The 144179-nt window shown below is 40.1% G+C and overlaps 4 protein-coding genes across 4 annotated transcripts; 3 read left to right on the top strand and 1 right to left on the bottom strand.

Moving 5' to 3' along the window:
• The first annotated feature begins 8237 nt into the window (after positions 1 to 8237).
• LOC127198146 (putative gustatory receptor clone PTE01) lies at positions 8238 to 17430 on the top strand. The gene is given in 3 exon segments (XM_051155946.1): positions 8238 to 8287; positions 16484 to 17138; positions 17140 to 17430. Coding segments are annotated over 3 exon segments (996 nt in total).
• Positions 17431 to 24572: 7142 nt separating this feature from the next.
• Positions 24573 to 25544, top strand: LOC127198744 (putative gustatory receptor clone PTE01; the record flags this gene model as incomplete). The annotated part of the gene is made up of 1 exon (XM_051156788.1): positions 24573 to 25544. A coding segment is annotated over one exon (972 nt), but the record flags the coding sequence as incomplete, so codon positions are not given.
• A 27538-nt stretch (positions 25545 to 53082) lies between these two features.
• Positions 53083 to 95586, top strand: LOC127198743 (kinesin-like protein KIF27). The gene is given in 8 exon segments (XM_051156787.1): positions 53083 to 53133; positions 62452 to 62565; positions 64248 to 64403; positions 80907 to 81122; positions 89125 to 89238; positions 91527 to 91725; positions 93498 to 93647; positions 95123 to 95586. Coding segments are annotated over 8 exon segments (1464 nt in total).
• A 23862-nt stretch (positions 95587 to 119448) lies between these two features.
• On the bottom strand, positions 119449 to 123454 carry LOC127198142 (zinc finger protein 431-like). The gene is made up of 3 exons (XM_051155944.1): positions 122831 to 123454; positions 122578 to 122638; positions 119449 to 120953 (listed from the first exon to the last, which is right to left on the bottom strand). Exons 1-3 carry the CDS (start codon positions 122862 to 122864, stop codon positions 119777 to 119779), a joined length of 1272 nt encoding a protein of 423 aa, XP_051011901.1. The 5' UTR covers positions 122865 to 123454; the 3' UTR covers positions 119449 to 119776.
• Positions 123455 to 144179: the final 20725 nt, after the last annotated feature.

Raw genomic sequence — 144179 nt, 5'->3', positions numbered from 1 at the left:
GGAGACTCCACAGACTGGAACACAAGTGGATCTAACCTCAGGTCACCCAGTTGTTCCATGGACAATTCCCAGGTCTAATATTAGATCACCTGCCTGATCTACTGGAAGAGTTCCATGATTCCTGCAGTTGAGGGATGCTCAACCTATTACTCACACATGAGCTACTCTCAACAGCCAGTGAAAGACACCAGAAACTACTGCCCAATGCCAGAGACAGCAAGATGGATAACGGTCAGCATAAAAACACAAACAACAAAAGCCAAAATAATACAGCAGCTCCAGAACTTAATTATCACAATACCATCAGCCTTGGACACTCAAACATAGCTGAAACACTAGAAAATGACCTCAAATCTCTCCTCATGAAGACGATAATGGAAGAAATGAATAAAATCTTTAAAGAAATACAAGAAGATACAGCCAAACAGATTAAGGCTCTTGGAGAGGCCATGACAGTGGCCTATAAAGAGGAAATGAAGATATCACTCAATGAAATTCAGGAAAATGCAAACAATCAGGTAAAGAAAGTAGAAAAATATGGTCTATGATCTGAAGATGAAAATGTAAACATTAATAAAAGCACAAACTAAGGAAATCCTGGAAAGAGAGAACTTAGAGAAGAAAACAGGAACCGCAGAGGTAAGCACTGACAACAGAATACAAGAGATGGAGGAAATAATCTCAGGTGTAGAAGATAAAATGGAAGAATTTGAAATGGAAGAAAAGAAAATGTTAAATCTAAAAAAATACTGACACAAAACATTCAAAAAATCAAGGACACCCTGAAAAGACCACATCTAAGCCTAATAGGATGCCAGAACCATCTCTGGACAATATCAAACATATCTTAGATCAGGGAGTGAGGATTGAGAAATAAAAGAACAGAAATAATAAACTGAGGCAAGACATTATTGGAAACACAGGATAGGCTTGAGAGGGCCTGCAGCCAATACTGCACGACATCTTAACTTTATTCACCAGTTCAATTTATATACATCTCATGCATGAGAAAACAAAGCAGAAGTCCACTCTCAGGAGATAATGCTGACATTCTCATGGGAAAAATGGTGTAATCTCAATAGACTCTCAGCCTTGAGGCCACAGTGTACTTTTTCTGAGAGTCTGAAGACCTTGAGTGTATACTTGGCAGAATATCTTGTTTAATCACAGTCTCAACAATCTATGTGATTCTTATGTTGGAGCAGAGAGCATGAGAGCAATGCTTATGGACAGAGATCCTTTACAAACGACTCCCAACAATAGGAACTGAGGAAAGAGAAGATGCTCAGCTCTAAGGCCCAGAATGATAGAAGACAATTTACATGACATAAGGAAGAGATGAATTACAAACCTACAAGAGGCTAAATAGAGTAGGCCAGAAAAGAAAATTCTTCCACCACATAATAATCAAAACACAAAATATAGAACAAAGAAAAAATATTAAAAGTGGCAAGGAAAAAAGGCCAAATAACATACAATTGCAAACCTATTGGAGTAACACCCAACTTTTCAGCAGAGACCATAAAAGCCAGAAGGGCCTGAGAAGATGTCTTACAAGTCCTAAGAGATTACAGATGCCAGTCAAAACTACTATACCCAGCAAAACTTTCAATAACCATAGATGGAAAAAGCAAAATATTTCACAACAAAACCAAATTTAACCACAAATCCAGTCCTACAGATGATTATAGAAGGAAAATTCCAATAACAAGGAGGTTAACTGCACCTAGGAAAACACAGGAAATAGATAACTTTATCTTAGCAAAACAAAATCTAGACAAGCTCACAAATACACACGAAACACAACTAACACGAAAGGAAAGGGACTTAACAGTCACTGGTCATTAATCTCTCTCACCATCAATGGTCTCAACTCTCCAGTAAAAAGACACATACCAACAGAATGGATGCATAAACAGGACCTAACAGCCTGCTGCTTACAAGAAACACACTTCAGCCACAAATATAGACATTTCTTGAGAGTAAAGGGCTGGAAGAAAGTCTTCCAAGCAAATGGACACAAGAAGCAAGATGGAATAGCCATTCTAATATCTAATAAAATAGACTTTCAGCTAAAATTAGTCAAAAGAGATAAGTAAGGACACTTAATACTCACCAAAGGAAATCTCAAGCAAGTTGTCATCACAATTGAGAACATCCATGCTTTAAATACAAGGGCACCAGCATTTGTAAAAGAAACATAGCCGGGCGTGATGGTGCATGCCTTTAATCCCAGCACTCGGGATGCAGAGGCAGGCGAATTGCTGTGAGTTCGAGGCCAGCCTGGTCTACAAAGTGAGTCCAGGATGGCCAAGGCTACACAGAGAAACCCTGTCTCGAAAAACCAAAAAAAAAAAAAAAAAAAAAAAAAAAAAGGGACCTCATGAGGCTGAGAAGCTTCTGTAAGGCAGGAGACACTGTCAAGAGAACAAAGCGACAGCCTACAGACTGGGAAAAGATCTTCACCAACCCTACATCTGACAAAGGTCTAATATCCAAAATATATAAAGAACTCAAGAAATTAAACACCACTAAACCAAATAACCCAATTGAGAAATGGGCTTGGAACTAAACAGAGAATTCTCAACAGAGGAATATCGAATGGCTGAGAAACACTTAAAGAAATGCTCAACCTCCTTAGTCATCAGGCAAATGCAAATCAAAACAACTCTGAGATTCCATCTTACACCCATCAGAATGGCTAAGATAAAAAATTCAAGTGACACCACATGCTGGCGAGGATGTGGGGAGAGAGGAACACTCCTTCATTGCTGGTGGGAATGCAAACTAGTACAGCCACTTTGGAAATCTATCTGGTGCTATCTCAGAAAGGTGGGAATAGGGCTTCCTCAAGACCCAGCTATTCCACTCCTTGGAATATACCCAGAAGATGCTCCAGCACACAACAAGAAAATTTGCTCAACCATGTTCATAGCAGCCTTATTCATAATAGCCAGAACATGGAAACAGCCTAAGTGTCCCTCAGTAGAAGAATGGATAAAGAAACTGTGGTACATATACACTATGGAATACTACTCAGCTATTCAAAACAAGGAATTCCCGAAATTTGTGGATAAATGGATTGAACTAGAAATGATCATAATGAGTGAGTTAACCCAGAAGCAGAAAGACTCAAAAGGTATATACTCAGTTATATCTGCATACTAGCCCAAGGGGCATGTCCCACGAAAGCCTTCACTTACCAGGAAACTGGGACAGAGGGGAGAACATCCTATTGGGACTCTAGATGAGAGAAGCATGGGAGAATAGCAAAGTAGAAGGATCCAGAGAGTCCTAGAAACCTACAAGTAGAACATTATGATAGGCAGATTTGGGCCCAGGGGTCCCGCTCAAACTAAGGCACCAGCCAAGGACAATACAGGCTGTAAACTTTAAACCCCTACCCAGATCTAGCCAATGGTCAGAACATTCTCCACAGTTGAGTGGAGAGTGGGATATGACTTTCTCACGTACTCTGGTGCCTCACATTTGACCATGTCCCCTGGAGGGGGAGACCTGGTGGCACTCAGAGGAAGGACAGCAGGTTACCGAGAAGATACTTGATACCCTATGAGCATATACAGGGGGAGGTAATCCCCCTCAGGAACAGTCATAGGGGAGGGGAATAATGGGAAATGGGAGGGAGGGAAGAAGGGGAGGATACAAGGGATAGATAAACATTGAGATGTAACAAGAATAAATTAATAAAAACATTAAGAAAAAGAAACATTAATAAAGCTTAAACCATGTAACCAATCCCAACATATTAATAGTGGGAGACTTCAATTGCCCCCTCTCACTGAAGGATAGGTCAAGGAAACAAGCTAAAGCAAGAAATAATGACATTAACAGATGTATGAATCAAATGAACCTAACAGGTATTTACAGAACTTTTCACCCAAACACAAAAGATTATGCTGTCTTCTCAGCACCTCACAGAACCGTTTCCAAAATTATCCATATAGTAGGTCACAAAACAAGCCTAAGCAGATCCAAGAAGATTGAAATAATACCTTGTATCCTATCAGACCACCATGAACTAAAGCTGGACCTTAGCAACAACAGAAATAACAGAAAACCTCCACACACATGGAACTGAAGAACTGTCTACTTAATGAAAACAGAGTCAGCAAAGAAATAAAGAAAGAAATTAGGGACTTCCTAAAATTCAATGAAAATGAAGGTACAACATACCCATACTTATGGAACACAATGAAATCAGTGCTAAGAGGAAAGTTCATAACACTAAGTGCCTTAATAAAAAGATTGGAAACATCTCATACAAGCAACTTAACTGCACATCTGGAATCCATAGGAAAAAGAAGCAGACCACCCAAGAGGAGTAGATGGTTGGGAATAATCAAACGCAGGGCTGAAATCAATAAATCAGAAACAAAGAGAACAATTCAAAGAACCAACAACATCAAGAGCTGGTTCTTTGAGAAAATCAACAAGGTAGACAAACCCTTAGCTAAACTAACTAAAAGACATAGAGACACTATTTATGTCAACGAACTCAGAAATGAAAAGGGAGACATAACAATAGACACTGAGGAAATCCAAGGAATTATTAAGTCTTACTTCAAAAGCCTATATGCCACAAAATTTGAAAAACTAAACGAAATGGACAATTTTCTTGATAGATTCTACTTAGCAATGTTGAATCAAGATTAGGTAAACAAATCAAATAGTCCTAAGTCTCTGATGGCCTTCTCCCAAAGAAAGCCGAATTCTAGCAGATATCCAAAGAAGAGTTAATACCAATACTTTTCAAACTATTCCACAAAATAGAAGTGGAGAGATCATAACCAAACTAATTCTTTGAAGCTACAGTCACCTTGATACCTAAACCACACAAAGACTCAACAAAGAAAGAGAATTTCAGAGCAATTTCTATAATGAACATTGATGCAAAAAATACTTAATAAAATTCTCATGAACTGAATCCAAGAACACATCAAAGACGTCATTCATCATGACCAAGTAGGCTTCATGCCAGTCATGCAGAGGTTGTTTAATATACAGGCATCCATCAATGTAATCCACCATATAAGCAAACTGAAAGAAAAAACCCCACATGATCATCTCCTTTGATGCTGAAAAAGCATTTGACAAAATACAACACCTGTTCATGTTTAAAGTCTCGGAGAGGTCAGGGATACAAGGCACATATCTAAACACAATAAAGGTCATGTACAGCAAGCTAATAGCCAACATCAAATTAAATGGAGAGATACTCAATGAAATGCCATTAAAATCAGGGACTACACAAGGTTGCCCAGTCTTTCCACATCTCTTCAATTTGGTACTTGAAGTCCTAGCTAGAGCAATAAGAAAACAAAAGGAGATCAAGGGGTCCATATTGGAAAGGAAGAAGTCAAAGTGTTGCTATTCACAGATGATATGATAGTTTACATTAGTGTCCCCCAAAATTCCAGAAGAGAACTCCTACAGCTGATAAATACCTTCAGCACAGCGGCTCAATACAAAATCAATTCATAAAACTCAATAGCCCTCTTGTATACAAATGACAAATGGGCTGAAAAAGAAATTAGCAAAATTGCACCCTTCACAATAGCCACAAATAATATAAAATATAAAATAATATAAAAGACTTGTATGAGAAAAAAACTTCAAGTCTCTGAATTAAGAATTTAAAGAGGATATCAGAAGATGGAAAGATCTCTGGGAGAATCAACATAGTAATAATATCCATCTTACCAAAAGCAATCTACAGATTCAATGTAATACCTATCAAAATACCTACACAATTCTTTACAGACCTTGAAAGATTAATTCTTTCATAGTTCATAAGAAAAACAAAAACCCAGAATTTTATAAAACAATCCTGTACAATAAAAGATCTTCTGGAGGAATTGCCATCCCTGATCTCAAGCTGTACTATAGAGCAACATTAATTTAAAAACAGCATGGTACTGACACAGAAATAGGATGCATTGAATCAAAGACTCAGAAAAAACCTATACACCACTAGACACTTGATTTTTGACAAAGGAGCCAAAACCATATACTTGAAAAAAGATAGCATCTTCAACAAATGGTGCTGGACTAACTGGCTGTCTACATTTAGAAAAATGCAAATAGATCCATATTCATCATCCTGCACAAAACTAACATCCAGGTGGATTCAAAGACCTCAACATAAAACCAGACACACTAAGTCTGTTAGAAGAAAAAGTGGGAAAGAGCATTGAACTCATTGGCACAAGAATCAACTCCCTGAACAGAACACCAATAGCTCAGGCTCTAAGATCAACAATAAATAAGTGGAACCTCATGAAACTGAAAAGCTTCGGTAAGGCACTATCGACAGAACAAAATGACAGCCTGCCAACTGGGAGAAGATCTTCACCAGCTCTACATCTGACAAAGGGCTGATGCCCAAAATATATAAAGAACTCAAGAAATTGAACACTACCAAACCCAATTATACAACTAAAAATGTGGTACAGAGCTAAACTGAGAATTCTCTGTTGAAAAAGGATGAGAAACACTTAAAGAAATCTCATTGTTCTTAGTTATCAGGGAAATGCAAATCAAAATGACTCTGAGATTCCATCTTACACCTACCAGAGTGGTTAAGATAGAAAAAAATTCAAGTGACAACACATCGAGGATGTGGAGAAAGGGGAACACTCTTTCATTGCTGGTGAGAGTGCAAACTTGTACAACTACTTTGGCAATCAATCTGGTGCTTTCTCAGAGAAATGGGAATAGTACTACCTCAAGACCCAGCTATACCACTTCTGAGCATATAACTGAAAGATGCTTCACCATAAAACAAGGACATTTGCTCTATTGTGTTCATAGCAGCTTTATTTGTAATAGCTAGAAACTGGAAACAACCTCACTGTCCCTCAGCTGAAGAATGAATAAAGAAATGGTGGTACATTTATGCAATGGGATACTACTCAGCAATCAAAAAGAGAGAAATCTTGAAATTTGCAGGCAAATGGATGGAACAAGAAACGATCATTCTGAGTGAGGTAACCCAGTCCCAGAAAGACCCACATGATATATTCTCACTTATAAATGGATATTAGCCAAACATAGATGTCCTCTGAGAGACTCCACCTTGCAGGGGATTGGTACAGATGCTGTAACTTGCTGCTGAGCTCTGGGTGGAGCACTGAAAGTTGCATGAAAGAGTGGGGGGATGGAAGGACTTAGAAGGATTAGGAGCCCCACACGGAGACCATCAAGGCCATCAGATCTGTACCCAGGTGGGCCTGCACAAACTGATGCACCAAGCAAGGGCAACACATGCAGAGAACCTAGACCCATGTTCAGAATAGCCAGTGAACAGCTTATTCTCCACAGTTGGGCGTGGGGAGTGGGGACTGCCTTTGACATGAACTCTGGCGCCCAAGATTTGGTCACTTCCCCTTGGTGAGGAGACCCTGTGGGCACACAGAGGAAGGGGATGGAGGCTGTCCTGATGAGATCTGATAGGCTATGGTCAGATGGTAGAGGAGGAGGCCCCCTTCATCAGAGGTCTATGGGAGGGGAATAGGGCAGAAGAGGAAGGGAGGGTGGGAATCGGAAGATATGATCAAGGGGATAACAACTGGGATGTAATGTGAATTAACTATACTAAACAAAAAACAAAAACAAAAAACAACAGACAAACAAACAAAAAGAAAATCAGAAAAAAGTAGTACAGATAAGTTTCCTCCTGAGAAGTAGAAAGTTTGAGAACCTATAAAGGGAACTGACTTTTTCTTTTATTATTATTATTCTATTTATTAATTAATTTATTCAGATTACATCTAAATTGTTTTCCCCTCCCGCCCTTCCACTTTCACTCTATTTGCCTCTCCTAAGTCTATGACCGAGGGGACCTCTTCCCCCACTATATGGTCATAGGCTATCTATCAAGTCTCATCTTGGTAGCCTGCTTATCCTTTCTCTGAGTGCCACCAGGAATTGACTTTTTCAATGCCCCTTTTCAATTAATATTAACAAGTCCTTAGAGATTGATTAACATGAGCCAATTTGGGTAATTATAAGCTCTGTGCATTGAACTCTCAAGCCTATGCAGCTCTAAATATGATGCCAGTGTCCTCCCAGCTTTTTAGTTTGTTGGTTCTAGTCCACTTGAATCTGTCTTACCTCTCTCTCAGAGCCAATATTTCCATCATGGGTTCATGCCTGAGTCTATCTTCTTGCCATCTCTGACGAAAGAATCTGACTCTCCATCACTTACCTGGGAAAGGATGGATCGCCATCCCTTCATTTTGACACAGCATAGAGGTGGCTCAATCTGGTGAGGAATTTGGGGGAAAGTGGAAGCGGCAGAGATTAGGGGGGGCATTACCACTTCATCATCAAAGCAAAAAGTTGGCAGGTTGGTCGTACATACATGTTATCCCCAACACTTGGGAGGCTGAGACAGGAAAATTGATAATTTGAGGGTATCTTGGTCTGTGTAGCAAGACTTTTCAAAAACCAAACTGGGCACTGTGAGATGGCTCCATGTGTCAGAACTTACCATCGAGTCTTATGATCTGAGTTTGATTTCAAGAACCCATGTATAGTCAGAAGTGGAGAACTGACTTAATAATTTTGTTCTCTGTGATTGACTCCCAGGAATTAATAATCATAATAGTAATAATAATAATACCAAAACAAACCAAGGCAAACAAAACCAAACCCAAACTAAAAAAATTACATGAAATTAGAACAACCAGATGAAAGGGTGCCCCAAATGCAAACTTTTAACTCAAAGGACAATGAATTTTTTGATTGATTGATTGATTGATTGATTCATTCATTATTCACTTTACATCCTGGTCATAGCCCCACCCCTCCTCTCCTCCCAGTCCTTCCTTCTTTTTCTCTCCCCTCCCCTATTCCTCAGAAAAGGGGAGCCCCCTTCCCATCCACCCAAACTCATCAAGTCACATGAGGACCCAAGTGTGTCCTCTTCTCCTGTGGCCTGGTAAAGCAGTCCCACCAGGGAGAAGAAAGCCCTTGTCAGAGACAGCTCCTGCTCCCCTTACTAGAGGATTCACATGAAGCCTAAGCTGCCCATTGGCAACATCTGTGTAGGGGGCCTAGGTCTGGTCCATGTGTGGTCCTCGGTTGGTGCACAGTCTGACAATGAATATTTTTAAACAGACAATTATGCGTATTTATCTGTGTTATAATTTGATACATACATTAATGTGTAAAAGAAGGTCAAGATTTATTAGCCTACCAATCTCCCTAAACACTCACCTTTGTGTGTGTGTGTTGGGAAACTTCAAACTTCTTTCTTCTGGTTCATTATAAAATCTATAATAAATTGTTGTAGATGGGGCTGCTGTGATTGTATACAGAACATTAGAATTCATCGCTCACATCTGTCTTTCGATGTCCAGTATTCCAATTCCTACTTTCTCCTTCCTCCCTACTCATTTCTTGTCAGTGAAAGCTAGTATCATATGTTCTTGTTATAGTGAGAATGTGAGACTTCTAATGCAAACTACACCTTTAACTCATAATAGCCTTCTTTCCTGTAGTCATTTCTCTTGTCATAGTGGCAAATGTGTCTAGGAAACTTTCTATTGATTGCTAAAAATGAGGAAGATGGTAGTGATATCTGTCAATAACTATGATATTGTAAGCCTTACCAAAGTTTCCCAGGTGCTAAACTCAATGTAGAGTACTGAGTCTTATCTGCACCATCACCACCAGGAGTATAAGTGGGCATATTTTTCCATGAGGAAAGGATTAGGATCTTTTTTAAACAGTAATTTGCTCCTCAGCCATGGGTAGAAGGGATTGGATTCATATGTTGAATGAACAATATGACCCCATGAAAACAGCTTTTTTCAGGGTTTCCCCAGCCCACTAAGTCATTTCTTTTTTCCTCTGTAATTTCTGGAAATCATCCTCTACTCACAGCAATATTTTCTTTGGGGTCATCCATCCTAAGAAGACAGTAGATGTCCTTTCTGTTCCCACCATTGGAAATATGGCTGAAATCACAGATGTGGAATTGGAGAAAGCTTATAATACAGAGAAGAATAATCTTCATATTATTCTTGAATTTTGTTCATAATCTCACATATCCTCCATTATGAAAGCTCCATATAAAAATATAAAAGTGGTGGAAAAATACACCAGAATATCTTTAAAAATTATTTTACTGTTTTAAATTATGTGGTATATATTGCTAGAGAGATGTCTCATCAGTTAAGATCAATTGCTGTTTTTCCAGAGGCATCTGGTTAAGTTCACAGAACCCACATGACACCAATTGTCCATAACTTCAGTTCCAGGGGACCCAGTATCCTCTTCTAGGATCTTCAAACACCAAGCATGCTAAAAACGCACATATATGTATATACATAAAATATATAATATCTACACACATCTATGTATATATAAAACATACAGTATGTACACACATATATGTATATGTAAGATATATAATATATATACATACACATATATACACATATATACATATACACACACATATATATGCAGGTAAGACACTCATACACATAAATAAAATAAATACATCTTAAAAATATGTGGTGTGTGTGTGTATGTCAGTATATGCACATTAGTGCAGTTGCCTGCAGAATCCAGAGGTGTTATGTTCCTCTGGAGTTAGACTTATAGACAGTTGTCAGATACGGGTATTGGGAACCAAACTCTGGTCCTCTACAATCTCAGCAAGTGCTCTGAAGCACTGAGACATCTCTCCTGCCCCACCATAAATATCTTTTTTTTTTGGTTTTTTGAGACAGGGTCTCTCTGTGTAGCCTTGGCTGTCCTAGACTCACTTTGTAAACCAGGCTGGCCTTGAACTCACAGCAATCTGCCTGCCTCTGCCTCCCGAGTGCTGGGATTAAAGGCGTGCGCTACCATGCCCAGCCTACCATAAATATCTTAAGCTCCATTGTAACTCAGGAATTAACAGTTATTAAACGATGAACCATTGCTTTAGAATTTCTGAAGTTTGGCAAATAAAATAGAGATTTTTAGCCAGGGACACTAAAGAGTAATTTATTCTTACAGTGCTAGTGACTGAACCAAGGTGTTTGTAGCAATCACTCTACCACTGACCTACTTCTTTGGCCCCAAATTATAATTTTGAAATATCTGCTCTACTTGATACCTTTGTGATATCCAACAAATTATTTGTGAACTTCAGCATTGTCACAAGAATTGATTCCTTGTTGATAGAACTTCACTTAGTTTTAAGTAATACTACCTTTGTGATTAAGTATGTGATTAATGTGCATAGAAAAGGCAAAAATGTATTATTATTATTGTTGTTACTATTATTTATTAACAATTAAGCTTACAACATTTAGATAAATTCTTCTGTTGCATAAAAGTTTTGGTTTTTAACTGATTATTTAAAATCAGTTCAGTCCCTACATGACTAGAAATAGTAACTAGGAAAAAATATCTGGGTTGCCTTACTTTCTAGTTTCTCAGTGCAAGTTTGATCCTGAGTTGTCTACAAAAACAAGTACAAAAGTCTCCATTTAATGTTGAATAGCCTTTTTTCTTTTCACTGAAAATGAATGTGGTCAATATGATACAAACTTAAAGAACATTCCATGTGAGCCTTTATCTATTTCAAGGAACAAGAGAACAGAAAAATAGCATTTATTTGAGTTTATTTCATGATGTTACTTAAAAATTACCTTTGTTTAGTGTGTGTATGTATATGTGTGTAGGTATGTCACACACATGTGTCAAGTTCAGAGAACAACTTACAAGATTAAGTTATCTCCTACCATGTGAGTCCCAGAAAACAAACCTATATTGTCAGTCTTGGAAGCAAGTACCTTTACCCACCAACCCATATCATTGTTATATTCATAGAATTTCTATGAAACTTATTTTTTGTGCCACAACATTTGTAACAATAAAAAGAATAATTGTAGATATTTTCTTCTTCTTTTTTTTATTAATTTATTCTTGTTACATCTCAATGTTTATCCCATCCCTTGTATCCTCCCATTCCCCCCCCATTTTCCCATTATTCCCCTCCCCTATGACTGTTCCTGAGGGGGATTACCTCCCCCTATATATTCTCACAGGGTATCAAGTCTCTTCTTGGCTACCTGCTGTCCTTCCTCTGAGTGCCACCAGGTCTCCCCCTCCAGGGGACATGGTCAAATGTGAGGCACCATAGTACGTGAGAAAGTCATATCACACTCTCCACTCAACTGTGGAGAATGTTCTGACCATTGGCTAGATCTGGGAAGGGGTTTAAAGTTTACCTCCTGTATTGTCCTTGGCTGGTGCCTTAGTTTAAGCGGGACCCCTGGGCCCAAATCTGCCTATCATATTGTTCTACTTGTAGATTTCTAGGACCCTCTGTATCCTTTTATTTTGCTATTCTCCCATACGTCTCTCATTTAGAGTCCCAATAGGATGCCTTCCCCTCTGTCCCAGTTTCCTGGTAAGTGAAGGCTTTCGAGAGTCCATCTTACACCCATCAGAATTGTAGATATTTTTACATGCATAGAAAATAGAGGCAGATGGAGAAGAGGTGAATGAATTGTGTTTCCTATGTTGAGATCTAATGTCCCCAAAGAATAAATATGTTTCTGTCATATGATCAAATAAAAGAGCATTAAAGTTATTATAGGTTGTATTCATCAATAAACTTTGTATGAATTATAGCAATGATTATAGTTCTTATGCAGTGTAATAAGTACTTATTTGTTTCCACCTCTATCAGGTCTCTTTGATCTTTAGAGGCCAGATTCACTCTTCCATTTTCTTTTCAGGAAGATTGCACAGGAGGCAGAGAAGTTTAGTTACATAGTTAGTGTTAAACAAAGGTTCTGGGATTTGAGTTGTGTATGCCAGTGAATGCTATTAGTCCTGACTTAGAAGGCAGAAATAGGATTGTGAATTCTAGACCAACCCCGGTTACACAGCAATACCTTGTCTCAAAACACTAAAACAAACAAACAAACCAAAAATCGAAGACACAAACCATTCAAATCCTAGTACAGGATTTTGTCCTCTCTAGGAATGCTTAAAAAGTTTTTTTTCCTTCTCAAACATGCCTGAGCACAGATGAACAAACCACAACAGAGCAATTGTTTATTTTCCTTAGTATTCATCTAATCCCCCTGTGAAACAGTGGGATAAGCCAGTGGTCAACATGGAACTTACAAGGTGGGTATTGTAAATCATACTTTTTAAAAAAAATAATACATTTTATAGCCACATGGAAATTGGAGACATGGAAATATGACTGCTTTTTAAATATCTATTTTATTTTTTGAGATTAAAATATCATTACATAATTACTCCCTTCCATTTCCCCACCCCAAACCTCCTGTATGTTTCTCCTTGTTGTTCTTCAAATTTATGGTCTCTCTTTTCATTAATTTTTGTTGCAAATATACCTATGTATATGTATATATTTCTAAATACATAAGTGAAGTCTGCTTAGCTCAGTCTATATAATGTTACTTGTATATATAAGTTTTCAGGGCTGACCATTAACACATTGTATAGGTATTCCTTAGTGGCATATAGTTCTTTGTGTAAGGCTGAAGCTTTCCCTCACCCACATTAGTTTGTCTATTCATATTGTCCTTGTTCAGCTTACATTTAGGGAGTCATGTTGGTGTGACTTTATGGCTAGGAGATACAATTTCACAGCAAACTCCCCATTCCATTGGTATTAAAATCTTTCCTCTTTTTCTGAAATGATCTTGGAGCCTTAGGTGAAGGAGTAGTGTTGTAGTTATGTTTACTTAAACTGGACTCTATAATTGCATTTTTTTTTGGCTGTGAGACTGGCCTTTAATGGCTGATCCACCTCTCCAGCCCACTATAATAATTGCATTTTGGTTGTATTTTTCTGTAATAGTCATTGGCTATTGCAGAGAGAATTTTTATTGATGAGAGGTGAAGACTACACTTACCTGCGGGTATAAAGACAAATATTGAGAATGTAGGTAGGAATTATGTTGTTATAGTAAATGCTGGTTGTAGGTTCTCTTCCACAGTCCACAATTTCACTAGCTCTGGGCAGTTGGCTAGTTTTCCAGTACCAGGGTTGATTTTTCTCTTGTTGAGTGAGTCTTGCCTAAAATTAGATAGTTTTGGGTTATCACAAGGTATGTGTGTCATTACTGAATCCCTAGAGTTATTATGCCATATTGATTGTTGTGGTTCACAGAGGTCACAGCTGGGTAGGACTACTGGTTGCCTCCCTTCTTTGTAAGCGTGCATGGAATCTTCTGGTATCACAAACACTAGTCCTTAGGGAGGAGGATTTCAGGTTCAGTTACAGCAAGGAGGCATCTGGGCCCTGTCTCTGAAGTTCAGGGTGCCTCAGGCAATAGAAACTTGCCTCTCATCTCTGGGAAACAATCCAGAGCAATAGTAACAGCCTGTAATGTTTTGGGAATCTCTTGGACAGCCTAGTCAAGCTCAAAAGAGAGCTTCTCATACTTGATGTTTGGTTTTGTGGTTTGATGATTTTTGGCTCCTGGAAGGGTCGTTACTAGACCAGATGTGGAACTTTCATTTAAATTATATATGTATATATGTAGGTTCACCTCTGGGGCCTGTGAGGTTTGCAACAGTGATTCCATGGTCAGAGTTCTAGTACCAGACATATTTTCCCCTGTCTCTGGAGTAGACCTTAAATCCAATCAGAAAGCCATTGATTCCTCCCATAACATGTGTGCCACATTAATCTCCATAGGCATATTTAGTCATGCTGGTTATTATTGTAACTCACAGAGTTCACAGCCGGGTAGGACTGTTGACATTTCCCCTGAGTAGTCTGCATAGTGTCATCCTGGATTATGAAAGATAGGTATTAGGGAAGAATCTTCTTGGCCAATAACAGTTAGATTTCTCCATGTCCTGAGACCAAATTGCATGGTGTCTTCAGCAACAGGATGGGCCACGTATTTAGTGAATACTTTTTTTTTCCATAAAGGATCAAAGCCAAGACACAGAAATGATGAAAATCTGTGCAGATAAATGACATATAAAATGTTTTCTGATTATGAGCAATTGACTTTAATTTAGAATCTACATGATATAGTTTCAGACACCATACTATTTGCTATTCCATAATGTAGGGAATTATTTTAAAAATTAATTCCTGTTTCTCTGTAGATTTGAGGTTGAGGTAGATAATGCATGTGGAACTATCTACAGAAAAATTAAAATGCATGTCTTCACAATGCCGATAGATTACAGATTTATCTTCACATTTATATTGATATCAGAAACATCACTATAATGGGTTGAGAGAATAAACTTATTGGCTTGGTGCAAATTTGAATGTGGACAGATGAGAAAAATTTGCTATATGGAGAAAACTCTGACACCTAATTTTCTGTGTGACATTCAGGCTCATTGCTATTGTATTTCACTCTTGGGTTCTAAGTGAATGACGTGTCAATGTTTGTATTTAAAGTTCCTATATTGTAAAATGGGCATATATATAGAGTTGTTTTAATTTTAAAACTATAAACACACAGTATTCCATAGAGAACATGGATTGACTCAGAACCCAGTTTTGGTTCTCAGACAGCATGTTTTGTTAAAGCGTCTCAGATGTTTTGAAAATATTACTTTTGTTTCACAAATGTTTAGAAAATGAACTCCTATGGACAATGCAGCTTTTACCATCTTATTGGTCCTGCTTAACTTTAATGCAACTTAATGAAAATTTTATCTTTCATACCTTGATAAATTTGACATTATTTTGATAAAGTCTAACTAAAGCTTTATTTTTGCCTTAAAAATAGTTCTTTATAATTTTAAAATTATTTGACAGTGTCATATATTTGTTCAATGAATTTTTAGTTATTTTACACCTTCCCATTTTCTTTTCTTATTCTCTTTTCTCTCCTATTAGATCATTTATTCTGAAGTTCTGTATGAGAATTTTTTTCATACGTATGTATAAAATAAGGCTGCTTCTTCATTACTATTTTTTTTTGTTTTGAGACAGGGTCTCACTATTGCATTGGCAGTCCTAAAACTCACTATGTAGACCAAGCTGGCCTCAAACTCATAAAGATCTGCCTGCTTCTATCTCCCAAGTGTTGGAATTAAATTTCTGTACCCTAAACTCAGCTTTAATTACTCTAAATATAAATAATATCACTTTCAATGGGAAAGGATATTTTTTATCTTAAGTGAATATTTTTCTGTGACCATAGTTTTTCAGTTAGTGATTTTGCTATTCAAACATACTTCATTTGGGTTTCTCTGATATATATATATATATGAAATACATGAATATGAATGTACATATATGAAGCAAATAACAGAAAATTCTCAATTATACAATTATTTTAGGATTGAATACACAAAAACCGAGTAATACTGATAGCTGTGTGTGACCCTAAAACAAAATGTGTGGAATTTATCAATAAACCGCTTTCACTGAGAATTCAGAGCCATCGTTGGGTTTAATTATTTGTTTTTCTTCAATCTTCTTATTTGTTTTCAAAAGGTGTCCAAGCAACACAGAAGAGAAAAATATAACACACATCTCAGAATTCCACCTCATGGGACTCTCAGATGATCCACAGCTTCAACCCATACTCTTTGGACTGTTTCTGTTCATGTACCTGGCCACAATGCTTGGGAACTTGCTCATCATCCTGATAGTCAGTTCTGATTCCCACCTCCACAGTCCAATGTACTTTTTCCTCTCTAACTTATCCTTGGCTGACATCAGTTTCACCTCCACCACACTACCAAAGATGATAGTGGACATTCAGACCCACAGTAGAGCCATCTCCTATTCAGGATGCCTGACTCAGATGTCCTTTTTCATGCTTTTTGGGTGTTTGGATAGTCTGCTTCTAACTGTAATGGCTTATGATAGATTTGTGGCCATCTGCCATCCTTTGCACTATCAGGTCATTATGAATCCTCGTCTTTGTGGCTTGTTAGTCTTTGTGTCTGTTCTAATCAGCTTTTTGGTTTCTCAGATGCATAATTCAGTAGTATTACAACTTACCTACTTCAAGAGTGTGGAAATTTCCCATTTCTTCTGTGATCCTTCTCAACTTCTCAACCTTGCCTGTTCTGATACTTTTACCAATAACATAGTCATGTATTTTGTTGGTGCCATCTCTGGTTTTCTTCCTATCTCTGGAATTTTTTTTCTCTTATTATAAAATTGTTTCCTCGATTCTTAGAATGCCATCACTTGGTGGGAAGTATAAAGCCTTCTCTACTTGTGGCTCCCACTTGTCAGTTGTTTGCTTATTTTATGGGACTGGCCTTGGGGTGTACCTCAGTTCAGCTGTCTCATTGTCTCCCAGGAAGGGTGCAGCAGCATCAGTCGCATACACTGTGGTCACTCCCATGCTCAACCCCTTTATCTACAGCTTAAGAAATCAGGACATCAAGAGGGCCATGTGGCGTCTCCTCAGAAAACAAAACTCCTAACTCTTATAATACCTATGGAATCTTCATCTGTTTAATATTGCATCAATAACCGCACAATTGAAAGCACTGAGTGACTTTCCTTCTTATATATTCACAATGGAGGAGGAACTAAATTCTTCCTCCCTTCCATATTATAACAAAATTCTATAACAAGCTTCTTGCCACACTTAATGGGAACACTAAGGGATATGTGCTTATTAAAAGTGCACATCATTCTGGGTAAAATATGCGTGATATACAAATTTCTCTGGTAGGAAACTAATATGCCTTTTTTTAAAAAAAAAAAAAAACAACTTTTTTTGTGTGTCTCTTCAGAAATGCTCTACAAATGTTGCTTTTCTTTCTTTTGTGTGTGGTCCCTGGAAGGATGACCATATTACTGTGGATGACTCCATGTGCAGGCACAGATAGGCAGTGCTATTGGTTTCACTGTGTTAAAAAAAAAAAAAAGAGTACCAGAAATTGGGAGGGAGTGGGGGGATGATCTGGGAGGAGTTGAATGGGGCATTCAGGGTGAATGTGACAAAATACACTTTATGCAGCTAGGAATCTCAAAGAACAAAGTAAAAACATTATACATTAAGAATCTGATTTTATTCAGGTTGTCTATGAGGATGTAGGTTACTCATAATCAAGCCTGTATTTATGAAATTTCTCAAGGTCTTTATAAAAATTACTGATGCCTGTGGGCATTGTAAAGCATCTGATTTATAGCAACCACATTGTGACTCACACTAATCTGTAACTCCAGTTCTATTGCATACTGTGCTGTCCTTTTGGCCACTATGGGCAATGCATGCATTTTGTGTATTTACATATATAGAGATGACACTCATAAACATAAAATAAAAAATATAAAAACATTTAAAAGTACTGATGTTGTGTTTTCTATTCAGAGATTTTGATGTACTGAAGTGTGTGGCTAAACACAAAATTTTAAAGGCACCAAAGGTTTTTACTGAAAATGTGCTGATGCATTTACAGTAGTGTCCTTGCATGAAATGAAAATGTTACTGCTGATTTCAGGATTTTCTTTGACATTGCCACTAATTATGAGCTTAGATTTACCATTGTTAGACTTTATAGAGTTTTAAAAATAATATGGATAGTTCATTTTCAAAATTGAGAAGTTATATATTTCAGTTTTTTAAAAAACGTCTGTCTGTCTGTCTGTCTGTCTGTCTCTGTCCCTGCCCCCTCTGGAATTCTAATATAAACATCTCAGCTTTATGATGCCACATAAGTCTACTAGTATATGTCTGTTTTTCTTCATTTTTTCTCATTTGCTTTACTGATTCAACAGTTTCAAATAATCAGTACTTAAGGCCATTGATTCTTCTTCCGCCTTAGTAGAATCAATCATAAACATACTACTGACAATTTCCATTGAATTATTGTACTCCTCAACTTTAAAATTGTTGTATTTTAATAATTTGTATGTGAGTGCCCCATTCTCATTTTGTTTATGAGTAATTTTCCTAATTTTTTGTCTGTGTGGCACTCCCATTTATTGACCTCCCTTTACATGTTTAAATTTGTTGGTGAATAAATCATAGACCACAATTTTAAAAGGAAAATTGAGGAGTTGCTTTTCTATAATTTAATTTATTTCTTTGGCTGGGCCATGTTTTCTTGTCCCTTTGTATGTCTTGTATTTTGTTATTGAGGTTTGAAACAAAATGCTACTTCTCACAAGTTTCACAAGTTGGCTTTATATAGGGGAAGGATGTTATCATGGATAGGCTACAGGTGTTGGGTGATTTCTAAACATTTCCCAAGAATTCATCTTCTTTAGAAATGTGGTGTGTGTGTAATATTTTTTAATTACAAAGGATTTCTTCTGTTCTTAAAGACCATCGTCTTCTGCTCCACCTATTGTCTGTCCCTGATCTGCACTCTCTCTGTCAACTGCTGTAAAATGGCTTAGAAGTTTTGTTTTTGAGCCTGGTACTGCCATTTCAAGTGTGTTAAGCATTACTTTCAGCGATTCAAGTCATGCAACTCACAAATCAGTTCTTTAGGAGTAAAATGAAAAGATAAAGATAAAAATTTAGACATGTATTTTGCTTCTGGGTTAACTCACTCATTATGATCCTTTCTAGTTCAATCCATTTGTCCACAAATTTTGGTAATTCTTTGTTTTTAATAGATGAGTAGTATTCCATAGTATAAATGTACCACAGTTTCTTTATCCATTCTTCTACTGACGGACACTTAGGCTATTTCCAGGTTCTGGCTATTATGAATAAGGTTCTGGTTTAAATGAATGTCTATGTGTAAAAAAATGCAATTAGACTCATATTTGTCACCATGCACAAAACTCAAGAAAAAAGTGGGGAAGAGCCTGGAACACATTGGCACAGGAGACAGCTTCCTGAACAGAACACCAACATCCCAGGCCTTAAGGTCAACAATTAATAAATGGGACCTCATGAGGCTGAGAAACTTCTGTAAGGCAGGAGACATTGTCAACAGAACAAAGCAACAGCCTATAGTCTGGGAAAAGATCTTCACCAACCCTACCTCTGACAACGGTCTAATATTCAAAATATATAAAGAACCCAAGAAATTAAACACTAACAAACCAAATAACCCAATTGAGAAATGGGGTTCAGAACTAAACAGGGAATTCTCAACAGAGGAATATCAAATGGCTGAGAACAGAGCACTTTAATATAAATTGTGTTTGTTGCTCACTACTTATCTCTCATGGGTAAGCTATAATGCATGTAAATAATGATATCTTAAAATACTCAACAAAACATGGTTGAGTATATGTCCTTGTTGTGTGCTGGTGCGTCTTCTGGGCATATTCCAAGGAGTGGAATAGCTGGGTCTTGAGGAAGCCCTATTCCCACCTTTCTGAGAAAATGACAGATAGATTTCCAAAGTGGCTGTACTAGTTTGAATTCTCACCAGCAATGAAGGAGTGTTCCTCTCTCTCCACATCCTCACCAGCATGTGGTGTCACTTGAATTTTTTATTTTAGCCATTCTGATAGGTGTAAGATGGAATCTCAGAGTTGTTTTCATTTGCATTTCCCTGATGACTAAGGAGGTTGAGCATTTCTTTAAGTGTTTCTCAGGCACCAGCCAAGGACAATACAGGTGGTAAACTTTAAACCCCTACCCAGATCTAGCCAATGGTCAGAACATTCTCCACAGTTGAGTGGAGAGTGTGATATGACTTTCTCACGTACTCTGGTGCCTCACATTTGACCATGTCCCCTGGAGGGGGAGACCTGGTGGCACTCAGAGGAAGGACAGCAGGTTACTGAGAAGAGACTTGATACCCTATGAGCATATACAGGGGGAGGTAATCCCCCTCAGGAACAGACATAGGGGAGGGGAATAAGGGGAAAAGGGGAGGGAGGGAAGAATGGGAGGACACAAGGGATGGGATAACCATTGAGATGTAACAAGAATAAATTAATAATAAAAAATTTAAAAAAAGTGCTCAAGAGCTCAGAATGCAAAAAATCTAAATAAAATATATTCTAGAGGGAAGTGATTTCTACTCATAAAGAGATCAGAATCATAGGCGATACTGAATAAACTGGTTATACGGTAGCTGAGTTTTATTGTAGTGTCAGTGCAAACTTTTCTAGCTGTAGAGAAATTACAGCACTTACAACTATAAGCCAGGATCAATGCTCTGACCATCTGGTTGCGTGTTGTAGAAATAATCAGCATAATGAAAATTATATCCACCAGTTTGTCTTCAGGAACGTTTTGTTGACATGGTATTAAACTGAGAATTGTGATGGAAAGGCATGTTTTGAAACCTGGTTCTTAGTGTGTTTGGGTTCCGAACTTCTGATGGAGGATTAAGTGGACAGCAGTGTAGATCCTCCAGTGACACCCACCTCCGAGTTGCGATACCTACCTCACAGTTCTCATGCTTTTGTTCACTCTTCTTTCACTGAGTGTGAATAGAACCTAGTGAGTCACCCCAATAATGAGATGGTTAAAGAAGTAATAGGAAATCATTTCTGGAAATAGAATAAAACTAACCAGAACACTGGGAAGTAATGTCTTTGCTCTAAAAGTTCCTGAAAACAAAACTATTAAATGAACCCACAGTATCACTACTAGGTATATATTCAAAGGAAATGAAGTATTTTTCTGAAGAGACAACTGCACATTTATTTAGTGTGTATATATGCACGTGTGGGAATGTGCCCACTGTGCCATGCTGTGTGTTGAGGTCAGCGGATAGTTTTTACAAGTCAGTTCTCTTCTACCTCATGAATTCTGGGGGCCAAACTCAGGTTGCCAGGCTTGGCATCAGGTTCCTTTATCCATCAGATCTCTTCAATGTCCTTGTGCTTTCATTTTTATTATAAAACTACTGAAGAGAGTTATGAAATAGAAGCAGCCTATGTGTCTGTTAACGAGTGGGAAACGAAATCTGGAACATGCACAGGTTGAGATGTTTACCACCATTGAGAGAGCATGCATGGAACTGAAAGCAAAAGAAACCAAAACAGAAGACATTTATACCACGATATCATTCACACATGGGGATTGAGATGTTGATCTCATAGAGTTAGCAGTAGTTAAGAGGTCTTGGAAAGTCGGCAGGAAGAAAATGCTGGAAATGTTGATTCAAGTGTGTGTGTATAATGTGTGTATTTACATAAAAGCTAGAAAAATGGATTTTGAATGATTAATAGTTAAGCAAATGGACATACTTACCCCAATTTGAACATTATGCAATATATACCCATATAAAAACATAGTATGCCATGTGTTTAACTGTTGTGACTTATCTGAAAAAGGAAAATGGCTTGTTTCATGTTACCTTTTATGCTATCAAATAAATATATAAACATCAGAAATTTTGTCCCATATAATATATAATTCCACTGGTATGAATTGTTAGAACTGAAGACTCATTTAAATTATAAAATTAATATTTTATCATACATAATATAATAGCATGAAAAATAGAAAGGAAATGGAAATAAGATTTTTTCCTTAGAGAAAAAACCTGAGACATGGAAATAGGGAGGCAGAGGCAAAGGCAGATGCAAGCAGATATCTGTGAGTCTAAGGCCAGCCTGGTTTACATAAAAATTCCAGGAAAGCCAGAGATACATAGCAAGATCATGTCTCAAACACCATCATCTTCTTTCATCATCATCATCAACAAGAACAAGAACAAGAACAAACAACAAACCAAAAAGTAGTAGCCTTAGTTTTACAGAAATATTCTATTACAAAAGTTAGAGATTTCCAAGCATATTTTCTCGTTTCCCTCTACTGTTAATAATAAGTCCCCAAAGAAAGGGATCATGTGGTCCAGTTGCCTAATTAGGAGCTGTGTGCATAAAGCCTGTAAGGTCACATTATTGAAGTAATTAGTCAGTGCCTTCAGATCTGTGAACTTCAGTGTGTCTTACCTCCTGTGGACACCTTCATTAACTTAAGCCTGTCTTGTTTTCAAGTTCTGAATATGTAACCTGTGGCTTTGGTGAATATCAGGCAGGAAAGAAGCAGTTGGAAATGCCCCTACAGAGATACAGCCTAGTCCAGTAAGTGCAAATGGAGATGGCACGAAGGTAGAGGGGCTGTCAAGATCACTGTTTCTTTGTCATCAAGAGGCATGACTGTTGGGATGGAGGGTAGGATAATAACATGGAAAGATTCTGCTCCAAGGACTGAGCTGACTTTTGGAGCTGGGTTGGGTTCTAGGAACTCTCTTAGTCTGCTCTCCTCCTATACTGGTTCCCAGTAATGAAGGTATTTTTCCCCACATCATTAAATAAGGAGTCTTGTTTTGTCAGGGAGGAATGGCATGAAGTATTTTCAATTAGATTTAAATAAAACCTCTTTTGGGAAGATTTCAGGTGCTATGTTTCTCATTTGTGTATGCAAGAATTTATAATTAGAAAAGAAGTGGATATCATATAGGAAAAATATCAAACATGATCTAAGACACAGGATATTTCCCTAGGGTTGTATGCGCCTAGTACAGGTTCTATAAAATATTTTGGAAATACTTCTTGAAAGTTCATTACTGTTTAATTATTTCAGGTGAGCTGCTCACTAATCCCTTATGTTGTCAGGACACTGTAGTGTTGTATGCACCTTCAAAAAAACGAAGGTCCACTTGAGTCAGGTTAGAGAGTAAGAAGATGTTTGAAGACAATCTAAGAATTTGAGTAAGCCCTTGTTTTCAGGGATTAGTGGAACAGAAAATCAAAAAAATTAAGAAAATCCACGAGCTAAACTGGAAAATAAAAAAATTCTCCTTGATTATGAAGTTTCAACGCTATTTTTAATATCAACAATATTATCTTTAGTCTTACGGAAGTTTTATAAATAGTTCATGTCAAGACAATTCATATAGCATCTTGGAGTATTTAAAATACATCATAGTGTATTTTGTGTCTTAATTTTCTTTAGGTAGAATTGCATTTTCTCAGCACGGGAAGACTATTTTTTCCTGTTTTAAATTACATTTTGTTTGTATTATATTGTGATCAAAGGATGGCTTATGTCTTGGTTTTGGTTTTGGTCTTGTACACTCTTCCTAAGAATGTCTTTAATGTGAGTGAGTGTCAACAGAGATGGATAACATTGCCAGTGAAAAATGAGTTTGTATTTATGCCTTTACACTGGTGCTGCTTAAAGCCTTGGCTGGATGAGCTTCTGTTTTTGGTGGGTGGCAGTTAATTCAGACTCACAGCTTGTTTATGTGTTGAGAACAAGGGCAAGTGACTGTTGAGAGTGTCCAGCCCTAAGCAGGACATCTATGACCTAAGGAGCATCAAGTAAGAGCAGGTAGAAAGACTGTAAAAACGGAGGATGGTTAGGAATACTGTGAAATGCTATCTTCTAGGCATAGCATGGGCATTGCGTGCATGAACATATGGCAACTGTGACCACCTGCACAAGGCATACACCAAAAGGCATGAACGTAGGAGGGGACTAGTTGGTATAAGAAGGATGTCATCATTTGATGAGGGTAATGGGAGAATATAATCATAATATACTGTATACAGTATGAAATTGTCAAAAATTATGTTAAAAAAGAATAGTGAGATTGCAGCAAATATGTCCAGTCACCTGATCATTTCACAAGGTATGTCCTTTAATTCAGAATACAGTGTTGAGTGACAGTAAACTTCGATCATTTGTACTAACCCTCTTTTCATTTTCAAAAGCTGTTCAAACAATATAGAACTACAAAACCTAACACTTGTCTCAGAATTCCATCTCATGAGATTCTCTGATGATCCAGGACTTCAGCCCATCCTCTTCGGGTTATTTCTGTCTATGTACCTGGTTACTGTGCTTGGGAACCTGCTCATCATCCTGGCTGTCAGCTCTGACTTGCACCTCCACACACCAATGTATTTCTTCCTCTGCAGTCTGTCCTTGGCTGACATCTGTTTTATCTCTACTACAGTCCCAAAGATGATTGTGAACATCCAAACTCACAGCAAAGAGATCATCTATGTGGGATGCCTTACACAGATGTCATTTTTGATCCTGTTTGGATGTATGGATGGTATGCTTCTGACTGTAATGGCCTATGACAGGTTTGTGGCCATCTGTCATCCCCTGCATTACACACTCATCATGAATTCTCGCCTCTGTGGCTTTTTAGTCTTCCTGTCCCTTTTGGTTAGCTTTGTGGATTCTCAGGCACACAATTTAATTGCCTTACAAATCATCTATTTCAAGGATGTAGAAATTTCCAATTTCTTCTGTGATCCTGCGCAACTCCTTAATCTTGCCTGTTTTGACACATTCATTAATAACATAGTCATGTATTTTGTTGGTACCATATCTGGTTTACTTCCGATCTCTGGAATTTTCTTTTCTTACTATAAAATTGTTTTCTCCATTCTGAGAATTCCGTCATCAGGCGGGAGGCATAAAGCCTTTTCCACATGTGGGTCTCATCTGTCAGTTGTTTGCTTATTTTATGGAACAGCCATTGGAGTGTACCTTGGTTCGGCTGTATCACATTCTTCCAGAAATACTGCAGTGGCCTCATTGATGTACACTGTGGTCACTCCTCTGCTAAATCCTTTCATCTATAGCCTGAAGAACAAGGACATTAAAAGAGCAGTGAAGAGACTCCACAGAAGAACACTGTAGTGTTAAGGCCTGTGACACCCATCTAGAGTGTGGATTGGTAAACGCAGCAGAGCAAAACATCTAGACCCATGCATCCTAATTCTTCAGTTACACTAGTTTTAGGTTTTTATGACTTTAATACATTCTTACATTTCATAATAGCCTAGGAGTTAGTAAAGCTGGAGAGAGAGAGAGAGAGAGAGAGAGAGAGAGAGAGAGAGAGAGAGGAGTTTAAAAATGTATACAAATTTAAATTAGTGAAGACAAAAATGTACTGGAGATGGATGATGGTGATGGTTGTATAACAATGTAAATGTGACTATTATCAACAAAGTAGACATATAACAATATTTAATATGCACAATTTTCTATCTCACTAATGTTTTGACATTACAAACTGTGATGGATCTCCTGGTTGTCAGCTTGGCTGCATCTGGAATGAACTACAATCCAGAAATGGAGGACACACCTCTGATCCGGATCTTGAGGCTGGAAGACACAGGTTTTGTTCACCTGGATCTTGAGGTGGGATGACACATGCCTTAGATCTAGTTCTTGAGGCACACTTTTAATCTGGACCATACATTATGCTGGAAGCCTATATAAGGACAATGGAAGAAGGAAGAGTTCATTCATTCTTTGCTGGCCCTGCAGTCACTTTGCCAGCACATCCATTGGAGGCTACTTCTTTGGGATTTCAACTTATACAGAGAAGACCAACTGAGACACCCAGCCTCATGGGAACTGAACAACCACTATACTCACGGACTTTCCATTTACAGCTGGCCATTGTTGGAAAAGTTGGACTGTAACAATAAGTCATCACACACACACACACACACACACACACACACACACACACACACACACACACACACCACAAGTTCTGTGATTCTAAAAAACCCTGACTGACACACAAACAATGGCAATAAAATCCCCTAGGCATCAGAAAAATAAAAGCATGAAAGAAGTGAATACTACGTATAAGATGCTCATGGATTGAGAGGAGACCTAAATCTTCATAAACATTCACTTTGTATTTTTCTAGGAAGTCATTAGAAATGTAGAAAACACGGATTAAACCAGATAATTACAAGACTGATCCTCTGAGATCATATAGTTGCTAATGATAAACCTTTCCCTCCAACTCTTCAGCTCACTAGTTACAGCCCACAGGGCACCAGATTTCTCTTACTCTATGGATGTCTGCATTGGAGTACTTTTGTGACACTGTATCTCTACTATGGATGGAGGTAGTGATGGAGGATGGAGGCTGAGCCCCAGGTAGGTAAATTGCACCTGCTGTCCTTGGTTATGACACAGCACAGAAATAGCTTAGCTCATGAGTGTTGAGAAGGTGATGCATAGAGGAGGGACTTCCAGAAAACCCAGTTTGATTATCAACAGAAAAAACATGATAGTTTGTGTTGCTAGATGGCAGGATATTGATTTGAAAAACTTCAGCCTAGGAAGAGCATAATTATATTCTTTGTTAAAGTAGGAATCCTGGAAATTTCATTCAACCCTCCCATACTTACCACAGATACTCTTTACATGCTAGCAAAAAAAATGTGTCCCTATAAATTATTTCCTAGGAACTTCTAAGGACTATGGAAGTGTTGTTAAGATACAAAGAGGATTCTTATGACTGCAACATCATGAAGGATTTATTATTTTTGTTTTAGCTCTGGACACTAGAACTAAGCCACTGAGCTAAATCCCAAACCTGAACGCATTTTAGGTAAAAGGATCCCCATACTCTGTGCAATATGTTCTATTTAGTGTTCATCATTTTGCATGTACAGTCTTCTCAAAGTTATAATAAATACTCTAGTTTTTGTTATTTTTTTAGAAAACCAAGAGACACAGCAGTTTAATGTAACTTACTTTAGACGTTTAGGTGAGAATGAATGGAGCCATGTCATAATACAGCCAGGTGTGGTTGTGAAGATTTTTAATCCCAACACTTGGAAGCAGAGGCAGGTGAATCTCTGGGTGCTAGGCCAACCAAGGATATATATTAAGATTCTGACTCTTTCTCAAAAACCAAACCAAAACCAAAAACAAAACGACAACAAAAACAGAAATGTCAGAATACAAAATACCTTGTGAAGAGGATCTGGCAGATTACTTATCTACTTATTTATTTGTTGTGTGTGAGTGACACACATTCCACAGTGTGTATGCTGAGGTTGAGGACAACTTGAAGAAGAGGGTACTCTCCTTTAATCAGGGACTGAATTCAGGTTGTCACACTTGGTGGCAATCTTTATCAACTGCCCAACCTTCTTCCATGCACAACAGATTGTCTTCTTGAAAAACCCAAATCCACTTCACTTACCTTTCATTCTAGGAAGAGTTCACTTGTTCGCTGAGCTCTTCTCAAGTGGGAGTCTGGTCCATTCTTCACACAGGAGTGGGAGGCACTTCTGGATTATATACAGGATACATGGCTATGGATCATAGGCCAAGTTCACAGACAGACACATAATAACACACCACGGATAACTCCTTGTTCCCACTCTGGGATATGCTTGCAGTTGTCCACATATTTATTGATCTTTTACTACTTCAGTTAGTCTCTACAGGATGCCTAAAGTAAGGATTTAATTTTAAGACACCAAGAGGAAGATGGGTGTGGTGGCACACATCTTTAATCTCAGCGCTCAGGGAGGCAGAGGCAGGTAGACAGCTGTGAGTTTGAGGCCAGCCTGGTCTACAAAGCAGTCCAGGACAGCCAAGGCTATACAGAGAAACCCTGTCTCAAAAAACGAAACCCAAACTAAATCAAAACATAATTCTCTTCCTCTGTTTTAGTATTCAAGACCCTGGGGTTTCTTAAACATTTGATGGTTAGAGGCTGTGTGTGTGATTTAGTGGAGAAATGCTTAGTTAGCACAGATCAGACCCTAGGTTTGATCCATAGAACAGGAAAAATGTGTTTTATTTGTATTTGTACGTGTTTGTATTGTACATGAGTGCATGTGTATTCATGAATGTGTGATTTTTACATGTATGCATCATTCTGAGGGCCTCAAGTTGAAATTAGTTTTTGCTTTATACTTTATTTTCTGAGGCAGAGTCTCTCAATTAAATATAGAGCTTACCCATCAGCTACCTTGACATATGGTGCTATGTCTGGGGCTCAATATCTTCTCTGCTGTTGGCAGATTTGGAACTTGGAAGCAGCTATAGACAGGTCAGCTTTGGTAAGTAGAAGTCCATGTTGTCAAGGTAGGCAAGGGAGGCAGCTCACCCTCAAGATTATTGATTCATGGGACTATTGGTGGCCTCAATATCTGCTCAGCTTCTTATGTAAATTCTGGGCATCTGAACATCAGTCATCATGTTTGCATGATAAATATTTTATTCACTAAACCATGTATATGTACACACACACACGCACATATGTGCACACACACACATATTTGTATACACACATATCCTGGAAAATATTTTGGCAGTTAAAAATTTAAATGCATTGAATGAAATAGTGACAATTTTGTATCCTGTTTCTTCCCCTCATTTTTCCTGTGATATTGATCAGTTTGTTATAATGGCTGAAACTCAGTATTGTTATCTAAGCTGATTTCTAGCTGATCCAAATACATTGAGAAAATATTAAAAGATGATTGGTCTGTTTGTGATTAGTATATGATTAATATATAAAATAGAGAGAAAATAAATTTGGCCTCAGATTTGAAAGAAGTAATGTATCATTATTTGCAAACAATATAATGGTATACACATGTGACCATAAAAATTCTACTGAGGAACTCCTATAGCTGACAAACACTCTCATCAAAGCATTTGGCTACAAAATTAACTCACAAAATCAGTAGTTCTCCTATATGACAAATAGCAGACTGAAAAATAGGTCAGATATGTTTCACAAAAGCTTCAAACAGTATAAAATATCTTTGGGGTACATCTATCCAAAGGAATTAAAGACTTATATGGTTGAAAACTTCAAGTCTTTTAAGAAGGAAATTGAAAAGGTTATCAGAAGAGAAAAAGACCCTCCGTGCTCATGGATATGTAGAATTAAAATAGTAAAACAGATTTTTGAAAGGACAGTTCCCAAGTTCATATGAAAAACAAAACAAAACAAACAGTTTAGCTAAAATAATCTTGAACAATGAAAGAACTGCTTGATATTCCACCATTCCTGATTTAAAGTTGTACTACAAAGCTATAGTTATTGGCCTAACAACAGACACATTGATCAATAGAATCAAGTTGAAGTCCCAGACATAAATACACACACATATGAACACCTGATTTTATTTTATTTTATTATTTTTTTTTAGAAAAAAAATCCAGAAAATATACTGCAAATAAGAAACCATCTTCAATAAATGGTGCTGGTCAGCCCAGATGTCTGCAGTTAGAAGAAAGCAAATAGGTTCTCAACCATATTCACTGTAGCTTTACTAATGATAGAAACTGGCAACAGTGCTCCTATGTCTGGAGCCAAAACTTTTAGGCCAGCAGAGCTTAAGGTCATGGGATCAGGAACCAACTTTTTTCCTAGTGAGTCATTAGGGGTGATACTTGTTTTTCCACACCTTGATGACTAGACTCCTGAATCATGGCTGTGGGACACACCATATCATATATTGGATGCTGATTGAAGCAATCTCCCCTTCTGGACATCTGCATCTTCAAAGGCCATTCCATCTTTCTAACAAGCCAACTGCCTCATGATGGTGGGGGACATGGTAAGACCACTGGATTTCAATATCATGGGCCCGCTGTACACTTCATTGGCTGTGAAATGAGCTCCTTTGTCAGAAGCAATACTGTATAGAGTACCATGGTTTTGGATAAAGTATTCTGTACGTTCATGAGTGGTGGTTTTAGCAGAAGCATTATGTGCAGGAAAGACAATCCTTATCCAGAATAAGTGTCTGCTCTAGTGAGGACAAAATACTATCCTTTCCACAGAGTATAGGTTTCCACAGAGCAACTAGGTTACCCCTGAGAATGGTGCCATATCTGGGGCTCAATATCTTCTCTGCTGTTGGCAGATTTGGAACTTGGAAGCAGCTATATCCAGGTCAGCTTTGGTAAGTAGAAGTCCATGTTGTCAAGCTCACACATGATGTCCATCTCGGCCACCATAGCCACTTTGTCCATGGGCCCATTGGACAATGTCAGGAATGGCTGGAGAAAGAGGCTAACTGTCCACAGATTGAGTCATCCTATCTACTTCATCATTGAACTCTTCACCTTAGATCATTTACATGGGATACACATATTTTCATATACTTCACCCATTTGGAGAGACTTATCCATGTATTTCTTTCTCAGATGTCTTTCTTACTAATTTTCCAATAATGCTCTCTCCATGTTCCTGGACCATCCATCAGCTACAGCCCATGAATCAGGTGGAAATCATACATCTGCTCATTTCTCCATCAAAATAAAATATATGACCATGTCTGCTGACCAAAGTTCTGCCCATTGTGAAGACTAGGTCCAGTGGGTCCCTGAACTCATCCTGTGGTTATTTCCCCAGTCTCAGACTGCATAATTACTCTAGATATGCTTAGAAGTTGGCAGAATTCTCACATTAGTTTCCTGACCTGTGGAATGGAATGGATGCATGGAAGCCATTAGAATCGCCTCTGCCAAAGAAAACAGTAAATCAAAAGCAGTATTGCATCTCTGGAGGAATTTCAGAAATTAGTGCCAGCATCAAGGACTTAAAAGCCACAGGGTGGTGGTTACCACCACATCTCCCTTTAACTCTGTTATTTGACCAGTGTAAAAGACCGACGTTGGTAACAGGGACTTGGGTATTGCTGTGATAGGCCTAACCATGCTTTTGTTTAGAAGAATGTAGACGTTGGGACTTTGGATTAGGAAGGCAGTTGAGTGCTTTAAGCAGGGCATAGTGGGCCATACTAGTAGGAAAATGGAAAACAGTGGGGCTGAGGGTGATTTGAATGGAAATGGCTGACTCAAATGCAGTCGAGTGCTCAAGAAATAAGACGTTTAAAGAAAAGCCTGGTAGTAAATGAAATAAAAGGAATATTGTTCTCAAGGCAAGGGCATACCTAGCAAGCCTTCAACTTGTGAAAGGGAATTAAATAAAAGTGAAAAAAGAATTAAAGAAAAGCTTAGGGCTGTATGGTGGTGGCACACAATTTAAATCCTAGCACTCAGGAGGTAGAGGCAGATAGATTTCTGAGTACAAGGCCAGCCTGGTCTACAGAAGAAGTTCTGAGGCAGCCAAGCTTAGTGGGTGAAGGAAACTATAGAAAATAGAAATCTGATAGAAATGTATTTGAATGAGGCAACCATGTCCCAGGCCCAGAAAACAGTAGACTTTGGCAGCTTTAGCCACATTATTATGGCTTTAGAGTGAACGATATAAGAAAAGTGTTACAGAATCTCCATCTGTGACCAAGGAAAGCCACTGAGGCCAGACATGTCTTTTGGATATGGCTGTGAAGGTGAGGCCTAGCATGCATCGTAGGTCCCAAGATGATGGAGATTCCAGAATCATGGGATATTTGCTGAAAAAAGCTGCAGAGTGGGTGTGGAACCAGCACAAGAGAGAGAAATGTGTTGTGGTCAACAGTGATTAAAGTTGTTGGAGATCTGAAGAGTTCTCTGCCATCACACATAGAGATGCAGATTTTGAAGTTTGCCCTATGGTTTTAGTCTTACTTTGATACAATATTTCCTTATCATACTCCATTTCCTCCCCTTTGGAATGGTAGTGTATATTCTGTGCCATTGTTGCAAGTATGTGGTCTGCTTTATTGTTTTGATTTTATAGAGGATTACAGTTAATAGTTTGCCACAAGTCTCACACACACACATACACACACACACACACACACACACACACACACACACACACACAGAGAGAGAGAGAGAAAGAGAGAGAGAGAGAGAGAGAGAGAGAGAGGCAGAGAGAGAGGCTAGAATGATAATAGGGTTTTAATACCAAAGCCCACCTCTAGTGATACACCTATTTCTAATCCTTCCCAAACAGTTCTACCATTTGGCAACTAATTATTGAAATATGAGACTATGAAGGACATAGTGACCTACCAAATTTCAACTCTGTTGGTCTTCCAAAAGAATAAGAAGGTAGAATATTACTTTCAAGGAATTATGGTTTCGGATCCAGGGAGAAGATTATGTAAGTCATAAAGAAATGTTTTTTAAATTTAATTTTTCTTATTATGTTTCTTTTAAAAACATATACATTTATATTATTGCACACGAATAAAATAAACTACATACAGCAGAAAGAACCATGAGACAATGAGGAATTATAAAAATGTTACACTCATAGCGATTTGGCTATTTGTATTTGTCAAACTTGAAGAAAGCGTCTTTCCTATCTTGTCAGGTCTAAATTTCTGAATCAATATCTGAATCAATATCTCCTCTTTATTAACTTAAAACATCTATCTTGATCTAAAAACATCCTAACCCCTAACCAACTAAGCTTAATTATAAGACTAAACTATCTGGTCTTCAACCCTCTTAGACACTTGAGAAGGAATAAAACTTAAATACCTGAGTGAACTGGAAGTGCAGGTTAGCAGCTTCCAAAATGAAAAACATGATTGAGACATTTTACTGCCTGAACAGTCACCCAACACTCTCTATAACATTGGAGCATCATCTTCGGCCTTCTAGCCCAATATCTCTGACAGACATATTTTCGAGGTAGGAACTATCGAGGACTTGCTTACCTTGTCTTGGCAGAGTTCGGCCGTTGACTCTACCTGCATCTAAGCTTGCCCATTTTTAGGCAGAATTCTGTCTGTGGCAGAAATGAGGACATTTTGCCCAGTGGGTGGTTTGCCATGTTTGAAGCCAACTCTATAAGGAGGTTATTTGATGTTGATCATCTTTGAGGTAGGCTGGGTGTTGCTGGGAGTCAACTTGTCTTGTTGTCAAAGAATCTTTAGAATAATAAAAACATCTTTAAATGCCATATTCTGTAGGTCTCTGAGGCTTTGAAGACCTTATTTAACTATTTTACCTTATTTATGTATAGAATCATATCTATCTGTTAGACCTAGGATATATATTCTTGTGATAAAATTAGACTACTTTTTGACATGACCATGATTTGCATCAATACACAAATTCTATACCAATGAATTAAAAATAACCTTATTTGTGAATAGCAATTAAGGCCTTGAGTTGAGGAGTTGATTCAATAATCTACCTTTTGTTCTATTGTCCCTCAATATTTCTATATCACCCTTTCTTTCTTTTCAGCTCCTATCTCCTCACCTATGAAAGAAAGATAAAGGAAAAGAGCGATGTCCCTGAGTCCAACCTAGGACACTGGATAAGCTGAAGTCAGACATTAGAGGAGGAGGGCTCCCCTTTCTAAGGACAAGGGGAGGGAGGGAAAGGGGATGAGGGAAGGGATGGGATTAGGAGGTGATGAGGGAGGGGGCTGCAATCAGGATATAAAGAATTCAAACTACAGAACAAGCAGGTAATTTATATTGCTAATCCCACTACATGGGAATAGCTCTGAAACTGGCTGAGATACAAATGTCTATGCACAGACAAGGCTTTATGTTGGCCACAGATTCTTTGTGACTTATTATTAGAGGCCATTCATAGTATGGCATGAAGGAAGATTTGCAGATGGCTTACTTCTTCTCATGCAATGACCAGAGAACCAGCCTTAAATGCTCTGTACATCCCACACATCTGATACAATTTTGTTAGAGCTGTATAATTCTTGTGAGAAATTATGTTTTCAGAAGAAAGGAACTGGACACTGATGCTGGATCAGACCTGACAGAATTCATTTCTCTTAGCATGCTGCACACTGGCATCCTGCATCCGCTGTGTTATCCCCTGTTATCCCCTGTGATTTTTATTATGTTGTACTATGCTCCCTCTGGTCATACATTCTCTAGGACCTTTATTATAAAGGTATGTTGGATTTTATCACAGGCTTTTTCTGCATCTATTGAGATGACTGTGTACTTTTTGTGTTTAAGCGCATTCATGTGATTTATTGCACACGTATGTTGAATATTCCTGCATCTCTGGATAAAAAAACTAAATTATGGTGGATTATTGTTTGATGTGTCTGTATTCTGTTTGCAAGTATTTTATTGAGCATTGTTGAATCTCTGTTCACCAGGGATATTGACTTGTAGTTTTCTTTTTTGGTGTCTTTACCTTGTTTTGGTTTTGTAATGATAACAGATTCATAGAAAGAGTTAAGTGTTTCTCCTTTCTCTACTGTTCAAAAATCAATTTAAGAAGGTTTGGCTCTCTCCTGTAAAATTCTGGTAGAATTCAGTTGTGAATTCATCAGGCCTTCAGCCTTTTTTGCAGGAAATGTTTTTATTACTATTTCAACTTCCTAATTTATAATAGATATGTTTGTTTTGTTGAGTACTTCTGGGCTTAATTTCCGAGGTTTCAAAAATCTATAATTCACCATGTCCTTTGGAGGGGGAGACCTGGTGGCACTCAGAGGAAGGACAGCAGGTTACCAAGAAGAGACTTGATACCCTATGAGCATATACAGGGGGAGGAAATCCCCCTCAGGAACAGACATAGAGGAGGGGAATAAGGGGAAAATGGGAGGGAGGGAAGAATGGGAGGATACAAGGGATGGGATAACCATTGAGATGTAACAAGAATAAATTAATAAAATTTTTTTTTAAATCTATAATTCATTCATTCATTTTAGGTTAGCCTACTTGATGTAGTACAAGATTTTAAAATATTCCTTTATAATAATTAATTTCTCTGTCTAAAAGAAGTAACTTAATATACAAAATAATTTAGTTTAAAGAATTAGTGTCTTCATATTGAATTAAGCTTAATAAAAATTTTAGCTGTGTCTAGAGAGAAATATGCTATATTCTATTTCTTATTATTTTGTTGTAATAGTAATAATTTTAAAAGAAAAGGGAAATTATTTTCTTCTCCATCTCATAAAAAAGGATTTATTTATTTTCCCATGATAGTGTTAAGTTTACTTCAACAAGAATATGTTTGTGTAAAAGAAATGTGTAACATGGAAACCTATACAAGAGTTGTAGATGATTGGTCTTGTCGTGACACTGAAAGCTTTGGACCTCGTGTGAGAACATTTTACTTGTAGTAATTGGACTTAAAATATATGGGTTCTCTCCTTTTTAATTATTTCTTTTCCTTTTTAGATTATAGCATAATCATACCTTGTTTTGTGTATTTTTTCAATAAATTTTGTTTATCCAAAGGTGTCCAAACAATACAGAAGCACAAAATCGACCAGTTGTCTCACAATTCCTTCTCATGAGCCTCTCAGACAATCCAGAACTGCAGCCCATCCTTTTTGTGCTGTTCTTATTCTTGTACATGGTACTATTTTTAACATATCTTTGTGTCGTTGTTTGATGTATGTGATGAAAACCATTGACCTATCGACTATTATCTCTTTGACTCTTTATTTCACAGGGATCTTAACTGCTTTCTAATGAAGATATTACGTCTCTGTATATACTCCTTGAAATCTGGAACGCATGTTTTAGGAAGAGTAATATTCACTTAAGAAGAAATATATTTTAAATATTTAAATTGTATGAGGAGGACACAGTAAAGAAATCACCAGGATAGTAGCCACTCCATTATTACAGGGAAGAATTTTATTATGGATCAGAGAGAAAATGTTCAGAAATATGTGGAAGAGTTCAGAGCAGATAGAAAAATAAAGTTGATGTTATCAAGGCAGGCTGTCTAGGAGAGAATGGAGGATGTCCAGAGAGATAAGAGGAGATAGCTAGAACAGGGATATAAACTTTGCCTTCATAGAAAGAGTGAGCACAGTTTCTAAAATATTTTGGCAGTAATAATACAACAGAAGGAGAAAGGAATATTTGGGAAGGAAAAATAGCCTAGGTTGAAATATGTAAAAAGTACTTTTATTTCCCCTTCTGGGAACATGGAAGCTAGAATGTGTGTTATTCTGACAGGAGCCATAGGTGAACGGAGAGCCAATTTCTTTTTGCCAGCGGCAAGGGAGATGACTCCTTTTCCTGGACAGGAATGATTGTAAAATTCTTCTTTTATTAAATTTCTTTATATTTTTATATTTTTTATTTTTAATCTATTCAATTTACGTCCCAATTGTAGCCCCTTCCCTTATCTTTTACCTGTCCCCCATCCCTTCATTTACCCTCTTCCCTAGTCCTCAGTAAGGGGGAACCCTCCTCCATTATCATCTGACCCCAGCCTATCAAGTCTCATCTTGCATGCATGCATCCTTTTTCTCTGTGGACTGGCAAGGCTTCTCCACCAAGGACAAGTGATCAACCAGTGAGCAACAGAGTCCATGTCAGAGGCAGCCACTACTCTCCATATTGTGGGATTAACAGGGAAACTGTGCTGACTATCAACTATATCTGAGTGGGGCTGGGGGTGGGTCAAGTTCCTCTCATAGCTTGGTCCTTGTTGGTGTATCAGTCACTTCAGGGCCTTTGGGGGTCCAGATTTCTTGGTGTTGTTGGTCTCCTTGAGGATCTCCTGTCCCTTCTAGTTCCTTCTATGCCACAACTCTTCCATAAGACTGTGTGCTCAGCACCAAAATTTGGCCGTGGTATCAGCATCTGCTTGGATCCCCTGCCTGATGGAGTCATTCAGAGGACATGTATGGTAGGCTCCCTTCTGCTTCCCTCTCTCTTCAACTGCTTCTGGTGTCTCTTCTGCTTGCCCTTCTGAATAAGAATTCAGTATCCTCCCCAGGGTCACTCTTGTTTTTTAGCTTCTTTAAGTCTGTGAATTGTAGTTTGGTTGTCCATTATTTTATGGCTAATATCTGCTTATGAATGAACATATACCATTGCTGTCTTTCTGAATCTGGGTTATCTCTTTCATGATAATCTTTTTTAGTTCCATCCATTTGCCAGAAATTTTCAAGATTAGCTTGTTTGTAACAGCTGAGTAGTATTCCATTTTGTAAATGTACCACAGTTTCTTTACCCTTTCCTTGGTTGAGGGACATCTAGGCTGTTTTGAGATTCCAGCTCTTATGAATAAAGATCCCATGAACACAAGTGAGCAAATGTCCTTGTTGTGTGGTGGAGCATCTTTCAGGTATATGCCCAGGAGTGGTATAGCTGGGTCTTGACTTAGCACTATTCCCAATGATAACATCTTGAACTTTTGCCTAAAATCAAGTGTAGTATCGGTATTCTAAATTCTCTGAGAAAGCACCAGATTAATTTCCAATGTGATTGTACAAGTTTGACTCTCACCAGCAATGGAGGAGTGTTCCCCTTTCTCCTCAACCTTGCCAGCATGTGCTGTTACTTGAGTATTTTTTTTAAATCTTATCCTTTCATATACGTATAAGATGGAATTGCAGAGTTGTTTTGATTTGCATTTCCCTGATGACTAAGGATGCTGAACATTTCTTTAGGTATTTTTCAGACATTATTATTCTTCTGTTAAGAATTCTTTGTTTTGCACTGTGCCCAATTTTTAATTAAATTATTTGGTTTACTGATACTTACATAAGTTCTGTATATATTTTGGATATTAGCCCTTTGTCGAATATACGGTAGGCAAAGATTTTTTTCTCCACCTGGAGGCTGTCATTTTGTTCTGTTCAAAGTGTCCTTTGCCTTACAGAAGCTTTTAAGTTTCATTAGGTACCATTTATTAATTGTATATCTCAGAGACTGAGCTGTTGGTGTTCTGTTCAGGAAGTTGTCTCCTGTGACAATGAGCTCAAGGCTTTTTCCCATTTGATCTTCTAATAGATTTAGTGGTTTTGGTTTTATGGTGAAGTTTTGATCCATTTTGGCTTGAGTTTGGTGCAGGGTCATAAATATGGTTCTATTTGCATCCGTCTACATGTGGACATCCAGTTAGAGCAGTACCGTTTTGAAGATGCTTTAAATTTTTCATTTTATAGTTTTGGCCTATTCACCAGCAATCAAGTGTCCATGAGTATGTGGGTTTGTCTGAACTTTTGATTAGAATCTCTTGATAAACCAGTCTATTTCTCAGCCAATACCATGCAGTGTTTATTATTATTGCTCTGGAGTACAGATTAAATTAGGGATTGTGATAACTCCAGAAGGTGTTTTATAATTGTACAGGACTGTTTTATCTTTGATGGTATTTTTCCAAATGAAATTTAGAATTGCTGTTTAAAGTTCTGTACATAATTTTGTTGACATTTTGATGGGAATTGTATTGAATCTGTAAATTGCTTTTTGTCACTTGGTCATTTTATCTATGGTAATCCTACTGTTCCATGATCATGGGAGATCTTTCCAACTTATGGTTTCTTATTCAATTTTTTTTCCTAAAAAACTTGGAGTTCTTGACATACAAGTCTTTTGTTTGCTTGGTTAGAGTTACAGCAAGATATTTTATATTGTTTGTGGCTATTATGGCCAGAATGGGTATTAATATCCTGATAGGAGCCATAGGTCAATAGAGAGCCATATGTCCCTTTTACAAAGTGCAAGGGAAATGACGCATTTTCCTGAATAAGAATGATTTTACAAATTATTTTTATTATATTTATTTTAATGTATTCACTTTACATTCTGCTTCTAGCCTACTCCCTTGTCTTCTCACAGTCCCACCATCTCTCCCTCTTCTCCCTCCCACTTATGCTAGTCCTCAAAAAGAGGAAGACCTCCTACCTTGTTATCTGACTCCAGACTAGCACATATCATGTGGACTGGCTGCATCCTTTTCCTTTCTGGCCTGGAAAGTCCTCCTCACCAGAGGAAGTGATCAAGAAGCAGGCAACAGACTCAATGTCAGATGCAGACCCTACTCCCCATATTATGGGACCCATATGGAGACTGAGATGTCTATCAACTACATCTGAGCTGGGGTCTACGTCTTCTCCATGCATGGTCCTTGGTTGGTGCGTCAGTCTCTGAAGGCCCACATGGGCCCAGGGTTTTTGGCTATATTGGCCTCCTTGTGGAAATCCTGTCCCATTCATGTTCTTTTATCCCCAAACTCTTCCATAAGACTCCGTGTGCTCTGCCCCAAAGTTTGACTCTGAGTTTCAGGATCTGCTTCAATCCTCTGCTTGATGGAGTTTTTCAGAGGACTTCTTAGGTAGGTCGCCCTCCTGTTCCCTCTCGTCAGATGCCTCAGGTGTCTAGTCTATTTCCACTTTGGAATGAGAATGAGGCTTCTTTCCTAGGGCCCTCCTTGCTATTTAGCTTATTTTGTTCTGTGGATTGTAGTATTGTCATGGCTTTTATGGCTACTATCCACTTATAAGTGAGGATATACCATGGGTGTCTTTCTGGGTCTGGGTTACCTCACTCAGTGTCCCCCGACCCGCGGGTTCAGTTATTCGTGGAGTGACGAGGAGGGTCGCGACCTGTGAATAAAGAATGGACGAAAGAGAGGCACAGGCCCAGGAAAACTTTGCTTATCGAGGGCCATTTATTGTAAGGGGGTATCCAAATTTAAAGTAAGCTTCTGAAAGGGCGGGGGGTGGGAAGGAATGCAGTGGAAAGTTACAAAATCTTCTGGGCCAGGCCCAAGGACAGCAGGTGTGGAGTGGGGCGATTATACAGAAGTCGCATTACACCGAATGTTTTCTTTCTCAAGGTCAGGCTGGATCTTTGTGGTAGCCAGGCAGAATAATTATCTCAAGTATGCAGACAGCTGTGGCTTTCAGCCAGCAGGGCCTCTCAGCCACTGGGGCAGGTCAGGCAAGGTCCTGTGGCTCCTGACATCTCCCCCTACTCTAACTAATACAGTGACGGGCGGGCAATTGCCAATTAACATAGTCTAGTCTCTTGCCAATCAAGGTCTCAAGCCAGAGAGCGCTCGCCGTCGGGATGGCGGAAGGCGGAAACCAGCGCCAAGTCGGGGCATGGTACGTCGCAGCTCTCTGTATTTTGCCCATGTTTGACGAAACGGGTGAGAGTAGAGGTCTCATCTCCAGAGGGCACTGATATACGCAGTGATCGGCCTACTGATATGCTCAGAGCTTAACTGGGTGCTCGGCCCCAGCCTGGCTCTGGATCCAACCGACACCTTTTGTCTGGAGGTGGGACATTGGGTGTCAACCCACATGCAATCAGACATGCTCCCCAGGAGGCCATTAACAGCAGGCAATGTACCTACTGTGCAGTGCTTTGCCTCGCACCCCGAATGTGATGAGAATTAGGGCTTAAAGGCTGTCAGCCAAGCCTAAGGAGGCTACCTGGCCTTAATAGCAAGAAGGCATGAATAATAAGGGCATGGTCTCCAACTGTGTGGACACCAGCCTGTATTAGAAAACCCGACTGTACAGTAGAATGAGGGGAGATTTTAGGGAGGAGCCACTAAGAGGTGTCTTTGCGGAGCCCTGCCAGCCAGCAGCCTTCTAGCCACTGCTTTTTGTCCAGGGCCCTGAAATTGAGGGGGCGGCCAAATGAGAATGGCCCAGGATTGGAGGAAGTCCTGGGCGTAAAGTCAGCTGGGGGGTCTTCGCTGTCCAAGCGATGATAATGGACCTGAACAGGGTTGGTAGCCGCATCCACCTGTGCTTTAACAAAACTGCAAAGGCGGTTAAGGGCCCAAGGACCAAAGGAGAGGAGGAGAATAATGCCCACAAGGGGTCCCAGAAGGCTGGGCAAGAGGGTGGTGAGCCAGGGGGAGGAGGAGAACCAGTTCTGATACCAGGACTCCTGTTTCTCTGGCTCGCTGGCGTTCCTCCAGGGCCTTGGAAACTTTGTCAAGGCTCTTTTGTGCTAAGCCTGTTTTACTGACATAGAAGCAACATTCCTCTTTAAGAGCAGCACAGAGCCCCCCCTCCTTGAGGAAAAGAAGGTCGAGGCCTCTGCGGTTTTGAAGAACTACTTCTGCAAGGGAATCGAGGGAGTCTTAGGGAGGGAGCTCGCGGAAGGCCACAGGCAGCGAGAGGGTCCCATCTTCTGGAATTAGTACTGTTGAGGTGGTGGCACAGAGGTCCAGTCCTGGGCTGGGGGAAGGGGGGGCCGAACAGGAAGAGAATTGGCAGGGGGGAGAGGGATTAAGGGTGGTGGAAGGCTGGCTGGCAGCACCGGAGTCTGCTGGATCTGTCCTGTAGCAGGCACTGGGCTCAGAAGAATGAGGAAGAAGATGAGCAGGGACATTCGGTGCTCTGTCCCCTGACGCTGCTGATAGCCACTGCCCCCTGCCACTCCTGATGCTGCTGCTGCGGTGGCGGTGGCCAAGATGCTCTCGGCTCGGCGGAGTCCGCTCCCGGCAGTGACTGCAGGCCCCAAGCAGGGGGAGACGGCCGTGGGAGCGGCAGTGGTGGGCAGCGGCCCCGGGAGGCCATCGTTAGGAGGGCGGGTCCCGCCGGGAGGCCGGTGAGCCACAGCCTGTTGCATGGGGGCCGGCTGCTGGGGCTGGGAGGTCTGTTGTGGCAGCTGAGGCTTTAACATGATGGCAGAGAAATTAAAGAGTGAAGGGAGAGGAGGGCCTGGGGATGGGCCCCAGCTGGAGAGTGCAGGAGTGTGTGGCAGATGTGGGGGGTGCAGGATCTTCGCTCGCAGCCTCAGCTTCTCCGGAGGATGGGGGAGGAGCAGGATTAGATTGAGAGCGGGTGACAGGGAAAGTAAGGCGGGGAGCTGAAGTCTGTGAAAGACGAGAATTTAAAAGCGAAAGCTGTTTTTGAAGTCGAGCGATTTCAGCGGCATCGGCAGGAAGAAGATTGATTATAGGGGAGAACAGGAGGCTGCAGTTTACGGGGTGAAGCTGTAGGAGGTGGCCACTCTTCAGAATGATCTCCAGTGGCTTTTTCTTCAAGGGCTGCGGCGTCATCAGGGTTAAGGGAATCTCCAGGATTAACAAAAAGGACAGCAGGGTGTGGGCAGAAGACTTTGTAGTGGGTGGAGAGGCAGTCTTGGAATTCTTACTGTTAAGAGGAATAACAGGCGCGCAGAAAGGGGAATAGCCGCGTTCCATAGAGGAGGCAGGATCTTCATAAGCAGGGAGAGGCAGAGTCGGGTAGAGGGAAGAGGAAGGGGGGATAGAGACAGGGCGGGTTTGTTGTTGAGGAGCGGCCTGGTCCGAGGTCTGCTCTAAAGGGGGTAAGGGGTCGGGCTGGGAACTATTAGGGGGCATATCGATCAGGGTGAAAGAGGACCGTTGGATAGAAGAGCAAGAGGGGGCACGGGAGGATTGGCAAGAGGGCGGGAGGGACTCACGCAGGCATAATTCAGCAACGGAAAGAAGTTGTTTTTGGCCACTATCGTTTTCAGCTGATTCAATTACATCTCTAATAAGCCCCCAGTAAGAGAATACACTGTGTTTAACTGCATCATTGCCTTGTTTTTCAATTAAGGCGTTTAGTTCCCAACCCACCTTTTGCCATTTTTTAGAGTGAATAGTAGGACCATCGATCATAAACCATGGACACGTATCAGCAATAAAAACAAAGAACTGCACCAAGTTTTTCTTTTTAACCCTAATGCCTCTCTCTCTGAGAGTTTCCTTTAAGTCCTTAACGAATCGGACTTCCTTGGACATAGAATGGCCCATTCTTGAGAAAATGTGGATGGATGACTCACCTAATAACAAGACCAGCCGGGCGTGCAGGACGAGTTGTGAAAAACCAAGCGGGATCCCTTAATCCATCCGGGGGCGATCCGTGCCTCGTACCCCACGTCGGGCGCCACTGTCCCTGACCCGCGGGTTCAGTTATTTGTGGAGTGGCGAGGAGGGTCTCGACCTGTGAATAAAGAATGGATGAAAGAGAGGCACAGGCCCAGGAAAACTTTGCTTATCGAGGGCCGTTTATTGTAAGGGGGTATCTAAATTTAAAGTGTACTTCTGAGAGGGCGGGGGGTGGGAAGGAATGCAGTGGAAGGTTACAAAATCTTCTGGGCCAGGCCCAAGGACAGCAGGTGTGGAGTGGGGCGATTATACAGAAGTCTCGATACACCGAATGTTCTCTTTCTCAAGGTCAGGCTGGATCTTTGTGGTAGCCAGGCAGAATAATTATCTCAAGTATGCAGACAGCTGTGGCTTCCAGCCAGCAGGGCCTCTCAGCCACTGGGGCAGGTCAGGCAAGGTACTATGGCTCCTGACAACTCAGGCTGATCTTTTCTAGCTCCAATCATTTGCCTGCAAATTTCAAGATCTACTTGTTTTTAATAGCTGAATATTATTTCACTGTATAAATGTACCACAGTTTCTTTATCTTTTCTTTAGTTGAGGGACTCTTAGGTTGCTTACATGTTGTGGCCAGTACAAATATATCTGCTACCAACATAGTTGACCAAATGTCCTTGTGGTATAATGGAGCATTTTTGGGACTTGAGGTAGCAATGTTCCCAATTTTCTGAAAAAGCACCAGATTCATTGCCAAAGTGGTTGTACAAGTTTGCACTCCTACTAGCATTGGAAGATGCTCCCCTTTCCCCTCATTTTTTTCCAGGATGTGCTGTCACTTGTGTTTTTTATCTTAGTCATTCTGATAGGTGTAAGATGGAATCTCAGAGTCAATTTGATTTGCATTTCCCCGATTACTAATGATGTTGAGCATTTCTTTACATGTTTCTCAGCCATTCAGTATTCCTGTGTTAAGCTCTATACCCAGTTTTTAAATTAGGTTATTTGGTTTGTTGGGATTTAATTTTTGAGTTCTTTATATATTTTGCATATTAGCCCTCTGTCGGATGTAGGGTTGGTGAATATCTTTCCTCGATCTGTAGGCTTTCTTTTTGTTCTGTTGACACTGTCCTTTGCTTTACAGAAGCTTTTCTGTTTCATGAGGACCTATTTATTATTTTATTTGTATATCTTAGAGTCTGAGCTGTTAGAATTTTGTTTAGGAAGTTTTCTCCCGTGACAATGAGCTCAAGGCTATTTCCCACTTGATCTTCTAATAGACTTATTTCATATGGTTTTATATTGAGGTCTTTGATCCACCTGGACCTTTAATTTAGTGCAGGGTGATAAATATGGGTCTATTTGTATTCTTCTACAGGTAGATATCTAGTTAGACCAGTACCATTAATTGAAGATGCTTTAATTTTTTTCAATGTATGGTTTTGTCTTATTCCTCAAAAATCAAGTGTCCATGGGTGTGTGGGTTTACTTCTGAACCTTTGATTTGATTCTGTAGATAAACCAGTCTGTTTCTATGCCAACACTATGTAATCTTCATTACTATTGATTTATTATATAGCTTAAAACAAGGGGCGGTGATACCTCCATAAGTTTTTTTCTGTACAGAGTTGTTATAGTTATGCTGTTTTTTTCCATATGCAATTGAGAATTACTCTTTCAAGTTCTGTATATAATTGTGTTGATGTTTTTATGGGAATTGCACTGAATCTGTAAATTGCTTTTGATAAGGTGGCCACTTTCACTAGGTTAACCCTACTGACACATAAGCATGGGACATCTTTCCAACTTATGATTTCTTCTTCAATTTTTTCTTAAAAAACTTGGAGCTTTTCTCATACAGGTCTTTTACTTGCTTAATTCGAATTACAGCATGATAGTTTATATTATTTGTGGCTACTATAAATGTATTATTTCCCAAATTTCTTTTTCAGCCTATTTGTCCTTTGTATACAGGAAAGCTAATGATTTTTTAAAGTTAATTTTTAATCCAGCTGAAGGTTTTTATCAGCTGTAGCAGTTTTCTGGAAGAATCTTGGAGGTCAGCATTACTATCATATCATCTGTTATCATTCATATCCCCTTGATCTATGTTAGTTGTCTTATTGCTCTGGCTAGGAGTTTAGGTTCTATTGAGGAATTATGGAGAGAGTGGGCAGCTCTGTCTTCTTCTTAGTTTTAGTGGAATTGTTCTAAGATTATCCCCATTTAATTTTAATGCTGGCCTTTATCCTTGCTCTATATTGTATTTATTGTGTTCAGTTAAGGTCCTTGTAAAAGAGTTTTAACGTGAAAGGGTGTTGTATTTTTGTCTGAGGGTTTTCATCATCTAATGAGATAATAATTTTTTCTTTCAGTTGGTTTATATGGTGAAATACTACTTTTTCGTAGTTATAATGTTTTCATGTGTTCTTAGATTTGTTTTGTGAGTGTTTTATTGGATGTTTTGCATTAATAGTTATAAGATTTGTCTGAAATTATCTTTTTTGGATTTAGTCTTTGTGTAAATTAGGTATTAGGATGAGTGGGGCTGAACAAAATGAATTTCACAGTGTTCTTTTTGTTTCTAGTTTGTGTAATAACTTGAGATATATAGGTATTGGCTATTCTTTGAAAAGCTGGTAGAATTCTGCACCATGGGTCCCTGGGCTATTTTTAGTTGGGTTAGTTTTAATGACTGCTTCTATTTCCTTAAGAATTATATGTCTAATTATATTGTTTCCTTGATTTTTATTTAGCATTGATAAGGGCACTATATTAAAAAATATCATCCATTTTGTTTAGATTTTTCAACTTTTTGGAATAGAAGTTAATTAATTTATTTATTAAATTTACATCCCACTCATAGTTACCTCCCTCCTCTCCTCCTGGTCACACCCTTTCTCTTTTCTGCCATCGTCCCTCCCATATTCCTCAGAAAACGAAAACCCCACCTAAGCCAGCTCGACAAACCACACTGGGCATGATTAAGTCCTATTCCACTTTGGCCTGGTAAGGCATCCCTGACAATGGGGAGTGATTAAAAACATCAGGCAAAAGAGTCCATGTCAGAGATAGGCCCTGCTCCCCTTAATATGGACCCACAAGAAGTCTAAGCTGCCCATTGGCTACATCTGTGTAGGGAGCCTGGATCCAGTCCATGCATGATCCTTGGTTGGCGCTTCAGTCTCCACAAGCCCCTCTAGGTTTTGGGTTGTAGGCTCTGTAGGCTTTGTGGAGCCCTTGTCACCTTCTGTTCCTTCTATCCTTTCACTCACTTTTCCATAAGGCACCCTACGTTCACCCTATGTTTGGCTGTGAATCGCAGCATCTGTTTAGAGCTGTAGTTAGAGGAAACCTCTCAGAAGACACCAATGATAGGCTCCTGTCTGTGAGCATAGCAGAATATGGCTCCTAGGGTCAGAGGTTGGCTTTCTCCTGTGGTGTGTATCTCAGGTTGGACCTGGCGTTGTTTGGGTAAGTATAGTTTTTTGGAATAAGACTTAATGATTCTATGGATATCTTCAATGTCTGTTATTTCCCAATTTTCATTTTCTGATTTTGTTAATTTTGACACTCTCTCTATGATTTTTAGTTAGTTTGGCTATGTGTTTGTGTATAGTGTTGATTTTCGCTGAGATCCAGCTTTTGGTTTCCCTGATTCTTTGCAATGTTCACTTCATTTCATTTTTAAAAATTTCTGCCTGAGTTTGATTATTTGCTCACGTCTACTCCTCCTGGGTGGGTTTGCTTCTTTTTGTTATATAGCTTTCAGATTTGCTGTTAGTTTGCTGATATTAGATCTAAATTCTTTATGAATGTACTTCTTGCTTTTGTTCTGCCCAATAAATCTGTGTATGATGTACATTCATTTCTATTCAATTTGAGAAAGTCTTTAATTTTTTATTTCTTCCTTGAACCAATAATCACAGAGTAGAGAGTTGTTCTGTTTCCATAAATTTTTAGAATTTCTAGTGTTTCTGTTCTTGTTTATAATTACACTTCATTCCATGCTGGTCTCATAAGGCATGACGGTTATTTCTATTTTCTTGTATCTGTTGAGACTTGCTTTGTGACAGGATATATGTGTGATTTATAGGTCAGGGTAACAGAAACTTCATAAAAAGACTGTGGCAGCGTTCATTCTGTTTCCATTTTTGGCCAGTTTTGAAGGAGTTTTTGTGATGTGCAGAGAAGAAGGTACATTATTCTCTGTTTGTGTGAAGTGCTCTGTATGTATCTGTTAGGCCCATTGGAGTCATAACATCTTGTAGCCCAGTTCTCTGTTTGGCTTCTCTCTAGATGACACCTCCATTAAGAGTGGAGTATTGAAGTCTGCCAATATTAATGTGTTAGGTTTAATGCATGGTTTAAATTTAGTATTGTTTCTTTTGCATGTGGGTGCCCTTGCATTTTGGGCATAGTTATCATACCTGAGATGACATTTGGTGGCTTTTTACTTTGATGAGCATGAAGTGTCCTTTTGGATAGATGTCTATTTTGCTAATATTTGAATTGTTACTCAAGCTGGATGCACACAAGAAATACACCTGAACATCAACAACAGACATTATCTCAGATTAGAGGGGGCAAAAAAATTTTTTTGAAAGCAAATAGAGCCAAGAAGAAAGCTGGAGTAGTCATTAAAATATCCAATAAAATAGAATTTCATCCATAATTAGCTTTAAAAAAGGATGGAGGAAACTTCATACTAATCAAAAGAAAAATCTATGAAGATGACGTCTCAATTTGGAATAATTTGTCCTTCTGGCCAATGTTCCTGCTAGAGAAGCGAGTCTGTCTCAGTTACTACTACAATGGATTTTGAACACTGCAGTGTTATGTACAGATTAGACATCTCTTGCACATAGTAGATGTGTACATCAAAGGGCAGAAGCCTTTATCTTGTGAAAATGATCAGAAGCAGGGACCTTCATGTGAGGATAGAATTCTGCTCAGGACAATGGGATAGGGCATTTCCTGTGTACAGGTTTTATGTGTCCTACCTTGCAAATCTATGCCATGTAACATCTGTTTTACTTTTACTGTGGTGGTATCATGCTCCAGTTTCATCATGATTCCTCAGAGAACTGTCTGGAACCATGTTGAGAGAGCATTCCAGGTATCCTTTCTTTCCAGTATAGGAAGCTCTATGCAAGATGCAACTGTTCCCATGTAGAAGAATTCTTTGCATGAATTGTAATTAGGTGTTAAGGTTCAGAAATGCCCATGAAATTGAGAGGAGCATGTATTGTGTTTCAGCCTAGAGTAGACTCCAAGGCTCAGAACATGCAGAATTATTGGCACAGTGTGTCACACATATGACTTGATATAGATCACTACATTTACTACTAGTCTTCTCCATGTTTAAACAAGGAATAAAGATTGGTGTATGTTGGAAAGTCAGTAAGGATACAAATCTAAAAAGGATCATGAGTTTACCCAGGTTATAGTACAGGGAACACTGGGGAGCAGCATTTACTCTTGTCAGGGTTGCTATGAATTCTTTATTGAAAGCAGATAAGACCATTGCCTTGCCTTCAAGTGGACAACAGCGAGTAGATAAATTACTTTTATATAAGGTTCCTAATGAGACCTCAGAACATAAATATATGCAAGGAACACATTCCTCAGCAACAAAGATGCTCCCTGAACTTCCAAAGGCACAGAGAGGTAATATGTCTAAAAACCACTGTTCTCTCCTCCCCTCATCAGCAATGATTCCACGATTGATAAGAAGATAGTATAGTTTTACAGCCAAGTTTAGTTGGTTAGGGACAAGATGGCTTTAGATCAAGATAAAGAAGTTAAGCTATTAGAGTTGAGATAGGATAGATATTGAATCTCATTCGGAAATTTAGACCCAGCAAGACAAGAAAGACACTTACTTCAAAAGGGTCCAATGCAGATGGCTAATTCTCTATGAGTGTAACCTGTATAGAACTCATTATTCTCATGATTGTCACATGGTTCTCCTTGCTGTATGTAGTTTGTTTTATACATGTGTAATAAAAGTATTTTAAAAAACTAAAAAAAAGAGAAGTTTTTTTCTTTCAAGTTCACTTTTATGGGAGTAGGAATCTCCCTGTTGGGATTAGAAAATGCATTTTCTAATAGAAATAAACAATTTCCTAGGAATCAAGATATATCTGTCCTGTTTATACATGTCAGAGAATCTATGTGAGCATGGAAGTTTGTGAGCATGGCTGTCACTTTATGTGTAGTGTGCTTGTGTACTGAGGTGGCTGGTTTTGTGTGTCTGTGTCTGCTGTGTTCTATAAGAGTTATTTGTGTAACTACCTCCTATACTGACCTTGACCTTATTCATGTAATCCAGACCTCAAATCCCAAAAGAAAAATAGGATGAAGAAAACTTAAAAGTTGTTTTCCTTTGAGTGGGAAGGGTTTGTGTGAGACAAGATTACAGAAGTGTTGGTGTCTCTCTTCTGCAGATATGATCGCCAGAATATATGGACTGTGCTTACATGCATATGTGCTTTATTGCAGCCATACTAGGCAAACATGACTAGGAGAAGTAAAATTGTGATAACTCACAGACAGACTTGTGTGCTTAGTAGAATGTGAACACATATTGAGGAGTCATGAGCGGTTGAAATGTGACTGGGAGTTGTACTGGACTGTGACAGACTGTGAGATCATAACGGTTGCCTGGCAACTGTAGTGAGAATTTTCAGAACCAATATCATGGGCTCAATATTCAGGGACTGCTGAGAGGCAGCTCAGTGTTTGTGTGGTGCTGGTCTTCTCCCCTGAGCACCTTAACTCCAGTCTGAGAATCCCAAACCCTCTGAAGTATCCACAAGAGGATGAGTTTCTTTTCAATTGGGTACATGTTTTCATAAAGTTTTAAGTGATTGCTTTGACTAGACCTTTCTTGGTGAAGCAGTTGTTTTGCTCTACTCTGGAATGTTTACTACTTCTTTTATCTGGTTTCTATACAGGATGCTCAGTTCAGTATCACCTGTGAGTACTGACTGACCTGTGTGTGGGTCATCCTTGAGTTTTGGTGAATTTGACAGTGGAGGTTCCTTCATCAATATTCATATCAAGGTATTTCAATTGCATAAGAGAGGACTTGGGTCTTGCTTCTGGGTCTAGTGGATATTTTTCTGAGACTTCAGATAAAAAAAAAATGAATGCGGTTCACTTCATCTTTGTATATGGAGTTCCTGAGAATTGAGTTGGTGCCAATTACACAGGCTGTGTGTGTCTCAGCTCATTGGAGAGGTGAAAATTTTTTTTACAAGGTTCAAACAAAAGGCCATTCCACACTCTCAAGATTGTAGACGCTCCATGGAGGACTGACGATGTTGATGAACTTCCACCATGGAATCTTGTAGTAGGAAGATAACAAGGGTAGTTCGCACAACAGAGGCCAAGTGTGGAATCTTTTCAAGAGCAGCTTGACTTTCTAAGTGAAATAGTACCATGACATAGGCTTGTCTTGCTGAAGCACACATTAATTTATTTTCTCATTTTTCTTTTATTATATGATTCACTTTACATCCCAATTGTAGCCCCTCCCTCATCTCCTATGGGTCTCACCCTCCTTCCCTCTTTCCCCATTTCTGTCCCCATGTCCTCAAAAAGGGGATCCCTCTTCCCTTGACAGCTTTCAAGTCTCTTTCCACCTGCCTGCACTCTCCTTCTCTCTTTCTGGGCAAGGCCACCCCACCCGGGGGAAATGATCAAAGTGCAGGCAAAAGAGTTCTTGTGGGAAACAGCCCCTTGTCCCCTGATTAGGTGACCTACGTGGAGACTGAGTTTCTTATTGGCTACATTTGATCAGGTGGCCTGGATCCTCTCCATGCCTTGCCCTTGGTTCTTATGTCATTCTCCACAGACCCTCCTGGGGCTCACTTGGTCTTTTTGTGGATTTCCTGCCCCCTCTGTCCCTTTCTGTTCCCCCCTCTTCCATAAGACTCCTTGCAATCTGCCCAAAGTTTGCCAACGTTTATCAGCATTTGCTTTAATCCCCTGTTGGTGGTTTTAAGAGGATGTCTATGAAAGGCTCCCATCCTGTTACCTCTCATCAGCTGCTTCTAGTTACTATACTATTTACCCTTCTGAATGAGAAGTAAGAATCCTCCATAGGGTACTCCTTGTTTCTTAGTTCCTGTATGTCTGTGGATTATAGCGTGTTTATCCTATATTGTATGACTAATATCCACTTATAAGTGAGTATATATCATGTGTGTCTTTCCGGGTTTGGGTTTCCTTACTCAAGATGATCTTTTCTAGTTCCATCTCTTTGCCTGCTGATTTCATGATGTCCTTGTTTTTAATGGCTGAATACAATTTCATTGTGTAGATGTAACACAGTTGCTTTATCCATTCTTCTGGTGAGGGACGTCTGGTCTGTTTCCAGATTCTACCTAGGGTCTGACTAAGGGCAGCTTGCCTTCACCAGAATAGGATCAAGGTTCCTTCTGCCTTAAAATTTCATGGGATTTTAGGTCTAGTCTCTACAATATAGTTTCCTGACGCTTTCAGGACTCTAGAATTTTTGACCTAATAGACATTAAAACCACTGTCTTCCAGTTCCATTTGTGTAAGATCCCAGAAGTATAAATATGGTAATTAGGAAAATGAAATCTCGCCAGTATCCCATTCTTGTCTTTCTTGCTGTAACTAGAAGATGCCAATTTCACAAAGACACATTTAATGGTACTATCTGCTTTCTATGCTGAGTGACCACATTGTCAGCTCATTTATTGGTTAATGTGGCCTCTGTCCATAGAGTCGAGGAGGCACTGTGTTCCATAAAAATGTGTGAATGTATTTTTTTGTTATTATACAATTAATTATTATAAAATATAAAATATTTTTCTCTACCGAAAGCCTCCATTTGTAATTCCAAGTTTTCTTTCATTATTCTATCCTATAATTGAATAATTTTCCATTATTCCCTCTAAATTGTTATCCCATCCCTTGTATCCTCCCATTCCTCCCTCCCTCCCATTTTTCCCTTACTCCCCTCCTCTATGACTGTGACTGAGGGGGACCTCCTCCCCCTGTATATGCTCATAGGGTATCAAGTCTCTTCTTGGTAACCTGCTAATCTTCCTCTGAGTGCCACCAGGTCTCCCCATTCAGGGGACGTGGTCAAATATGAGGCACCAGAGTTCGTGTGAAAGTCATACCCCACTCTCCACTCAACTGTGGAGAATGTCCTGTCCAGTGGCTAGATCTGGGTAGGGGTTTGAAGTTTAAGGCCTGTATTGTCCTTGGCTGGTGCCATAGTTTGAGTGGGACCTCTCAACAGTAAAATCTTGACAGGTACTGTAATCCTGGTCAAAAGCCCATGATTTGGGGAATATTTGACTGTAGGTGGAGCTCATGGCTCTTGTTAATATTTTATTTCTTGTGTTTAATTTTCATGATGGCAAGTTATTTCATCATGTGTTTATGAAACACACATCTGATTTTCATGGAGCAAATCATGTCTTTGTCCTATTAGTGGTAGAACTAAGCTTTCATTGATCAGATCAATTTTGAACACATTGTAAATTACCTAGCTAAAAATTAAGTTTTTTAGCTCACTTACTCTGGACTCTCACATTTTCCCACATATATATGGAGTAACAGCCAATGCGGTGCATGCCTCAGGCAGTCAGTAAATGTTCTGAATTGAAAATTTGCTGAAGGAGCAGCAAGATAGCTCAGTGAGTAAAGGGTTTGGATTCTAAAGCTTGAAAATCTGATTTTAACTACTGGAACTGATTTTCAAGGTGGACAAGAAGAACCGAATACAAACTTTTTCTTTGAACTATATGCAAAGCACTAGTTATATTACACACAAGCTGAAAATCACATGCTCATTCTCACGTACATACATGAAACTGACTCCCATAGTGAAGCAATTTTATCTAATATTAACTAGGCTTCATCATGAATAATTTTAGTTCAAAAGTTCATGCCAGTAGACTGAATTCACTCACTGAATCACAGACAAAGTAAAGGAGAACAAGGGATGAAACTTGAGGAAATTGTTAAAGATATGTTTCTGATCTATGCAGGAAAGGTAAATGAGCTATCAGGGAAGAGCGATTAGATGGTCTTCACATCTGTAGTCTGATGACGTGGACAAATAGGCAGCAAGTGCTCTCCATCCTGTAGCCTGTGAAATTTGGGACATCAATGAAAGTGTATTAAATAACAATAATATCATTGTTTTGAGAATATATATGAATTCATGATCGAGTGATGAGATTCATCTTGATGAATTCTCAAGCTGAAATATGCTAAGAACTCCTTCTAAAGATAAATGAGTGGATTTGATATTTGCATAATTATATGGAGTTTAGGAATCAGGAGCCTAACTTATCAAATGTTTGAGATTACATATTTCTTATAAACAGTAAAATGTAATGTGAAAACTATATATGGATGATTGACAAATTCATATCCTCTTTTAATTATGTATTATAATCTCAAATCAGTGTAGCATGTTCAAGCCCGAATCTGATGTATTATTCATTGGTAATGTTTCATTGTGTTACTGTATCTATTCTTTTCCTGAAAAAGAAATGATTATTTACCTTAAAACAGTTTCCCTTTTTCTTTTTCATTCCTGAAAAAATTTAAATGTCTATGCAACCTTACAAATAAGAATATCTTTAGGGCTGGAAAAATGGCTCAGCCATTAAAGTCTAAGCTAACAACCAAAAATATAAGGATATCTTTAAAATAGTTTCAGGTATAGTTTTTGTTTTTAACAATGATTGAAAGCTGTTTCTCTTAAAGTTTTCATAAAATATATTTAGATCATAATTTTCTGAATGGAATAATTTGGATTAAATGATTGATTTGATCTACACTACTTGAATTTCTTTTTTCATTAATTAATGTATTTAAACAATTTCCGGCCTGGTCACGATATTTCCCTTCTCTCCTCCAGTACCACCCTCCCATCCCAGAACCCTCACTCCCTTTGCCCTTCTCCTCAGAGAAAAATTTCCTGCCACATCAAGTCTCAGGAAGACTAAGTGTTTTCTCTCTCACTATGGCCATATAAGGCAGGCCAATCATGGGGAAAGGGAACAACAGGTAAGGAGTTTTTCAAACTTTAAATTCACCAAATCAGTATCTTCACTTAGGACAGGTGTCTGTAAAACATAGGATATACAAAGTAAAAATGTAATTTATATACTCAATTTTAATTTGCTTTTAAGAACTGGATATGACAATCAAGAATTTTCCTGATTTTCTCTTATTTCAGATTAATATTTTCACACTAGCAAAGCACAATGATTAACCATTTTTTGAAGGAATCTTGTATGTTTTCAATCGGAATTCCATGATGAGTGTTCACATCCACATAGAAGTCCCATAATTTTTTTACTAAGACTGTGTTTTTTTGCTCTATTTTATATAAAGAGTCAAAAGAGATGACTATTAGAATGGTACAAATTTTTGAAATATGGATTACTTAAATTTTGTTTCCCAAAATTTATGAATTTACTGATTTGTAAATGTAGTTTCTTGAGAATTTTGTTTATGGGCTTTGATCACATTCACCTTCCTACAAATCCCTCTGGGTTTTATCACTGATTTTCTAATCAACAAATCAAACACACACACACACACACACACATTTTCTTTTAACCTAGTACATTACTGAATGTGTAGCCTTCAAGTTTTGGATGGTCAAAATAAAAGAGGCCTCATTAACAATTATTTTTATAGTGTTACTGCAAAACATCAAAATGAATTACTGGTTCAATATTTAATACATAAACATTATGTCTTTTAAAAATAATCTTAGAATAATGTTTTTATTTTGCTTTTTAAATTAGATATAGAACTTAGATAAGCATATTGAATACCCCAACATATTTCACAATTAATGAACTTATATCAGATAGACATTTTATATTCATTACCAGAGATTTAAGTTTAGTTACTTTTCCAATAAATGTGATAACATAATAAGGTATTGTATTTAGGTCCAGAAGAGGATTTTTTTTTAAATTTCTCCCCAGTAATGGTGACACCCAACATATTGAAGATTAAATCTGATAGCTTATCTATGTGATATTTTCTGATAATCTCATGTAACTTTCTGATTTTAAAAAGGTATAAAATTCATTTAAGAATTCTTCATAGCCCAGAGTATAGTTCTGTACATGCCAGAAAAGAAAGTTATTGTTAAGTCATGATGGTTCTTTAAAACAGGTGCTAAATATTTTCTTCTAAAAAAAAATCACAAGACTTATGTTTGTAGCCACCTTAATTTAGATATTATACTTACAAAATGCTGCAGTAAAATCCTTAATGTTTCCATTTACTTCAGCAATGTTAAGGTTATGAAGAAGGTAGTACTTGATACAAAATTTTATACAAATATAAAGACAGCTGAGTCTGAGAAGAAATATTTGTTCTGGATTAGATAACATAACAGATTCTGTCATTTACTTTGATTTGGTGATACATTTTTATGTATGTGTAAACTAAGTATTTCTCAAGCAAAAATAAAATAAAATAATTTTAAATATTTGACAGTTTTTGAAATGTCAATGACAGTCATTACGGTCCTGCAAATAATAGACTTGTGAGCATTAAATACGATTTAAGACATTAAATCTTAATATTTAGTTTTTTGGAAATTTGTTAACAAGAGGTAATTGGTGTTATGATGTATGAATCATAACTATGCATATGTACATGTATATATGTATGTGACACAATTATATTTTAAATTTGTATTATATATCATAAGTAAAAATCAAAAAACACAAATGACAGTATATAGTTAGATTAAATTCATTATGCTAAAATGCAAGTATATGCAATTTTTAGATTTCCCCTAAAATATTGATACATAGCATGTGTTATTTCAAATTTTTATATATGCCTACTTAAAAAATATTTTAACAAGGTATAATATGGAAATTATGTAACAATCCAATAAAATATTTACTTATTTTCTTACTCTCATCAAATTACAAGTGCTTTAAGAGAGTCATTGTTTGTATACTTTTCATAAACCACTTAATAAATTTTTAGACTCACATGTCCCCAAGTATTTGTATAGTATCATCAGGGAAAGCAATGATATATTATCATCGTTATCCTGGACTAGAAAGTCTCAATTATTTTTATATACTTTATAAAAATGCCATATTTCAATTTAAAGCAGATTTTTAAAAGTGTTCTAGAAACAACTTATCCGTTTAATATAAAGAGAATGAGTAAACTTTACCACATGGTTCATGGCTTGTTGTGTTTGTGGGAGTTTCAGATGAGGTCCAAAAATTATATAAAAGGATCATTAGCAGATTTAATATTTTACATCCGCTTAGTTCCATTTTCCTGTGTGCTAAACCAGCATTCATGGAGAGTAGATAATGTAGTATCAACTATCCACAATCCTGTAATATCAGAATTTCTATCCTGGCTTCTGATCCATAATGCATTAGGATCCCCTGAAACAATGATACAAAAATAAACCTCTTCAGAATTAGTTTACTACATTGAAATATTTTGTCGAAGCTAAGACTAAAGTAATTAATATTAATTTAATACACTGTATTACATTGTAACAGTGAAGGTAAAAACCCTTTGAGCCAAAACTGCATACAATTGGCATTAATACTTTTGTCTAAACAAAAAGTAACAATCATTCTGCTTCACCAGTCAATGTTGCACATTACATCCTTTGTCTTAAACAAACATAATTTACACTGTGTTTTATATACAATTAAGAACAGATCTACTAAGATGCTCATGCACACTTGTCGTATAGTTTTCCTGTGACCAGATTACAAGTTTATATACATATATGAGCTAAGAGTATTTGTAGTCTAATGCTTCTTGAGATATATCCGTAGTATATTTACACTTAGGACACCTGGTTATGCCACGCATCAGCAATGTAGACTTGTCAGACACTGATACCTAGATAAGACAGACAATTGGAGTTATGTATTGGTACATATGTACAGAGGGGTTGGGAAAGGCTGTTTCACACATCATGGTGAGGATTGAAGCTCTGTTTGTGAGATGTAACTATCACAATATCTCAGGTTTTTAATCCTAAGTGTGTAACTCTTTTACTATTCTACAATCTACCAGTTCCTAAAAATCACCTTTGACTATTTAGATAGAAAAATCAATTATGATACATAGTGTTACAATCTGATGTGGGCACAGACTTTTTAATCTACAAACATACCCTGTCTCAGCTGGGCGTGGTGGCGCACGCCTTTAATCCCAGCACTTGGGAGGCAGAGGCAGGTGGATCGCTGTGAGTGTGAGGCCAGCCTGGCCTACAGAGTGAGTCTAGGACAATCAAAGCTACACAGAGAAACCTTGTCTAGAAAAACCAAAAAAAAAAAAAAAAAAAAAAACAAACAAATAAAAAAACACAAACAAACAAACAAAAAACCATACCCTGTCTCCAAAACAAACAAACAAACAAACAAGTAAAATAAACCCACTAGGCCTGTTTTTGATAGAGAACCTATTATGGATGTGTTGTCTGGTTTGTAGGAAGAAAGAGACAGGGACATGATGTAATTTTATTATAATATTAAGAATAACTATTCATTAACTTCTAAATGTAAAATGAAAGTTTCAACTGAAACATATTTACACTTATACTATTAATTAGCGCAAATAAAACACTCCAACAGAAACATCCACCTGACCAGTAGGAATATCTGTATATTGTGCCTCAACATGTTAATTACATGCATGTTTCCATATCACAATTTCAGAGGTAATATTCACCAGTACAGTTACTTTTTCTATTATATTCCATTTCAGTGGACATCCAGGAGAAATGGACATCTTTCATCATGTCAATTTCTGTGCACATGGCTCAGTTTCATATGATATGCACAAATATTGGGAAACTGACTTTTCCTGCATGAGTGCTGTGAGTATAAACATGACCCAAAATATCTCGCTTTTAAGTGTTTATGTAATTTTTATAAGGCATGACACATATTAAACTAGAAAGACTTTGTAGATGTGGCAATGTGTCATTGTAAATCCAGAGCTTCTCAGATGGATGAACTAATATTACAGTACATGTGCATGCTCCCTCACTTAACCGCAATTGAGTCCACATTGCAGAACCTGAAAGTTTGATGTTAAAATGAAGTAACTCAGTAATTTCATCCAGAGAAGATTCACTTGTGTTATGGGAAATGCACGGAAGCTGAAAGTTTAATGAAAGAACTGTAACCAAGTCTTTATGAACAGTAAACTCTGTGACTTACCATTTTCTAGTGCACGTAGTGAGAAAATTTTATTGTAATTTACTGCATTCCCTTCTTGACATGGCACTGAAACACGATGGGTCAAGATAAGATGAGTAACTTATTTTCATACAATGTGAAAATAATTTTGCCGATGCACTACTAACTCAAATTCAGGATTTTGTTTCTTTTGCTGAAAATCTTAGCTTACCTGATATAAAAAGTGATGCACATTTCCTCCTAATTACGATAAAGTAGAATGTGGCGTAAATAAATTCTTAGTGGTCCATTCTCTCCTGTTTTTTCCATTCTTTTATTTTATTAATTTATTCAGAGCACAGCTCAGTTGTTATCCCATCACTTGTATCCTCCCATTCCTCCCTCCCACACTCCCTCCCTCCCTCTTTTACCCTATTCTCCTCCACTAGGTCCATGACTGAGGGGGAACTCCTGCCCCACCATATGGTCATAGGCTATCAAGTCTCATCTTGGTAGCCTGCTTATTCTTTCATTGAGTGCCACCAGGCCTCCCCACCAAGGGGAGGTGGTCAAATATGGGGCACCTGAGTTCATATCAAAGTCAATCCCCACACTCCATCTAACTGTGGAGAATGTCTGTCCATTGGCTAGATCAGAGTAGGGTTTTATGTTTACTACTTGTATTGTCCTTGGTTAGTATAATAGTTTGAGCAGATCCCCTGGGCCCTGATACACCCGTCATGATGTTCCTCTTGTAGGTTTCTAGGACCCTCTGGATCCTTCTATTTCCTATTCTTCTCTATTTCTCTTTCCTAGAGTCCCAGGGGAATGCCCTCACATCTATCTCAATCTCTTGGTAAGAGAAGAATTTCATGGGACATGCCTTTTGGGCTTGTGCCCAGTTATAAGTGAGTATATACCCTGTGAATCTTTCTGCTTCTGGGTTAACTCACTCAGTATGATCATTTCTAGTCCCATCTATTTGTCCACAAATTTCAGGATTTCCTTGTTTTTAATGGCTGAGTAGTATTCCATAGTGCAAATGTACCACAGTTTCTTTATCCATTCTTCAACATTCTCTCCTATTAATTTTAAATCATCAGCTGATAAGTAGAGGATGTGAAATTCCACTGAAATCTGATGAAAAATATGCATTTAAAATTCTGTCAAATATTGTACTTTTCATTTCTAATCATAAATGTTTAGAAGATATTCTTGGGTGATATAATTATCAGAGATAGCTTTATAAAAAATCAAATTCCCATTTCCTAAATGCTGCAATCCTAAAATATGAAATAATGTTGAACTTCTGGGCATAAAATATTTGATTACAATATAAGAAATTCACATGGGACAGATTGTTGTGGACATTTGTTGGTCACCAAATATGTAGTGTACTGAGGCACTTTTAATCTCCATTTAAGAGATACTCTTTAACTAATAGAAGAGAAAACATTTCACATACTACTCCTGACCTGCTAAGCACAGTTAAAGAAGTTCTGAATATGACAACAAAATAATGGAGGACAGCTTGAAGAATTGATAAATGGGAGCTCTTTAACCAAAACTTTGTTTGCTTGAAGAAAATTCTAAATACAGTTGGAGAGGCAGACCAACTAATGCAAGAAATTATTTTTCAGGCACAGTCATACAACTGATTAGTTTTTATTGTTTATAAATAACTAGAAGTTTAGGCACCAGAAACACAAAAATGTGACTAAATATGACCCGATGTGGGGGGAATTAGAGGGAGAACTTTTGAGGAAAATACAATTGCATTTCATTATGTGAATTGACTAAATGCTAACAATGAATCAAAATTTAAAATGTGCTATGAAATTTAACAGAAGATGCTCCCAAAAGAGGGATTAATATACGTAACAATCAGAGAAATGCAGATTAAAAATTTAGCAATAAGTGTTATCTAAGTACGAATGTAATTGTTAAGAATAAAGATGATGCAAAGTGTTAGGATAACAGAGTCCATGGAGAAGTTTATTCACTGCTAGTAGGCATGTAGTCAGGAACAGACAGTTTTGAATGAGTGTGTGGAGGTTACACAAAGCAATATAAATAAAATAGCACAAGGTATTGACCACTATGATGAGTATAACCAAAGAACATGAATTTTGATAATAGATATATTAATGTTAGTTAATATTCATTTCACAATTGCTAAAACTTAGCCTAGATGCACAAAGAAAATGGACTTCAAATAAAAGCATGGTATAGGTTTAAGAGAGGGCTGACTAACAAAAATCAGAAAATTTGTTGTAAGTCATGCAATGTGGAAAATTATAATACATGAAATGAACTAGGCAAAAAAGGCGAACACCATACTTTTGTTATTATATAGATATTAGCTAGATAAAATATACATTCCAACTCAGAAATTATTTTGTGTAGAAACAGAAATGGAATTGATATTTACTGGGTGATCCTGTACATGTCTACCATCTACATTAAAAACAAGTAGAAAACTTAGGTGATCAGTGGGTGTAAAATAGAATGTGCTTCATGTATATCCCTTATTGGAGAAAATGTAGTCGAGGTCAAGCGTGGTTCGTTCTGCAGGCTTTATTGCTTTTCTAAAATTGGCAGTCAGTCCAGGATTTAGCCTGACGTTACATTTGGGTGATGACATTTTCATTCAGGAAGTTTAGCAGGATGTGTGGTGTTTGCATAAGTGGGAAGTGCATAAAGAAACACATAGAACTTTGAAGGACAGAGATGAGACTTTAGTCCTACGTTCTCTGCTATATAATAGAGGATGAGGTTCAAATTTCATTTTTATTTTTTTCATTCAATTATTTTTAGTACATTTAATTTATTATACATGTATAAAACAAACTACATACAGCAGAGAGAACCTTGTGACAATCATGGGAATGATGATTTCTACAAATTTTACATTTATAGTGGTTTGACTATTTGCATTTGTCCAGCTTGAAGTAAACGTCTTTCCTATCTTATTGGGTCTAAATTTCTGAATGAAATTCAATATCTATCCTATCTCAACTCTAATAATTTAACTTCTTTATCTTGATCTAAATGATCTTATCCCCTAACCAACTAAACTTGAGTGTACAACTATACAATCAGGCCTTCAGTGCTCCTCAGAGACTTGAGAAGGAATAAGACTTGAATTCCTGAGTGAACCAGCAGTGCGGTTAACAGCTTCAAAAATGTACAAATTGACTTGGTTTAGTGCCTGAACAGTCACCCAGCACTCTCTATAACATTGGAGCCTCATCTTCAGCTTTCTGGCCCAATATCTGTCCCAGACTTATTCGCAGGGCAGGAACTATTGAGGACCTGCTTACCCTGTCTTGGCAGAGTCTGGCCATGGACTCTGCCTAGATCTAAGCAGCCCATTTTTAGACAGATTGTATTTGTGGCAGGAATGAGGACATTTTGCCCAGTGGCTGGTTTGCCACATTTGAAGCCATCTCTATAAGGAGGCTCTCTGATCCTCATCATCTTCTTTGAGGTTGACTGGGTGTTGTAGGAAGTTAACTTGTCTTGTTGTCAGAGAAATTTAGGATTATGAAAACAACTTTTAAATGCCATATTCTGTGTGTCTTTGAGGCCTTTGAAGACCTTATTCAACTGTTTTACCTCATATATAGATAGAATCATATCTATCTGTTAGACTTAGGATATATATTCTTGGGCTAAAATCTGTCAATTATTTGATATGCCCATGTTTTATATTAATATACTAAATTCTATAGCAATGACTTAGACAGAACCTTCATTATGGGTGACAGTTAAGGCCTTGAGTTAAGGAATAGGTTCAATCATCTAGCTTTTATTCTATCCTCCCTCTATGTTCCTATATCTCCCTTTGTTTCTTTTCAGCTCCTATCTCCTTTCCTACTTATGCAAGATAAAGGAAAAGAGAGATATCCCTGCGTTTCACCTAGTTTTTTCTCTGTATAAAACCAATAATGACTTCTGGCCATGTCCTGATGAGAATAAGCATTTGTAGACCAAGAAAGCAAACAGAAACCTATACGACGCCCCCCCTTTAGAGGGAATGGGCATTGTTCTCTTAAGGTTTCTTTAGGTTGAATTGGGGCCAATAATACCTTGGAATGGGCCCCAAAATTTGGAGAAAATGGTTAAGAATAAAGGCATTTTAAATGTCTCTGCAGGAGCTGCAGTTAAAAACAGGACAAGGAGAAGGTCTGAACCTGAAGGCTGAGGACATCGATGGGTTTAACTCAAACAGAAGAAAAGGTCCTTTTAGAAGTGTGGACCGACTCCAGGTTGGTCAGCTCTGTTCAATGTTTCTAATTCTGTTTAATTTTGATGAGTGTCTAAATATAGGTTAAAAATAGCTGATTCTGAATAAAATATTAATTTTTTGTTTATAAAATGTCCTATATTTATTTCAAAAATTTTATTAATTTATATCTCATCTAGAAATGTGTTATCTTATGTTGGCAGGAATGATTTATTTGAATATTGTATGAAATCCATGTTCACTAGATTATATTTATTCCCATTACAAATAGATTTATTTTCATGGAGACAGGTATATTTCTAAAATCCAGAGCTCTACATTCAAGCAGAACTAAACTGTGTATGGACTATAACATTAAAGAGTATTTAGTGTCATATTTAAGAAATAAAACCATGACAAATAAACTAATTTTAAAGGCCAAAGAAATTAAAAATATTTGAGAAAACGTGTACTTAAAATTGTAATAACATTCAGAATATAAATACAACTATTTAAGTTTGAAAAATATTATTTAAATTTTAATGGTGGCATTTAGAATATGAGTGATCCCTGCACACCATTTGCACTCAGAAATATCTTAAACAACTTCAGTTGTCTTTATTTCTACTGGGAGCCCCACTTGCAGCTGAGAAATGCTGTAAATATTAGCTTAATCATGAACTTCACAAGGCCTCTTCCTTGGTCTAAGGCCAAACTGACATATTGGGATGCTTAAGTTTCCCGCTCCTGTACCTCCGAGCTACTGTTTCCATGCTGCTCATAGGACGGCACTTAATAGGGCTGTGTAAGACTCACTGGCTTTGCACCTGTGTTGCTCTTTTATCAAGGTATTTACTACAATGTCTCTCTGTTGTTCTGTGAGAGGCTCTCAGGTGAGCTCAGACTACTCTGAAACTTCCTGAACATCTGGTCCTCAGTGCTTCCACCTCTGGAGTGCTGGGACACCAAGCCCGGCTCCTCCTTGTCTTCAGACACACTTCTGGGGGGTTCTTTTAGGGCCCATGGTGGGCTGGGAAACGGAACTATGTTGGCTTTTCTATTTATTTATTGTTTTAGTGGCTTTAATGACTTATTAATGTGCTTATGATAGAATTACTTAGTCATATTTTTATATTCATACTTCCTTCTAGTGCTTAACAGACTACTAACATATACTTGTACATCCGTCCACCCTAGCATTTTATTTTGTAGTATTTGAAGTTGACAATGTACAGTGTAGCTTTTTTGTGTGTGGAGTATTTATTCCAGTGGTTGACTGAATAGGGCATGTATTTGCTTACTCATATGACCCTGTATCAGATGCCATCTGCAGGCCAGGCAGTACATCCGTGGCTAGTCACAGGAGCTGGGCAGTGCCGCTCTTAGTCTGCCAAGTGGCTCAGGTGCGAGTAAGGCACACCATGGCAGTATGGTGGAGGCATGGCCTCTACACAGGTGAAGACAGCCAGCCTGAGTGCAGTAGATGTAAAGAAAATTGAGGTGCCAGTGTCAGACACAAATACTTGAGAGTAAGGCAGTGGGGTAACACATTTTAATACCGTATAAACAACATAGCAGCTCGTCAACCAGAGCCACTGAGTCACACGGGAGCATGAGTTGCTCTTATCGTTCAAATGTTTGTTTTAAGGATTTCAGCCACTTACAATGATGTGATTTATTTTGTGGTAGGAGGAGAAACAAGCCATAGTGTTTCTTTTTATCTAGAAATTGGGTGAACAAAAGAAATGGTTAGACGAAGAGGTAGAGAAAGTTCTGAACCAGTGCCAGGAGCTAGAGGTGCTGGAGGAAGACCTGAAGAGACTGGAAGCCCTGCTGCGGGAGAAGAGCCACCTGGAAAATAAGAAGCTTCGGTCTAGTCAGGTATCCTGTCACGTTCTTCTGCCTCTAGGATATTTCCTCTCTGAGAGAGCTATATAGATGGCTAAGTGGTTCCCAGCACACAGGGTGGCTTACAACCACTTACATACAATTCCTGTCCTGGAGGATCCTCTTCTGGCCTCCTTGGGCACCAGGCATGCACATGGAACACAGATATACATTCAGGGAAAACATCCAGAAACATCCATAAAAATATAGAAAGCTAAAAGGTAGGTCACAAACTTAGTAATTTGCTTTTCCATACAAGGGCAAGGGCCTGAGTTTGTATCTCAAGAACCTACATAAAGGTGGGGTACGGGCACACACACTTGTAATTTCTGTGCTGAGGGGGTGGACTGAGGCCAGCTGGTGTAGCCAAATCACTGAGCCCCTGGTTCAGTGAGAGGCCTGCCTCAAAACTAATGTGAAAGAGCCACTGGGGAAGACACCTGATGCTTACTGTTAGCATAAAAACCATGTCCACATGTGTACACACACACACACACACACACACACACACTGTAAACAGAAGCCAAAGGAAAATTATTATTCTTGGTATGTTCTCCTACTTTTTCAAATGACTGCCATCAAAGCATTGCTGCTCTGAATTAACATGTTAATATTCTTTCAAATATGACTTATCATTAACTTTCATTTTGTGGTAAAATACATAGAATATAGAATTTGCCTTTTTGGTTTTGTTCATTACTAATGTCACCTATATAGCTTGGTCTGGCCGTGAACTTCTGCCTCAGTGTCTGGTGCTAGGATTATAGGAATGTGCCTATGGTCATGGTCAGCCTAAAATTTACTTTTAATACCATTTTTTTGAGTTTACAATTCAGTGGCATTAATACCTACAATATTCTATAACTTTCACAGCTATATATATCCAAACTTTATTTCCCCAAATAAAAAATCTATAACCTTAACCAGGAATTCCTCTTCAACTCCCTCCTTGGCCAGCCTCCATTGGTAACTTAAGTATTTCAGATAAATTGTACTACATGGTATTTTATAGTGGGCACTGAGATTTGGAGAAATGTTATCTATATGTCACTAACCACCCCAAATTAGGGCGAGGTTACAAGATTCATATAAAGCGAAAAGGTTTTGTAGAATGAAGGTTGTTTTAATTATAAGGACTTCAGAAATGTCATAAATAATTTTTTCAGGAGTTGCACCTTATGAGCCAGTTAGTGAAGTAGTCTTATGAACAGGTTTGCCTCCGTTTCAGGTTTTTAAAAAGGAGCAGTTGTAGAAGTAAGGGCAACAGGAACTATCCTTGATTTAGCTGCATGTATTTTCACTAATAGCATCTGAAGATGAAGCTGACTTTCTCAGACATGAAGATGTACTTTTACTTAGAGCTGGCTCGGGCCAGAGTGAGCACACACCCCTGGGTTGCGACCCTCATGCCAGCAGGCATCTGGACCAGAAAGTCTGAGCTCACGGTGGGTGGGGTGTGCTCTAGCTTTGCTGCATCGGGACCTGGTTGACTCTGCTGTGTCAGCCCATTTCCCAGTCCAGCTGGTCACTGAACACAGGGTTTGGGTGGCTCCTCTGAACATGATTCCTAGTGTCATGGCCAGGTAACTTGCTTACACTGACTGTCAGGGTCAAGTTGTAGAAGCTCTCCCTCAAAACATGGAAAATGACAGCAAAATATGAACTAATCAGATGTACAAGAGAACAGTAAAAGAGACTACCTGGGATTTTGCAGTGTACTATATGTCACAAAATAAAGAGAGAAGAGGAATATGAAAGAATGCAGAGGAAAATAGTTTTTGAAAGTTAATTTACTTATGAGATGAAAAAAGAAAAGGCATAAAAAAAGCTGTTTTTTTCTTTTAGAGAGTTACATTTTAAAGTATTTATTTATTTATTATTTATACAGTGTTCTGCCTGCATGTGTGCCTGCACCCCAGAAGAGGGCACCAGATGTCACTGTAGATAGCTGTGAGCCACCATGTGGTTGCTGGGAATTGAACTCAGGACCTTTGGAAGAACAGACAGTGCTCTTAACCTCTGAGCCATCTCTCCAGTCCCAGAGAGTCACAATTTAAAAAAAGATTTTGCTTTTAAAATGAGGTGCATCTGTGTGAGGGTATGTTCACAGAGTGTCCTGAAGAAGAGTGTGTTCGATCCTCTGGAGCTGCAGTTATAGATGAATGTAAGCCACTTTGATGTGGATGTTTAGAAGGAAACTTAGGTCCTCTGCAGGAGCAGCACATCGTCTTATTAAACATTTTAAATTTTTTAATTGAAAAAAAATTTTTTTTACAAACCCTTGTGTAGAGGGCTGACTTTCAGTAGATCTTTGGACAATTTAACAGAGTACAGACTATTATCCCACTTGATTCTTCTCAGAACAAAAAGGCATTAACAGATTTCATGTATTATGTTGTTTGAGGAATATTTACAAGTTGCTGATTATATTCATTTCAGATTAGGACTGTAGTAGATTGAATATATCTCTAAAATGACAGAAAAGAAAAATCCATTGTGTACAGTTACCTCGAGCCAGGCATGGTGCAGTGCATATAGATCTAGTGTTCCTGAGATTGCCTATATATAATGTACAAGGCTAACCTGGGCTACACAGTGATACCCTGCCACAAAAGAAACAAAAAATCAAAGTATATCACAGACCTCCAAGGAAGAGCTAAAATTATAAAACGGTCAGAAAAGCACATAGGCCTAACTGCAACAATTTTATAATGTAACTTATAAAGATTTATTTTATTTTTGTGTATGTGTGTGCATGTATGTGTGCACATATGTGCCTACAGATGCCAGAACACAATGTTGGATCCCCTGGAGTTGGAGTTGCAGATGTTTGTGAGCCACCTGATGTGGTGCTGGGAGCCAAACCTGAGTCCTCTGTGAGAGCAGCATATGCTCTTAACTGCTGACTCCACTCAGCCCTCTAGCCTTCTTTGTGACATTTTAAGTAGCAATTTCTTGGATATGACACCTAACACAAAACAAGGAAAGAAAAAAAAATCAATAAATAGGACTTAATAGTAAAAATACTAAAAACATTTGAGATTTAAAAGACACAATCAAGCCAGGCTCCGTGGCGCATGTCTGTAATCCCAGCACTCAGGTGTCAGAGGCAGTTGGATCTCTGTGAGTTCGAGGCCAGCCTGGTCTACAAAGTGAGTCTAGGACAGTCAGAGCTACACAGACAAACCCTGTCTCAAGAAGAAGAAGAAAAAGACACAATCAAGACAGTAAAAAGATAGCGTACGGAATATAGGAAGATATTTGAAAATCTGCCTGCTGCTGTAGCACTTAGGAGGTTGAAGCAGGAAGATTATATAGCACAATATTGTCTAAGCCAAACACAGAATAAATAAGAGCAAAGAATCAGCTGGTCAGGGGTGGCACATTCCTTAATCCCAGAACTCAAAAGGCAGAGACAAGGCAGATCTTTTTTTTTTAAATTTTTTATTATTAATTTATTCTTCTTACATTTCAATGGTTATCCCATCAAGAAAAAGTGGGGAAGAACCTGGAACAATTGGTACAGGAGACAACTTCCTGAACAGAACTCCAACAGCCCAGGCTTTAATGTCAACAATTAATAAATGGGACCTCATGAGGCTGAGAAGCTTCTGTAAGGCTGGAGACACTGTCAAGAGAACAAAGCGACAGCCTACAGACTGGGAAAAGATCTTCACCAACCCTACATCTGACAAAGGTCTAATATCCAAAATATATAAAGAACTCAAGAAGCTCAACACCACCAAACCAAATAACCCAATTGAGAAATGGGGCTTGGAACTAAACAAAGAATTCTCAACAGAGGAATATCAAATGGCTGAGAAACACTTAAAGAAATGCTCAACCTCCTTAGTCATCAGGGAAATGCAAATCAAAACAACTCTGAGATTCCATCTTACACCCATCAGGATGGCTAAGATAAAAAATTCAAGTGACACCACATGCTGGCGAGGATGTGGGGAGAGAGGAACACTCCTTCATTGCTGGTGGGAATGCAAACTAGTACAGCCACTTTGGAAATCTATCTGGTGCTATCTCAGAAAAATGGGAATAGGACTTCCTCAAAACCCAGCTATTCCACCCCTTGGAATATACCCAGAAGATGCTCCAGCACACAACAAGAAAATTTGCTCAACCATGTTCATAGCAGCCTTATTCATAAGAGACAGGCAGATCTTTGTGAGTTCAAGGTCAGCCTAGTCTACAGTTTCAGTACATCCAGGGCAATTACACAGAGAAACCCTGTCTCAAAAGCAAACAAACAAATCATAAAGAGCAAACGAGCTGAACCAATAATAGCCAGGCAGTGGTGGTGCATGCCTTTAATCCTAGCACTTGGGAAGCAGACGTGGTGAATCTCTGTGAGTTCAAGGCCATCCTGGTCTACAAAGTGAGTCTAGTACAGCCAAGGCTACACAGAGAAACCCTTCTTGGGGACAAAAAGCTAAGTGAAATAAGCTAGTCACAATATGTACGCGTAATCCCATCCCAGCATAGGCAGCACCAGAGGAAGTAGAACAGTGTTTGACTAGGCTTGTGAAAGGGGAGTGAGGTCATGAAAAATGGAGTGACTTTCTGAGGTTTTGGAAGGTGATGAAAAGATTCTAAAATTGCATAGTTCTGGAGACACTAAGACCTGTAGCATCATACATGAATTGCATCTCATTGAGAAGAAGTGAAGAGCCGGGAAATGACATAGCAGAGGCTAATTGATACCCAAAACTGTCTTTGAGGTGAAGAACACATAGGTGAGTGGCGGTGACTGACAGTGGAAAGTACCGCAAAAGGGCAAGACTTGAAGAACTGTTAGCCCCTTTCCCTGAACACACCTTTAAGTGAATAACAGCTTTAGTGAGCTACATGTCACTTAAATCATCAAAGATTAAGAGGAGAGCAGGAGTAAGGCACAGGGTGAAAAGAGCTTAACTGGCAAACTCTTTCCTCACAGGATGCTTTATCTTCATGGGGTGGCAGGAATCCGTCAGAACACTCCAAGTAAGGAGTGTGTGTGGCAGTCCACATGTAAATTCCGAGGCATCCATCTAATGCTTCAATACCTACCTGCTGATGCTGTCAGCTGCAGTTGTCCTTCCTGCCAGCAGATCAGCACATTTCTGAAGTGTGCCCTGCGAAAGGGAAAACGCTTATTTTTAGGATTCACGTGATCCTGTCATCACATCTTACCAACTTTTGTGTTTGCTTGCTTGTTTGTTTCAAGACATGGTCTTTCTTGATGCCTGGGCTGGCATGGAACTTGGAGGTGCTCCTGCCTACCCTCTTGAGTCCCGGAAGTGCTAGCATTACTGTCATCATTCCAGCTGTCCTCTCAGCTGTTACATGCTTCATTCATTCATTCATTCAGTGTTATTTTGTGTGTGTGTGTGTGTGTGTGTGTGTGTGTGTGTGTGTAAGGGGTGGAGGTGGGACCAGGGCATGCATTTGTAGTTCTGAGGGCCCTGTTGTGTTGGGGACAATAGGCCATATGGCCAATGCTCAGCCATCTTGTCAGAGTCTGCGCCTTTAAGTCTCTGTCTTTCCCAAAGCTTGCCTTTCACCAGAAACTAGCTGACCCTGTTGTGAGTCAGCGGTTAGACAGACCAAGACCCTGCCTGGGATTCCCTATGATTTGAGAAAAGCCTGCAGCTGGGTTGCTATAGCAATATGCTTCCCTGCCTTCTGACTTATAAAAGCTGCTGCCTGACTAATAAAGTTTGAGAGTTTGATCAATCAGACTTGCTCTCCTTCTTTGTGTCTTGCATTTTCCCTGTCTCCATCTCCCAACACCCTGTGCTGCACTGAGATTAGAGAAAAGCTACTACATCCAGTTTTACAAGGGTTCTGAGAGTCCACAGGCAGGTCCTCAGGCTTGCATGACTAGTGCTTACTCCACTAGCCATCTCTCAGCCAAATACAACTCTTAAATGATACCAACATTGGCTGGTGTGGTGGCACACACCTTTTAATCCCAGTACTGGGGAGACAGAGGCAGGCAGAGCTCTATGAGTTTGAGGCCAACCTGGTCTACAGAGTGAGTTCTAGACCAGCCAAGGCCACATAATGAGACCCTTTTTCAAAACAAAACAAAAACCAAAGCCACCAATGCTAAAACAAACACTACAATTGAAGGGGAAAGGAACTGGGAAATACTAGGACTAGAACAAGATGTTGAAACAAAACTTCAGAAAAGACTTTAAAATTGTCAGTGTGGCAAAGAAAAAAATATTGTAGCCTTGATACCCTATGAGCATATAAAGCGGGAGGAAGTCCCCCTCAGTCACAATCATAGGGGAGGGGAGTAAGGGGAAAATGGGAGGGAGGGAGGAATGGGAGGATACAAGGGATGGGATAACCATTGAGATATAATAAGAATAAATCAATAAAAAAAGACAAAAAAATAAATACAAATGTCAATCTGGAAAAAAATATTGTAGCCATAAAACAGGAAGTAAAGTTTGTTATAGACATGAAAGCATACTTAGAAATCTAAAGAGGACACAGGCCAGGTGCTGGTGGCACACTTCTGTAATCCCAGACCTCAGGAAGACAGAGGCAGGCAGATCTCTGAGTTACAGGCCAGCCTGGTCTAACAAAGTGAGTCCAGGACAGCCAGGGCTACACAAAGAAACCCTGTCTTAAAAAAAAAAAAAAAAAAAAAAAAAGAGAGAGGAGGGAAGAGGAAGGAAGGAAAGAAAAAGAGAGGAAAATAAAAATGTTCAAATATTTGAGACTAAGTTAAAAGAAAAATCACTAGAAAAAAAAGAGGAAAAGCTCAGATAAATCTAAGAAGTCCATCACTCAAGTAATAGGAAATCTAAAAAGAGAAAACAGGAGACAATTGAGCACATAAAAGGTCGGGGATCCAAGATGGCGGCGAGCAGTGTGGACCGCGTTTGGAGGCTCCAGTGAACAATTCAGGGAATTGCACAGATTTCTGAGCCAGGAACACCGAGGTCCGAACATCACGGCAGCGGGAGTGCTCCACGGTTCGGAGGGACCAGGGTGCGGAGGACCTGCGTGCCCCTGCACACGGGAGGAGCGTGGTTTTTCTCTGATCGGAGCGGCAGCGGCAGAGGCGGCAGCACCAGCGGCACCAGCAGCGGCGGCTGAGGTTTGCAGCTCATAGCCTTCCGGTGGAGGCGATTGGTGTGGTGGCTGGTGGGAATTGCTGCGGGAGAGGGGACTCGGGGCAGGATTTGGGTCGCGTGGAGCCTTTGGACCCAGATTGGACTCGGCGGACAGTTCGGCCCCAGAGTCCCGGGTATTGGCCCGGCCCAGCAAACAATTCTGCCTGAGGCACTAACTCAGCGTGGCCATAGCTCCCCTGCTGTGGCGCAGGCGTAGTTGAGCACGCTGCTCCACACTAGGCACTACCTCAGCTCAGCGGCAGCTCCCCTGCGGTGACACAGTCTGGGCGGAGCACTTGGTTTCACCACAGGCGCTAACTCAGAGCAGCCGCAGTTCTCCTGCTGTGGCGCAGGCTTGGTGACGTGCTCGGTTCCATCCTAGGCACCACCTCAGCTCAGCGGCAGCTCCCCTGCGGGGACACAGTCTGGGCGGAGCACTTGTCCCACCACTGGCGCTAACTCAGAGCAGCCACAGTTCTCCTGCTGTGGCGCAGGCTTGGTGACGTGCTCGGTTCCATCCTAGGCACCACCTCAGCTCAGCGGCAGCTCCCCTGCGGGGACACAGTCCGGGCGGAGCACTTGTTCCACCACTGGCGCTAACTCAGAGCAGCCGCAGTTCTCCTGCTGTGGCGCAGGCTTGGTGACGTGCTCGGTTCCATCCTAGGCACCACCTCAGCTCAGCGGCAGCTCCCCTGCGGGGACACAGTCCGGGCGGAGCACTTGTTCCACCACTGGCGCTAACTCAGAGCAGCCGCAGTTCTCCTGCTGTGGCGCAGGCTTGGTGACGTGCTCGGTTCCATCCTAGGCACCACCTCAGCTCAGCGGCAGCTCCCCTGCGGGGACACAGTCCGGGCGGAGCACTTGTCCCACCACTGGCGCTAACTCAGAGCAGCCGCAGTTCTCCTGCTGTGGCGCAGGCTTGGTGACGTGCGCGGTTCCATCCTAGGCACCACCTCAGCTCAGCGGCAGCTCCCCTGCGGTGACACAGTCCGGGTGGAGCACTTGTTCCACTACTGGCGCTAACTCAGAGCAGCCGCAGTTCTCCTGCTGTGGCACAGGCTGGACAGAGCTCTCGGTTCCACCAGCTCTAAGACTCTGGTTGGACACAGTGTACAGTTTGAATCCAGAATTCCTGGCTGAGATTGGTGGTCAGTTCGGGCCCTGAGTCAATAACTGACCACAGCACGCACTTTGGGCCAAAAGGCCCTAGTGGAGCTTGGTGCGTAGTCCCAGCCCAAAAATTCTGGCTGGGCCCTGTGTGCATTTTGGGCCCAAAATCCCTAGCTGAGCTTGGCAGACGGTTCTGGCCCTGAGAATCTAGCTGAGTTCTGCCCGTGGTTCGGTCCCAGTGCTCCTGGCTGGACTTGGCAGGGAACACAGAAGGCTGTGGATACCTTGGCCTGACCCAACGCTCATTCAGAGACCCAGAACAATTGCAGGATCCACAGCAGAGAGGGACTGAGGATCACTGGCTGTGAGAGACCAGAACAACAGGGCTAACCTCCTAACATCCACACCAGTGAAGCTTTGAGCTCGCAGCCTAGGGAAATCGTAAGAAAACAAGTGAATCTATCATCAGACACCCTCCATTCAACTCTGGAAGCTACCCAACAAAAACAAAGACGGCAAGATGTCTAAAGGACAACGAAAAAGCATACGCAAAAAACCCCAAAACAACATGGCGTCTCCAGTTTCCAGCTATCCCAAAGAAAACCACCCAGAGAACTCAAATACAACGGAAATACAAGAAAATGACCTCAAATCCTTAGTAATGAGGATGATAATGGAGGAAACAAATAAAATTCGTAATCAAATGCAGGAAGACGCAGACAAACAGGTGAGAGACATAAAAGAAGCACATAGAGTGGAACTGGAAAAATTGCAGGAAAATGCAAACAACCAGATGAAAGAAATAGCTAAAACGGTTCAAGCTCTGAAGACCTATAAAGAGGCAATGGAAGAAACTCAGGAATATACAAAAAATCAGATGAAAGAAATAAAAAATCAGTTCAAGATCTGAAAATGAAAATGGATTCAATGATAAACACACAGACAGAAGAAAAACGAGAACGTGAGACCTCAGAGAAGAAGGCGAGCAACACAGAGGTGAGCTTTTCTAACAGAATCCAAGAGATGGAAGAACGAATCTCAGGGCTAGAAGATACAATCACAGATATTGAATCAACCATTAAAGAAAATGCCAAATCTGGAAAACTCCTGACACAAAACATCCAAGAACTTAAGGACACCATGAAAAGAAGAAATCTGAGGATAATAGGCATTGAAGAAAGAGAAGACATCAGACTCCAGGGCCCAGAAACTATTCTCAACAAAATCATAGAAGAAAATTTCCCCAATCTAAAGAAAGAGATGCCTATAAACATACAAGAGGCCTACAGAACACCAAATAGAATTGACCAGAAAAGAAAAACTGCCCGCCACATAATAATCAAAACACAAAACATGCAGAACAAAGAAAAAATATTAAAAGCTGCAAGGGAAAAGGGCCAAATAACATTTAATGGTAAACCTATCAGAATTACACCTGACTTCTCAGCAGAGACCATAAAAGCCAGAAGGTCCTGGACAGAGATCCTGCAAACCCTAAGAGAACACAGATGCCAGGCCAGACTACTTTACCCAGCAAAATTATCAATAACCATTGATGGAGAAAACAAAATATTCCATGACAAAAACAAATTCAAACAGTACCTATCCACAAACCCAGCTTTACAGAAGGTACTAGAAGGAAAACTCCATCCCAAAGGGTCAAGCTACAACCAAAACTACCCAGGAAATAGATAACTATCCCATGGCAAAAACACAACTACACAAACGCTCGACTGGAAACAACATCAAAATTAAGACTCTTAACAGTCACTGGTCATTAATATCTCTCAACATCAATGGCCTCAATTCTCCAATAAAAAGACACAGACTAACCGAATGGGTACATAAACAAGACCCAACATTCTTCTGCATCCAAGAAACACATCTCACCCATAATGAAAGGCATTACCTCAGGGTAAAAGGTTGGAAAAAAATATTCCAAGCAAATGGTCACAAGAAGCAAGCAGGTGTAGCCATTTTAGTATCGAACAAAATAGACTTTCAACCAAAATTAATCAAAAGGGATGAGGAAGGACACTTCATACTTATCAAAGGTAAAGTCAACCAAGATGACATCACAATTCTGAACATCTATGCTCCCAATACAAGGGCACCCACATATGTAAAAGATCTCCTAAAAAAGCTTAAACCACACATCGATCCCCACACAATAATAGTGGGAGACTTCAACACCCCACTCTCACTGAAGGATAAGTCACTGAAACAGAAACTAAGCCGAGAAATAACATCATTAACCAATGCCATGGGTCAAATGGATCTAACAGATATCTATAGAACCTTTCACCCAAACAAGAAAGAATACACCTTCTTCTCTGCACCCCATGGAACCTTCTCCAAAATTGATCACATCGTAGGTCACAAAGCAAGCCTCAACAGATACAAGAGGATTGAAATAATACCTTGTATCCTATCAGATCACCATGCTCTTAGGCTGCAATTCAACAACAACAGAAATAACAAAAAGCCTACACGTACGTGGAAACTAAACAACTCTCTGCTAAATGACACCTGGGTCAGGGAAGAAATAAAGAAAGAAATCAAGGAGTTTCTGAAATTCAATGAAAATGAAGAAACAACATACCCAAATTTGTGGGATACATTGAAAGCAGTGCTAAGAGGAAAATTCATAGCACTAAGTGCCTTTAAAAAGAAATTGGAAACATCGCACATAAGCATCTTAACAACACAACTGGAAGCCCTAGAAAAAAAAGAAGCAGAAACACCCAAGAGGAGTAGACGCCTGGAAATTATCAAACTCAGGGCTGAAATTAACAAATTAGAAACTAAGAAAACAGTCCAAAGAATCAACAAAACCAAAAGCTGGTTCTTTGAGAAAATCAACAAGATAGACAGACCATTAGCCAAACTAACTAAAAGGCAGAGAGACAGTATTGAAATCAACAAAATCAGAAATGAAAAGGGAGACATAACAACAGACACTGAAGAAATTCAAAGAATCATAAGATCCTACTTTGAAGGCATATACGCCACAAAATTTGAAAATCTAAGGGAAATGGACGATTTTCTTGATCAAGTTCACTTGCCAAAGTTGAGTGAAGAACAGATAAACAAGTTAAATAGTCCCATTTCCCCGACGGAAATAGAAGCAATCATCGATGGTCTCCCAACCAAAAAAAGCCCAGGGCCAGATGGTTTCAGTGCAGAATTCTACCAGACCTTTAAGGGCGAGCTAATACCGATACTCTTCAAGCTACTCCAAAAGATAGAAATGGATGGAAAATTACCAAATTCATTCTATGAGGCCATAGTCTCATTGATACCTAAACCTCACAAAGACTCAACAAAGAAAGAGAATTTCAGACCAATTTCTCTTATGAACATAGATGCAAAAATACTAAATAAAATACTTGCAAAACGAATACAGGAGCACATCAAAGATATCATTCATCATGACCAAGTAGGCTTCATTCCAGGCATGCAGGGATGGTTTAATATACGGAAATCCATCAATGTAATCCATCATATAAACAAACTGAAAATAAAAAACCACATGATTATCTCCTTGGATGCAGAGAAAGCATTTGATAAAATTCAACACCCATTCATGTTTAAAGTTTTAGAGAGATCGGGGATACAAGGCACTTTCCTCAACATAATAAAGGCTATATACAGCAAGCCAATAGCCAAAATCAAAGTAAATGGTGAGATACTCAAGGAAATTCCTCTCAAATCGGGAACAAGGCAAGGCTGCCCACTCTCTCCATATCTCTTCAATATAGTACTCGAAGTTCTAGCCAGAGCAATAAGACAACAAAAGGAGATCAAGGGGATCCAAATGGGAAAGGAGGAAGTCAAATTATCCCTCTTTGCAGATGATATGATAGTGTACATAAGTGACCCTCAAAACTCCACCAGAGAACTCCTAAAGCTGATAAACACCTTCAGCAAATTGGCTGGATACAAAATTAACTCAAAAAAGTCTGTAGCCTTCCTATACACAAATGACAAGCTTGCAGAGGAAGAAATTAGGAAAACCACACCCTTCACATTAGCCACAAGCAATATAAAATATCTAGGAGTTACCCTAACTAAGCAAGTGAAGGACTTGTATGAAAAAAATTTCAAAACTCTGAAGAAAGAGATTGAAGATGACCTGAGAAGATGGCGTGATCTTCCTTGCTCATGGATCGGGAGAATTAACATAGTAAAAATGGCCATCCTACCAAAAGCAATCTATAGATTCAATGCAATCCCTATCAAAATAACTACACAATTTTTTAAAGACATTGAAAGTTCAATTCTGAACTTCATATGGAAAAACAAAAAACCCAGAATAGCTAAAACAATCTTGTACAATAAAAGATGCTCCGGAGGAATCTCCATACCTGATCTCAAACTGTACTATAAAGCAATAGTACTTAAAACAGCATGGTACTGGCACAGCAACAGGCTGGTTGATCAGTGGAATCGAATCGAAGACCCAGATATGAATCCACACACATATGGTCACTTGATTTTTGACAAAGAAGCCAAATCCATTCAATGGAAAAAGGATAGCATCTTCAACAAATGGTGCTGGTCTAACTGGAGGTCTATGTGTAAAAAAATGAAACTGGACCCATATTTGTCACCTTGCACAAAACTCAAATCCAAGTGGATTAAAGACCTCAACATAAAACCAGAGACACTAACTCACTTAGAAGAAAAAGTGGGAAAGAGCCTGGAACATATTGGCACAGGAGACAACTTCCTGAACAGAACACCAACGGCCCAGGCCTTAATGTCAACCATTAATAAATGGGACCTCATGAGGCTGAGAAGCTTCTGTAAGGCAGGAGACACTGTCAAGAGAACAAAGCGACAGCCTACAGACTGGGAAAAAATCTTCACCAACCCTACATCTGACAAAGGTCTAATATCCAAAATATATAAAGAACTCAAGAAATTAAACACCACCAAACCGAATAACCCAATTGAGAAATGGGGCTTGGAACTAAACAGAGAATTCTCAACAGAGGAGTATCAAATGGCTGAGAAACACTTAAAGAAATGCTCAACCTCCTTAGTCATCAGGGAAATGCAAATCAAAACAACTCTGAGATTCCATCTTACACCCATCAGAATGGCTAAGATCAAAAATTCAAGCGACACCACATGCTGGCGAGGATGTGGGGAGAGAGGAACACTCCTTCATTGCTGGTGGGAATGCAAACTAGTACAGCCACTTTGGAAATCTATCTGGTGCTATCTCAGAAAAATGGGAATAGGGCTTCCTCAAGACCCAGCTATTCCACTCCTTGGAATATACCCAGAAGATGCTCCAGCACACAACAAGAAAATTTGCTCAACCATGTTCATAGCAGCCTTATTCATAATAGCCAGAACATGGAAACAGCCTAAGTGTCCCTCAGTAGAAGAGTGGATAAAGAAACTGTGGTACATATACACTATGGAATACTACTCAGCTATTAAAAACAAGGAATTCCCGAAATTTGTGGATAAATGGATTGAGCTAGAAATGATCATAATGAGTGAGTTAACCCAGAAGCAGAAAGAATCAAATGGTATATACTCACTTATATCTGCATACTAGCCCAAGGGGCATGTCCCACGAAAGCCTTCACTTACCAGGAAACTGGGACAGAGGGGAAGGCATCCTATTGGGACTCTAAATGAGAGACGCATGGGAGAACAGCAAAATAAAAGGATCCAGAGGGTCCTAGAAATCTACAAGTAGAACAATATGATAGGCAGATTTGGGCCCAGGGGTCCCGCTCAAACTAAGGCACCAGCCAAGGACAATACAGGAGGTAAACTTTAAACCCCTTCCCAGATCTAGCCAATGGTCAGAATATTCTCCACAGTTGAGTGGAGAGTGTGATACGACTTTCTCACATACTCTGGTGCCTCACATTTGACCATGTCCCCTGGAGGGGGAGACCTGGTGGCACTCAGAGGAAGGACAGCAAGTAGCCAAGAAGAGACTTGATACCCTATGAGAATATATAGGGGGACGTAATCCCCCTCAGGAACAGTCATAGGGGAGGGGAATAATGGGAAAATGGGGGGGGGAGGAATGGGAGGATACAAGGGATGGGATAAACATTGAGATGTAACAAGAATAAATTAATAAAAAAAAAAAAAAAAAAAAATAAAAAAAATAAAAAAAAAAATAAAAATAAATACTCTATTGGGTATGATAACATACATGGGACTCTTTGCAAATTGTCTGCCACATTTGAAAATTATTACATTTACATCTATTGACAATTAAAGTCTCCACAAGTAAAAAAGAAAAAAAAAAAAAAAAAAAAAAAAAAAAAAAAAAAAAAAAGGTCTCCAGGGCTTTCAGTGGTTCGAGCCCCTGCTGTTCTTGCAGAGGACTCAGCTTCCATTCCCAGAAGCCGTGTGGTGGCTCACAAACCATCTGTAACTCCACATCCAGGGGATTCTATGCCCTTATCCACCCTCCTCACAAACATGCATGTTCCATATACATGCACATGAGTGAAAATCTTAAAAAGAAACACTTCTCAACACAATATAAGATTCTAGACTGAAAAAGCCATCAAGGGCCTAGCATAATGAATGTCCAAAGCAAACCATTGTGACAGGTTTAGATGAAATGCAGGAATAAACAAAGAAAGCAAACAAGCAAAAAAACCCAAAAACAAACAAACAAACAAACCCCATGTCTTCGATACCTCCAGATAGAGGAAGTAGTGATTATCAATCGTAGAAGCCAGAGCGGCACTAGGCTTCTCCACTTTCTTCACTGGAAGTTAGAAGATCCAAGGTAGTCTTCAAATGTATGAGCGAAATTATTTCAAGTAGAAAACCCTCTTCTTAACCCAAATTCCTGCTTAGTGTGAAGGCAGAGTGTTTCCCGTCAAACCTGCCTCAGGAAACTCCTGGAACATGTGCCTCATGAGTGTAAATGCTTTCTGTATGGGAAGGGAGTGAGTGTCTAAAGGTATCACTTAACGTGGGCGTTCCCGATGGAGCCCAGTTTAAGCAGGAGTCTGGAACTTGGCAGCTCCAGGTAAAATGCTTCAAGAAAAAAAAAAAAAAACAAAAAAACACTGAAATGACTCAGTGGGTAAGGGTGCTCATCAGCAAATTCAGTTGATCCCCAGAGTGCACATGGTGGCAGGAGAGAACTGACTCTCATAAGTTGTCTTATGACTTTCATGCTTATGCTGCGGTGTGTGCGCACAGTAAATAAGTAAAGAGAAATGTATAAATAAAAAGATTATCGAACACATTTACTGATAATGCTGATTAAATGAAAATATGAGACTTTGCCGTTTTATTGGAAAGAATTATAAGGTACAAAAAGATGTATCAAGTGTGATGATTTTTTACAGATATGTCAGCTATGAATAACAGTCACAAGTTCATAATGAGGGAAGTGAATATTGATTTAACTGGAAGCTCTAATATAACTCACAGTGGCGGGCTGGAGAGATGGCTTAGCCATTAAAGGCTAGGCTCACAACCCATAATAACTCACAGTGGAAAATAGAGAAAGGAAGCTGTACAGAGGAGGAGAGGTATGAGTGTACATTCTCACACCTGCATCCTAAATTGATTGTTTAGACATATGGGCAAAACACAGAACAACCAAGTAAAAGGGATTAAAGAGACTTACTTTGGGAAATGTTTCTGCTTTTTTTTTTATATGAGAAACTTTATGATAGTTTATGTGTATGTTAGAGACTATATGGAAGAATATAGTACAATATTTTAAAATGAGCATCTACATAAATCTGACCATAATGAAACACAAATTTAAAAGTATGCTGAAATGCACCAAATATTAATCTCTTAAGAAGCTGTAACCGTTTTGCCATGTAATGAGCTAAAGAATAAGAGAGAAGGAAAAAAAAAAGTGCTGCCTCTCAAAACCTCTGATTTTCTTTTTAAATGAATGTGAGTGTTTTGTCTGCATGTATCTTTAAATGCACATGTGTATAGAGAGTCCAACAAGGGCAGAACAGGGCACCAGATCCTCCAGAACTGGAACTACAGACTGTTGTGAGCTGCCATGTGGGTGCTGGGAACTGAGCCCCAAGTCCTCTGCAAGAGCAGCCGGTGCTCTTAATCACCAAGCCACCGCTCTAGCCCCCATAACTTCATGATTTGAACTTATATATTTTTAAAAGAACCACTAGAGACTTTAGTTGCTGAAGCCCTTGAGAAAGTTTTATTGTTTGGAACCATGTAGTATTTTATTGATGTTTTCCCTAAATTTCTTATAACTGTTTTTCTATCTTTTTAGGCCTTAAGCACAGACAGTCTGAAAATATCAGCTCGCCTGAACTTGTTGGACGGAGAGTTGTTGGAAAAAAGTCTGCAGCTTGAGAACAGCACAGCTGAGGGGAAAATAAAGAGCTCAGAACAAGTTCAAGCTCTTCAGCAGGAAAAGGAGCAGCTCCAGAGACAGAAAGACAGTGTGGATAAAAAGCTCAGCAGTGGCCAAGTGCTGTCCCCCAGCGTAAGTCAGTACTCCATGGAACTGGAGTTGAATGACGATGGGTGGTGTGGGAGATTTCCTTGGATTCTTGTCCTATGACCATAAACCTTGTTTCCAGACTTTGTTAGCTTATGAGTTAGTTTACCTGGCATCTCCTCGGCACTCTAAGCCGTGCTTGATTAGAGGCAGCTGCCTTCCCAGAAAGGCACTTGCATGTCCCCTGCCTGGCATCACCAGGCACCAGGCAGCAGAGACTCCACTGGCTTCTCAGCTGTTTCTCACTGAAATCACAGGGCACAGGAGACAAGCTGAAGATCTCTCACCGATGGCTTCTCGAGGAGAGCACATGACTTGTGTTTTTTCTTATTCTTTTTTTCACATTTTGAGAGGGACGCAAATGTGTTCACATGGGCATACCATGGTTTGTTTGTGGGGTCAGTTCTCCCCCTTTATCATGTGGTACTCTCCCTTACCAGCTGACCAGCTCGTCTGTCGTCTGGATCTTTGGTAATAGTGTTAGGTACATACATATCTAGCTTGAGAAAGGACTGGTGTTTCAGAGGAAATTCCCTATCATCCATACAAAATACAAATTCCAACAAAATACCTTTAGTTACAGTTTTCATTTGAGAGGTGTTTTTGTTTTTGTTTTTGTTTTTGTTTTCCCCTCTTAACCATGCGAGAGATGAGGATTCATTCACTGGCTTTCAGATTGTGCCAGACCCAATCTACTAAAACATACTTTATTTCAGTGAAAATAATCCTGACATCCTGTTTCTTTTCTTTTTTAAAGATTTATTCATCACACAGTATTCTGCCTGCACATATGCCTGCAGAACAGATAAAGGCACAAGGTCTCACTGAAGACTGTTGTGAGCCACCATGTGGTTGCTGGGAATTGAATTCAGGATCTCTTAGGGAACAGCCAGTGCTCTTAACCTCTGAGCCATCTCTCCAGGCCTCAATGGCCTGCTTCATATGAGCTATTGAACCTGACATTTCTCTCCAAATATTTATTATTATGGTCTACCTTTACCAAAGGAAGGGGAAGGAGGCAAACTCCTGGGAGCCTTGGGCCTTGCTGAAGCTTGTGTTTTAAGATTCAAGAGGGAGGACGTTAGTGGGGCTCCTGAAGAGACAGGGAGTGGTGTCCGAACATCTACTGCTGCGTGAGCTGATGGGAGGAACGCAGCCTAGTAGGGCGCTGTGTAGCCCAAGGACATCTTACACGTCTGTGTCCCTGCCAGATGTCCTGAGTCAGACTGCTCCCCTAAAGCGTACACTAGAGCACTCAGCTTGTAGATGGGAAAGAACAAGCACCCGGCACACAGCAAGCATCAGCGTTAGGGAGCTCTTCCGGCCAGGACTCTTTCTAGGCCATGTAGGGAAAAACCAACCAGCGGAGCAAACTACTGAGTGTCATGCTCCCCTTGAGACTGTGGTAACATAGTAAAGCTGTATTTATGACGTTATTCACACAAAGTAATGTGTGCAGACGTCACCTGGGGAAAGCTGTGTTAATGCTGCTGTGCACTGCAGTCTTAGGTTGCATAGTGACGGGACACTGTCTTAGACAGAGCCGACAGGAGAGTGAGTGCACTCTGCCGGGGGCAGAGCCATTGCTAAGAAGCAGTGACGCCTTGGCAGTACAGGCGTGTCCTAGTATTTGGGAGGCTGACGTGAGAAGATTGTTGCAAGTTTGAGGCAAGTTCTAGGCCAGTCACAGCTTCCATTTCATGTGGAGTTAGTTGTGTGGCAAATAACGTGGACTTGTGGATAACACCATGCATAGTACTCGCTGAGCAGTACTGAACACAGCTGCGTTCCATTTAGCCTTGTGAGCTTCTCTTTGGCTTTCTTTCTGCTCTAACCATTGTTTAGAGCCAAGGTCAATATTGTCAAATAGGTCTGCCAGCAGCAAATGAATGGAGTGCTATTTTGTTATCTTTGAACTTGCTGGAGATAATTTTTTCTTTTTCTAATGTTTTTCTTCAAGACAAGGTTTCTCTGTGTAGCCTTGGCTGTCCTGGACTCGCTTTGTAAACCAGGCTGGCCTCGAACTCACAGTTATCCACCTCCCTCTACCTCTCAGAGTGCTGGGATTACAGGCGTATGCCACCATGCTTGGCTTCTTTTCTTTTTCTCTTCTTTTTTTGTTTTTGTTTTTAATAGTAATTGGTTTCCTAATCATATTCTTTATAAGTTATAGACTTATACAGTCTTTTAGATCATTTTAGTAGCAGATTGCTCAACAATTCACTGAAGAGAGAACACTTCCATTTTTGATGAAATCCCATCAAAATTATATAAATTCTGATTTTTGTTTATAAATTTATATTTGTATTTTTATTGGGCAAATAATAATTCTGTGTATGTATACAGTATATAGTGGTCAAACCAGATACCCTTAAATAACTAAGCAATCTAAGTATCTCTGTACAGTAGAGACACTTGGGTTCTTCTAGCAATTTTGAAATGGATAATAACTTGTTACAGGATAGTTTCCTTTCTATTACTGTGATAAAACACTGTTCAAAAGAAAGTTAAGGGAGGAAAAAGTTTATTTCACTTGCCAGGTTACAGTCCACCACTGAGGGAGTTAGGCAGGAACTCAGTGCCACAGAGGATGCTGCTTGCTGGCTCACTGGTATCTCGTGCTCACCTGTCTTTCTCATACAGTTCAGGACCAGCTGTCGTCCAAGGAACGATGTCGCTCACAGTGGCCTGGGCCCTTCTGCATCAAGTAACAATCAAGACAGTGACCCACAGTAATTACAGGACAGTCTGATCTGGGCAATCCCTAAATTGACATGCCCTTCTCAGTGGCACTAGGCTGTGTCAAATGGACAGTTAAAGCAAACTAGAATGGCCCATCCTTTACCAGCCTGACATATAAACATGCCACTCTTAAGCCAACTTTTTACTTGTTTGTCCCCATGATCTCATATTAATATAAAATACAGTCCAACAATCTTTTAAAGTCCTTCGGTGCTTTAAAAGTTCAAGGTCTCTTAAAAGTTCAAGGCCTCTCAGGTCTGGAGAGATGGCTCAGTGGTTAAGAGCACTTGTTGTCTTTCCAGAGGACTGGAACGCAGTTCCCAGCACCTACTTCAATAGGTTCACAGCTCCAGGGGAGCCTGTGTCATCTTCTGGCCACTGTGAGCACCTGCACACATGTGGCATACCCACATACAGACATACGCGTACTTTTAAGTTTAAATACAAACATCCAAATTCTCTTAACTGTGGTATCCTGCAGCATAAAAGTCCCAAAAGGAAAGACTGGGGCATACGCAGTCAGCAATGAAAACTCAGACCCTGTAGCTCCGCATCTAGCCCAGGGACTTACTTGCTGCCATTTTCCAGCTACAAATGGCTTGAGCAGCCCCATAGTACACACTCACAGGCTTGGGCCTGCTCTGCTGTACACCTCCAGTGTCCTTAGCAGACACCCCACAGTCCTGACATCTCTAATATTCTCCACTACAACTGAAGATGTACATTCACCAGTGGTCTCTCCTGGTCTTTCTCGGGGATTTTTTGTCTCAGCCCCATGGCACCACCCGCTCTCCATGATTTCCACAGTCTTGCATCTTTCATGCTTTCAAAACCAGTACTACGTGGGAACTTTTACAAATTGCCAACTTTGGCTGCCACCTTGAAATGTAGCATTGCCTGCCTTGGATCACAGCTTCTGCATGCTGACCCTGTGCAGATATTTCCCTATTGCCCCAGCGAAACATATTTCATTCAATGGTATTGATCTTTTATTAATCCTAGCTGATTCTCAGCCTCAACTGATCAGCACATTCTTATTCCATAAGATCTCCCAATGGCCCCATCCCAAGTCTTGGCTTCTCTCAGATCCTCACACCCCAGGCCTCCACTGTCTGCATCTCTCCTCTAGCTCCTCTCTGATGCTGGGTAATAACGTGGCAGAGAGCACTGCAGAGAGGGAGAGGCTCATGTCAGCTCACAAGCCACAGTCATCAATGAAGGAAGCCAGGATAGGAACTCCACTGAGAACTTGAGCAGAGACAGTGAGGAGTGCTGTTTGCTGGCATGCTTGCTGCCTCATGCTTTGCTTGCTGCTGTGTCTATCCCAGAACAACAATTAGCAAGCCTCCCTGTATCAATCAGCAATCGAGACGGCTCTACACAGATCTGACCTCAGGTCAGTATCATCAGGGGAATCCCTCGATGGAGACACTCTTCTCAGGTGACTCTAGGTGTGTCAAGTTGACACTTAAATTAACTGGGACACCTACTCTGCTATGGAGCATGGGAGTTGGATCTGCCTGGTAACCTCCCACACTCCTCCCACTTAGCAGCTTCCACTGACTTCTACTCTACTCCCTACTTTTACATTTTCTTTTCTTACTTTCTTTTTCTATTTTGCTCAGTTGGGTTAAAATGCTTCACTTTCTCTTAATTTCTTTCTTTCCTTTCTTTCTCTCTCTCTCTCTCTCTCTCTCTCTCTCTCTCTTTCTCTCTCTCTCTCTCTCTGCCTTTGTGCTTGGCTTATTTTGCTAACTTAATGTTCTCCATTTCTACCCACTTTTCAACAGGTGACAGGATGAACAATGTCATTTCCTAACAATTCCCAGTTGTTTCTAGTACAAGAAAAAGTATAAGAACTTCTATCTTTTATGTATTACTTCCTTCCTTTACACTTAAACATTCTTTCATCCAAAATGTACCTATAACACAGCGCCTGCTTGAAGGCTTCTGTTGGTCCTTTGTCTCACTACTTTATTGAAAGGAATGTGTGATCTAAAGCATTTAGAGACAGACCACTGCTTTAGGCCCGTGTAGTCTAGGAAGCCTATAGAAAACTAGATCCTTGGGACTCACCCAGATTTTCATCTCAGAATCTATATCAACCTCTTCAGTTCGACTGAGAGTTTCTGTAATGGTGGTGTGCTGGACAGTTTACCACAGCCACTTATCCTGAATCAGAGGGACTCACTACCACGTGTAGTGGTTCGTTAATGAATTTTCACTCTTTTAAACTTTCATAGTGTAGTAGTATGTCTCTCTCTGTGTATATACGTGTACATTTGTACATGTATGCATGCACATGCACGTGTGCCACAGCGCATATAAGGAGGCCACTGGACAAGTTGGCAAGGGTTTTCTTTGAGTTTATTTTTTTTTTCTTTTGGTTTTTCCAGACGGAGTTTGTCTGTGTAGCCTTGGCTGTCCTGGACTCACTTTGTAGACCAGGCTGGCCTCAAACTCATATCTATCTGCCTTCCTCTGCCTCCCAAGTGCCGGGATTAAGGCCTGCTCCAACACGCCCTGCTGGTATTTTCTAGTGTTTCTAGAGTTTCTAGTGCTGTGAAGAGACACTACGACTATGGCAACTCTTAAGGAAAGCATTTAATTGGCGGCTGGCTTACATTTTCAGAAGTTTATTCCAATGTCATCGTGGCTAGAAACATGGCAGTATGCAAGTAGAAATGTTTTGGAGGGGTGCTGAGAGTTCTGTACCTGGATCACCAGGCTGCAGGAAAGACTAAGAGCCACTTGACCTGGCTTGAGCATCTGAGACCTCAAAGCCTACCCCCCCGCCCCCAGTGACACACTTCCTAAAACAAGGCCACACCTACTTATTACTGCCACTCCTTATTGATACCACCACAGGGAGTCAGTTGTTTACTCCTGTCATATGGATTTCAGGGGACAAGCTTAAGTAGTAAGGCTTCAAAACAAGACTTTAACCACTGAACCATGTGTAGCTGGTATTTGGAGTGGGTAGTCCTTCGGGCTCTATAGTTATAATGTCTTATAGTTTCTCAGCAGTCCCTTAAGTTAATCAAAAACTATAGAAACTAAAATTATGCTTAAATTGTTCTATTTTCAGTAAACCTTCATTTTTATTTTTGATGAAATATAATGAGTGTGACTGGAAAAGTCAGATGTATTCTCTGTAGATAACTCATTTCTATTTCTTGGTTCCTTTTATTCATTCACTTAGGTTAGTCCTTTTTTTCAAATTCTTTTTTAAAGAATTTTTTATTTATTTTATGTATACAAGTGCTCTGTTTTCATGAACATTAGAAAATGGAATCAGATTCCATTATGGATGGTTTTGAGCCACTGTGTGGTTGCTGGGAATTGAGCTTAGGACTTTTGGCAGAGCAGCAGCCTGTGCTCCTAACAGCTGAGCTATCTCTCCAATGCCACGTTGCCTAACCTTAAGTACATTTCAAAAGTATTTAAAGTGTTTTCCCCCTCCTTAAAATGAGAATATTGGGGCCAAAACGATGGCTTTAGTGGCCAGGGCCAGACTTGAGTTCAGTTTCCAGCACTCATGTTTGGCAGCTCCCAGGCACCTGTAGTTCCTCCAAGACAGTGGATATCCTCTTGTGGATTCTGCAGGGCAGCTGCACTCAGACACACGTAAACAATGTGCGTGTGCACAGAATTGCAAACTTATAAAACTTAGTCTTTCCCAATGATTATTTTGTTTCTTTTGGAACACTTATTATATAATCAAAGGATGGTTAGTGAACATTTTCCCCCACAGTGTTCTATCAGAGGATTTTATAAGATAGCTTTTTAAAAATAAGTGCTTGACATCCTGCTAGGTGAAGTTCTGACCAGTTCTGAGCAGAAACGGAAGTTTCCCCAGTTTGCTGAACTGCAGAAAAGAATGACTGGAAGTCACTAACAACTCTCAGTGAGAAAATAACCACACATAGGGAAATATTTTTGCTAAGTTTAAGTTATGTGTTGAGTACTCTGCTAGGCAGCAAGGATGTGAGTATGGGGAGGCAGTCTTCTACAGAAACTTGCTTTACACAGGGGTTGGAATACTGGTACACTAACATGTCTGTTCACCTCTTTCCCACAGAGAGTATAAATTTGAGCAGCTCAGAGAAATATTTCATTTTCTGACACAAATAGTATCTTTTAAAAAAATTTTATTGATTTATTCATATTACATCTCAATGGTTATCCCATCCCTTGTATCCTCCCATTCCTTCCTCCATCCCATTTTCCCCTTACTCCCCTCCCCTATGACTGTGACTGAGGGGGACTTTCTGCCCCTGTATATGCTCATAAGGTATCAAGTCTTTTCTTGGTAACCTGCTGTCCTTCCTCTGAGTGCCACCAGGTCTCCCTATCCAGGGGACATGGTCAAATATGAGGCACGAGAGTACGTGTGAAAGTCAGGCCCCACTCTCCACTCAGCTGTGGAGAATGTCCTGTCCATTGGGTAGATCTGGGTAGGGGTTTGAAGTTTACTGCACGTATTGTCCTTGGCTGGAGCCTTAGTACAAATAGTATCTTAACTGATGTTGTTGCCACCATTTAAAATAAGGTTTCATAGAAATCTGTTTTCTTTGAAGGGGGTTAAAACAGAGTCTTATTATGCAGCCCTTGAGCTCATGACTCTCCTGCCTCAGCCTTTCACATGCTGGAATTTCGGGCACATGCCTCTGGCTGGCTCATTCCATAGGACTCTCACAAAGTGTTCCAGCAACCTGACCCTGACTGCTCTGTCACCTCTGCTGCACCGTCCCCACAGATTCTCTTCTCATCACTAGTTACTAATGGGCTCCAAGTGTCCCTCCCTTCTGTCCCAGCACTGTGTTCTGCTAGGTCTTTGTGGGTACAGCAGCTTTCCTAGGCCTCCTCAGTGCAGACTAGACTGGGCATTTTAAAGGCACTTGAGGCATAGAGGGAGATGATGGTATTGCAGACTGTGTGAGCTGAGGCATGCTCAGGCGTCTCCCTTGGCTTAGGTAATCAGTGTTTGCTGCATAGCCTTGGAACATCATGGAACTCACCTGATTTTTGCATCTTCCATTTTTGTTATATAATGTTTACCACGAAGACTTGCCGATTCCATGTTATATACTGAAAAATCTCAAACAATGTGTCCTTAACACTTAGTGAGGGTTTAAGGGTATTGTCCTTTAAACTCAATCACATGTTAAGCTCTGATCTAAGCATATGCCAGCATTCAGGTTCTGGTCTTGTCTTTAAGATGAATGCTTTCCATGATCTCTAGGCAGAGCGTCATCTGTTTCAACTTGAAGAAGGCATAGAAGCTCTGGAAGCTGCCATTGAGGCCAAGAGTGAGAGCATCCAGTGTCGCCAGAACTCGCTCAAAGATTTCAATAAGGTACCTTTCCGAGGAACAACACTTTTCTTACAAGGAAGGGTCAAGTTACCTCAATTTACATTGAATTTTTAAAGTGAAATGCTCAAAGATTTAGTGGTCAACTAAATGTAAGCATGACTTCCTGTTATAGAATGAGTGTTACCAGAAAGTTTGTGAATTATCCAAATAAGCTTAACATTGAGGTGGTTAACATTGAGAGTCCCCTCAGAAGAGGTCTAGAGAACTTAACTGGTAACCTTCCTCCTTATTTCTTGATGCTAAATTTAAATGCTGTTTTTGAAGTGTCTAGGGTCCTGCAGGTTTTGGTGTCTTCCCTCCATTTCTATGAAGAGGGGAAAGCTGTGTTTCCTGCCGTTCTCACCATGCTGAGTGAGTGAAGTGGAGATGCAGTGGTGCTCTGCTGTATTGATAAAACTGAGGTTTATTAATCTACATTGCTGAAGTCCATTTGACTATTTTACAAAAAAATGGCAGTTTACTGATACAGAGATACTTCGTAGTATGGAGAATCATGTTCATACAATGTCTAATATTTTTGCACTTAACACCATGAAGACTTCTCCCTAAAAATATATTGAATTAATAAGAGTATCTAACAGCTGATACAAAGTAAAACAAAGACTTTTCCGAAATCTAATTGTATGAAATGAAGAGCTCAGAAAAACAAAGTGAATGAAATGTTAAGTGGTACCCCACCCCCCCACATGTGTGATCAGCAGCGGGCAGCAGCCACTCCTGATGGCACTGATTGTGCTGTCCAGGCTCAGGGACAGAACTGTAGGCTCTGTTTTTTTAACAATTAAACTTTATTATACAACCCAACTAGCTTACACAAGAGGGAAAAAATAGTGAACCTTCGGTATCCGTTCCACGGGACGGGTCCCTAGGTATCTCTGGCCTGTGTGCTGGTCTGGATGTTCGCTGATTGACCGGCGTGCGCTCAAGCCAGGTCTGAACCTGTTGCTGCTCTCTCCTCTCTGCCTGTCTGTGTCATGTGTGAAGGGCGGTCTCCTTCTCCCATTGAGGGTCGATTAAAAAAATAGTCCAAGCAAGTAGCCAAGAAGAGACTTGATACCCTATGAGAATATACAGGGGGACGTAATCCCCTTCAGGAACAGTCATAGGGGAGGGGAATAATGGGAAAATGGGGGGGGGAGGAATGGGAGGATACAAGGGATGGGATAAACATTGAGATGTAACAAGAATAAATTAATAAAAAAAATTAAAAAAAAAAATAGTCCAGGTGGAGTCCCCAGGTCCACTTCCTGAATTTCAGGCCCAGGATGGCTCCACCCAGTCTATCTCAAGGTATCCAAGGTGTGTCCAAGGGTAAAGCCCGCCAAGACTGCTTTCACCTGTGACAAAGCTTACAGTGTTTCCCACACAGAATCTCTGAGGGCATCCAGAGGGCCCTTAGCCCAATGCACGGTGTAGATGTGAGCGTTGTTTTGATGGGAGTATTTGAGAATCCTATCAGGTTCTATCACACAGACACTGTCTACAGGGCTCCACTTCCCACCAACGCAGCAGACCTCAGCAGACAAAATGCACAGGCTGAAATGGATCCTCTGTGTGTACAGTCAAAATATTTTACTTAAAACAGTAATATGTAGATGTTGTAAGAATATAAACATTGCTAAATATTCATGTAGACTTGAAAAACAATTATAGAACTATAGGCAGGCATGGAAGCACTTGTCTATGCATGTCTAGCATTTAGGAGGCAAGTTCAAGGCCAACCAGGGCAATATAGTAAAACCATGTCTCCAGAATAAAAGAGAAACAAGAAACAAAATGATATGCTCCTAACTACAGAAATCTTATCTAAGAAGTTGGGGTGGGAGTGTCTATTATTGCAATATTATGATGAAAGTGAAAATATTACAGCCAGGCATGGTGGTGCATGTCTTTAATCCTAGCCCTCGGGAGGCAGAGGCAGGTGGATCACTATGAGTTCAAGCCTGGTCTATATAGCAAGTCCAGGACAGCCAGGGCTACACAGAGAAACCCTGTTTCAAAACACCAAAAAAGAAAAGAAAAAGAAAAAAGGGGGGAAAAAAAAGGAAAGTGAAAATATTACTAATTCAGAATTTCAGCAAATTAAAATGTTGTTAGGCTGTTTTATAGTCATCTTTTAAAGCATTTGCCTCAGCACACCCTTTATAAAGCACGTGAGGTGATATTGAGATTAGGTAGCTTCATCTTCATGCAGTCCAAGGAAACAGGGTTTCATCTGCTGTTAGGCCACATAAAGTACACTTAAGAAGGTCAAAAAATGTGTTTGACAGGTGATGAATTTGCGAGAAGCTGAACAAAAACAACAGTTGCTGAATAAAGAGATGGAGATGAAGGTTCTGGAGTGGGATACTATCGTCCGTGAGTTAGGATCTGCACTGGAACATGTGCGATTGCAGTGTGACCGAAGACTGGCCGTCCAGCAGAAGGAACACGAACACAAGATGCAGTTGTTGTTACGTCATTTCAAAGGTAGCTCCCTCCCTCAGTGTTAGCTGAAGGTGACGGGGTAGGGGACACGCCGAGGGAGGGAGCTGGCCAGAGTGTGACCAGCCAGTGTGAGCACAGAGTTACAAGTTAAATCTGTGCCTACCACATCTGGTGAAGTTCAAAGATGGCTCCTGTTTGAAGTGCCACTCCTGCCGCCTGCTCCCAGACTCCCAGCAACCCCTGTAGTAACTGTGGGTTTGTTGTTAAACTGGCTTTTATGTGGAAATATAAAACAACTTGTTTGTTTCGTGTAGAGATTGAAGCGATAGGTTCTGTTGTAATTCCCAGTTACAGTTCTTGTTATAATTTTCAGTGTAAAGTTTTATGCATTAAGGTAATATTGTAGATCAAAATTGGTGGGTACATAATATTACTAGTGAGCAACAGCCGCTCAACAATTGATTCTGGTGTAGAGAGACAGCTGTCACAATAGTCCCCTCACATTATGTGACAGCATGGCTGACATCCAAACAGGTGCTCTGACAACTCCATCACTGCTAGCTGAGTGTGCTTTGGCTTCACGGCAGGCTGCTCTGACCTGGTGCTCAAATGAGCTAAAGAGGCTTGAGAGAAGCAACCCAAAGAAGCAGAAAGTCGGAAATCATAAATTTGGGTGTTTAGGAAATGACAGTAAGTTAATTTTACAAAGTTAATTAGCTACTTCTTTGGCTAATAAACAGGATTTCCCTGGGCAGGATCCCACACACCACTGCACGGGAGCATGTCCTGCTCTTTCTGTAGCTATCCATGCTTAAATGCTTGAAAAGAGATAACCAAGTAGAGCTTTTGTGGTGTTGAGATGACTAGGAAGTCATAGCTCATTCAGCAGAGTGCTTGCAGAGCACACATGGAGCAGTGAGTCCATTCCTGGTACCTCTTACATTCAATATACTGTGTCTCAAAAAAATCAATAAAAATCAAATTGTTTCTATATACATGCATCCAGGTTATACACAATAGTTATAGCAACAATTGTAAATTTTCTTATTTCAACTGCATTAGTATGGGAAATGAAGCTGATGAACTCTGTGTGGTTTTGGCTGGTTGGCCTTTTTGGTGTTGGTGCTGAAGATCAAGCCTGGGGCCTTGCACATGTTAGTCATGCATTCTACCACTTAAATGTTACTGATTTTAAGTAAACTTTTAAAGCAAGATGATGGGTTAGGTAAGATAAAATCCTAAAAATACCTGATGTTAGATTTATAGAAACAAAGGTACACACCATAAATAACAATTTTAAGTCTTAAGCTATCTGGGGCAACAACCAAAGCTCCCACACAAAGCTCTAGTGTTTTTTTTCCTTGTGGTTTAGTCTTTCTAGACTCATTAGCAACAGCTTTTCCTTTTGTGGGTTGTTTTGTCTGTATATTTCTAGGGTCTATAATCCCTGGCTTTTGATCTTCCACATATCCACAGTTCTAATCTAATGCAAACTTGACATATTAACACAGGTGACTGGCAGAGTTCTACATACATGATGTTTTGAGTTTTTGTTTGTTTGTTTTTTAAGAGGAAATGTCCCTTGAAAAGCTTGAGTTGTGAGCAGGAAGTGGCTGGCAGATAGTAGGTAGAAAAGGAAATAAAGGGATCAATCCTTTGAAAAAAGTTTTATAGGCAAAACAATACATGCTATGGCTGAAAAAGTCCTTCAGGGAACATACTTCCAACTCTTTAAAATGAGTCTAGAGCTACACTAAAGTAATTTTGAATCATTTGTTTAAAGCCAAGGTTAAATGTAAATTTTTACTTTGTAGAGCCAGATGGAGAAGGCATTATAGAAACCTTTAAAAAATATGAGGGCAAAATCCAGCAGCTGGAAAAAGATCTGTACTTCTTTAAGAAACCCAGAAAACATGAACTACTACTGATCCACAGACAACAGATATAACAGACACAAAGATGGTGTAAGCGGTGGCTTCTAAAGTCTACCACACATTGTAGTCACTAGGAAGATTAACCCTCGAGCAGCAGTCAGTATCCGGAGAAGGCAGCCAGGCCTCTTAGTCTCAGCAACCATACGTGAGACACAGACAAGCCCACTTGGGATCTTCCTGTTATTTATCATGTGTGCATTTATGTGGGAGGAGACATGGCAGGAGTCAGAGGACTCAACTTGAAGCAGCCAGTTCTTTCCTAAGGCAAGCTCCAGGCTGAGGGAAAAGCTAAGGATATCCTGTGTGGTCTTCAGTGCTGCCAGTGTACAACCTGCTTAAATTCTGTCCTCACAGGGCCTAAGGTGTCCTAAGCACTCAACAGTGCATGCTAAAGTTGGCAGTTATTTTATCACAACTAACTATATGGATTTCCCGTAAGCAAATGTTTGATATTAGATGTTATCATTGAAGACTTCTGAGGTTTTAACTCTTCATCCACTCTTAATCATTCACTAACGGGTTTGCTCTGACTTCCATTCTGATAGTGGGAGTTGTGGCACACTCACAGAGTACAGATGGGTAACGGAGCACTGCTGTCACACTAGGGGCCAACCAAGACCACATTTTCATACATGTGTGTGATGGTGTGTGCCTGGAGATAAGGGCAGAGCCGGTGTTGTTCAGAGCTGGCTTGGTCAGGACTTGGAATTAACCAGTGACGAGTGAACCGGAGGACAAATATAAGAGAGAGATCAGAGGGGCTGGAGAGATGGCTCACTGGTTTAGAGCTCACACTGTTCTTGCAGAGGACCCAAGTTCAGTTCCCAGCACCCATGCCAAGTGGTTCATAACTGCCTGTAAGTCCAGCTTCAGGGAATCTGACATCCTCTTCTTGCCTCCTCAGGCACTGTACACACATGATGCCCACACATAAACGCAGGCAAAACTCTCATATATACATAAAAATGAATAACTCTTCAGGCTAGAAAGGTGGCTTAACAGTTAAAAACTTTGCCCACTCAGAGAAACTAGGTTTGGTACCCAGCACCCACATGGTGGCTCAGTCCTTTGTAACTCTAGACCCAAAGGATATGACACAAGACATCATAATATGCACATTAGGCATCATATATGCACATTAGGTACACAGACACACATGCAGGCAAACACCCACATACATAAAATAAAATATTGAATTACATTAAACTTGAAAATAGTAACTATTTCTATAAAGACATTTCAGAGACACAAAAAGTTCTCATAGATTTCTTCAGAGAATAGCAAAATCACTGCATGATTTTTAACTTTAATGGGTTAAAAAAATCTGTTATTTACATTGCAAGAGATTTCTAAGTGAATCAAGACTGAGTCACAGTCACACAGCTGTCTGTCTGAAGTGTCTCATATGTGTAGTGATAATGATGTAGTTTGTTAGGCTGTTGTGGCAAAAGTACCTGGCTTTGAGAACATGGCATTTGTTTTGTCTTGTGTGGGGTTCTCTCTAGATCGTGATGCTGGAGGTGGAGTCCTGAATCCAGAAGAGGCGGCTGTGCTTTCTGAAGAAGTAAAAAGGGCATCTAGAACCCAAAGTACAAAGTTGGATGGAGGAGAAACAGAAATAGACAATTGTTCAAATGGCTTAAAAACCCAACCACTGCCTCAGAAGATTCTGGAAGGTGGCTCAGACTCACGGCCAGTCTGTGGCTCATCAGCACCCTCCATTGGCCAACTGTTGAGCAATGTGCATAAACCAGAGGACCATCCCTTCGCACAGTTCCAGAGTTCACCACCATCCCAATTTCACCCCTTGAGAAGTATCGGGCAGCTTCAGGGTGTCAAGCCCGTCAAATTGTGCTGCAGAGAATTACGTCAGATTTCTGCCGTGGAGCTGTCATTACGTTGCTCCAGTCTTAGACCTGGGGTCCAGTCAGTAACTGCCAATTCTCTTGAAGTATATGAGGAAGCCTAGTGACTTCAAAGCATAGGCATTGAGCAAAAAGCTTTAATTTAGTTAATTATGTGAAAAGATCCATTTTTCTAACTTACAGAATCAAAGATCAGGGTCACGAGCTCTTTTCTGGGATAAAGAACAGGGAGGTTGACACTACTCTGGTGTACAATAGTGTATTTTTGGGCTTATTATTTCCTAAGTGTATCCTTGAATGCTTGGTACAGTGAACTATTTCTACTTATAAGTATGCTTAAGAACTTTTCCAGGCATATTTGTTTTATTTTTCAAAAAAAGTTTGAAGAACAAATTTAAGACTAAAACACCCTTAAAACATATATTATTTTATAACATAAAGTCATATGATAGAAGTACATTATAAACCTGAACATTTGAATGTTAAAGTACAAATATGTTGCTGTTTTTTTTAAAGGTCCAGATAAGTCCCGATTGTGCCAGAGTTCTGCTGTGTATACTTAGTACAATGAAAATATTTGTGAGAGTTAAGCCTGTGGGCTGAGGTGCAGAACAGTGGTCAGGACCCACAGAGACGGCATGTCAGCCTTAACTCTAACATGGTATCTTTTGTTTTTATAGTTAATTTTATATTCTTCATTTATTAATACAATACAATGCAAAAATTCCCCTTCATCCTGCCCTGTGCACTCTGCATTACATGCCAGAGTTGTGAGAAATGTCTGCAACTTCCTGGAATAAGGAAATCGGTCATAGAGTAACACAAATGTCTACAGCGCCCTGGCCAGGAAAATGATCACAGAGTAACACACAGTCGTTTATTGCTCTAAGGAATGAAGCTACGCGGGAGCAGAGTGACTGTGTGCAGTGTGTGGGTAGCACATCTGTCCACCAGGCTGAAAGCTGAGACTTCCAGCCTTGCAAACTCCATGGTATTGGGTGTAAATATGTATATGATCTTGCTAAATTTTCTCTTCAGTTTTTCTGGTTCAATTAAATGTGCAATTCTTTCCTACCATATTTGTCTGTGGCAGGCCACATCTCACTATAAGGCCCTGAAGTCTTGTTTTGTCTCTTCTCCCGTACTTTCATGTGTAAACCAGAGCTGGTCTGTGGGACTGATTAGAACCAAGAGCAAAACTGTCTTACAGGTGCTCACTCAGCTCCCACTGACTTCTCTCCACACCTACTTCCTCAATGACTCCATTGTTTAACATGTGTCTGTGTCTACACACACACACACACACACACACACACACACACACACACCATCATATACTAGTCTCAAGCTGGGTGTGGTACCACATGCCTTTAATCACAGCACCTAGAGGCAGAGGCAGGTTGCTGTTAACCTGCTTTATACAGTGAGCTCTAGGACAAGACTACAGAGAAGGTATGCTTTCCCTGTTTTTTATTAAACACTTAATTTGTATCTTGTATATGCTTTGATAAATTTCATTCACATACCCAAACATGTATATATAATGTCTCAAACAGTGTAATCTAGATGTAAATAGTTCATTCTAGTTAGGTCAGCAGCTTATAATCAAACATAAGGCGCCTCCTCCCCAGTGCAAATACAGTTACACCTTGTCATTGTGTTTCCCGTGGGTGGGTGTGCTTGCATGTGCTCGCTTGTGCATACTCACTGTGCATGTATGTGCCTTTACCACTTTACACATAGTTTTTTGACAAAGGGCCTCCTTACAGAACCTGTCACTATTTACTAGGCTGGCTTGTCAGCAAGAGCCCCAGGATGGACCTGTCTTTGCCCCACCCCTATCTCACACTGGGGATATAGTCAAACACCCCCATACCTGGATTTTTTTTGTGGGTGCCAAGGATCTGAACTCATCTCCTCACGCTTAAGCCGCAAGCATTTTACTCACCGGGCCATCTCCACAGCCTGAGTTTCTGTTTATATAAAATGGGTATTTTGATTTGTTTTGTTTTTGTTTTTTTCAATACAGGGTCTCTTCGTGTAGCCATGACTCTCCTAGATCTTTCTCTGTGAACCAGGCTGGCCTGGAACTGACAGCAATCCACCTGCCTCTGCCTCCTGATTGCTGGGATAACTCTTGGTGCTGAGGTTAGCTCAGGGCTGTGGGCATAGGAGGTGCATGCTCTGCCACTGAGGCATGTGCTCTACCACTGAGGCATGTGCTCTGCCACTGAGGCACGTGATCTGCCACTGAGGCACGTGCTCTGCCACTGAGGCACGTGATCTGCCACTGAGGCACGTGATCTGCCACTGAGGCACGTGATCTGCCACTGAGGCACGTGATCTACCACTGAGGCACGTGCTCTGCCACTGAGGCACGTGATCTGCCACTGAGGCACGTGCTCTGCCACTGAGGCACGTGCTCTGCCACTGAGGCACGTGATCTGCCACTGAGGCATGTGATCTACCACTGAGCTGCATTCACAGTGCGCATCATGCTACTTCAGTTTGATTTCTCCTCTGTTGTAATTTTTGGGTCCTTCAATCATTGATACCCTTATGAACACAGAGTTCAAAGTCAGCAAAAATGCGTTATGATTTCCAATGACATGGACTCTACTTTCCTTCAATATTGCTTTGTTTATATATTAACCTACAGCAACCTAGTTATGCTTATTTAAGAATGGTGCCTTATGTGACTGTAACAGTAGACCTGGATGATATGCATGGGTACCACTGTCTGGAGAGTCTAGTGGAGGGTCACTCCTAGCCACAATTCTCTCAACTTCTTTGGAATTAAAAAAAAAATTTAGTTGTATGTATTTTACATTTAAAACTGTAACACTGTTAGCTGTCTTAATTTTCATAACATTTTCAAAACTTAGAGAAAGTGAGGATGAGAGCCTCTACAATAACTGTCTGCAGCATGCTCACTGAGTGGGCACAGGTTTTGAGCCTGTCTCTACCACAGCTGCACTGTGTCACTGCAGCTGCTCACTGGCTTGTCATAAGCTCACTGGTTTTCAGTCCTCTACAGAGAGACAGGCCTTACAGGTGCTCTGCTTATCTCCTCTTTGGATGAGCTGCTCACAGGCACCAAATTCTGAAAATTGTATTTGATGGTTCCAGCACCCTTTGAATCGAATCCAGCAGGGGAGTAATCAGAACCAGGATGCTTAAAAAAAAAAAAAAAAATCTGGGAAAACCTCGATGTTATGGTGTTAGGTTTAATGTTTCTAGTAGTTAAACCCACCCTCACATCTAGGCTGGAGAGATGGCTCAGAGGTTAAGAGCACTGGCTGCTCTTTCAAAGGTCCTGTGTTCAATTCCCAGCAACCACATGGTGGCCCACAACCATCTATGATGAGATCTGGTGTCGCGTCTTGCTCGGCCAGCAAGAAAGACGCAACCACTGGTTCTTCTCCAAGCAGTTTACTCAAGCTCTTCGTGCAAGCAACTCCCCCGAACCACACCCCTCACACACTAATAAAGCATTCTATCATCCAATCAATTCACACACGTCTCACATCCTCATAGGTCCATGAAGGCGGAACTACCGCAGGCAGTGGGCTATATCCAAATAAGGACCTGTTTGTTTTCTATGGAGGCAGCTCTGGCGATGGGCCAGGCGCCATCCTAGGGTGCGGTCCTTGGGGGCTCTCCACAATCTGGTGCCCTCTTCTGGTGGGCAGGAACACATGCAGGCAGAGCACTGTATACATAATAAATAATCTTTAAACAAATTAAAAAACAAACAAACTCCCTCAGGGCAGGCAAAAGCTGTATTTGTCTGTTTCTTTTAATATATTTTAACATTTTTTTTATAGGACGGTCCTTGTAACGGGCTCCAGACCTTAGTAGGCCCTGGGATCTTAGCACACCTGACACCACGGTAAAAGTATCACTCAGGCTGTAAAACTCAGCATAAAGCACTACCTGCCAAAATGAAAACAAAGACCTAATCCACCAAAGTCCATAGTTCTGGAAAAGTCTCTAAATGTACTAAATTTGCTCTTTGGCTTCTGAAGTTCTGCTTCCAGCTAACTGTTCTTGTTAAGTATGTCAACCCAGGATACGGTTTTTGTGTTTAAAGCTCAACCTGAGAAAGGCCCAGGCCTACACTGTGACCCCAAACACCACTGAGAAAGGCCCAGGCCTACACTGTGACCCCAAACACCACTGAGAAAGGCCCAGGCCTACACTGTGACCCCAAACACCACTGAGAAAGGCCCAGGCCTACACTGTGACCCCAAACACCACTGTAGGCCCTGGCTGGCGAATACAGACTTTCCATTGGCTTACATCCACTCCTGAGCAGTCTTCTCTGGTGGACGCCCCGCAACTGTCACTAGGCACAGAAATGCCTTTATTTGGAGTGCAGTAGTGCAGTAATTTGAATGGAAGATACTAAATTAGGCTAAGGTGTTATGTTCCACTGGCTTTTTCTAACAGAGATCTCTACTGGATTGTTGCTACATTGCTTTAAGGGAGACAGAGTGGTTTTATAGTCTTCATTCCAATGTGTAAGATCCTTTATGCTCAAGGAATAAAGCCACTCAGCAAAGTAAAAAGTTTAAAACCTTTTAAGAAATGATTGTCTTAGCCAGGCATGGTGGTGCACACCCATAATCCCAGCAGCAAGGGAGGCAGAGGCAGGTGGATCTCTGTAAGTTCAAGGCCAGCCCTGTACACAAAGCAAGTCTGGTATAGCCAAGCCTACACAGAGAAACCCTGTCTCAGATAAAAAGAAAAAGAAATGCTTGTCTTTAAAGTATAACAAAGAAAGCTACTTTAAAATTATTCAAGTTAGTTAAGATTAACTTTAAGTTATAAAGCTCCAAGCTTACTATAGTATATACAAAACAAGCATGATTTTTCAAACCCAGATAGGTAAATATTGTTCGTTTGATTTTATTTAAGGTGTGTTTTACAGTTCTGGGGACCCAAGGCCTTGTGTGTGCCTCACAAGCCCTCAACACTGAGCCTAAAGTGCTCTCCCTCTGCCACACACACAATTTTAAATGTTTATATTTGTGTGTAAAAGAGTAGACTATGCACCCGATGCAGGTGCCCAGAGAGAGCAGAAGGAGCTGCAGTCACAGGCAGATGTAAGCTGCTTGTCTGAAAAAGCTGCAAGCACTGGTAACAGCTAGACCATCTCTACAGCCCCGGAAATGCCCATGCCTTCCCTTCCTCTCCCGCCTCCCCCACACCCCTCCTCTCCTCTCCCTTCCTTCCATGCCCCGCTCCCTCCCCTTCCCCTCCTCTCAACCCTCCTTTCTTTTCTGGCAGGGTTTTGGCCTCAAACTCTTGATTCTGCCCTCTAGGCCTCTGGAGGGAGAGATTACAGGTGTGTGGTGCACTCACCAAAGAAGTTTTAAAGGAATCCATCACCTGATCTCACGTCCCCAATTTTATATACTGTACTAGGAGTGACACTGAACTGTTCTTTCCTTTTGAATTGAAACCTTATGTGAGGTCTCCAGTTCATTTATTGTTTAAAATCATGTTTATTTTAATTTCATTAAGATGGGTATCATCGCCTTATTAAGGTCTACTCACTTCATGCCTGTAGAGCAACAACAGCCAGAGGAGAGCAACAGGGCCGTATGGAACCTGAGTTCTGGAAGGATGTGAAGTCCCTAGGAAGGCACAGGAAACTGAATCTGGAAACTGCAAGAACAACCACTGCCCTTGACTGCTGAGTCACATCTCCTGCCCTTTCATTGTTCCTTAAGTAGCTACTGTGGACTCTTAAATCAATGAACAGTGAGTCAGAATCGATGGAGCACCAAGGACGCTTTCTTAGAGCACCAGAGGACTGACAGCTCAGGAAAGACAATCACACAGAAGTGGGGTGACAAAGAGAAGTCAAGAAGATGTTTCATAAATCCAGATTATCAGGGTTTACAAGCATGAAAATAAGTCAATCTGAAAGAGTATGTAGAAAGATATTCATATGGCTATGCAGAAATTAAGAAAGTAGACACTTAATACAATGTTTCTGTGCAGAGACTAAGTACATCTAATCTAAAGTAAAAGAGTGAATCTGTGTGTATTAGAACTGGAGCTAAAGAGGACACATCAGTTCGAGGCCAGCCTGGTCTAAAAAGCAAATCCAGGACAGCCAGCGCTACACAGAGAAAGCCTGTCTCGAAAAACCCCCCAAAAGAGAAAACTTCAATGTGTGACAATGAAGTCAGTGTTACCTTATGCAGTGCTGTGGAAAGTCATACATACATAAACCACAATTGAAGAGCACATGATGAGTTCCTAGAAACAAGTAACTAAATCAGCCTCCTACATGACACAGCTGCAGCACACAGCAAGCAGTTGCTGAGACTGAAGCAGCAAGAGTTTCCTCCAACAGTGTCTGAGGACTGAACAGATTAGCATGGAATTCTTTGCATAGACAAACCTTATACTAATGCCAAAAGGAGAACACTGCATAAAACACAAAGGAGAGGAACACTACAAAGTCTTCATGCAAAGCTGACTTTACCTGGACACACAAAGCAGGTGAACCCAAACAAATACATGCAAAGAAAAATCACAGCCCAGTTGCCAAGATCTACACAGACACAGAGATTGTCTCTAAATAATACAGCAATGGAGAGAAAATTGATTTAACAGCAAGAATGTAAGACTGTTTCAACACCTATATATATAAGACACCAAATGTGTAGGCTCAGACATGAAAAATGACTATGTTAATAGACAAATGAAAGTCCTGTGGTAAAATATGACCTTTTTTCAGTATAATAGATCTCAACAATGTGAGAGCAGAAGGAACATCCTTCAGAATAATAAGGACAAACAGACACAAAGCTAAGGCAAACAGTATGAAACAGGAAAACTGTAAATATTCTGCTCTTATCAGGACTAACTCAACACAGTGTATCAGTGAGTAACAATTCATGGACGGAGAAAAATCTAAAGGGGACAGACAATATAACAGAGGCAGAAAGCAAATGGACCTTCTTGAGAAAAAAAATGAAAATTCAGATCAGACCACTCACACTGTCTACAAGTATCTTAGCCTCCTGGTCTTTAAAAAAGTATTATGCAGACTAGGCAGGTCACAGTTATCAACACCCATTCCCAGATTTGGATTCTATGTGCTATAGTCTCAATCCGCCTGGCAAGGCATGACCACTGGTGTCATAACTGCCAGGCTATTTGTGGGTACCAGAAGGTTTTCTGGCTCAATATGAGGCTAGGTCTACACACACACACAAAATACGTGTGCTACATGGGAACACGGATTAGAGGCCCTAGGAAGGAATCCACTATGACTTTTGCTCCCACACACAAATGGCTCGGTTCACAGCCATAGCCTGGTGCTGCTTTCCGTCTAGGTCAAAGAAACTTTGATTTCAATGGGCAACAGTTATTTCAGAGACTCAGAACTAATAAAAGACAAAGAACAACCGAATGCTTACTGTACAGCCTATAATGGGAAATGCATTTTACAACATCTAATATTAGTCTCAGTGAAAATTTCCAGAATAATTAATGAAATAATATCTAACGAAACCAATTTCATGTCCTCGTTCTTCTGTCATGTGAGCCCCACCCCACACATTGTCCAATCTAACATTCCTGGATCCTTTGCTACCCTCTACTCTGTCTTCAACACCTAGGTCTCTTAGTTCTCATTCATAGGGGAGCAGATCTAGCTGAGCAGTGGGAGACCTGCATGTGGGAAAGAGATGCATCAGAACGCTCCTGGAACTTTCATGGAACAAAACTGAAAGATGCTAAAACCTGCCAAAAGGATAAATATGAAGGAAAAAGAAAAAAATATCATGAAAAATGTTTCTTTTTCTCTGAGGATTTCACTTTAGAAATGTGAGACTCGTCACACACAGTTCACACCCATGCAGAGTCATTTTCCCAGGAAGCCCGAGGAGCAAGGAAAACTGTAAGAAAACTATTCTGACCCACAATATCCAGACTGCTGCACGGCTACAACAGGAGGTCTCTGGCATTCCCATAGATGCAAGAAGTCCACAGTCACAGAAATCAATGTAAACAAATTATGAAGTAAAAAAAAAAAACAAGTTTGGCTACATGTGCATGGGCACAGTGATTTTCTTGAACCAAGGCGATGACAGTAAAGAGGAACTGACTCAGCAAAGCCCCATCACAAGACAAAGCACAGGAACCACATGAGCTTTTTCATTTTAGCTTTGGAAGACTGAGTATAGCAATGTTTTGCCTTTAATATATTTAATATACTTATAATATTCTTGTTGAGTATATAAGTGACTGCCATTTTCCTGTTCTTTTTGCACCATTCCCCAGAGGAGATAAGGGAGTGTCTTCCTCCTTCCTACAAGCAGCTACCAAAATGGATAGCTCACCTGCCCTTTTAATCTTAAAATCCAATAAAGGGACCCACGATCTTTGATTTCATTTCCTTCTATTTTGATACTTGGTCTTAAAAAAATAAAATAAGGAAAATTTTAAATGCTTGAGATTACTCATTTTTCTTTTCTTTTTCTTAAAAGACTTATTTACTATTATATATACAGTGCTTTGCCTGTGTGTACACCTGCAGACCAGAAGAGGGCATTAGATCACATTAAAAATGGTTGTGAGCTACCATGTGGTTGCTGGGATTTGAACTCAGGACCTCTGGAAGAGCAGTCAGTGCCCTTAACTGCTGAGCCATCTCTTCAGACTGAGATTAATGATTTTTTTCACTAACTCCTACAAAATACAAAACAACGTGAAAAGGGAAAATTATCTATTTCCCAACTGAAAGCAGAATGGAACCAATACAGTGTGGCTTTTCCTACCATGCATCAGAATGAACTGGCGATCAGACCTGGAGCCCTTCATGTTAGTGATGCCCAAGGGTGCAAAAGAAGGACAAAACACTCCTAAGGGCCAATTAGCTTCATGAATCAACTTCTGAAGAATGCCCAGAAATAGACATTTTATACAATTATCAACTCCTTTAAAGCCTTAAAAATCAACAACCTGTGTCAGTGGGCAGTGGTACACACCTATGGTCCCAGCAGAGGCAGAGGCAGGAGGATCAAGCCCTGCCTGGTCTGCAAATCAAGACCAGAACAGCCAAGGCTACACAGAGAAACCCTGCCTCAAAAAACCAAACCACCACCACCACCAACATCAACAAACCCCACAACCCTGCAGCTCTTGCAGAAGGCACAGGTGTTGAGGGCTTCCTTCCCTCAGGGTGTGGTTAGGGTTGGTGACTCAGTTCCCTGGCTCTCTCTGCTCTTCAAGCATGCTTAGTTCTTACATGCTCATTTGCATACTCACATAATTAAAGCACACGATTTAAATGGAAGAATAATGCCCCCCACTAAGGTAGTTTATAAATATGGTATTTACTATATAGACACATATATATTAGTAAATTACTACAAAGTAAAGCTTTAAATCAAGAATCTTAAATACAGTGCTGTATTTTTTCCTCTCCACCCTTTGAGTCTTCTGCTAGGAATTAATTTGGTGCTGGGAGCGTAGCTTTCCAGGACTACTAAACATAAAAGGGAACTTTTCCTCTCTAAAAATAAAGCTGTAATGCTAGGGTAAGGGTTGATGAAAGACAAAAGAAGTTCACAAGGCAACTTAAAAACAAATGCTTCAGAAAAAAGTCAAAAGAAACAAATTTACAAAACAAAACACGCAGGCACTTTATCATTTGCAACTCTATCTCTTGTCACTGGGAGACTGTCCCTGAGGCTGCAGTGACGTAAAAGGTGGGAGAGAATCTCCGTCATACTCCTTACTCCAAAATTCCTTAACATTATGGCATATGCTAGATGTCTACTGTGATTCCTCACATTTCCCGTTCTTCAAGAAAACAGACCACTCAGAGTTTCCTGAGTACCACGCCTTGTTTGCTCATCCCTGTCTTCATCTATCCTGATCTCCAAGTCTAGAATGTCTGTCTCCTCCACTTGAAACTTCTCCATCCTCAAGTCAACTCTGATCTGCCCTCAAGTTGCCTCCCACTTACACTTCTGTTATTCAACCGACTCCTCAGAGCAGCTGCTGTTGTAACTAGCTTCTACAGTTCAAGACGCTGAACAAGAAGGACCTCTTCTTTGTGGGCCAGAGCTCTATCAAGGACTTGGCTAAGATACAGTCAGCAGGATACACAGATGATTATTTCTTCTTGGTGTCTAGGAAGGGACCTCTTTCCTCTATGACATCACTAGAGTCAGGAAAGAACTCGGTTCAGGGGAACTCAATCACATAATTTTCACTCAAGAACAATCAGTTTTATCCCCTCTTAAAACAACAGGCACGATGATGCACTCCTTTAATCCTAACGCTTGAGAGGCAGAGGCAGGCAGATCATTGTGAGTTCGAGGCCAGCCTGGTCTACAAAGAGAGTCCAGAGCATTCAAGGCTAACACAGAGAGACCTTGTCTCAAAAAACAAACAAACAAACAATAAACAACCCCCCCTCCAAAACTCAAAACACAAAAACCACAACAGTAGTTACTGTCTATCAATACTACCAACCAGTTAGCTTGATCCAAAAAAAAACTGCATAGTGCAAAAGCTATTAATTAATGTGGCTCTACACTTTGAGACAGGATCTCATTGTGTAGCCTAGACAGGAGTAAAACACTCAATCCTGCTGTCACAGCCTCCTGAGTTCTGGGAACACAGGCATACACCACTACGTCCAGTCTGAGAGGCCTTCCAGAGGTCCTGAGTTCAATTCCCAGCAACCACATGGTGGCTCAAAACCACCTATAATGGAATTTGATTCTCTTTTCTGGTGTGTGTGTGTGTGTGTGTGCGTGAAGACAGCACTCATATACATAAAAAATCAATCCAGAAAAAAACTAATCCCAACAAACGGATGACTAGGAACAGTCCTGGGTGCATGCCCCAATTACAAAGTGAGAATAAAATGAAATGGCATTCCGTATCTCTAATCTCTGTGCCTGTCACTTTGACTTCTTAGAAGTTAAAGTTCACAGGGATCAAGACAAAGTGTGCTTTCTGAAACTGCTTCCAGTAAATGGCATAAACTTAAAGGTATTCCCCAAATCTCACAAACACACACACACACACACACACACACACACACACACACACACACACACGTTAAGCTCAGCCTCCCTTCTTTAATCTGCAGTTCTTAGTTTCTTTGGGTTCTTGAAAACGAATGAAGTGCAGGTATTTTCACTTCCACCGGACATCCCTCTGATCCGCCTGTAAGTCCTTGCTCTCTAGCGAGTGCTAGCAGCCCTTATATTACTATTATTACAAGTGAGTGTATTTTGATCCTTAATGATAATCTCACTAAATACGCTTTGACTTCTTAGCAATTTTATGGGTATAAACTAGCGTAGGGAAATCCTAGGTTTCTAGGAAGGCTCTCCATATAGTATTACGATTTTTAGGTAGTCTCTTACATATTTTTTGAGCTGCAGTTTAACTTCATTCTGGTTCCATTCATGCAAACAGACGAGGGCGCAGAACGATGTGGTTGCATGGTCGCGGAAGCCTTTAGCTACAACTCTTCACAGCTATCAACTGAGAAATCCAGCAAAGAGAGGGCGCGGGGCAGACAGCGGAATAAACTTTTGTCCCACCCGCTTCTCCATACCTAAGAACACTCCACCACCGCCCATGGATGCACGTGCAAGGCTCGTCAGAGAACCGCGCTTTTGCGGCTCCCTCCGTCTGCCCTGCGGGGAGGGCGGCGTGCAGTCCCTCACTGTCTCTCCGCTCGGAAGGGAAAACAAATGCTACGCACTAGCCTTTCCGGCTGCTCAGAAACTTGTTCCCGAAGTACCTGGAGGGAGAAAGAACGGAGACCGGACGCGCCCCAGCTGCAGCCCAGACGCGGCTTCTGAGCCTGCGGGCGACAGCAGTCTGGAGGAGGGGACTTCTTTCCCGAGGGTCTGGGCGTGGAGGAAGCAGAAGCCGAGAGGTCCGAGGGTATAGTAAATTAAGGTATTTGTTTTCACGGAGCCCAGAACTAGAGAACGTCTTGTGCCCATTGTAATGCAGCATAAAAAGACTAATTATATTAATGGTGTAGTTAGGTACATAGCAGTAACTTTCACGGGGAATCCACCTAATTTTGGAAGAATTTATAATATAGGAAAATGCTGTTACCCAGCATCCAATCAACAAAGAAGTCGGCTGTGGAAGGGAAATGTATCAAACGCCACAGTTTTTCTATCACTCTCATTTTCAAGAGAGTGGCCTTTGAGTTGGAGCTCCCCAGCTCCACAGCTACCACATCAGCCTCTATCCCATCCCTACAAAACAGCATTGGCACTAGTACATTCACAGGCATACCTTTCCTGGTGGTAGCACAAGGGCACAGCATCTGTGGACAGCCATTGATGATTCTTCTTCCGAGCAGCCTGCAGAGCAGTTATAGCAGTTTGAAAGCTTTGCCAGCATCCAGGACAGTTGTAGACATTGAGTCGTATGCTGACTTCTCAGCGTATTTTGTTTGGAATGTAGAAAACCAAGTGATCTTTTCTTAGATTTAAAAAAATATTTTATTAAGAATTTTATCACACTTGAGTTTTCTCATGGAGAAAGGATTGGCTAAAACCATTGTAAAAGATACACGTGATGATCTCAGGAACTGATCCATTGCTATATTGATCTCCGGTTGTATCTGCCCATATCCTGAGGCATCCCCTTATAGAACCTGGAACTGCATTAGAAAGTCACAGCATCGAAAAGGTGGAGAACCACCTGCTTAGAACATTTAGCAGAGCTTAGAACATTCCAGTTAAAGACACGTGTGGCCTGAATTGTGCCATTCTCCTATAAAGGCATTCACATGGATTTCAAGTGACCAGTATTCTCACACAAAGATGTGTATGCCACTCCTTAAACAGGTCCACATTGAAAGGAGGAGTAAATAGGAAAAAAAGTAGATAAAGCCTTCTTAGACAATGATGAAAGTGGGTGTAACTAGAGCTGATGAAAAATTATCATTTGGCAGAGAGATGTGTCTTCTTTCCAAAGGAACATGGTAAAAATGTGTACTCTCTATGCTACATATAATGGAATGAAATGTGATCAAAGGGTCAGATACTGTATTCTACTTTGATGGCCAAAAATACTCCATTTTATGCTAGGCATCCATCTTGCTACCCTCTGGCCATTTGTTCCTGCCCACAGTCCCTGGAAGGTAAGCTCCCAATACTAACCCTGTATATCAGAGTGTTTTGCAGCATGTATGCATGTGCTATGTTTGCACCTAGTGCCTGCTGAGATTATGAAAAGCCTCAAAATTGTAGTGTTTTCCTTGCTACACGAAATATATCATTACATGCTGGCCTGTCTGTAGGAATGGTGACGAGACTTCTGGTTTCATTTTGATTCTTGTGTTTTTTGTTTTTTTTTTTAATGTGGTTTCGCGTTGTCCATAACAGAGTTGTATTAATTTTAGCTTTCAGTTTTTAGCACCTTGATTTGACATTTCAAGAATTCCAGCCTTTGTTCCAAAGACAGAAACATGAGAAGATCAGTAAGAAAAATGAATGCTTCTTTGGAAAATGCTCACCATGTCAGTTTCCTGTCCATATTTCTTTGAAAAAAAATTTTTAAATATTGAAACCATTTGAGGCTTTAATTCTCCACATGTGATAATGTTATATAAAGTCATTATTTTCTATGATTAATCTTCTTTTGTCTTTCTGACAATGGAAATTAAGTGCTTAGATCTTTCACCTAAAGAGCACAGCCTTGTTCTATTATATTTTCACTGGATTTTATTCTTTGAGAACATAACATAAATTTCCATGGACAAAAGACCTATAGTTCTGAAAGGTTATCTTTTGTAAATGATGCTCAAAGAGCATATTGAATGCCAGTTTCTACATTGGATGGAGTTGCATCCTTTTATATTAGTGAGGAAGGAAGGTCTCATGTGCCACATGAATTGCATTTCCAGAATGATCAGGTTTCCAAAAACAGAATTATGAGTGTGAGTCTGCAGATATTACAGACACTGTTATTACTGAACAATGAATGGAAGAGTAGAAGTTATGGAAGAGTAGAGTGAGAAGAGGCTGTTTAGAATCATAATAGTAAATATTTTAGCTTTCTAGTAGCACGGATGATCAAATGAATATGGGCCGTGCTTTTCCATACATTGAAGTTTTTGTGAGGAGAAGAAAATTACAGTACTGTGGTTTCTCTTTTTTGGCATTTTATGTCACACAGTGATCATGGGTGTGTTGATACCTGAAAACTATTTGTCTCAGAAGAGATTCTGCACAGTGCTCAGTTTGGAGCCTTCTCTGTTTGTGCACAATTATTTTTTTCTTTTTTCATTTTTCAAAAGTAGTTTAAGCACTGCTGTCTTCACTTTTGTATTGCATCTGGTAGATGATTTGCCAGTAAATTTATGTTGTTTGTTCTGAGTGTCCAATTTGATGTTTTGTTACCTAAATACCAATGATTTGCTAATATTTTACTTTGTCCTGGTGCGTTGTAGATCATTCTCTGAAATGTACAGAATACAAGACATGATTGTATCTCTTCTTTTGAAAATGAGTGGAATAAGGTAAGCATGGAGAACAATATGGAATAGGCTGCATGAATATCCTAGAATGTTTATAAGAGCAAATATCTGTTCTGAGTTATGAAATGCACACTCTGGTTTTACCTTTGTATCTCTTTCCTACAGAGAACACACCTATTGGCACCAATGACTTCACTTGGGATCCACAAGGAATTCTAAGAAGAACAAAACAGGGAGGTGGGGCATCGTCCCAGAGTGCAGGAAGTACAATGACTGGTTGTGTTGTTACGTGGTCAGTCAGCTGCTGGTTCTCATGGCATGGCAACTTGTGTCCATAACATGTGCATTTTTCCCTACCTAGCAATCTTGAAAATGTTGACTCAAAGTAACGCACTGTTTCGTTTTGTAAAATATGAAAGGAAGGTAGCAGATAAGAAAAAAACCAAACTTTATACAGGCATTGATAAGCACCTGAAACTCAGAGTGGCATTAAATACAGAACCTGATTCTATAGTTGCTAGAGTAGTCCTACTTTTCCTCACCATGTACATCAGAGACATTTGGAGATCTCTGAGAAATAGTTTACAGGCATTCATTTTATGTGAGATGTGCATATGTAAAATCAGGGTCAATGAAAAGCAATCACAAGCTTTTGGGTTCTTTGACCATTTGTTTAATGAGCCATTCTCACAGGGATGATCTAGAATCTTAATATTTTTTGATTTTTCTTAATCTCACATGATGGTGAGACCTACTTCAAGTATTTGTTAATTATTTATACCTCTCCTTTTGAAAAGTGCCTTTTCATCTCATTCATGTGTTTAGCCATCAGATTCAGTTATAAAGCATTTACATTTTTTGATATTTAGAGATTCTCAATATTAGTTAAATATGAATCATAAAGCTATGAATGACTTTGGAACTTTCGGAAGGCTACATTTTCAGTTTGCCAAGCATGGCTTCTCGGCCATTTGATACTCTTCTGTTGAGAATGCTGTTTAGCTCTGTACCCAAATTTTTAATTGGATTATTTGGTTTCTTGGTATTTAATTTCTTGAGTTCTTTATGTAATGGATATTACCCCTCTGTAGAATGTAGCATTGGTTAAGATCTTTTCCAAGTCTGTAGGCTGTCCTTTTGTTTTATTAACAGTGTCTTTTGCTTTACAAAATCTTTTCAGTTTAATGAGGTCCCATTTATTAATTGTTGACTTTAGAGCTTGAGCTGTTGATGTTCTGTTCAGGAAATTGTCTCTTGTGCCAATAGGTTCAAGTAGATTCTTGTAGTGTTTGTACATCTTCTCTTTCCTAATTTCCTGTTATCCTTAGGATTCTTCTTTTCATGGTGTCCTTGATTTCTTGTGTCAGGAATTGTTAGACTTAACGTGGTTTTGATGGTTGCATCAAATTCTTCCATTGTATCATCTACACCTGGGATTTTTTCCTTCATCTTTGTATTCTGTTGTCAGTGCTTACCTCTGCAGTTCCTGTTTTCTTCTCTAAGTTCTCTCTTTCCTGGCTTTCCTCACTTTGTACTTTTATTAGTTTCCAAAATAAAGGAGTTCTGCCTGTATGTAATACCTGCACAACGGAAGAGGGCACTGGATATCATTATAGATATTTGTGAGCCACCATGTGGCTTCTGGGAATTGAACTCAGGACCTTCGGAAGAACCTTCAGTGTTCTTAACCTCTGAGCCATTTCTCCAGCCAAAAAAAAAAAACTATTTTCAATAAAAGAAAAATAGAAAAAAAAAAAACGCAAGAAAGAATATATGACAAAAAGACTTGATCATTTGGAGTAATGTGATTAATTTTGCCATGGACCATCTCAGTAGGGTATAGGTCCTTGGGAATGGGAGTTCTCGAAGCGTCACTGCAAAAGGATTTGATGAAGTGACAAACAGAGACAAACCCAGAGATAGTTTGAATCTGGATGTATTTTGTAGGCAAGCAGTCTAGGTTTTTATACACATTTTTTGAAACAGAGAGTGTGTTGTAATTACATTTTCCATGGATTAGATTCAGGGGAGTCAGTGAAGCAATCAGGCATATACAGTACAAAGTACAAAATGCAAAGTGATAGTATTGTCATTTTTTAATTATTGACTTGAAATTAAATACAAAGTACAGAATACGCAGTAAAGACATGTGTGTGTGTGTGTGTGTGTGTGTGTGTGTGTGTGTGTGTTTTGTCTGACAGTGGCTGCTAAGACTCTTTGTGTCACTCTTCTGGGTCAGTGGCCATAAATTTCAGAAGACTACCCCTGCTCAAGGCTGAGCTTTATTTATTTTTCAGTGCCATATTTATTTCATTTATTTAAATTTCCAAAACTTATTTTCCTTTTTAAATTTTGAAAAACTTTCACTTTCATAATCTTATTGTGTCCTATACACCAAGAGCAGAATGTGTCACTTTATTTACACTTTAATTGCAACAGGTGAAAGTCTTTGATGACAGAAAAAAACTGAAAATGGCCCCTACACTGTATTGATGGCACACTGAAATTTTAGTGTTAAGCACTACTGTATCACAGGAAAAAGTCCAATTCGTCATGCATAAGTGTTGTGTAGCGTCCACAAGATTTAAAGGCATTCTAGAGAAACTGTTCTATTGGAAATTATGTGGTGCTTTGCCCCCAGACTGCAAAAATGTGAATATATTACATTTTTGTTTATATTAATTTTAGAGTAAAAGAAACATCTCTGAATCCAATCGCAAATTCTTAGAGAGGATGCTTAAATTTGACCTTTAAAAAATATTTTAAATTTAGACCACATGACATAAACTTGAGAATCACCTCCATGTCCAAAAGCTAAATACAACTAAGATAACATTGATTATAATTGATTCTAAGAGACTTTTCCAAATACTTTTTATGTGGATGATTTGGTAAATACAGATGCTAACAGAATCAGAAAGAGAAAGTGTGCATGTTTTCCTTCATACTCTGAATATAGGTTTAAAAAGCAAAAGGACAGGAAAACAGAAGAGAAGTGTTTAGTAAGATGAAGATGAGCAGAGAATGGTGGAGGGACCAGCTAGGACTAAAGCAGGTAATGGAGGAGTGAATATAACAAGTGCATGCTACACCTACATGAACGAAACCTATTACTTTTGCAATTAACATATTCTAATATAAATTAAAATCCTCTTGCTTTCTGTCTAGTACATTAATTATATCAGAAATTTTTTTAATTGAGACTTAGAAAGTTTTTGTTAATCATTAGTGTGTATATGAGAAATAAAGATTTGCTGTAATCTGAAGAATAAATTTCAGACTTCATACATATTTTTCTAACATGAATCTTCTAAGTTAAATGTTTCTGTGGGCTCCCTACTCCCAGGGTACTTGGAAGGCATTTGGTACCGATAATAGCATTTAAATCCTTCCTCAAAGTAAAAAAAAAAAAAAAAAAAAAATTGTAGCTAAGGAAAATATGTAATAGTGTAAATAGTATAGAAATATTCCCTGTTATACAAAAAAGTACCTTAGGCTTTATGCTTTATTAAAGAAAAAAATCTTAGGTTTTTTGTTTTTGTTTTTGTTTTTTTTTTGCCACTGAAAATATTAACAAACTCAGCTACTGTATTTTTACCAGTGTTTTATTGTAATGAAAACAAATGTATGGTTTTTTTTTTTTTTTGAAAAAGGTTTGACTTTCTTATTGTGATTGTTATTTTCCCCAGATGTCACTTTTTTCATAACAGCCTCCTGTCCAATTGCACTTTGAATGCAGTTTTTCACATACAGAGAAAAAATTTCACATTCCCGTGTTCATCTTACATTGCTGAATAACCTAATGACATGGCTCCGCCTTCCTGATGGTGAACATTATGTTTATAGGAAAATTTTACAGGGCTAGTCTTGTTTTAAAAAAAATGATTTATGCTTGTCAAAGCTGTGATGAAATTTCCTCTACCTCAAATGTACCCTGTCAACCGGCCCGAGATGGACCACTTCCTTGTGCAGTTGGCCTATTCTTCAAAAATTGCTGATTGTTGCAAAATATTTCATTGCCTCAGCTATTGCTACAAGGTAATGGGTCAGAAGATTAAACAGTCTAACTACTAAGCTCTGCTTTTGTATGAAACACCTGCTCCCTTGGATGGCGAAGCCACCAGCTGGACATTTGTTAAATAATCAAGCCTTGCTCACACCCAGACAGGATGAGTTAATTTGGATCCCCAAATTATCACTTTGTGAGTTTTGACTCTATAATCCTTTGGCCAACAAAAGCTGGGACCTTACCTAGAGAACTGTCTCTGGATTGGTCCAGGCCAGTCTCTTTTTAATTAAAAAAGCCTCTAATTTACTAAAACCAAAACCTTAATCGTACTTGTGAATTGTACTGTGTGTTTCCTTGGCTCAATCCCTGCAGAACAATGTATTTCTCACTCTAGGTCTTAGACTTGAGTTCCCTTGTCTGACTGTTCTGGGTAGCATTTCTCAGATGGTGCTTAGCTTCATGGAAAGCACAGTCCTTATATCCTCTCTCTGGTGTTCAAAGGGATATTCTGGTTATATCTCCACCCACTGTGGCTTTTATTAGGTCAACAAACTTCCCTTGTAATCCTACTTAGAGAGATTTTGGGTTTGTTTTGTTTAAATCATTAACGGCTATTTACATTTTTTCAATTTTTCTGTCATTTTTGGACAATTGTAACATTTACCCTTTTAATTTAACAAGATTAGCTTTGTGTGTTAGAAAGAGCCGTAATATGGTCATGATTCTTTTTCTTAACCCATTTTTGGATTTTACTCTTCATTTGCATATTTCATTGAATCATGTCAACATATTCCCGCCTTTCCTCTAATTTGTCATTTTTCCTCTTTGCTAGTTTGTTTGAGACAAGTTGTTATGTACCCTTCATTGGCCTTAATCTTGCTATGTTTCCCAGTCTGGATTTGAACTTAAGATTTTTCTGCCACAGCCTCCACATTGTTGAGATTAGTCATGTACACCACACCTAGCTTTTACTTTTCTGTTTTAGTATCAAAGATCCCCAGCATGTTAAAGTCTATTCTGGTTGTCCACGTGAAGGCTTTGAAGGATTTGTAGTTATATGGATCCATGTGTGTGTGTCTGACTTCCTTCCTCCCTCACCGTGTGTGTGTATATGTGTGTGTGTTTCTGTGTGTTTGGCTGTGTGTATCTGTTCCTAGGAATAAAGTCATAGTTTCACATAGGCTAGGTGAATGTTTTACCAAAAACATATTCTCCCAATGGATTCATGTTTTTTGAATGTATGAAAGAACTTGCTAGAAAAATAGCCTGTTTCTAGTACTTTCTTTTTGGAGGAGCCACTGTGACTCCTTGTTCATTCTTTTGTGGCTATATAAATGCTTCTTTTCCCTCTTTTTGCCTTTGTTATGTTATATTTTCTAAAAATTTGTATATTGTCTATAAAAATTCAAACTGCTAGGCATATTTAGAAATAGCATTGTTTTCCTAAAATTATTTCAAAAATTGATTAACATTAAATTGATTTAGTGTTGAATCTGAATGTCTAAGATTTCATTAGATTTGTAAGTCAACTTTAAACAGGTTAAATAATAAATGCTGAAAATGCCAAATTTTATATATTTTTTGAACAAATAAAGGGCTAGTTTTGTTGGATTCATCTTGCCCTGTGTAACTTTGTGTATCAAGCAAGATGAACCAAAAACAAAAAACAAAAAACAAAAAACAAGGCCTTTAATTGTTCAAAACATGTAAACAGACAAAGATCTTCAAGTATTCTTTTCGATGCATAAAACTTCTCTACAGATATTAAGAACTCCATCGATAATTTGGGGTCACGAAGCAATACAGGTAGAGCTGAGCCAGGCCAGGTGGCGTTTGTTTTTTAATTCTAGCACTTGTTACCCTATCAAGCTACTGCTTTCTCTCTTCCTTAATTACTTTTGTGGAGTCCACCCAGCTGTTTGCTCTTCCCAGTCACATTCCTGATCCTACAAGTGTTCCCAACCCAGGGAGACCAGCCCCTCCCCCTCCATCTCAGTCAGGCTGCCCTGAAGCCTGTCCAGATTCTTGCTGCCGGCCAAGGGCAAACCTGGATATATGAGGACATTGCACCCCGATATCTGAGTCCCAGAGTGAATTCTGTACCCTTCAGATAAAAGACAGGCAGTCTGACTTCCTAGCTTGGAATACAATCCTCCTGGGCCAAAAAAAACGCAAAAGACAACCAACATCCTAAATTCTGATTTCTTTTGGTTCCATCCACAACACAAAATACTAAATATAAGACACAATGTCTTGCATTCAAATCCCATCCATAGCTATATTCCCCTTTTTAAAAAAGCAATTTAAGTAATGTTCAAAATTCAAAACCCAGGGTCATAAACAAGATTGATGAGTGGAAGCAAAATGATTGATGGGCATGAAAATGGCTAAAGGAAATGGGGACTACAAAGGATGAGAAAAATAATTGAAAGAAATAGTTAGAATCATCATAAAATACCAAAACTGAGCTGAAAAAGGAAGTGAATAATAAAATAAATCTAATGAACCAAAGAGATCACGTAGGAGACAGAATAATCAGATTTAAAGACAGGGTAGAAGAGATGGATAATCTAACCACCAAAAATATATTTAATTAAAATAAAATGCTCCCTGCAAATAATACTAAATAAAGGTGAAAGTGTAATTCTGACTGTGCTTTCTACACTTACATGAAATATTTTAAATCTGATAGTTACTCACACTGGAGACATTTACCGGAAAGCTGAATAATCATTTTTTACAATACGCCAATTAAGTGGCCCTAAAAAAGCTTTATATTTCCCTCATAGACCACCACTGTAAGAAGTCAACTGTCTGGAATTACACTACTAGCAATACTGACACGGAGAGAGACATTTCAGAACTCAGGATTTTGGAAGAATGTAGGTGTCTCAGCAAGTCAGTGGTCCCTTTACTCACTGCCAACAGACTGGTGCTGCGCTCTTGCTGCACCACACTCACCGCTACACACTACACCTCTATGCCGCAGCCCAACTGTAGAAATAAGAGAAAAAAATGCTGAAGTAACATGGGTCTCCCAGAGATGGAGCTCACGTCATCGGGCTTAGAAGCCGCCAACGTTACAATGAGACAACTCTGGCATCCATTTGTGGTTCTGAGAAAAGTGTCAGGAACAAGTGTTTTCTCCTAAGAATAAACTTAACACATTAAAAAGGAGAGAGAGCAGTACACCGTTTTTATTTGCAAATAGAATTTATTATTCAAATTGTCCTGTGCTTCCTCTATCTGTGGAAGAGAATATGTTTGCAATCTGAAAAGACGACAGTACTTTACAGATGTCATGTCTCACTCACCTTATTTGAGCATCAGTGACATGGCTCAGTGCAAAAACTCTGTGGTATGCAAGGCTGGCAACCTGACCTTGATCACAATATATAGATGGCCAAAAGTAGATACTGCAAAGTCGTCTTCCAGTCTCCACATATCTATGTGCCTAAAAACCCATGATCTCATTACACAAACACATGAAGGAAAAATTAATAAATCTCACTGCTGTTACATTATCTAGCATATCTAGATAAATCCCTTAAATGGCACTAGTGTACAATAAATTGCCGAACAGTAACTAATGGGGATACGAAGAAGCATGGAACATCAAATAATATATCCATATCCATAGCACCTCAAGCTGTGTTGTCGGCTGCTGATTATCCTACGTTATTACATCTCCACCAAATAGATGAACATGGTGCTTTGGATATGCATATGAGGAATGTAATGCTGTTTATATTCACTTCTAGTAAGCATTTTAATACTAACATTGTTAAAAATTTGACAAAAAAAAAAAAAAAGGACACTTTGGGGGTACATCTTCTATCTTTGGACCTGTACTTGGGAGGCTGATGCATGAGAATCAAGAGTTCAAATGCAGCCTTGACTAAAGACTGACATCCAAGTCATCTCAAAGAAATCGGTGAAGTTACAAAAAGCAAAACCAGGAGCAACAACCCACCATCCTTTCACACTCACTCTTTACCTCAAAAGTATGATCATACCCACTCAGCCTGATAGCCAATTAAACAATGGACCACTTAGATGGTGGGCCTCCTATTCTATACAATGCAACAGACAACTAACTGTCCATAACCAAGTCAAAGCACAATAGAAGAGGAAGAGAAGTCACAAAAGGAATAGGAGAATAGCCTAATAAACTTCTACAAATAAATTTGCCACATTTATAGCAAACTTCAGTACCTATTCTAAATGTTTCAAAATACAAATCACAACCACAACTGGTAAACTCCACCACTTGAGTGAACATGATAAATGATTTACTTCCTTCAAGGCTATGATGAAGAGATAAAACAAATTTTTTCCCTGAAATTGAAGACAACTATTATGTCTACAAACTTTACAAAATTATTAGCAAGGATAGTGTTTCCCCTTGTATAAGTTCTTTCCTGTGTCCTAACATCCAGATCATATAAAAAACACTTCAAAATCTTTACAGGGCTAGAGACATGGCCAAGGAGTTAAGACAAATTCATTCCTAGGAGCAACATCAAGGTTTAGACAACGTACAAAAAGATTCAAGGGTCTAATCTTCTTGGACACCAGCATTCACATGCATAAAGCCACACAGAGGTGACACACTGATTTCACATGATTAAAATGAAAGAAATGTTTTTTTAAATTTTATTTTATTCATTTATTCATATTACATCTCAATGGTTATCCCATCCCTTGTATCCTCCCCTTCCCTCCCATATTCCCCTTACTCCCCTCTCCTATGACTGTGACTGAGGGGGACCTCCTCCCCCTGTATATGCTCATAGGGTATCAAGTCTCTTCTTGGTAGCCTGCTATCCTTCCTCTGAGTGCCACCAGGCCTCCCCCTCCAGGGGACATGGTCAAGAAATTGTTAAAGAAATAAATTTTTACTCATGAATGTTTTTCTCATATTATCATCCATTCCTGTAATGCGGGTGTTGAAGCCTGTAGCAGAAAGCAACCAAGTAGGGGTGAAGTCAGAAAAATCAATCTCTCAGCTGGTGGTTTCACTTGGGAAGATTTGGGAAAATCTGCCCTGCTGGAAGCAACACATTACTGGGGGCGAGCTTGAGAATTTCCATCTGCACAACATTTCTAGTTTCTAATGTTGCAGGTTGAGTGAACTTCAAGCCTCCTTCTTTTATGGCCATGTTTGACAGGTGTTGCCATGACACTTTCACGGTGACCCCATAACCCTCCGGAACCATCAGCCAAATTAACCACCTTTATAAGTTTCCTTAGACAGAAAAGGCACTAATGCACATGCATGAAGTTTTACATCTGGGTGAGCTATGTCATGTAATTGAAGAGAATTATGAAATCTAAAAGGATTACTGTATCATTTACATTTGTAGAATTTTTGTCAACGTGAGTTTTCAGGAACAAAATGAAGAGGGATGTCTTCATACATGAATAGACTGTGGACATTTGTTGTGTGTGTTTTTTTCTTCTCCACAAGAAATAATCTTGTATAACTTAATACGTGTTGGGTGAAAGTCTTTCCGAATTCTTTACAGTCATAGGATGCAATCAGTCTCAGCCCTTTCAGGGCCTCAAAGACTACTTTGATATGCAAAGATTTTAACAGACTCATCACACACTAAAGGTTTTACTCTTATATAAAGATAGCACGAAGTGTAAAATTTTACCACATTGACTACATTTATAGGTTTTTCTCTGCAGTATGGCTTTTTCTCATGATTTTTGAAGACTGCTGCTACATGCACAGGCTTAATTCTATAGCTCACATTTATTCATTATATTTTCTTTTATGTTATAGGAGTTCACTGTGACATGAAAAGGCTTTACCATATGGATCACATCCATAGGGTTTCTCTGCAGTATGTGTTCTTTTATGTATTCGGAGATTACTGTGATATGCAAAGACTTTACCACATTGCTTGCATTCATAGGGTTTTTCTCCAGTATGTGCTCTTTTATGAATGTGGACATTATAAAGACGTGCAAAGGCTTTTCCACATTCAGGACATCCATAGCGTTTCTCTCCTGTATGTGTTCTATTATGTATTTGGAGATAACTGTGATACGCAAAGGCTTTACCACATTGCTTGCATTCATAGGGTTTTTCTCCAGTATGTGTTCTTTTATGCATTTGGAGATAACAAAGACGTGCAAAGGCTTTTCCACATTCGGTACATTCATAGGGTTTCTCTCCAGTATGTGTCCTTTTATGTATTTGGAGATAACTGTGATATGCATAGGCTTTACCACATTGCTTGCATTCATAGGGTTTTTCTCCAGTGTGTGTTCTTTTATGGATGTGGAGATCACAAAGACGTGCAAAGGCTTTTCCACATTCAGGACATTCATAGGGTCTCTCTCCAGTATGTGTCCTTTTATGTCTTTGGAGATACCTGGGACATGAAAAGGCTTTACCACATTGCTTGCATTCATAGGGTTTTTCTCCAGTATGTGTTCTTTTATGAATGTGGAGATCATGAAGACGTGCAAAGGCTTTTCCACATTCAGTACATTCATAACGTTTCTCTCCAGTATGTGTCCTTTTATGTTTTTGGAGGTAACTGGGACATGAGAAGGCTTTACCACATTGTGTGCATTCATAGGGTTTCTCTCCAGTATGGGTTCTTTTATGTCTTTGGAGACAAGTGCGACGTGTAAAGGCTTTTCCACATTCAGTACATTCGTAGGGTTTCTCTCTGGTATGAATTTCTTCATGTTTTCCAAGATGACTGTGATGTGCAAAGGATTTCCCACGCTGACTACATTCATAGAGTTTCTCTCTAGTGTGTGTTTTTTTATGTATTTGGAGACTATACTGTTGTGAAAAGGCTTTATCACACTGACTACATTTGTAAGATTTCTGTACAATATGAATTCTTTCATGCCTTTGAAGACGACTGGGATGTGCAAATGCTTTAAGCCATTGAGTATATTCAGAGGGTTTCTCTCCAGTATGGCTTTTTTCATACCTGTGAAGATAGTTGGCATATATTAACACTTCATTACACTGATGAATCTTTTTATCTGTATGAGTTAATCTCACAAATTGTCTAAGTATAAAGAGGAACCAGATCTTAAAGGTTTTATCCCTTAGTTTACATTCATAGTGTTCCCCTAAATTATAGGTTGTTTTTCATCTTTAAAAATACATGTAAGCATTTATTACATGGCTCACATTTATAGCATACTTTTCTTATATGAGGTTTTTCCCATTTTTGAAGAGAACTGGAAGAACTCAGACCTTAGCTACACTGATTACATTAATAAATTTTCCTATATTATGAGTCACACTACATTTGCAAATTGAACGAGGACAAACGGAATAATTTCCACATTCCTAGTACCTCAAAGGGATTTTCTGCAGTGTGAGATTGTTAATGCATTACCAATGAAGTTGGAAAACCAATTGATTACAGACTTGTATCACATCCAACAAATCTACACTAACTGGGGATTACTACATAACTTCTAATTGTTCTGCAAGAAAGAGGGCTATTTTGCTTCTTTCAATATCCCTTATACACACATGGCTTGTATTCATCATGACAAGGGGTATATTATGAAAGGAAGAATTATTCAAACAATTTGATTTCTTGTTCATCATAAACATGTGGAATAGGGATTAAGGATTCTCCACAACAACTATGGAGGTAGTGTTTGCTATTTTGTGGGTTCTTCCTTCCACCCTTTTTCACCCTTAACTCTACCCTTTCCAACTTCCTGATGCTAGAGAAGGAAGAAAAGGGGATAGAAAAGAAAGGAGGCGACATTATTGTTGGACTATTTACTGCTGATTAGGGGCATCCAGTTCCCTGAGTAAGGTTTGATATTCACAATCAGGATACTTATTTCTTTTTGTTGTTTCTTTTTGTGCACAAAAACTTAACAAACCACAACCAACAGCAAGCACCCACCAACAAAGACCCACCCTGAGTCTTGGGCCTTTAGCATTTAAATAATACCCTCAGAAAACTCCCCAGAATTCCAAATATCACCCAATTGTAGAAACTATCTCCCACTGGCAAAATCACACCCCTTGTAGAGCATAAGGCAAAGCACAGTCAGACGCTGTGGACAATCTGACGTAGTCCATACCCAACACCGGAGGTTAAAATGGAAATATATTCTTATATTTCTGGGCTTTTTAAAGAAATCAAAATTCCAAATTTGCCATTATATAACCTTTTTAACTCTCAAAAACTGCCCTCTTACTAAGTTTAGCAACACTACTACAATTATATGAATAACGTCAGGTTTTGGATGCATTTATCATTTATTCAATGTTTATACCTTTTGCAGAATGAGTGGTATAAGACTAAACAGATTGGGATTTCTACAATGTGGCTTTAATGAGATTATGATTCAAATTGTGATAACTATTAGGGCATTGTTTCCATGTCTTCTTTCTTCAATGAATGCCTTAAAAACACAAATCAAATTCCTGACATTGCGGCACATGGTTCTTTGAGAATTTAATAATCATCAATACATGTAAGGCTGCACTTATTTATACTGCTGTTTTCCTTAAAATTTCTAGGACATCTCAGAATTTCCTCAGAAGGATATTTGTGTCAGCTTACACATGACAATTACCTTCCTTGTCTTCTAGAACCTTGGCATTGTTCTCCAATATTGTGGTCTTTCCAATTATAGCCTATAATACAATACCAGAAAACATATGACATACTTTTAAAATCATGAAAATTTAAATTACTATATTCAATGAACCTTAGAACCATTCCTGATCTATCCATCTTATTCTCAATTAAAATTCTATAAGAGCATAAATAATGAAGAAAAAGTTGTCCTCTTGTTTTAAAGGGGGAAAGAAAATCTATACTCTTACCTACAGCAGTGAGGTTCATGTAGGTCTCCAGCATCACATCTTTGTAGAGATTCTTCTGGGAAGGATCCAGCAAAGCCCACTCTTCCCGAGTGAAGTTCACATGCACATCATCATAGGTCAATGAATCCTAAAATATCCCGTACATGTGTAAACAGAAATCATGATACTGACAACACAGGACATGTAGATTTCATTGACAATATATTCATAATGCTGGCGCATTCCCTACTTATTTCCTGAGACACAAGTTCTACTGTAATCACCAAGTCATTTTAGAAGGATATTACTGTACTCTCTGAATAGAATGTAGCCCTGCAAGGGAAACGCCAATTAACACACATAGAAAGAAACAAAGAAGCAAATCAACAGTACTGAGTACACATCAGAGAAACTGTATGAACACTTACTAAGTACAATAAAAATGAACAAGCTGAGTGTACTGGGTCACGCCTTTAATCCCTAAATTCAGGAGACAGAGGCAGATGTATCTCACTGAGTGGGATGTCAGCCTGGTCTATGCACTGAGCTCTAGAACAGAGAAGAGTTACATATGAATATCCTGCCTTCCCTTCAAATTTCAACCAAACAAACCATAAAGACAGAAGTTCCTCAAAAGAATTATACCTTCCCTTCCAGAACCTGAGGTGCCCCAGTTTAAACTGTAACATGAATAAGATCTTAGTAAAAGAAAATGCAGGTTTAAACAGTTACAGATGGACAGATAAAAATTTTAGCCATGCAAATGTTGATCATAAATAAACAGCCCAGGGCAGAAGTGGCTCAACAGTGAGAGCTCTTGCTGGCCCTGGAAATAAGTGAGCTCAATTGCCAGGACTTACACGGGGGAATACAAGGAGCCATTACTCAGTGTTCAGGGGTTCTGAGGGTGTCTTCTGACTACTGTGAGGAGCAGGCACACAGGAGGTGCGTACTCACGCATACAGGAAAAACGCTCATGCTCATTCCAACATAAATTCAAAACAAACACAATAGGGAGAAAGAATATTAAGCACCTGCTGTCTAATGACCCAGAAGCCTCAGGCAGTATTAATGTCATGAATACATGCTTTCCTGGGAAATGAATACTCTGCCAAATTTCAAATTTCATGATGCGGTTGAGGTTCATCACAAAATCATATGCCTGACATGTACAAAAACTTATGCTGCAGGCCCATCAGTCAATAATATAAAAGGGGGGGGGGCTGTGTTGACCCAGGACTCGAGAGCCAGAGCCAGGTTAATCTCTAACTTTGAGGCCTAAGTAGTCTACATGCCTACAGTGGGGACAGTCAGGGATATACAGAGAAACTTTGTCTTCAAAAACAAAAACAAAAAAATTAAATCTACAAAAAAAGTAGACTATCAAAATATCTTAGCACTGAACAGCAATTGCTTTTACTGTATCTTCTATGATTTAAGGATAGAGTCTATAATGGTGAAGGCATGGTTGCATGAGAAGGAAGCTTACTGATGAGTTTCAACCACAACACAGTAGACACAAAGAACAGGAAATGGGTTGAGTCGGTAAACCCTCAAATCCCATCCACAACAAAAAATTTCATCTAAAAAGGCTTCTCCTGAAAAAGTTCCCACAAGCTCCCCAAAGAAAGCCACCAAGGAAAGACGGTGTTCAAAGACACCATCCTATATGAGAGCTTTTTTATTAAGCCAACTGCATTCTGACCCTGGTCACTACAGGTCCATGGTCATCCCCTGATGAAAATGCATTTCCTCTAACTTCAATGGTCCTCAAAGTCTGCCAGAGCTCTACAGTATTCAAATGTCCAGAGGGTTTTCTTGTTGGTGGTGCTGGTTTTTTCTTTCTTTCTTTCTTTCTTTTTTCTTTTTGTTTGTTTGTTTCCATTTTCAGGGGGTTTGTTTTGTTTTATTTCATTTTTTTCATTCAAGGCAGTCTCTTGTTTGCCACAACTTGTAAAATTAGAAATCAGAGTCTACCTTTCTAGAATATAATGGCACAGAATACCCATTCCCATCCCAACTGAGAGGAATGAGTACACAGTGAGGGAAGACTGGACCAAAGCCAGAAACCCAGCAAGTCAAACACCAAATCCTGTAGCTCCATCTCAGACACTGGGAACATCAGTTGTAAAGGGCTTAGATGGTCCTATCCATGCAACTTCTGCTATGTCCCTTCGTTTTGTTACTACCACTACTGCTATGCAGCTCTGTATGGCAGATGTCTCATAGCTTGGGGATCTCAGCATCTTGCAACCGCGGCTTCAGCCTCATAGCCTCATGCAATGAACTCTCACAGTCTTCTCATTGAGGCTCTGACTCTGTGAAACAAGATGGCTGAGACTGTGATAAACTGAAACCGTAGGGTAAAAATCCGTGACCCTATCTTTTGCATCTTTCTTGTTTCCAAAACCAGCACAACATGGGTGTTCCTGCCAAGTTTGGCTTGCCTAAGTTGGGGTGGACCCCACTATGTTTGGAGCAGTCACAGCAGGTTTTGTATGAAGTTATTTCCTGAGACTAGGAATCACTTTGCCTACTCCTTCACTAACTGAAGGCTTAGAGAGACTCTTTGGACACCATCTTAGACTTTGAATCCAGAGAAAGTTCTTTCTCTTTGACGGTGACAGTCTTGAATTTCAACTCATGCCTCTGTTTCAGCCCTTGACTGTCATCTGAAACTATCTGTTCTTTCTCAATAAGCCAGAGATTTTGCATTTCTTTTTTACCCCACTTGTTGCTTCTTTTCACTGTAGTCCTGAATGAGTCACTACTAATAACTATCCGACAGATTCATTGCTCCATCTAAGAAATCAGCTCATTTCAATTCTTCCTTACTCAATTTCTCAGAGCATGGACAGAATAAGAAAGATTTTAGGCCAAAATATCACACAAATTACCTCAAGATTAATGTTTCAGATTCTACTTTACATTGAAATCCTTTGATCTTGACTTCCTCTTTCTGCATTGCTCTCGACACTCCAATGTTCCTGGTTCTACAAAAATAGCTGACTAAGCTTTGTGTACAGGCTTCTATGCCTTGTGCCATCTAAAGTCCTCGAAAAGACAATATTTCTGGTTATGTCCAGCAGAAAAATCACTTTTTGCATACCATTTGTATACCAAGTGCATCAGATGCATACACTAAATATGTGCAATTTTACATTACATATAACAATTCAACATGACTTTGAACTAATTTTCATTCATATCTTTGAAAATCCCAACACATTGCTCTCGGAGTCTATTCCACAATGCTAATACACAATCCCATGCCACATTCAGTTTCACTGTTTCATTCTGGAGCATGTTTTATTTTCCCTCTTTTTATCTTCTCAAATAAATGATATTTAGTGGGATAGCTCTTATGTGACAATAACAATGTATTTGGTGTCACTCAACTTTACACTATGTCCTCTGTCTATGGTTTTGTATATTACTTCATATCAGTTTCAGTTTCAAGCACTTACTGTCTTTTGCTAAATAAGATATCATTACATAGAATGAGATCTTTTATGCTTTTATACAACTGTAAACAGCACCATTAAAATGATGCATTTCAAAAAAAGAAAAAAAGAAGGAAAGATGTTGGCAATATTCAACCCAAAAGACAATTTTTACAATTTATAAACTTATTCCAAAGTTATGTGACATGTGATAAAACTCAGAATTCCCCTTAGGAGTATGAAGAAATAGGATGCGCTTTGACACAATTTGATTTCTGCACTTACCACAAAGCTACAACAACCAAGAATGTGTACAATATGTGTGAAAGGATGAAGTGATGCAGAAAGTCAAGAGATATTCAAATTTCACCAAAAGGCCTGAGGAAACTGCTGCAGGAAAAAAGGTGAACTTGATGAGTGTAACCTATGATTGTTACGTGTACAGAAATTAAACACAGACTTTGCACCTCCCACAAAAATAACTCAAAGTGACCTCTAAATTGTTGTGTTTCTGGCCCATGAGCTACTACTGCTCTTTCTTCCAGACTGAGAGGCCCCACGCTTTCCAACTCTCTCTGGAAATGGAGATGTGTTCAGGCAAACTGAGCCTTACTGATAGCCACACACAAAAGAAAGTTTAATGGTATTTTAATGTCTGCTTCCTGCCAAATGGATTCTGGCACAGGGTGTAGAATCTACCCTATGCATTTGCACACTGTCAGGCACACCTGAAAAACCTCTGTAGTTCATTAACTCATTTTAGTTTCTCACCTATTTGTAAAATTTGTCACACAAAATTAAATGTGGAAAGTAATATTCAGGACTTCTAGAAACTATACCTTAAGTTTTCCTGCCTGTCTTCCCATTGCACACTAAAAGCAACCCCTATAGTAGTGATAGCACAAGCACCATAGTTTTACATTGCCAGGGCAGCAGGGCCTCACACTCCCCAAGAAATCCACACTCGGGAAGGTTCATAGGCCTAGAGCCTCTGCCCAGATCACCACATGGACAAAAAGAAGAGTCTGCATCACAGTCCATCTCAGTCCCAAAAAATTGGACTCTTCCAGTCAGCCTTCTGCTCTTTTTCATCCAAATTCAATGGTCCCAACCTCATCATGTCATGGCCGGCAGTCTCCCTACACTCACCATGGCCTGCGGTCTCCCTCACACTCACCATGGCATGGTCTGAGGTCTCCCCACAATCACCATGGCATGGCCTGAAGTCTCCCCACACTCATCATGGCATGGCCTGAGATCTCCCCACACTCATCATGGCATGGCCTGCGGTATGCCCACATTCACAATGGCATGGCCTGAAGTCTCCCCACACTCACAATAGCATGGCCTGAGGTCTCCAAACACTCACCATGACATGGCCTGTGGTCTCCCCACAATCATCATGGCATGGCCTGCGGTCTCTCCACACTCACCATGGCATGCCCTGAGGTCTGCGTACACTCACCATGGCATGGCCTGAACTCTCCCCACACTCACCATGGCATGGCCTGACGTCTCCTTCACACTCATCATGGCATAGACTGCGGTCTCCCCACACTCACCATGGCATGGCCTGCGGTCTCCCCACACTCACCATGGCATGGCCTGCGGTCTCCCCACATTCATAATGGCATGCCCTGCGGTCTCCCCACATTCGTAATGGCATGGCCTGCGGTCTCCCCACATTCGTAATGGCATGGCCTGAGGTCTCCCCACATTCATAATGGCATGCCCTGCGGTCTCCCCACATTCATAATGGCATGGCCTGAGGTCTCCCCATACTCGTCATGTCATGGCCTGAGGTCTCCCAACACTCACCATGGCATGGCCTGCGGTCTCCCCATATTCATAATGGCATGCCCTGCGGTCTCCACACACTCATCATGGCATGGCCTGCAGTCTCCCCACAATCATGGCATGACCGGCAGTCTCCTCACACGCATCATGACATGCCTGCGGTCTCCTCACACTCACCATGGAATGGCCTGCGGTCTCCCCACACTCTTCAGGGCATAGCCTGAGGTCTCCTCACACTCACCAGGGCATGGCCTGAGGTCTCCCCACACTCATCATAGGATGGCCTACGGTCTCCTCACACTCATCATGGCATAGCATGCAGTCTCCCCACACTCATCATGCCATGGCCTGAGGTCTCCCAAAGCTCATCATGGCATGGCCTGAGGTCTCCTTCACACTCACCATGGCATGGCCTGCAGTCTTTCCACATTCACCATGGCATGGCCTGCTGTCTCCCCACACTCACCACCGCATGGCCAGAGGTATCCCCCACACTCATCATGGCATGGCCTGAGGTGTCCCCACACTCATCATGGCATGGCCTGAGGTGTCCCCACACTCATCATGGCATGGCCTGAGGTCTCCCCATACTCATCATGGCATGGCCTGTGGTCTCCACACACTCATCATGGCATGGCCTGTGGTCTCCACACACTCATCATGGCATGGCCTGCAGTCTCCCCACACTCATTATGCCATGGCCTGCGGTCTCCCCACACTCATCATGACTTGACCTGAGGTCTCCCCACACTCATCGTGGCGTGGCCTGCAGTCTCCCCACACTCATCATGGCATGGCCTGCAGTCTCCCCACATTCACCCAGGCATGGCCTGAAGTCTCCCCACACTCACCAAGGCATGGCCTGAGGTCTCCAAACACTCACCATGGCATGGCCTGAGGTCTTCCCACACTCACCATGGCATGGCCTGCGGTCTCCTCACACTCATCATGGCTTGGCCTGCGGTCTCCTCACACTCATCATGGCTTGGCCTGCGGTCTCCCCACACTCATCATGGCATGGCCTGCGGTCTCCTCACACTCATCATGGCATGGCCTGCGGTCTCCTCACACTCATCATGGCATGGCCTGCGGTCTCCTCACACTCACCATTGCATGGCTTGAGCTCTCCCCACACTCAGCACTGCATGGCCTGTTTTCTCCCCACACTCACCATGGCATGGCCTGCGGTCTCCCCACACTCATCATGGCATGGCCTGCGGTCTCCCCACACTCATCATGGCATGGCCTGCGGTCTCCCCACACTCATCATGGTATGGTCTGTGGTCTCCCCACACTCATCATGGCATGGTCCGCGGTCTCCTCACACTCATCAGGGCATGGTCCGCGGTCTCCCTACACTCATCATGGCATGGCCTGCGGCCTCCTCACACTCATCACGGCTTGGCCTGCGGTCTCCCCACTCATCATGGCATGGCCTGCGGTCTCCCCACACTCATCATGGCATGGTCCGCAGTCTCTCCACACTCATCATGGCATGGTCCACAGTCTCCCCACACTCATCATGGCATGGCCTGCAGTCTCCTTCACACTCACCATAGCATGGCCTGCGGTCTCCCCACACTCATCATGCCATGGTCCGCAGTCTCCCCACACTCATCATGGCATGGTCCGCGGTCTCCCCACACTCATCATGGCATGCTCCGCGGTTTCCCCACACTCATCATGGCATGCTCCGCGGTTCTCTTCACAGCTCCTTACAGCTGCATCAGAGGGGAATCCTGGTAAGAACTTGCAGGCCACCTCTCCCTAGCTTTCCTGATTGCTAGGCCTACCCAGAGTTCCCCATTAGCTTGGACCACCCAGTTAGCACTCAGGACAGTAGCAGCTCCGCTACTGAGGATTCTAGACCAAAGGACTCAGACAGCAAGGCTTTCCCACCCTTGCCCTTCTACCGTAGGGTCACCTGACTCTTTGTGGCTAATGCCTACTACTGTCAAAGCAGAAAAGATCTCACCTTCCTTCCTCCCCCTATGTGTGTGTGTGTGTGTGTTGTGACTACAACTTCATAGTAAATCAGTTAACTCAATTCCCTCACATGTCCCTCTTCATTTTTAGCTTACCCCTAAAAGCCATGGATGTCAGAGGACACTCATTCATAGGTCTCTCCCCTGCTCATATACCAGACAGCACCCAGCCTGGAAGGAGCTGCAGGACTCTCTTCCAAGCACTGGGTAGTAGGGGCAGGATTAGGCGTTCAAAGCAACTCCAAATTACGCAGGATATTGCAAGCCTGAGCTACAGAAGACATTGCTCTAAACAGAAACAAATACTCAAAGTACTTGAGAAAAAGAAATTAAAGTCTTCATAACCAGGAGAATAAATACACAAGAGGTTAAAGCAGTGCTGCATTAAAGACAATAAAATTTAAAAAGTAACACCTACAGGTGACTTTTGGAAGAGATAATTATAACCTACATTTGATTATATAACTGGAAAAAAATTACAGGCTATACTAACTTTGCAAGAGGTCAGGCCACTCTCTGGTAGAGGGAACATCACTGATAAGATACTGCCTGACCTTGCCTCTATGTGCAATGGTAGCTGCTGAGACCAGTACCTGACACACCGAGCTACAGCCAGTGGTCTATGCCTCAAATTTCTCAGCTGACTTAAGTGTGTCAGTGAGGTCTACACATACCTACATAGAACACTCCCCTAACTGGAAATTCAGCAACCATTGCATCAAGCTGACCTCCCCAAACTATACACATAGCACCAACCTGATCCGTTTACATTCACGTGCATAAAATAATACACGCCGGGGAAATTACAAAATCATTTGCCCTACCTCAGTGAGGTCTTTCTTCATAATGGTGCCCCCTGCTGCTGACTTCCTTAACCTTCAGTCTGAGATATAGCTACCGCCTACCCTACTTCACCCTGCAGTGTACACAGTAAACTGTTCCTCCTGTTACGGTCTGAAGGCAGAAGCCATGATCTGCAAGCAAATCCTTTCCCTGTTACTGCAATGGACACTGTATTACAGGACTCCAATGGGAAATTTTAAAACTCTGTTGTAGTGCAGACTTTTAACTTAAGAACTTAGTTAGTTTAATCAAAAATAAAGCAAGGTCATTGCACTAGAGATCAACAGACTGGGCCCCTGAGTTAATATAGCTTGTCTCAGAAACATTTTTTCTAAAACGCTGAAGGTGTGGCTGTTCTAGAAGTAATGTGCCTTTAAAGGAGAAATCACTTCGCACACATTTAAAAGCACAATTAAGAAAAATCTCTGTAAAAATATCATGCATCAAACTCTGGTTAATGCCAAAAGAGATGCCAGCCTAGGACATATTTTGCATTCTACATATGCTGTCATCTAGAAGTCTCTTTCAGGTTCAGGCCCCAGAAAGTCTGGCCACTCAGACAGATGGGAGATGTCACACTACAAAGATATTCCCAGAACTATTTCCTAAGCACACCGGTGCCCTAAAACAGCAGGTCATATGTCAGCGACAGGGTCCTAAGTGGAAGGTCTCAGAGACTGCAAAAGTTAGGAAAACTAAAAGGTAGAAAGTATAAAAGCGAAACGTATGGCTTACGCTCAGTAAGCTTCTTAAGGAGAACGGCATCTTTTATTTACTTCAGAGGGGAAATGGAAAGAAATGCGAGACATCTACAACGTCAGCATAGATGGATACCTACCAAGTCAATCATACAATGAGATAAACTCAGGAGGAGTCTAATAAAACAACGCTGCACAAGGGGAACCCAGAGTATATCAGGAACATTACTGGGGGCTAGAGAGATGGCTCAGAGGATAAAACCACTGTCTGTTCTTCCGAAGGTCCCGAGTTCAATTCCCAGCAACCACGTGGTGGCTCATATGGACCATCTGTACTGAGATCCAATGCCTTCTTTTGGTGTGCAGGCCCACATGTGCGCAGAATACTGTATAAATAATAAATACATCTTTTTTAAAAAAAGAACATTACTGACCAATGCCACAGTGACATTGTCACTGATAACCATACCCCCATGTGGTAGGAAGAGTGGGGCTCTCAAATCTGAAGTAAGCCCCTCGCAAAGGTCCTGGCTTCAGACCACTACTAACTCTCCCATGCATATTTCTGGCTTTAGAGTAGAACCTCTGATTTTACCTCCCATTATACCCCATAGTTTTAGGGAAAGCTCCCAAAAATCTAAGCCCTGTTAGAGGCCAGCCTGGTCTACAAAGCAAGTCCAGGACAGCTAATGCTACATAGAGAAACCCTGTCTCAAAAAACCAAAAATCAAAACAAAACAAAACAAAAACAACCAAAACCAAAACAAACAAACAAAAACTCTAGGCCCCAGGCTGTTATGGGCTTTACCAAGCATGTTCCTGAGATTAAGAAGGAGCTATATGGCTGGGCATTGTAGTGCACACCTTTAATGCCAGCATTCCAGAGGCAGAGGCAGGCGGATCTCTGTGAGTTCGAGGTCAGCCTGGTCTACAAAGCGAGTCCAGGACAGCCAAGGCTATAGAGAGAAACTCTGTCTCGAAAATTTTTTTAAAGGAGCTTTGTCATTCTCCATAAATGAGAACCTCAGGGAAAGAAAGCCTTGCTTGATCAGGCCAGCTCTCAAAACAACTGTGCTGTTCCTTTTCACATTATATCACCAGCTGTCTTGCCACAGGGGTGGAAGAAGTATGCTTTCCTCAAGAAGAAAGCTGGGCCATTATGACAGACCAGGCCTTAGCGTTGGTTGTGACCCTGTTATGGCCCACTGAGCAGCTTGTTAGAGAGCTGCTCTTTGACATGGGGGTGGGCCTAGAGGCTGACTGTAAATCAGAGCTGTCTCCTTTGTTTTGACTTGGAGCCATATTTCTGGACAATCCTGGTGAATAAACATGTGTATTCTAGCATCCTAATCTCTAACAGACCCAGTTAGCATACTACGTATCTGTGGGGTGTTTTAGAGGCCGTTCTGCCTCAGCTAAATTCTTCTTGGAGTGACAGTATTTTTTTCTTTCTTTCTTTCTTTCTTTTCCATTTTAGAGACAGAGTTTCTTTATGTCACCTTGGCTGTCCTGCACTCACTTTGTAGACCAAGCTGGCCTTGAACTTACAGTGATTTACCTGCCTCTGCCTCCCAAGTACTGGGATTAAAGGCGTGCTCCACCACGCCCGGCTGCGACTACTATTTCCTAAGCATTGGTAAATCCTTTTCGTCATCAATTCTACTCTTTTACATCATAGCTTAATATTAAAGTGCTACCCAACAAGAGATTAACTCCAAATGGATCTTACAACTTGCAGGGACAAAGTTGGTGCCATGTTATATATAACACATACATTCTACATTTAATGCTGTGGTCTGAGTGTTTGTCCTGCAGGTAACCCCACTCCTTCTTGCGTTTCGGGAAGGATCGTGCACTGCCATAAAATGGGCTTGCCAGCACTCTCCAGAAACCCCACTGGAACAATTAAATACAATTAACATCCAATGCTCCTCTGAGATAAAAACAACTTCCCTGGAGATTCCGCCTCCTGGGCCTAACCTGCTGGAAGGTCAACATTCCTGAGACTCACAACTTTCCCTGGAGATCCAGTCTCCACCCAACCGGCCTGAAGGACTGCATTCCTGAGACTCACGACCCCCGCTTATGGTTTTTTCCTTACTTCCCTGTGACCCCCACTCCTAATTAGAGTTTTTCCTTATAAGCCCATTACCCTTGAAGCTCTGGTGTCGTTCTCCTATCCTGCTGCGACAGGAAGGATAGTGATCCGAAGCTCCGAGCCCGTAATACAAGACCCTGTGCTTGCTGCATCGGTATCAAGTCCCGGTGGTCTTTGGCGGGGTGTGGGGGTCTGGGGAGGGGGGGTGTTTCGCGATCTGGGTAATCTCGGCATAACAAACTAAATGTTAAATGCCAAGGGCAGAAGACAGCAGAGAGTCTAGGGCTCTCCGAGTTTGGCCTCCTCCCAAGGATGCTTCTACCCAAAAGCTCTGCGCAGATACGGCCCCCAAAGTGAAGTTATTCGGATGCCAATGCCACTGGCGGGTCCAGGGATTTAGTATTGTTAGCAAATTGGACCTCACAGGAGGCCAGAGGTTTGCACCCACCCCGGGGAAGGACCCCAGCTCTGGCTACTCACCCAGCTGTTCGTCACCGCTGTGGGCAGTGGCCACGTGTTCACCATCTTGAGACTTAGGAGCTAGCCTGAGCTCCCCTAAACAGCACTCGGCAGCAGCACTCACAGCACATCAAGCCAAAGGATCCAGCAGTTGAACAGACTGTGCGGCACGGCTCCCGGAAGACCCTCCTCCTCTTCCGACTGAAGGCTCCAACTGGAGGCACCGATTGGCCAGCGAGTCTTGAGTGACACGAGGAGGGTTGTGTTAGTGTGCTGAAGGCTTAGGCTTCCAGTCCAGGGCCAGACCTTTTCCAGGTCCGGAGAAATTTGCATGACAGTGGGAAGTGTGCCTACCCTTCTTTCTTCCAGCACCCAGTAGGTGTTTCCTCTTCCTCCTCCTCCTGCTCCTCCTCCTGGAATCAAGGTGACAGATCGCGCAATCCATTATTTAACTTGCAGCAGAATGAACAATCTGAATCACAGGGGGAAGGGTTCCAAGGATATAAACAATTAGAGATTTTAGGAAACAAAATATTTTTTTTTTTCTTCTGAGACTTCATGCTGGGTAAACTGCAGCTACTTTTCACCTGGTAAGTATGAGATTTCAGACGATCCTGAGAAAAAGCAGAAAAAAAAAAAAAAAAAAAAAAAAAAAAAAAAAAAAAAAAAAGAAAAACTTTATGGAACACTATTGGTAGCCAGCACATCTTCCTCACTGTGGTGAAAACAAAACAAAACAAAACAAAACCCACATCAGCATTAATAAAGATTATTTAGGTGAACAGAACTGATAGAATGAATCCCTCTATCTGTAGAAAGTGGATATATAAGAATGGCTCACAGTCTGTGGTCCAATTGATCCAACAGTCTCTGTTCACCAATGGGACGTTGAAGGGTCCAGAAGTGTTTCAGTCCATGTGGCTGGATGTCTCATTTGGTCTTCAGTATATAAATATATACCAGAATTCCAAAAAATAAAAATAAAAAATAAAAACAGGCTCTAATGCCAGTAAAAAAAAAAAAAAAAAAAAAATGATCTTGCCAGCCAGGGTAGATTAAGCAGAAAAAGAGAAAGAGCTACCATGTTCAATATCCTCCATATATGCAGGCTGCCACCAGAAGCTGTGGACTCAAGATGGATCAGATTAAAGAAAGATTTTCCCCAAGACACGTGATATCTCATGAAATGCTGCCCTAGGACACCTGATATCATGTGATATCTCATGAAGAGCCTGGGAAACTTTTCACACCTACCAAAGCAAATGGGAACCCGTTGTTTTATTCCAAAAGCACTCTGGGACATTTGCTGCCCAAACATGGGCAGGTGGCTTTGCCATCCAACCAAGCTGGACTTCCATACAAAAGCAGAGCTCAGCTGTTAGCCTGTTAAATCCTCAGACCCATTGCTTTGTCGCAATAGTTGAGGCAATGAAATATTTTGCAACAATCAGCAATTTTTGAAGAATAGCTCAACGGCACTTGGAAGTGGTCCATCTCGGGCCAGCTGACAATTTTGTTTTTACAAGCCTAGCACTGTAAATTTTTCCTAAAAATATGATGTTCACTATTAGGAAGGGAGTCCTGACATTAAGTTATTCAACAATAGGAATTTCATTGGTTTTTCTCTGTCTGTGAAAAAAATCCCTCCAAAATGCAACTAGACAGAAGCCCGGTACAAAAAAAAAAAAAAAAAAAAAAAAAAAAAAAGGTGACATCTGGGGAAATAACAATCACAATAAGAAAGTCAAACCTTTTACAAGAAAAAATGTACATTTGTTTTCCTTACAGTAAAACACTGGTAAAAACATAGTTCCAGAGTTTCTTAATATTTTCAGTGGCAAAAAAAAAAAAAAAAAAAAAAAAAGTGACTCAATTCTTTTGGTCAAACTTGTAAAAACATCTCCACGCTTTTGAAAATAGATGAAAGACCTGCTCAAGGGGCCAGAGATGAATCAGTGGTTAAACTGGTTGCTGTATAGTCATGGCAGCAGGAGTTCAAATCCCAGCATCCCTGCAAAGCCACACTTCTGTTACTCGAGCACCAATTTAATTCTTCCTCCTGCTTTCTAGGGAGGAATTCCAGGCTTGTGTTATTGCTATGACTGTTGCCCGAATAGCAGTGCATCTCTCTCAATGAATCATACTGACAAGTAGGACTATGGTGGTGTGTACACTTTGGTCTATCCTGGGTTCCTTTTCCGGGGAGAAAAAGTTTTGTCACACAACAGTGCCTAGTGGGTTTTATCACTGTGAAACTATATTTATTCTCTGTAAATAGAAGCATATTGTTAGGAGCTGTTTTCAAGGGCAATCATATTTTGTTTTCTATAATTTATCATGATGGAAGATTTCATAAATACAAGTATACTAGTAAGGGTGATCTTAGTTATGCTGAGACAATCTAGGTAGCACTGAACTCTACAGGAGGGAACTGGGATGTTTATGAGTAGTTCACAATACTCAAACTTCCCACTAGGGTATGGGGTACTTTAAGATCCTGGACCCAATTGGAAGTGGGGAGTGCCTCCACACTCCAATGAATATTGATTTTCATACTTTGTTCTTCTTGGTGACATCACAACTAGCTACGGAGTCTTGAATGCAGGGGTAGGGAAACCCCTTGAGTCAGGCATTGCCTCTGATGTGTTAGCTGTGTGGTTCGGTCTGATGTGTTACTAGTGGCTGACTAGGGCAATCAGTCTCGTTTCTGAGTTCTGGATCTTGAGCCTGTTACCTTGCTGAGATCTTCCTAAGGAAGGATTTCTACAGTTCCAAAATTTCTCCACAGTGGACCCTAGTGAACTTTCAACATTTAGATATTCATCAGTCATTTTCTGATATTTCTAACTCTATTAGCTTCAAAATTTGACTGACCATGATGCCCAAAGTCAGTTCTGTTGATAAAGAAGAGCTATTCTGTGTTCCTCATTCCATGGGTTGATAGGTTTCAAACCTTGCACCAACCTGTGGATTATACATCTACTGGAAGACGTGATTCTTTGGGTGATAACTATCCACAGACACTTACCAAGAGCCAGGTAGATGTTTGCCTTTGCTTGGAGCTCTGAAAGTCTCTACCATACCAGGGAGCCATGGCCCTCACAAATGCCATCCAAGCAGTGTCTCCATGTCGCAACCTACACACCTTAGGATGGGGATGAAGCCTGAAACTTCAGGAAAAGTTCGAATAAGGAAATGTAGGGATGAAAATGAAACACAGATGGAGTCTGAAGCCTTGGGACAAGGTCAAAAAAAGGAAATAACAGGATGGGGATGAAATAGAAACAGTGTTTGAAGAGTCTTTCAAGGCTCAAAAGAAGACACCAGAAGACCACCGTAAACAGCTGGGCAAAGATCAGATACAGAAACCCCAGGGAGAGAGTCCAAGAAAACTATAGCTCCTAGAGTGTGCCAAAGTCACCCAGGAGCGGGCTGTAACTGGGGAAGTCTGCTGATGAAGGCAAGGGACACAAGCACTCCTAATGCATCATGGATGAAACAATCAAAGCAGAAAGTACAGAAGGTTAGTTTAACACCTTCACCACAGTGAGCATGTTAAGCCACACAGGGCTCATACACCCCTTGAAGACACCATGAAAATCAAAGTTTGTATAGCAGAGCACAGTCATGGGTCTGCAATGACTCAGAGTGATCTAAGTCAACCTACTGTTTTTGCCATTAGAGAATGTCTCTCACCAGAGAAAAAAGAAAATGAGTTTCCAGAGCAGAAACCTTCTGTTACACAGAGGAAAGATGGAGTAAATCTTGAAATAAGAAGGAGACACAACTTGAAGCCTGACATACTAAGAACACTGGTCAAATCTTCATGGATTATGGTAGCACTAAGTTATTCCCCAAGAGAACATCGGTGTGAAGCGCAGAGAATAAGCCTTGTACAGACCAAGAAAAGCAAATAGGAATAGATCCAGGCCTTGATATTACATAGGTCATGGAAAAGGAAATCAAAGATGCTTTAAGGCCAGGGCCCCAGTAGGAAATCTTAAATAGTGGGTTGAAATTGCACCATCACTGGAGGCAATATCCAGATACTAGAAAATGGCCAATGCCTCAACTTTTATATGTATCTGCTGGGTGAGTAAAATAAAAGTTAAAACTACCCATCTCTTCATGTGCTTAGCATTTTTTTAAACCTGAAACTAAAGCATGGTGCCTACAGTTCTATTGAATATGGACCCAAAGAATCAATATTTTTGAAAAAAGAACTTATTTTCATACCTATTCACTCTAAGGCATATTGGAGTCTGTTGGTAGTAGATCCAAGTAAACAAAGTATTGTATACCTTGACTCCATGGGACAGATGGGATGGACTACCTGTGAGACCATCTACCAATATTTATTAAATGAGATAAAAACATGAAGGAACAATGACCTGGACCCGTTGGAATGGAAGCAATACAGTGGGACTTCTGAGGAGATTCTTCAACAAAAGAAGAAAAATAAGAATTTGAAAGGTAGTATATACATATTTGAAGGAAGTTTTCTCAATGCCCAACAGGTAATTAATAAAAATTAACTAAAATAATTAAGTGTAGTACAAGAAAAATCCAACATACATGTTAATAAACAGACCATCTAAAGTATTAGCATTTGATTACAAAAGGGAAGGAAGGCTATAAAGAAAAAGAGTATTGATCATCATAACATGTTTATGAGATAGTCAGTTACTAAGGAAAACCAGGTACTGGAGAGATGGCTCAGGAGTTAAGAGCACTGGCTGTTCTTCCAGAGGTTCTGAGTTCTATTCCCAGCAACCACATAGTGGCTTACAACCACCTACACTTGGGTATGATGCCCTCTTTTGGTATTCAGGCACATATGCAGATAGAGAACTCATATACATAAAATAACTAAATAAATCTTAGAAAAATTTGCTGGGAAGTAGTGACACACACCTTTAATCCCAGTAGTCCTGAGGCAAAGGCAGCCTGGTCTACAGAATGAGTTCCAGGATAGTTAAGGCTACAAAGAGAAACACTGTCTCAAAGAACCAAAGAAAGAACAAGGAAGAGAGAAAGAGAGAGAGAGAGAAAGAGAGAGAGAGAGAGAGAGAGAGAGAGAGAGAGAGAGAGAGAGAAAACATGAGTGTATATACATAACACAGCATACATTTCAAAGACATTTGAGCTATTTAACATTAAAATTAATGAGGAAATAGAGCACATTTACTGGTTCTCAGATAAAGAAACATCATTAAAATTTAAATCACACATCAAACCTTACACAATAATAGTGGGAGACTTCAACACCCCACTCTCCCCAATAAACAGATCAAGACAGAAACTAAATGGAGAAGCAATAAAACTAATAGACATCATGAATCAAATGGACCTAACTGACATCTACAGAACATTTTATCTAAACAAAAAAGGATACACCTTCTCAGCACCACATGGAACCTACTCCAAAATTGATCATATGCTTGGTAACAAAGCAAACCTCAGCAGATGCAAGATGATTGAAATAATCCCTTGCATTTTATTAGACCACAATAGATTAAAGCTGTACTTCAAAAAACAACAGAAACAAAAGAAAGCCTACAAACTCATGGAAACTGAACAACTCCCTACTCAATGACATCTGGGTAAGGGACAAAATAAAAATAAAAAATAAAAACCTAAAAGCTTCCTAGAATCTAATGAAACTGAAGGCACAACATACCCAATAATATGGGACACAATGAAAGCAGTGCTAAAAGGAAAGTTCATAGCACTAAGTACCTTTATAAAGAAATAGGACAAGCTGGTCATGTTGGCACATGCCTTTAAATTCAAACACTTGGGAGGCAGAGTCAGGTGGATCACTGTGAGTTCAAGGTCAACCTGGTCTAAAAAGCAACTTCAATCAACTAAGGCTCCACAGAGAAACCCTGCATTGAAAAAAAGAAAGAAAGAAAAGAAAAGAAAGGAAGGAAGGAAGGAAGGACGGAAGGAAGGAAGGAATTGGGGAGATCTCATACAAGCAACTTAACAACACACCTGAAAGCTCTACAATAAAAAGAAACAGACACCCCAAAGAGGAGTAGACACCTGGAAATAATCAAATTCGGAGTTGAAATCAATAAAGTGAAAACAAAGGAAACAATTCAAAGAATCAACAAAATCAAGAGCTGGTTCTTTGAGAAAAATCAACAACAGACAAACCCATAGCCTAGCTAACTAAAAGGCAGAGGGAAGTATTCAAATCAACAAAATCAGAAATGAAAAGGGAGACATAATAACAGGCATTGAGGAAATCCAAAGAATCTTTAGGTCATACTTCAAAAGCCTATGTACCACAAAATTTGAAAATCTAAAGGAAATGGACAATTTCCTTTACAGATACCAACTACCAAAACTGAATCAAAATAAGGTAAAAATGTACATAGTCCTATAACACCTAACAAGATAGAGGCAGTCATCAAAAGTCTCCTAACCAAAACTAGCACAGGGCCAGGTGGATTCAGTGCAGAATTCTACCAGACCTTCAAAGAAGAGCTAATACAAATTCTTTTTAAACTACTCCACAAAATAGAAACAGAAGGAACTTTAACAAACTCATCTATGAGGTCACAGACACCTTGATATCTAAACCATAAAAAGACACAACAAAGAAAGAAAATTTCAGAACAATTTCTCTTATGAACAGTGATGTAAAAATACTCAATAAAACACTAGCAAACTGAATCTAAGAACACATAAAAAGTATCACACACCATGTTTGCAAACAAAGAAAAAGGTGCTCTAACAAATTCTTCTGTATATATCCTGGCAACCATAGTACAAATGAAAAAATAATCAGTATAAGTCCCACTTACATAATCTGCAATTTACCACCACAGTTAAGATATGCACAGTAGATTTTGAGCATCAGTGTTCTCATGAGAAACTGATCACAACCTAATCCAGTTCCTGTCTGTTTCCTAGCCCAGTAGTTCTTGTGACCTGGGAGTTTCCATGGCCATTGGGATGCAGTTCCAATACTGCACTGGTGAACAATCATTTCCCAGGTCTACCCATGCAGCAACTGCAGATGAACTGTTTTAACATGACTGTGAGACCCAAGCCAATGTCCTCTGCTCCTGGTTCCAAACCACGAGGCTTCCACGTCACTCAGGAAATGGCAGGGGTCCGGCCTCTCCTTTATTCTGAGCCTCAGTCACTCTTCAGACTCTACTCATGGCATACCTGTTCCAATAAAGTAATAGTTACTCCCAACCCACTCTGATCCCCTCCATGCCCCAGGCTCTCCCACTGGAGACTCCAGCAAATGTAGACCATGAAAGTTCCTTCAGCAGTGCCCATCGGGCTCCTGTAATTTGGCTGTTACCATGCTCTTTCACAAATACTGCTGAGTGATATGACAGCGCCTGGTTCACTGGCCACTGTAGTCCTAAGGTTATTGTTTAATTCAGATGCTGATTACTATACCCCATATCTGATTGCAGTCATTGTGCAGAGACTATCGTGTCTCAAGGTTGTGTAAACACTGTTACCCAGTTGTTCCCTTGATATGTCAATGAAGCAGCTTACAGCAGATCACTGAGCAGGGGAGAGAATAAGGCTGGACTTCCTGCCAGGCATGGGAGGAGGAGTTAGAAGAGGAAGTAGGGGATTTATCCGGGATAATTCAGTGAAGAGGTCAGAGACACATTAGGATAAAGGAACTGGAGCAGGGAAACTACAAAGTGCAAGAATCTCAGTATCCAAGGGATACGTACCATGAAAAACTTTACTTACCAAGAAAGTGGGTCAGAGGAGAGGACATCCTATTGAGACTTTAGGCGAGAGTAGCATGGAAGAATGGAGAAATAGTAGGATCCACAGGGTCCTGGAAACCTACAAGAAGAACTTTATGACAGGCAAATCTGGGTCCTGGGGTCCTCCTCAAACTAAGGCACCAGCCAAGGAGAATATAGGCAGTAAACTTCGAACCCCTACCAAGACCTAGCCGACGAACAGGATATTCTCCACCGTTGAGTGGAGAGTGAGATCTGACTCTCACACGAACTCTGGTGCCCCTTTTCTGACCATGTCCCCTGGATGGGGAGGCCTGGCGGCACTCAGAGGAAGGATAGCAAGTTACCAGGAAGAGACTCGATATTCTAAGAGCATATATAGGGGGAGGAGGTCTCCCTCAATCACAGACATAGGGTAGGGGAGAAAGGGGGAAGTGGGAGGGAGAGAGGAATGGAAGGAAACAGGGGAAGGGCTAACAATCCAGATGTAATATGAAATTAATTAAAAAAAAAAAAAAGAATCTCAGTATCTCTGGGATGTAAGCTGGGAGGAACACAAATTTGCTTAGAAGGTTAAGAGGAGAGAAATAATTGCCCAGTTCTTGTGCTGTGCTTATACAAAACATAAGAACCCAATTATTTCTCTTATGACTATGTTAAGAGAGAAATTGAGAAATACAATTTTATAAAAATGAACATTACCAGGCCACCAACCCTCTGATGTGACTATCCCTGCCCCATTGATATGCATCCTTCTCACTCTGCCCAGGCTCTCTTCCACTAACCCCACCTGAGTGGCTACCTGGACCTATTATTGTGTGTAGCCTCACCATATGCTTGCTGCCACCATAGACAAAAACTACATGGGTTAGTGCATACAGAATGAAGAAAGCAATATTGTGTGAGGGGGGGGGGGACAGGACATCTTTTCATTGTATACAAGTTTGAAAATTTAGCTGATCTATGATAATGATCTCAAGGTCATCAGGCAGAGGGGCCTCAAACCAATTAACATGTAAAACTAGAATCCACAGTGTCTGTGAATCTGCTTCTAATTTCCAGATGATTAAGAGCCAGTATAAACACTTTTCAACTTTCTGCTGTGTGAGATTCAACACCCTTGAAATAGCAACTGATAGATATTATCTCAGTTCATTTGAAAGCAAGGAGCCTCTACTCGTTCCGTATTCTACTAACCATGAGTTTGTGTTTCAACAAGCTCCAAAACTGAAACCTCCAAAATATTCTCCTTCAGGCATGTCTCATGAGTTGAATGACTTTCTTACCTTATGAAAATCAGGGGAAACATATAATATGGATTCATTCACTGTAATAAACCACTTTAAGTTTCAAATGTTCAGAGTCTTCCTCAATTTATTATTAATTGTTTTTTTTTTTGTTGTTGTTTTTCTTTTTCAAGACAGGGTCTCTGTGTATCCTTGGCTGTCCTAGACTGCCTCTGCCTCCCAAGTGCTGGGATTAAAGGCCTCTGCCACCATGCCCAGCTATTATTAATATTTTAATATACTGCTTTTGAGTTGTAGCAAATAATTTTTTCAGTACTTCAAAATAATTTTCCAGCATACCCTGGGATTACTAAACTACGTCAGTATGTACTTTAAATATTCTTCATCAGTTATTTTTTTAAAGTCAAATAGTTTCATGTTGTTTGTATGGATGGACTCACCCAAGAAATAAAGACAAACATAGCTCCTTAGTAAAAGCAGTTACTAAGTTTTGTTTCACGATATGTATTCTGGGATGGATGTGTATTCTAGGAAGTGCACAATAGTAGCATTGTGTAAGTGACTTAGAAAAAGAAACTGAAATCTAGTTCATTTCTTTGGGACATATAGAGTGGAGTGTTTCAAAAATCAAGACAGAGCCAGGTGTGGTGGCGCACGCCTTTAATCCCAGCACTCGGGAGGCAGAGGCAGGTAGATCGCTGTGAGTTCAAGGCCAGCCTGGTCTACAAAGTGAGTCCAGGACGGCCAAGGCTAAAAAAGAAAGACCCTGTCTCGAAAAAAAAAAAAAAAATCAAGACAGAGGGACACCACAATAATCTGTAGTGTTTGCCTGTGGGTACCAGTGTTCTGAAGGTTATTGGGTTGGTTGACTCTTGAAGGAGTATCATGAGTTCAGAACCATGAAGGGACACAGCCTTGTCTGACTGATGGCTGCCACCGACATTTTTGAAGCTATATTTTCATTTGTTTTTTTTGTAGACCTTTCTCTCACTCTTCCTTGAATGAAAGGAAGAGATAAGCCTTACCACTGAGGCTCCCAAAGACTTTAGATTCTGTCTGAGTGG

Source organism: Acomys russatus, chromosome 14, assembly GCF_903995435.1.
Source record: "Acomys russatus chromosome 14, mAcoRus1.1, whole genome shotgun sequence".
Taxonomy (NCBI): domain Eukaryota; kingdom Metazoa; phylum Chordata; class Mammalia; order Rodentia; family Muridae; genus Acomys; species Acomys russatus.
Note: the sequence above shows the minus strand (reverse complement) of the source record. Positions and strands in the feature narration are given on the sequence as shown.

Coding starts and splice junctions, on each gene's coding strand:
- LOC127198142 (XM_051155944.1), bottom strand. CDS start 122,864: ATGCTGGAGACCTACATGAACCTCACTGCTGTAG. Junction 122,639..122,830: donor CATGAACCTCACTGCTGTAG/GTAAGAGTATAG, acceptor ATTGTATTATAG/GCTATAATTGGAAAGACCAC. Junction 120,954..122,577: donor GGTTCTAGAAGACAAGGAAG/GTAATTGTCATG, acceptor CTATCTTCACAG/GTATGAAAAAAGCCATACTG.